The following is a 144179-nucleotide window of genomic DNA, read 5'->3' as shown; positions in this document are numbered from 1 at the left end:
CGTATAAAACAAAACAAAAAACAAAGAGCAGATTCTTTTTTTTTTTCTAAAGGGAGGGGGCTGGGGATTTAGCTCAGTGACACAAGCACCTGCCTGGCAAGCATGAGGTCGTAACTTCAATCTTAGGTACCAAAAAAAAAAAAAAAAAAAAAAAAAATCATACCCCGTAATCATACCCGGACAATATGTGCACACCCATGTTTATAGCAGCACAGTTTGCAAGAACTAAATCTTGGAAACAACCCAAATGCCATTACTTGAAAAATGGATTAAAAAGATGTATTTTTATATACAATGGAGTGCTACTCAGCCATAAAGCAAGATAAACTTGAAACTTTTATAGGTTGCAACTTGAGACCATACTCATAAGTGAAATAAATCATATGTGTAAACATCTTCCTAATGTGAGAAACTGAAAGAGTAAATAAGGTCTAAAATATACAAAAGAAATTGTTAAAAAGAAGAAACAAGGATGGGTGAAAGGGGAAAAGATAGTAGGGAGAAGGGAAAAAATGCAAGTCGGTTATACTATTCTATATTAGTTCATTATAAAGGAAGATTTGTGCGATTATCAATTAATGTTTATGCCCATGTCTTGCACCCTGAGCAACTATTTTAAAGATAGCAACATGTAATGTATTAACTATTGCTATTCTGTAAATTTATGAAACTTTGTTTTACTCTTTTCCATAAAATTTTTTAAAAAGTAAATCATACCAACAATAATGATTTTAAACATCACAAATACAAATGCCATGCTAAGAGAATCCTATGTAATGGACTTTAGAGTAAAGTAAAATAAATGTGTATCACAACCATTTTCCCCCCATCCATAGGGTGAATTTGGAACATAATTTGGAATATTGCCAGTTCTTGCCATTTGTATCTCTTCCTACTAGGGAACCCTATTTCTGTACATCATTCTGCAGACACAGACACTCTCCACAGCTTCTGTTTTTGCTACTAAGCAATGAACAGACTTCTCTCTATTGTCTTTCTTAGCTTTTTCCATTCATTAGTTCTGACTACTCTACATTTTTATTGTCTCGTAGACTCCGATCATTGCCTGTTTTCTGAGTGTCAGCTCTAGCCCATGTGAACAAAATTAGTGTGCTTCCCATCAAGATCAAGGATGTACCTCCTCTTACTCTATTCCCTGTACATGGAAACCTTGAAACCCCTCTATTTAAGATATCAGTCCCACAAAATGTAAAGTGCCTGGCTTTACTTACAAATTTGTTGATAAAAGCATAGTTAAAATATCCTAACCAGATAAATGAAGGAAACATTGAAATGCCCTAAAAATTTTGACAAAAATTTTGAGAAAGGACTATTATAAATATTTACTGATCTCATACTAATCTCACTAAATATTAGTGTATTACAACAGTAATTGACTTTTATTTCATATAGCTGGCCATATACATAAATAATGTATGCTAGAAACATACATACATAAATACATACATACATAAATAATGTATGCTAGAAACATACAGTGGCTACCTGCATGCCAAGAGAAAGGTATCAGAAGACATCAAACCTGTCAATATCTTGATTTTTGACTTATAACTTCAAAAAAGATGAGAAGATAAACTTCTAGTGTGTAAGCCCCCCAGTCTGTAGTAGTTTGCTTTGGCAACCCTTGAAAACTAGTACCTATATCCAAGGCCCTGTGTCTCCCAAGATTAATGCTCTGAACCTTTAAAATCTGAGTCATCACAAGTCTAAACTCATATAGGCATAATTATTTATATCTTAACCAATCTTGAAATTCTGTTAACAAGCTTATTTTGTTTTATTAATTTTATCAGCAAGAGCTCTGTTTCATCCCATGAGTACTATATGTTAGGAGGTTCTCTTTTAATTTCTGAGGTGATATCCCATAATCTAAATTTTCAGGTAAACCAGAGATAGCCTCATTAGATTTCCAATTACATTTCAATCTTTGAAAGGAAAGATTTTAATTAATTTATTAATTTGCAGTACTGGGGATTAAACTAAGAGCACACTATCACTGAGCTGCACCCCCATTCCTTTTTATTTTGAGATGGGGTCTCAGTAAGTTTTCCAGGCTAATCTCAAGCTTGCAGTCATTTTGTCTCAACCTCCCAAATGACTGGGATTACAAGTATTTGCCACTGTGCCAGCTTGTAGGAAAAATTTTCATTAATCTCATAAATTCAAGAAATATTTCTTGTAAATATGGAAAACATTTTCCTTCAACATTATTCAGTATTCCAGACTATCATAAACAAAACATAATTATGTTTGAGAGCCCCTATTTTTATTAACTTCAGAGGAAACAGAACAGCTTTGGAAGAGTAGTCTCACTAATATCAGACTTCTAAAGAGCTCCAAAACCATGTTAGCATCAGGTCATACTCAGTTTTTAGAAATTAGAGAATAGAGGATTTATAGATAGTACTTACTAATGCTTTAAATAAGATGAAATGATGTTTAGATTTGGAAAACTATGCTGTTAAAAACAGTAGAATACATATCATGAACAAAAGTTATTTGAGAATTCCTAGAGATACATTAATAATATTCTTGTTATAAAGATTCATTAGAAAAATAACTTCCTGAACATAGCGACTGTTTTTAGAAGAAACATGATTTAACTATAAAGGAGATAAAATTTTATTACTCAATTGTATTATTCATTTTGATGTTTAGATTGTAATAAAGCAAAGTAGATGGTTTGTGCAACTTCTGGTTGCACACTTTTTGGTTTTTTTTTTTTGTTTTTTGTTTTTTTTTTTGTCTTTTTCATGTTTATCGGTACCAGGGATCCAACTCACAACTGCCTGCTTGCAAGGCAGGCGCTTATGCCACTGAGCTAAATCCCCAGCCCCCAGTTTTTGAATTACCAAAAAACATTTGGTTAAATAGCATTGATTGGTCACATTGGTCATTCTCACAACAGCAGCCATATTCAAAGCTGGATGGAATGACATTTTCACAAGGCATTTTGATCTTGGCAGCACGTCTGACCTCTGCTTTGAGTTTTCTTCACTAGCCTCTGGAGATTTTACCTCTTGCACTGCTTACAGATATACCCAGGATAGAGCTGAAGTGGAGCAGTATCATCAATCAGTAAAGGGATACTATAAAATTACTAGTTTCTATGCTACACGGCTTGTGTTCCTTTGACAGACATAAAGCTATGATATGCAAATAGTGACCAGATAACCCTGACAGAAAAGGACCATTTTGCTAATAAAGAAAGCAACAGAAGTCAATAAGCTCACTGAGTAACTGAGTGTTCCGCCATGCTGTGTAAAAGGGCCACTATAGAGGATTCATAGAAAGCTGATGCATTTATAAATGAAATGGAGCTTATCTTTCACTTCCAAAGGGATTTGATACAGCATAATTATCTTTCCTGCTCTCTTTTCTGGAGCCATGATGATTTAGTGTAATTTGAGCCCAATATGAAAGGTAGGAAAAAACTGTACTGCCCCTGGCTTCGAGGAATGCTGTGAATGTAAGCAGAATATAAAAGACTATTTCCTCAAATACAAATGTTATGTTCCTGGATGATCAAGTATAGATCAAGGATGATCTTTTATAGCCTGTTGGCCTGTAGAGTATTTAATGCATTACTTTCCCAGCTCAAAAATATGCAGTGAAGCTTCATTGTTAATGCATATGCCAAATATTCCACAATTTATGGTTATTCATCTGATTCTAATTACTCAGGATTTCAATTTCTTTCAAACTTACAGGAAGCACTTCAGTCACTAAATTGGAATTGGGCTTATTTTACACCACATCTTTCAACATGCTGTTTTTCAAGAAAATAACTTTTAGTTCAACTTGTTTATGCAATTAGTCTTAGAAGAGTCTTGTAATATGCTATAAAATAGTAAGCAGAAATCAAGTCAAGCAACTCTGCAGTATCTCTTACTAACCTCAAAGGACAAGAGGACAATGAATGTTATTTGGTAGGTAGTTATTTAGGGAAAATATATGTGGAACATATACATCCAATTAAGCTTTGTAGTGTTTGACTGAAATTTACCTAGTCATTGCATTTTAGATGATAGAGTTATAGTAACATAAAATTTAATTCAGTTGTTTTGAGGCTGCATTATGGAGTAAAACATGTATTTTTCTATGAAAAGTAGAAGAGAATGTCCCAGGAGGTGTTAGGGTTGAGTCCAGAACTTTTTTCAGATGTTATTATTTAGAATGTATGATGTAAAATTCTCCCATCTTTACAACTGAACTGAAATCTTCAACCTGAAATCAATTAAAAAGGAATAAGGAATTTTAGATATAATATGGACTATATATTGCTATAAATAGTACAACATACAAGTTAAAGAAATAAATTTAAATAAATAGCTTCCCGTTCATATTAAAAAAGCACATGTTAATTAAGGATATTAGAAAATATAAATAAGTATAAAGAAAAAAATTTTGCTGTCTCACCAAAGATATGCATTATGCATATTTGGGCATATTTGTAGAACTACACACATCATGAACTTCTATTTGGGGTGATTTTGTTTTCATAAAATTTTTAATTCTTGTCTTTTCAATTAACAGTAAATAAGAGCATAAGCTTATGCAAAATTTGTTAAACATGGCATAATTTTTTATTCAATGAGGGCTCAAAATCATTTATCTAAAATAATTAGAAGTTCAGATTGATCTAAGTTTTCACTATCATAAATTATGCTAGTGTTTCTTTTTATGCATGAGAAATATTCTTAGTTTTGAATTTTGGATTATTCAGGCTTTTTCTTAGAGAAGGCAGATTAAAAGATCTTTTTAAAAGGGCACTGTCACAAATGTGAGTGTAGCTTAGTGGTAGAGCACTTACCCATCATGTATATTTGTCATGTCTGTTTTCCATTTGTGTCTTTTTTTGAGAAATATCTATCAAGTTCTTTGTCCATTTTTAATCTTTTTTTTTTTTTTTTTTTTTGCTATTGAGTTGGATCCCTTAATGTATTTTGGGTATTAACCCCTTACTAAATCTATGGCTTGCAATTTTCTTTTTTTTTTTTTTTTTTTTTTTGTCTTTTTCCTTTTTATGGATACCGGGGATCGAACTCACAACTACCTGCTTGCAAGGCAGGCGCTTATGCCGCTGAGCTAAATCCCCAGCCCCCTTGCATATATTTTTGCCTGGTATGTACCTTGTTGCTTCACTCAGATAATTGTTTCCTTTGTTGTGCAAAAACTGTAATTTGATTTTAACTTCATTGATGTTTTTGTTTTTTATTGTTCAGTCCAATATCATGGATTTTCTTTATGTTTTTATCCAGTGGTTTTAATTTCTGATCTAATTTATGTCTTCAATCCATTTTAGTTGATTTTGTATATAAGTGTGATATAGGCATTCAAGTTCACTCTTCTATGTAGGTTAACAATTTTCCTAACTCTTGAAAAAACTACCCTTTTTCATTGTATTTTTTTGGCAACTTTATCACAAATCAATAGACCACACATATGTGAGTTTGTTTCTGGACTATACTCTTTTCTATTGGTTGATATATATATGTTTTTTGGTAATATTATGCTGCATTTATTATCACGACTTTGTAATACAATTTGAAAATCAGTTATTGTAAAAAAATCTGTTATTGTAAGGCATCAAGCTTCGATCTTTTTATTAAAAATTGCCTTGGCTATTCATGGTTTTGTGTGAGTGTGTGGGGAGCACATACATTTTAGGACTTTTTTCCTATTTCTAATAACCCTAGGATTTTTTAGGGATTGTATTGAATCTGTAGATTATTTTAGATAGTATAGGCATTTCAACAATATTAGTTACTACAGTATTAGTCATTACAATCCAAGAACCCAAGATATAGCTTTCCATTTATTTATGTCTTCTCCCTCCAGTGTTTTAGAGTTTTCAGTATACAGGTCTTTCACCCACTTGGTTAATTTGATTCCTAAATGTCTTATTTTATTTTATTTCTGTACCTAACAGAAATGGAATTGTTCTCTTGCTGGTTTTTTAGATAGCTTAGGTGCTGGAATTTATTTTTAAAATATGTGAATGAGAGATATTGACTAATAAATTTCACAGTTTGACAAGAGACATCAATCCACAGAGTCCTTAAGCTCTAAACCTCAAATAGGCGAAATACAGAGAAAATTGTGTTGAAGCACATCATTGCAACATTGCTGAAACCCAAAAGACAGTAAGAGAAATCTTAAAAGCATTCAGAAGGGGATATCATTTTTGAATGAGAAAACTAACAGCCAACTTTTTAATGAACAGTATGAACACTAGAAACAGGGAATAATGTTAAAATATTTTTTAGGATCAGATACAGGAACTAGCTTTTTTTTTTTAATTTTATTTAAAAGGAAAAAAAAAGCAAAGCGGTGTAAGGGCACAAGTAAAACAGAACTACAAAAAAAAAAGTAAGAAATCACCTGTTAATAGATTATACATTATCATCTTAGAGATAGTTGCTCAAGTCACAGTATCAAAGCATACAAAGTGAACATTCAAACAGAGAGACTGCAAACAGTTGTGTTCAGTGATCCAACCAAAAACATTAATATGGTCAGCTATTTAACAACCCTAAACACACTTGCAGTTGTATCCTTTATAGCACTTTTTTTCCCTCCCTTGTTTACAACAAAATTTACACATTTTGGGTTTTATTACTCTTTAGTTCTTATTACTTTTTTTTTGGAAGAGAATAAAGTCAAATATGGCAAAACAAAGCTGTCAGTCAAAACCAAGGATAGACATACTACATGATGTAAAAACAGAGTACAAGGTTATCAACAATGGTTACCATAATGCCTCTTGCTTCCTTAAAAAGAATTGTCTATCTCATCAGGTATTATAAAGTTGAACAAAACAGTAGAGAACAAGACCAATAAAACTTAAACATTGTAAACATTACAGGACTTCCAAAGAAGATAATAGTCAAACCAGAATGGGCATTTTAGTGAATCTTATTGCCTTCAAAGTAGCTACCTATACCCTCAAACCTGATACTATCATATAGAAAGGAACAGAGTTTAATCAGTCAAAACAAGATAGTGGGAGTATTGCAGGACTTCAAAACAAGTTAATAGGAAATCAAAAAAAGTTACTATAGTATATCCTGCTAATTTTTTAAATTTTTCCCCTTAATTAAAAAAACCATAAAAAATAACTAAATAATTTTTTTAATAAATAAGGGAGAGATTGAGATAAAAGAGGATATAACAACATAACAATACAGGTCAAAGCATAACTGTTTCAGCAACCTAGTGCTTTACCACAATAACCCGACTTAATAGTAGTTACCATAGTGTCTGTCTTTTTCCTTGAAATATTTGAATATAACTTCATATACTATAGCTTCAAATATTTCCATATCAAGAAGCCCAGAATAAAGCCTTTCCAATTAATAAGTGAAAACTTTATAAGGCTTCAAGGCCACTTAATGGGGAATCATGATTACCACATACTTTTATATATTTGAATCATTACTTACATTAGGGAAACTATTTGGTATTCACACATGCGAGATTGATTTATTTCACTTATGAGTATGGTCTCAAGCTACGCCCATTTATTGATAAATATCTCAATGTGATCCTTCTTTATACCTGAGTAATACTCCATTGTATAGAAATACCACGATTTTTTTATCCATTCCTCAGTTGATGGACACTTGGGTTGTTTCCAAGATCTGGCGATTACAAATTGTGCTGCTATAATCATAGGTGCACATATATCACTGTAGTATGATGCTTTCAGTTCTTCTGGGAATATGCCTAGAAGTGGAATAGCTGGAATAAATGGGACTTCCAATCCCAGCTTTTGGAGAAATCTCCAGACTGACCTCCACAAAGGTTGTACCAGTCTACATTCCCGCCAACAGTGTAGGAGAGTTCCTTTTTTCCCCACAGCCTCTCCAGCATTTGTTGTTGTTGGTTTTCTTGATTCTGGCCATTCTTTCAGGAGTGAGATGGAATCTCAGTGTGGTTTTAATTTGCATTTCTCTAATGACCAATGATGATGAACATTTTTTCATGTATTTATTTGCCATTTGTATTTCTTCATCTGAGAAGTGCGTATTCATCTCAGATGCCCATTTTTGGATTGGATCTTTGAATTTTGGGGGTCAGGAATTAGCTTTTATATTTTTTTTCAGAATAAAATTCAAACATTGTGATATATAATTAATTCACTGTAAGATTCATCACGGTTAAAATGTACAATTTAGTGGGTTTTCGTGTATTTACAAGGTTATCACCAACTATCACCAATTACTCTAGAATTTTGTATTCAGTATTCAAAATCTTTTTAATAATAGTAAAGGATGAAGAGTTAGTTATAATGTGAACTGATCCTTGTGTGCTCTGGCAGGTTGCAACTTCAGATCTCTGGAGCAGACATGGGCTTGAGATGGATGTGCAGGGTTCCTGAGCCATATATCTCAGCACTTGTAAAGACCAGGAACATAATAACCGTCAGCTCATAGGCTAGTCCAAGGCCAACTGATCCAAGGTGAAAATCTTGTCCCACACATTGAGGATGTGGCTGCAGCCTGGCTGTTTGCTCATACATAAACACCATCATTTGGGAGTACCTCCTAAACCTGCACATCCTTTCTCATGATGTGTTCATTACATAGGTGTTTTCCTTTCCTAACCAGGAACTTCATCTTCTGGATCATCAAGAAAAGGGACAGAAGCTACAGCTGATGCTACTATGTGAAAAGTCTTTTCAGTAGAACTTGTTTGAAGTTGGTTTGCTGGATCAGAAACTTGGACAGCCTTAGGTAGATATCCTGGTTCTTGAACTCCTTGTACCCTAGTTTTTGGTCCTTGTTGTAGTAGATTTTAACCCCCTTGATGCCTCCACTCAACCAGGTCTGAGAAGAAAGAGAGAGCCTACTTCTAGGATATTACCACCACAAAATAAATACTCAGTAATTCCAGGAGATATTTGACTATTCTGGATATTTAATATAAGTGGAATCATGGTATGGGATATTTTGTGTTTGATTTCTTTCACTAAGTATGATGTTTTATGGGTCATCTAAATTTTAGTTTGTATTCATTTCTCTTTACAGCTGAATTATATGGATTATAATTTGATTAATTAATTTTATTGCTGGTGAAAAGACCCAGAGCCTTCCACATACTAAGATAAGAATAGCTCTACTATTGTATTACAGCCTGAAACAATACATTTTTTAAAAAACATTCACTTATCAGTAAATAAACACTTGGGTTTTATCTTAGTGTTTTGGGCCTGTAAATAACATACAACTGTAATTTATATGCAATAGAAATGTATTGCCACAGTTGAGAAGTCCACTGTGGCAATCTCTTAGTGAAGGTGCCAACAGAGTTGATGTCGGTGAGGGACTGTTCTTCACAAATGGTGACTTCTATGTGTCCTCTCGTGGCAGAAGGCATGAACAAGTTCCCTTGTTCCTCTTTTATAAGAACATCACTAATTCCCTTATGAGGGTAAAGCCCTCAGACACAGTCACCTTCCACAAGCTCCACTTTTGAAACTGCTCACACCAGATATTAACTTTCAAAAATTTTTTTATTTTTTGTTTATTTGTTTATTTTTGTCTTTTTTTCATTTTTGTTGGTACCGGGGATCAAACTCACGACTGCCTGCTTACAAGGCAGGCGCTTATGCCGTTGAGCTAAATCCCCAGCCCCTAACTTTCAAATTTTTAATTGTCAGGATATAAACATTAAGATCTTAGCAGAGACTTCTGGGAAGATGACAGAGAGGTAAATAGAAACAAACCAACCTCCCCAAGATTTGGAAATTAAGGGAGGAAAATAACAATTTGGAAAAGAAAAGGAGGGAAGTGGACCCAGGACTTGGATAGGATCTGAAGGGAAAATTTGAGTCCATAAGAAAGTGAAGAGACAGACATCAACACAGAGAAAGGAGGGGGCAATCTCTACTTTCTTCCTGTGTCCCAGTATCCATGTGAGAGAAAAGGACTGAATCTATAGACACTGTGAAGGTGGTGACTCCAGAAGCCTCCAGGGAAAAATACACCCATGGAATAGACCAATGCTCTGCACTACAACAGCTTATAAGTGACTCCAGTCTAAGTGACTTCCATGTACCCTGGAAAGGGTGCTTGGTCAGATACCAATTTAGGGAGGGGCCAACAACATGGGAGTTGGGGCAGCTGGTGGAATGGCTTCATCTCAGTTCTCTCATTGAAATCCTACAGCTAATGAGTGAGGAACAACTGCAAGGGACATCCAGAGTCAGAGAGCCAAAGTCCTGATGGCAAGAGAAACCCAGAGTATTGTAGGCTGAACAACTCAGGTCCCATTCCCACAACCACAGGCCAGGAACAAAATGAACCTCTGTGAAGTTGAAGGAAGTGAAATCATCACTCCATTTATTCCTACTACACATTTTTCTGGGATTATCCAGCTTCAGCCTAATCCTACTGCAGGCTTGCTGGGGTTGTCCAGTAACATGTCCTAATCCTACTGCAAGCTTACTGAGATCACCTAGCATGGATTTGGGATCCATCTGCCTCCTTTGTTTATCATTGACAACTGAATTGGACACTACTCACTGAACTGTAGACTCAGAAATCACAGAGAAATTTGTTTTTTGGGGGAAGTTCAGTTTTTAGTTTTGATTGTTTTTGATTTTTTAGTTTTTTGTTGTTTTTCTTATATTTGTTTTTTCTTTCTTTCTCTCCTCTCTTCTTCACCAGTATCTGGAGGCTTGAATAATTTTCCTTTGTTCTTCAAGCTTTATGCTAATCTATTTCTCTTCTTTTATTTCTATATTTTTTTTACTTATCCCTTTTAAGTTTTCTACACTTAGAGTAAAATTGCCCTACTGAGTGGACATTTACTATATGTAATTTTCTGATTTGTTTTACATCTTGTTCTATGACTATAAATCTTGTACCTATGGGTAAAGATGATGAATCAATAGTTTGTCATTTTGTAGTGAGTGCCTGATGCTAATGTTATTAGTAATTGTACTACTTTAGCCAAGGTAACATAGTTGTGATCAATTGACCTTGGAATGCCAATACCTACATTGCCTGGGGGTCATAAACAATACCATAGTCCAGTACCAAAGAATTTGGGGCTAGGTCAAACAGGCAGCAACAATCCATCCCTAGTAATTAGGGAGGCAGGACTTTGGGACTGACTAAAAAACCAAAACCATCTATGCTGAGAAAATATCTTTGAAAAATAGTCATTTTCTAAAGGGGGCTCAGTACTTATAATGAAACACTCTACCATAAGCAATTTATAAGCTTCAATGCAGAAAACAAACAGACAAAAAAAATAGAGAATGAGAAAACCTAGATGCACAATGCAAACCATAATCCCAAACATGCCTAAGGCAAATCAAGGAGGCAATGAGGTGGAAGAAATAAAATTCCCAGCTGAATTTTATGAAATGGTGTCATCAAAATTCAAAAACAGATCAATAAATCCCCTAAGGAAAACAAAATGGATAACTAAATAAATGATGACCATTATGAAGAAAATGATCACTGAATCTAGAGAAAATATAAATAAAAAGCAGATGTGGTGGCACATGCTAATCCTAGCACTTAACAGTCTGAGCAGGCAAATCATTGCAAGTTCAAAACCAGCCAGGGCTACAATGTGAGTGTAAGACTAGCCTGAACTGCATAGTGAGATCCTGTCTCAAAAAGACAAAAATAAAAATGATAGAAGAACTTAGAAAAGACATGGAAAGCATGCAAGTCCAACATAGAAAAGAACTGTATCCCATAAACCACTTTCAAACAGAAAACCAGGAGATTAAAAAGTCTACTGAAAGTATATGCGGTAGAGACAACCAGTGTGAATACAGAATATCAGATCTAGAAGACAAGGTTGTTGTTGGAGATCATAAAGTGAAAGGTCTCTTAAAAATAGCAAGTGACCATGAAAAATCAACACCTGCTAGATGATGCAAAGAAGACTAATATAAAATTACTTAGAAATCACTGAAGAATCAAAAGATAACACCAAGGACATAAAAATTTGTTTACAGAAGTAATGGCAGAAAACTTACCAAGCATGGAAATAGAACTTCAGGTACAGATAATTGAGGTACATAGAATTCCAATTAGCCATGATCAGGAAAAAACTACAAAAAAAAAAAACACATAATAATCAAGATTTCAATAATTCAGCATAAGAATAGAATATTATTAACTTTTAAAGAAAAGAAGCAAGTCACCTATAAAAAAAAAACCTCAGAATCATATCAAGTTTCTCAACAAAATCCCTTACATCAAGGAGAGCTTGCACTGAAATATTTCAAGTCCTAAAAGAAAACAACTTTTAACATAGCTTGAGGTACCTCTCAAAATTATCTTTCAAAACTGATGGTGAAATAAGTAATTCCAAAATAAAGAGCACCTACAGAAATTCATGACCACCAAATCAGCACTCCAAGAAGTTCCAAAGAATATTCCAAGAAAAGACAATGAAGACAACAATTTCATGAATCCCAATTAAGCAGGCAAGACAAGCAATTGAGAGAAAGAGAAGGAACCAATAATGGAAAAATAATATAACAATCTTAAGTCAATACATACCAGTTATAAGGATCACTGTAAATGGTCTCAGTTCATCAATTAAAAGAAACAGGGTGCATTGTGTGGTGGTGCAAGATGGTAATCCCAGCACTGGAAAAGATGGGACAAGGATTGTCATGAGTTCAAGGGGCTAACCTATACTACATATTGAGACCCTTCCCAAAAAGAGAAAGAAAGAAACGAAGGAAGCAAGCAGACTGGCAAAATGGATCAAGAAATAAGACACGTTTTGACTTAAAACTGAAAGTCAAAGGATAGAAAACAATACTCCATGTGATAAGGACTTAGGAAAAAACAGGGGTAGCCATTCTAATCACAGGCAAATTTGATTTCAAGCCCAGACTGATCAGAAGAGACCAACAAGGTCACTACATACTTGTTAAGGGAACAACCTAAAAGAAACAGATAATAATCATAGATATATATGCACCAAATATCAGCTAACTATATAAAACACTAGTGGGTATGAAAAATCAAATAAGCACTAATACAATTGTAATGGGGGACCTCAATATCCTACCTATCAGAAATAGACTGAACAACTAGACCTAAAAAAAAGATCAACATAGAAATATCAGAGCTGAAACAAATCTTTGAACAAATAGTCTTAGTAGACAGCTACAAAGTATTCCACCCAACAACAAGATTATACATTGTTTACTTTTCTCCCACACAGACTTTCTCCATAATAGACCACACACTAGGTAATAGAACACAAGTAAATCCAAAGCAACTGAAATTATTCCTTGTATATTATCAGAAGACTGTGCAATAAAATTAGAAATCAATGGCAAAAGAAACCACAAAAACTATCTAAACACATGGAAACTAAATACCCTCCTGAACAACCAATGTGTTACAGATGAAATTTAAAAAGACCTTAGTCAGTTTCTACAATTTACTCATAATACTAGTATGATTTACCAGAATTTATGGGAGACAATGAAAACAGTTCTATGAAGCAATTTATAGCAGTGATTTCCCAAATCAAAAAAATGGAGTACCCTAATGTTCAACCTGAATCTTCTAGAAAATTAAGAACAAGTTAAATCCAAGGCACATACAAGGGAAGAAATTACAAAGATCAGAACAGAAATCAATTCAAATGAGAGTAAGAAAACACTATAAAGATTCAATAAATTGAAGAGTTGGTTCTTTGAAACATTAAATAAAATAGTCAAACCTTGGCCAACCTTATCAAAAATAGGAAACAAAAGTTTCCAAATCATGCAACAAGAAATGAAAAGGGTGGGGGCTGGAAATTTAGCTCAGCGGCATAAGCGCCTGCCTTGCAAGCAGGCAGTCGTGAGTTCGATCCCCGGTACAGAAAAAAGGAAAAAGACACACACACAAAAAAGTAAGTCTTTTGCATTTCTGCAGATCTATTGTGATATTGCCCTTTTCATTTCTTTCTTTTTTTTTTTCTTTATCTTTCCTTTTTTATTGGTACCGGAGATCGAACTCATGACTGCCTGCTTGCAAGGCAGGCACTTATGCCGCTGAGCTAAATTTCCAGCCCTTGACCAATACCTACTTTCAGAACCTGTACTCTAATAATAAGGAAAACTCAGAAGAATTGGACAGATTCCTAGGTACATATGAAACACAACATGATAATCTCAGTAAACAGAGAAAGCATATGACAAAGCCCAACACCCATTCATGATAGAACCTCTACAGAAAATTGGATTAAAAGGTCTTTATATCAATCTGATAAAACCCATCTATGACAAACCAGCAGCCAGCATCATACTAAATGGTCAAAAACTGAAAGCTTTCACTCTAAATCAGGAACAAGACAAGAATACTCATTATGACTCATATAACCCCTGTTCAGTATAGCTCTGGAAACATTAGCCAGAGCAATTAGACAAGAGAAAGAAAAGGAATAAGGATTGGAAAGTAAACAATGAAATTGGATTTGCAGATGACATGATACTCTACATTGAAGATCCCAAAACTCCACCCAAAGACTCCTAGATGTAATAACCAAATTTGGCATTGTAGCAGGAAAGTCACCATTCAAAAATCAATAACATTCATGTAATAACACCTTTCATAGTATCATAAAGAAAAATGAAATAATTAGGAATCAATCTAAAGGGCTGGGGGTTTAGCTCAGCAGCAAAGCACTTGCCTGGCAAGTGCAAGGTTGTGAGTTTGATTCCTGGTACCAAAAAAAAAAAAAAATCTAACAAAGGAAATGAAAGATCTATGCATTAAATACTACAGTATATACACTGAAAAGAACATTGAAAAACATTAGATAAAGGAGAGATAGCCCTTGTTCTTAGATAGTTCTTAGTTCTAATATAGTGAAAATGGCCATACTTTCAAACTGTTATACAACTTTAATGCAACACCAGTAAAAATATCAATAATATATCTCAGAGAACTAGAGAAAACCCTAAAATTCACATAGAACTAGAAGAGATCTGTCTTGGTTACTTTTCTCTAATGGCTGAGACAAAATACATGACACCCAAATTTAAGGAGAAAAGGTTTGTTTAGCTCACAGTTTGTGGAGGTTTCAGTCCATAATCAGCTTGCTCCAAGGCATGGTGGCATGGCACAAGGGCAACAGTTCAAGGCAATAAAAAACAGCAAAGCAACAAGAGCAAAATGGGGGAAAAGCAAGCCTCTCCTTCATTCCTTATATTGTAAGCAGGCTATGCACCTGTGGTAGGTGTAGCACTCACACCATTTCCATGCCCTCCTCTTGCACAGGTTGAGGATGTTTACAAAATGAGGACCCTGGTTGGTTAGTTGGTTGGTTAAACTTCTGACCTTCTCAAAATGACACGATGAACAACATCCTAAAGCAGAAACATCTTGTCCTTTCCACCCCAAAATGTAGAGCTGCTGAGTTAGTTACGCTTCTAGACTTGTCAAAGCAACCATAACAAGACTTAGAAGCGTAAAAGCAAATTTGGGTATTAAAGGCAAGACAGACAGCATCACAACTCCCAATTTGAAGTTATGCTGTAAAGCTACTATGATAAAATACAACATATTATTAGCAAACAACAAAAGATAAAACAATAAGAACCCCCCCCCCAAAAAAAAAATAGAGAATCAGTGAGCAGGACAGATGATGCAGAAATAACTCCAAACATATTCAGCTCCTTGGAGCCAAAACACCTTGCCTGAAAGAAAGATAGCTTCTTAAGTAAATGTTTGGGAAAACTGGTGTTCCACATACTGAAGATTAAAACTGGACCCATATGTCTCACCACATACTAAATAAAATAGAAATGGATCAAAAGTCTAAATGTTAAAGCAGAAAAACTTAATGTACTGGAAAATATAATAGGTAAAACTCTAGAAGACATAGTTATAGGCAAAAATTTTGTGAACAAAACAATCACTCAGGAAATATTACAAAGAATCATAACTGAGATCAAAACAAATTAAAAAGCTTTGCACAGCAAAAGAAGGTACTGAGAGAGCAAAGAGACAGCCTTTGGAAATGGGAAAATTTTTTTCTAGCCATTCCTCAGAGAAAGGACTAACATCTAGAATATATAAAGAACTAAAAACAAAACAAAACAAAAAACCCAGAGTTCCAGTTGAAAGACCCAGTCCAAAAATGGGCATCTGTAACGATGAGAGTTTTCAGATGAAGAACAAACAACAAATAAACATATGAAAAGATGCTTGACTGCACTGGTCATTCAAGAAATGTAAATTAAATTAACACTGGGATTCCATCTCACCCCAGAAAGAATGGCTATCAAGAAATCAACCAGGGGCGGGGGATTTAGCTCAGCGGCATAAGCGCCTGCCTTGCAAGCAGGCAGTCGTGAGTTCGATCCCCGGTACCGATAAAAAGGAAAAAGAACAAAAAAAAAAAAAAAAGAAAGAAAGAAAGAAATCAACCAATAACAAATGCTACTGAGGCTGTGTGGCAAAAAGAACCCTTCTCTACTGTTGGTGGGAGTATAGACTGGTGGAACCACTGTGGAAATCAGTGTGGAGATTCCTCAAAAAACTAGAACTAGAGGTCCCATTTGACAAGCCATATTAGGTATCTTCCTATTCCACATGTCTTTCACAAAACATTAAAAAGCATCATATCATAGTGATATATGCATACTCTTGTTATAATAGTACGATTTATGATAGTTAATCTTGAAAACAGTCCATATGCACACCAGTAGACATGCATCAAGAAAACGTGGTTTTTAGATGCAATGGAATACTACTCTGCCATAAATAATGATTTATTTGAGACATATGTAGGTAAATGGGTGAGCTTTGAGACCATAATTGGTGAACATAAGTGAACTAAATTGACCCACAAGTTTAAATATCATAGTGTTTCTCTTGTGTGAGAAACTCAAAGAGTAAATAAAGGGTAAAATAGAAGATAGCTATTGGCAAGTGGGAAGTACAACTTCAAGTGGAAAGGGGAGTAAAGAAGTGGAGAGTGGGAATGGAAAATAACAAAATGAGTGAGAGAGAGAGAGAGAGAGAGAGAGAGAGAGAGAGAGAGAGAGGGAGAGGGAGAGAAGCCAGGGAGCTGTGAATGAACAGGCGCCTGGCATCTGGCTTCTCATAAACTAAAGGTGATTTCCAAGGGTTCAACTGGGGTGCAGGTAAACGAGATGCCTGCTGTCCTACATCATCCCAGTCAAGCTTCCAGGGCAGAAGAGTAAGCTCCATGCCCAGCAGAGAGGCAGCCAGGCCCAAGGTCAGGCGCGAGCTCTCCAGGAGGCTTAAGCCACTGCAGCACAGGAAGAAAATTCCCCTTCCTGCTCCTCTGTTTCTGGGGATGCTGCCTGCCTTCCCCGAAAGTCTCCAGGAGTGCCGCCCACCAGCACTGCTGCTGTTCCTGTGGTTTCAAGCAAAAGACGGGGCAAAGACCACAAGAGAAGAGAGGCTGGAAGGGAAAGAGCTGTTTCCTGGAAGGCCCCACCCTCCACCAAGAGCTCAAATAAAGATCTTCTGCTGAAGAAGGTGGAAATGGAGATGCAGTACCTGATGTTGAAATGTAAAATGAAGGAACCCATTGTGAAGGGGGGAATGCTGAAAACTGGCCATAAAAATTCAGAGAGCAATCCTTGGAAGTCCTCAAGACAGCCTTTAGGTGCATGGAGCTGTTCTTTGGCCTGGAGCTGAAGGAAGTCAAACCAGGTGGTGGTTGTTATACCTTGGACACCATTTAGATCTCTCTGGTGATAACCTGAGCAATGACGTCCCCCAAACTGGGCTAATTCTGTCTCCCCTTGGCAACATCTTCTTGCAGTGTTACTCTCCCACTGAGAAAGATGTCTGGAAATTCCTGACCACCTTACGGATCACCGATGGAAGCAGACACTTCATCTTTGGAGATATCAGGAAGCTCATTACTGTAGATCTGGTTGAAGAAAGGTACCTGGAGTACTGCCAGACTCCTGGCAGTGATCCTCCAAGCTATCAGTTCCTGTGGGTTCCTGGAGCCCATGCTGAAACCAGCAAGGTGAAAGTCCTAGAGATTTTGGCCAAGATCACTTGTTGTTCGGCCATTGACATTCCATTCTTTTATGAAGAGGTTTTGAAAGATGAGAAAGAGAGAGCCCAAGGAAAAGTTGAAACCAAACCTGGAGCCACTGCTTAAGCTAGTCTAAGCCCCAGGGCAGCTTCAGCCTCTCTACACCTAGTGATAAGTGAGACACAATCTTCATTTTGTCATTTAAAGTACCTGTTAATCTTTGTTCTTTTTTTATGAATAACATTTGAAAAATTGTTTTTGTATCACTCAAAGGCTTTATTTTCCACAGAATGTTTATTTAGGTTTACAGTGTAATTTGATAAATGTTATGGATCAAACATTCATTAATGTTTACCAAGGTTAGTAATAAAGCATTGTTTTGTTTTGAAATACAAAGTGGAATTCCTGAAATTACTTTGATTATCCACATGAAGATAACATGCCACTGAGACATAAATATCCCTGGAAATGTGAAAAATCCACAGTAAAATATATGTGATCAGCTTGTGTGATAGCTAACTGTTGCATCAGTTTGTATAGGACAGACTCAAATGACTGCATTAAGATAATTCTGGGTTTACTTAAGATGGAAGACCTAGTCTGAATGGAATAAAAAGGGAAAAGAGGGTGGATTAGCTTCCATTTCTCTGAGAAGCTCTAGTCTTCTATTTCACTTTGGACATCATCTCCTGTACTCTAACCCTTCAGTTTTCCATGGCAGACTCTCTGGCCTCCTGACACAGATTCCCACAGAACTCTACAGTGACTTCCAGGCTTTCTAACTTGCAGGCAACTGTTTTTCACTCTCACACCTGACTCGGGGCAGCCACTGTAACCCTAACTTGTAAATCCTGATAAATTTATGTATCATATATTAATGTGTTTTTCTGGTGTGCATTGACTGATAAACTGATAGAAGAAAAGAGATGCTCAGATTTTAGTTTGCTTTATTTAATTCAATTTCTTCTTTCATACTGTAATAACTTGGACCCTGGTATAAAATCTAAGGAAGCAAGAGACTGCAATTTGGGAAGCAAAGGCTTTATTTTTAGGCCTGGTGAAGAGTCTCCGGGAGCCAATTTGGAGACTGCGTGCCAGACACTGAAGGGAGAACTTTAAAAAGAGGCTGGAGGAAAAGGGGGGGGGGCAAAGAAACCTGCAGAGCCATCAAACTTGTTGACCCGAATCTGGAAACTGTATAGCTGTCCACTTAGTTTTGAGAACCTCAGGAGCCTCTGGCGCCTTTTGAGTTACTCCCATCTTGCAGATAAGAATTATCTGCAATAACATTTGAGAAGAAAGTAGAAAGCTAATTATCTCAGGACAGCTTGTTAACACTAACAGGTGGGAAGGGGTCAAAAGTTACAAGAAGCTGAAACTTAAGCCTTTACAAGGATTTGGAACTTAACCCTTTTGGTGCATTAGGGTTAAGCCATAACATTTTTCTGTAATTTCCTTGAAGCTAAGGCACATTTTATGACAGACTACCACCAGGTCAGGAAGAGGCCACCAGAAACCCAAAATATTTATGGCCTAGCCTAGATAGATAGGTAAGGGGAGAGGGAGGCAATAAGGCACCATACAGAACAGAAAATGGCAGTTATGTTTTTCTTTCTTTCTGGGAGGGGGATCAAGGTCAGGTAAAGGGTTATGCTAATAAGCAAATCTCCCTGCACACAAGTTACTTCAAACAAGTGTAAATTAGAGGGCCCTCCTAGTTTTTTTGTTTGTTTGTTTGTTTTTTTTTTTTTGTTTTTTTTTTTTTTGGCTCTTTAGTGGAGAATAGAGGCGCCTAACAGTGATTAACAACCCTTGTTAGCTTGTTTTAGCACAACTTCTGTAGTTTGTAGAGGGCAACAATGGTTAACATATCAATTAGGTAAGGTTTTACAATTCTTTACAGAGAAGAGCATTGATTAACATATCAATTAGGTCATCCAAAGACATAAAAAGGAAAACACATACAGTAAGCCCCTGTTACAGGTTTTGTTATAATACACATGTAACGAAGCTATTTTCTTAGAGTACAACACATACATACATTTAGACTACATATACTTAAATTTTTTATGTTATGGACAAGAATGGGTATGAAATTAAACTACCTGGAATTTGAGTATTTGCCCTTGGGGAGTTTTCAAGTATCCTCCCAGGGCTCATAAGATAAGTGAGTCAGCTCCAGCTGAAACAATGATAGATGCTGGGAGAACCATCACTATGGAAGTGGGTGAAATTTTCACCATTTCATAAAGAAGTAGGAAAACAGTGGAAAGTAGAGGTGAAAAGAAGACATGACAATTTTCACTGCTAAGCATTTTTTAAAAAATTTTATTTAAAGAAAAAACAGAAAAACGGTACAAATGATACATAATAGCAAAAAATAAACAGTAAGAAATCACTAGTTGATAAATTACATATTGTCCTCTTAGAAACAGTTGTTCAAGTTACAAAAGTAAAGCATAAAAAGTGGACATTTAAACAGTGAGACTGCAAACAGTTCTGTTCAACTATCCAACAAAACTAGTAGTATGTTTTTCAATGCTACACACTTAAACATACATGCAGTTATATTCTTTAGAGCACTTTCCCTCTATTTTTTACAATAGCAATTACACATTTTGGGTTTTGTTACTCCTACAATTTTTATTATTTTCAACACTAGACACACAATGTGATATTGATAAATATGATTCTTTTTTATTTCACTAATGAGGATAGTCACAAGTTGTCTCCATTTGCCTATAAAGGCCTTAAGATCATCCTTTTTTATAGCTCAGTAATGTTCCACTGTATAAAAACACCACATCTTTTTTCTCCACTCTGCAGTTGATGGACATCTTGGTTGTCTCCAAGATTTAGCTATTACAAATTCTGCTGCTATGAACATGGGTCTTCATATATCACTGTGATATGAACTTTTCAGTTTTTCTGGGAAAATACCCAAGAGGGGAATAGCTGGATGAAATGGAAATTCCAACCCTAGTCTTCAGAGAATTCTACACATGATTTCCATAGTGGTTGCACCAGTCTACACTCCCTCCAACAGTGGAGCAGCATTCCTTTTTCCCACTCAGCCACGCCAAAATTTGTTATCAGTAGAGTTCTTGCTGGCAGCTATTCTTTCCAGAGTGAGATGAAATCTCAATGCTGTTTTAACTTGCATTTTTTAATCAGTGATGGTGAACATTTCATGTATTTATTTTCCATTTCTTTATCATCATCTGAGAACTGTGTGTTCATCTCAGATGCCCATTTTTGGTTTTTTTGTTTGTTTGTTTGTTTGTTTTTTGTTTTTTGTCTTTTTCATTTTTTATCAGTACCAGGGATCGAACTCACAACTGCCTGCTTGCAAGGCAGGCACTTATGCTGCTGAGCTAAATCCCCAGCCCCCAGATGCCCATTTTTGGAGAGGGTCTTTGAATTTGGGGGAGGGTGATTTTTTTCAATTCATTGTATGTTCTGGATATAAGTCCTTTGTCTGAGGGGTTGTTAAAATTCCTTCGAATTCTGTGGGTTTTCTTTTCACTCTGTTGGTGATTTCTTTTGAAATACAGAAAATTTTCAATATGAAACCCGTTGTTGTTTCTTTCAAGTGTTTCCCATGCAGTCTGCATTTTCTTCATGAATTCTCTGCCTACCCCTATGTCTCCAAGACCTCTCCCTACCTTATCTTCCAGGACATTTAGGTTTCCTGTTTTTATACATTCTGTTTTCATATTTAGGTCTTTGATCCATTTAGACTTTAGTTTTGTGCATGGTGATAGGCATGGATCTACTTTCAGTCTTTGGCATGTGGAAAGCCAGTTTTTCCAACACCATTTATTAAAGAGGCTATCCTCCTTCCAGTGAACATGTTTGGCCCCTTTGTCAAGTATCAGGTGGCTGAGTGTCTTTGTAGTTGTGCTTGCATCTTCTAATCTGTTCCATTGATACTCAGGTCTATTTCTTTGCCAGGACCATGCTGATTTTATCACTGTGGCTTTGTAGTATAGTTTCAAGTCAGGAATTGAGATGTCTCCTGCTTTGCCTTTGTTGTCCAGAATTGTCTTTGCTATTCTAGGTTTCTTCTGTTTCCAAATGAATTTTAGGAGTGTTTTCTCCAGATTTGTGAGATATGTTAATGGTGTTTTGATTTGGATTGCATTAAATCTGTATAACAGTTTTGGGAATAGGGCCATTTTCACAATGTTGGTTCTTTCTAGCCAAGAGCAAGGAATATCCTTCCATTTCCTGATATTCTCTTTTATCTTCTTTTACAGCGTAGAAGAATTTTCAGCACATAGGTCTTTTACATTCCTAGTTAGGTTGATTTTTAAGTGTTTCATTTTTTTAGATGCTACTGTGAAGGGCAATATTTCCATAATGTCTGTCTCAGTGAGTTTTTTTTTCTTGTTTTTATACAGGAAGGCTATTGATTTTTGAGTGCTGACTTTGTATCCAGCTACACTGCTGAATTTGTTTATTACTTCTAGCAGTCTTTTTTTTTTATAGGTACCAGGAATTGAACTCACGACTACCTGCTTGCAAGGTAGGTGCTTATGTAGCTGAGCTAAATCCCCAGCCCCTACTTGTAGTAGTCTTTTAGTAGCATTTTTGGGGTCTTCTATATAGAGTATCATGTCATCTGCAAATAGTGATAATTTAACTTCTTCCTTTCCTATCTTTATTCCTTTTATTTCTCTCTCTTGTCTGATTGCCTGGCTACGGTTTCCAGAACTATATTGAATAGGATTGGTGATAGTGGACATCCTTGTCTTGCTCCTGATTTTAAAGTGAAAGCTCTCGGTTTTTATCCATTTAGTGTAATGTTGGCCATTGGTTTGTCATAGATGGCCTTTATAAGATTGACATAGATACCATGTATTCTGAATTTCTGAAGGATTTTTTATCATGAACATGTGTTGGACTTTATCAAAAGCTTGTTCTGCATCTATTGAGACGACTGTGTGGTTTTTGTTTTTGGTTCTGTTTATGTGGTATATTACATTTATTGATTTATGTATGTTAAACCATCACTGCATTCCTGTAATGAGTCCCACTTGGTCTTGATCATTTGCTGCATTCTATTTGCCAATATTTTATTGTGAATCTTTGCGTCAATGTTTATTAATGAGATTGGCTTATAGTTCTCCTTTTCCATTGGTTCTTTCTCTGGTATTGGTCTGAGAGTAATACTTGCCTGCAGGAATGATTTAGGGATGATTGCTTCCTTTTCAGTTTCATTGAAGACTTTAAGGAGTATGGACATCAAATCTTCTCTAAATTTCTTGTGGAATTCAGCCATGAATCCATCAGGATCTGGGCTTTTCTTTATTGGTAAGTTTTAGTTACGTTTTCAATTTCAACAGCTGATATTGGGTTATTCAAAATTGCTATATCTTCTTGGTTGAGCTTTGGTAGTTCATATGTTTCTAGAAATCTCCATTCCCTCCAGTTAAGATTTGGTTCTTCAGTCCCACTAGTGTCAACTGTTGGTAGTGTGTATCTTGGGGTCCTAATGTAAGGTTGATATTTATACAATTGCTGGGTCCCACAATGAAGAGGTGGGCCAGTCAACTGACTTCTCCCTGCAGAGCCTGTTGGGTGAGTCCTATATTTTTCCTGGGCTGACAAGCCTAGTCATACTGACATAGGTCAATTTTTAGTTCTTGCTATTACTTTATCTTCGAGTTATTCCGGGTCACCAAATCTCCCTGTCTATAATGTTTGTGTTGGGTGCAGCCCTACTATGTCCCTATTGTGTGCCTGTGTGTCTCATAAGTCCTTTTGTTTTTCTTCAAGTAGGGGCAGTCCTTATTGGCACACTCCTCACCCTGCCTTATGTTTTCGGTGTGCAGGAAAGAGTCACCCACACTCTTGTCAAACTCACCAAGGTCTTACATTTAGTTGGAAGGAGCTTTACTACTGGCACTGTACACCTCTATTTTAGGGGCATACGCACCACAATGACTGGAGCCTGCTGAGATCTTATGTTTGGGTGAGGCAGTTACTAAATCTCCCTTCAAGCTAGCACAGTTAGTCAGCTGTAGTCCAAGGTTCTGGGAGAAAGGATGGGAGCTGAAGATCAACAGGCAGTATTAAGTCCAGGAGGTAGGGAGTGTCCTCGAGGGGCCAGCAGATGTCCTGGGTCTGGGAGTCTGCTGGGCACGTCCACGGTCCCTGGGCAGCGTGGCATTCCCCAGTGTTGACTGCATTCACGCAGGAAGCGAGCAGCTGTGCAGGCCTAGATTGAGGACAGCAAGTGTTCCCCAGGGGCCAGCGGGAGTGGCCAGGAAGCGCACTGTGGCATGGGCCAAGGTCCCAGATCAGCATGGCATTCCTCAGTGCTGGTTGGCGTCATGCAGGAAGCTGATGCCTGCGTGGGCCAAGGTCCGGGGGCAGCATGTGTTCCCTGATGTCTGAGTGAGTCGAGCAAGAGGCGTGCGTTGGTGTGGGCCAAGGTCTCAGGGCAGTGTGGCCTTTCCTCAGTGCTGGCTGGAGTCGCGCCTGTTTCCGGATTTTGAGTGATGTTTCAAAGCTTCATTGGTGCACTGGGACTCACCTGGTCCACTTTTGGCTCCCAGGGCAGACTGCTGGCAACTGCTTCCACTTGGAGCTTGCTGGTTGTGGGCCAGTTGGTCATGCGGGACTCTGTGTGTCCTCTGGTGATTTCAGATGCAGGGTATCGTCTTACTTCCTTGGAGCAAAGTTCTAAGTCTTCCCTGTGCACTGGAATTCAACCCATGTGAAGTCAGAACCTGGGACTAGATTCCTGGCCCTGCTTTTGTAAGCAGCATTTTTGCCTATTTTCTGATTTCATTTATTTTGTTATTGTCCTTGATGCTTTATATTCTGTGACATGATTTGGTTTAAAACATATGAATTACATGCATGATAAATGTTTCGGTACTATAGTAAGATAGTAATAATGTCCAGTGCTTAATGACTTCATAAAAGGCACACACTAACACAGACCTTCACTTGCACTATATAACTTCTTCTGCTATCTGATAGAGTTTTGTCCTAGAATAAATTACAGGACATTATGGTGGTAGAAGGTGAAATGAGGGATGTTTACACTGAGGTCACATCCTCCTTCCCCTATTACAACTTCCTGTTTCCTTTCCCAGTGCAGGAGAAGAAAAGGAGCCTGTCAAATACCCGCTCTAAGCACCAACCCTGGTCAAAGTTTACATATATACCCTGTGTTCCAATCTCCTTATCCTGGGTAGAGGAAAAACCCAGACCACTCCAATTATGGGCTCCTCTCCACGTCCTTAGAATAAAGGCCACTTTTACTTTTATATTCTGCTCCTTTATTGCACCAAAAATTCTAACACTGTCGTAAGCCATAGACTATTAAATCTCTAGAGTTTACCACTCTATCATCAATTTTGTTTTCTTGCTTTCCACACTATGAAAGAGAACAAGCATTATTTTTGTGCTTGACTCATTTCACGTAACTTATTGTCTTCCAAGTACATCTGTGTTGTCACTAATGGTAGTATATCCCCTTTGTGAATGAATAGTATTCCACCGTGTGTGTACCAAATTTTCTTTATTCATTCATCAGTTGAAGGGCACTTAGGTTGATTGTGTCTTAGCTAATGTGGGTTATTTTTAAATGGTCTACCATAGCACTACTAAATTACCTAACTTGTGAACGGGACTTAATCATTCATGTGAACTAAATCTAAGGTACCACTGTGTGTTACAATATTTGTTTATTAATCTTCTGTTCTTACCCCGATGGACTTTGACTTTTGGACTAAGAACAACCTATGTCTTTCCTACCATTGAGATTTCAGTATTTGTATTTGAGAGGGCTAGTAGGACTACCTAAAGATAGCAGGATTACCTAAGGAATTTCTGTGAGTTACAGAGATTTGTTATGGAAACAATTTTGTACCCGTTTGTCATTAATGTAAGTTTTTTACAAGCTTTTGTGACTAATTTCATTTTAACACAATAAAACTTTAAAGATTCTCTTTTAAAAAAGAGAGAGAATTAAAGGGAAAATGGAAGCAAAACTTTTGTAAATCAGATGGGAAGAGTGGCTGGAGATGTAGCTCAGTGATAGAGCACTTGCCTCTCATGTGCAAGGTTCTAGGTTCAATTCCCAGGACTGCAAGGAAAGGAAATAGGATTGGAGAAAAGGTTAAAGGGAGGGGAGGAGGATGGGAAAAAGAAATTCAAAATATATCATGTATAGGTATAAATTCCCTATGATGAATGTGATCAGTATGTATGGCAGATATGTACTAATAAAAAATAAAAATATTTCATAAAAGATATTTTAGCAATCTGTCTCTAGTTTTTGGAAAGTTAATGTCCATGTTTATTTCAAGTGTCTGAGTTCTTTTTTCTTAGTAGTGTTAATCACTCGGTATTTAATTATAGTCAGACTTTCAATTATGTAAATACCCTGTCATCTGTTGTTTACTGATGTATCCTGAGAACACAGAATAGAACTTACAGCATGGTGGATGCTCAGCAACCAAAGCAAAGCTGGATTTTGGGAATATTTTTGTTTTTAATAATTTTTAAACAGAATTTTAGAAAATCTTTTAACAGTTTCTTAGTATGCAACTTTGTCAGTTATTCTTTTGCCTATTTTATGACCTTTTAACTTTTCAATTTTGTTCTAATTCTTCATTTACATTTTACCAAATTGCCACTGATTTTTCTTAAGAATGTTTACTCATTCTTCTAATTTCTGATAATTTGCAATATTATCATTTTTACTTTAAAGATCATAAGTGTATATTTTTATTTCAGTGGGAATTCTGACTAGAACCCTCTTAGAAAGTGATCCCTGTTACTGTCTTGGACTGTGTCTGTTGCAGCCCAATTACTGGAACAGAACTGTGAGCCAGTTTTTTAATAACTTTCTCAGTCTTTTATATTGTTCTATTAGCAGCAGGAATCAGACCAAGACAATAGCAGGTCAAGGAGAAACTAAGTGCAAAGATGATGAATCACAATTTGAACTCAGAGCTGTGCATGGTGGTATATACCTATAATCCCAGCACTCAGGAGGCTGAGGCCCAAGAGTTACTATGATTTCTAGGCCAACCTGAATTGTATAGTGATATCCTGTCTCAAACATACAAAAGGAAAAAAAAAATTTGAACTCAGATATTCCTATTTTTCCCACTCTTAACAATCTTCTTTCTAGATTATTTATTGCCATCGACTATGTTTGTACATGCACACACACATATACATATGTGGCAGAACTAGGCTTGTGTTTTTAAAATTTTATTATTCCTATTCCATAACGTGGTGGCTATGATTGCTTGTGTTTTCAATACTGACACTCTGAGGACTGACCCAGAGCTTCAAACATGCAAGCATGTGCTCTCCCAGTAGGCTACCCCCCAGCCCTTCTTTGCCTATTTTAGAAAGATAAAAAAAAAATTAAACATTTCAACCACAAATAATAAAACAATAATATAATTCACTCTTATAACTAATTTGGAAAAAAATATGATATTTTTGGGAGCCGATCTTCCCACATATAAAATAGGTGTCTTTCTTCCTATTATGTCTGTCAATGAAGTTTTCTTAAAGTCTTCATCTTGGGTTAACACATTTCTAAGTAAGCAAATTGTTATTGTAAAAATTGCTACTATAATAGAAATGTTTTTGTTTTATTTTCTAGCTTGTTATTGCTAGATGTCATGAAGTGATAAAAGCCTCCTTAAGTCACTAAAAAGTATCATATAGTACTTATCCATTTTTAGTACTTTAAATTCAAACATCATAATTAGTTAATAAATTAATTTGTGGTTCTAGGGATCAAAGTCAGGACTTTATGCTCCATCATTGAGCTATACTCACAATTCTTAGGGTGAGTTTTTAATCAGATGTCATATTTTTAAATAGTTTTACAAGCATATGTATCTATGTATAAGAAGGTGTAGGTCCCCCCCAATAATGACTTCACATAAGTGGTTGGTAAATCAAGACCAGTAGAAAGTTCATTCTTCATAAACTTTAATCAAAGCATCTGTTAAAATGAAGTTAGTTCTTTATAATTTAATAAGAAGAATAATATGTCATTGCTCAAAATTATAAATTGGCTGGGATAAGCTGTTTTTTAAAGAATATGTAAAATACATAGAGGGAAAACTGCAATGTGGTAAGGGAAATTTCGACTTTTAGAGAGGCTTTAGCAAAATGTGTTATTTCTATTGAATTTTATGAGTAAAAATGATTACTGGTAATGCAATATGCCATATCCACTCCCTAATGAACCTGTGGGGCTTATTATCTAGATATATGGGAGGTGATTTATGTAGTTCATCCTAAAATGTGTATTATATGATCCCATTGTTGTGGTTTTTGCTGAACTCTAAATATATGATATTAATTTTAAAAACCACTTTCAGCTGGCAATGCTGCTTAGTAGTAGAGTGTTTACCTGGCATATGTGAGATCTTGAGTCTGATTATCAGCACCATAAAAAAATAAAACAGGCTGGTCCGATGGCAGTGGGTTATCAGAACTTATTAACATTAGCGTCACTAAAGTTGGTATGCCACCTCCCCCACTGCTAAATTTGACTGGTTTAAAAAAAAAAACCATAAAACTCCTAGAAGAATTAAAACATGCTCATGTTAAAATTAAGATATTTCAATCAAGGTCAAGCTATTTCATCAAATTAGGTCAGATAGTTTTTGCAATGTCTGCCAGTCAAACACTGACTCTGCACTTTAGAAAATTGCATTCACTAAGAATGAGTTTCTTTTTCGGTTTTGTTTTTACTTTTTTAATATATTAAAAAGTAACAGAGTACCAATGTTGTGGTTAGTATTAAAAGGGATCCAAGATTTTCAAGGAATGAATTTGTGTAAACAATTCTGCCAAGAAAATGCAACAGTATCTTAATCCATACAAGTTTTGTTAAACTTATATTAACATTAAATTTTTTCAAGTGCCCAAACAATCTCCTTAATAAAATGTACAATCTCCTTAATAAAATGTGTCCCTGCCCATCTCCTGGGCACTTTGAAAATGTTAAAATTTCCAAAGTTTGAGTGAGAGAGGCAGCACATAAAAGTTTCATAAATCTTTTATCCTCTCTAAAATATCTTTAATAAAACATTTTACCATTTTATCTGTCATTGATATTTTTCTTCTTTTTTCAAAAAGGAAGTTTATATTAACATTGTAATTTGTAATGTAAAATATATTCATCCAACCAGGTGTAGTGGTACATACCTATAATGCCAGCCCTCAGAACCTGAAGGAGAAGTGCTGCAACCCATGTGACTCTTTTTTTTTTTTTTTTAATTTAAGAGGAAAAAGAGAAAAACAAAAAACAAAACAAAGCAGTGTAAGGTTACATATAATACAGAACTACAAAAAAAAGCATAATAGTAAGAAATCACCTGTTAATAGATTACATATTATCATCTTGGAAATAGTTGCTCAAATCACAGTATCAAAGAATACAAAGTAGACATTCAAACAGAGAGACTACAAACAGCTGTGTTCAATGATCCAAAAACATTAATATAGTCAGCTATTCAACATCCCTATACACACTTGCTGTTATATCCGTTAGAGCTCTTTTTTCCCCTTCCTCTCTTTTTACAACAAAATTTACACATTTTAGATTTTATTACTCCTTAGTTCTTATTACTTTTTGGGGGGGGGAGAATAAAGTCAAATATGGCAGAAGAAAGCTGTCAGTGAAAACCAAGGATAGACTTAGCACATGATGTAGAACAGAGTATACGGTTATTAACAATAGTTATCAACGTTGTCTCTTGTTTCCTTAAAAAGATTTGTCTATCTCATTAGATATTATAAAGTTGGACAAAACAGTAGAGAACAAGACCAATAAAACTTAGACATTGTAAACATTACAGGACTTCCAAAGGAGACAATAGTCAAACCAGAATGGGCATCTTAGTGAATCTTATTGCCTTCAAAGTAGTTGCCTATACCCTCGGACCTGATACTATCCCACAGAATGGAACACAGTCTAATCAGTCAAAACAAGATCGTGGGAGCATTACAGGACTTCAAAACAAGTTAATAGGAAATCGAAAAGAGTTACTATTATATATCCTAATTTTTTAAATTTTTCCCTTAATTAAAATAAACATAAGAAATAACTAAATAATTTTTTTTAAAGAATAATAGTTACCATAGTGTCTGTCTTTTTCCTTGAGATATTTGGATAAAACTTCATATACTATAGCTTCAAATATTTCCATATCAAGAAGCCCGGAATAAAGCCTTTCTAATTAATAAGTGAAAATTTTATAAGGCTTCAAGGCCACATAATGGGGAATCATGATTGCCACATATTTCCATATATTTGAATCATTACTTACATTAGGGAAACTATTCGGTATTCATACATGCGAGATTGATTTATTTCACTTATGAGTATGGTCTCAAGCTGCGCCCATTTATTGATAAATATCTCAATGTGATCCTTCTTTATAGCTGAATAATATTCCATTGTATAGAAATACCACAACTTTTTTATCCATTCCTCAGTTGATGGACACTTGGGTTGTTTCCAAGATCTGGCGATTACAAATTGTGCTGCTATAAACATAGGTGCACATAAATCACTGTGGTATGATGCTTTCAGTTCTTCTGGGAATATGCCTAGAAGTGGAATAGCTGGAGTAAATGGGATTTCCAATCCCAACTTTTTGAGAAACCTCCAGACAGACCTCCACAAAGGCTGTCCCAGTCTACACTCCCACCAACAGTGCAGGAGAGTTCCTTTTTCCCCACATCCTCTCCAGCATTTGTTGTTGTTGGTTTTCTTGATCCTGGCCATTCTTTCAGGAGTGAGATGGAATCTCAGTGTGGTTTTAATTTGCATTTCTCTGATGACCAATGATGATGAGCATGTTTTCATATATTTATTTGCCATTTGCATTTCTTCATCTGAGAATTGCGTATTCATCTCAGATGCCCATTTTTGGATTGGATCTTTGAATTTTGGAGGTCTGAGTTTTTTTAATTCTTTATATGTTTTAGACAAGAGTCCCTTGTCTGAGAGAGAGTTCACTAAAATCTTTTCCCAGTTTGTGGGTTTTCTTTTCACTATGCTGGAGATTTCTTTTGACATGCAGAAACTTTTTAATAAGATGTGGTCCCAGTTATTGATTCTGGGAAGTGTTTCCCGTGCGGTTTGAGTCCTGTTCATGAATTCTCTACCTACTCCTATGTCTCCAAGGTTTCTACCCACTTTGTCTTCCAATAGATTTAGTGTTTCTGTTTTAATATTCAGATCTTTGACCCATTTAGATTTTAATTTAGTACATGGTGATAGACATGGGTCTAGCTTTAGTTTTCGGCAAATGGAGAGCCAGTTTTTCCAGCACCATTTATGAAAGAGACTGTCGTTCTTCCAGTGAACCTGCTTGGCTCCTTTATCAAAGATAAGGTGGTTGAGTGTGTTTGTAGTTGTGGTTGTATCTTCTAATCTATTCCATTGATCTTCGCCTCTGTTTTGATTCCAATACCATGTTGATTTTACTACTGTTGCTTTGTAGTATAATTTCAAGTCAGGGATTGTGATGCCTCCTGCTTTGCCTTTGCTGCTTAGAATTGCCTTTGCGATTCTAGGTCTCTTCTGGTTCCAGATGAAATTTAGGAGTGATTTCTCTAGATCTATAAGGTATGTTGATGGTATTTCTATTGGGATTGCATTGAATCTGTATAAGAGTTTTGGGAGAATGGCCATCTTCACAATGTTTGTTCTTCCTATCCATGAGCAAGGGATGTCTTTCCATTTTCTGAGATCATCTTCAATTTCCTTTTTCAGTGTATTATAGTTTTCACTGTATAAGTCTTTCACTTCTTTCGTAAGAGTAATTCCTAAATATTTCATTTTTTTGCTTGCTAATGTGAATAGTCCAGTTTCTCTTATTTCCCTCTCTGTAATTTTGTTGTTCGTGTATAGGAATGCTATTGATTTCTGAGTATTGATTTTGTATCCAGCCACGTTACTGAATTTATTTATTGTATCTAAGAGTATTTCAATGGAGTTTAGGGGGTCTTCTATGTAGAGTATCATGTCATCTGCAAACAATGATAACTTAACTTCTTCTTTTCCTATCTTTACCCCTTTTATTTCTCTTTCTTGCCTAATTGCTCTGGCTAGTACTTCCAGTACTATATTAAATAGGAGTGGTGATAAAGGACATCCTTGTCTTGTGCCTGATTTTAAAGTAAAGGCTTTCAATTTTTGGCCATTTAGAATGATGCTGGCTGTTGGTTTGTCATAAATGGCCTTTATTATATTGAGGTAAAGAGCATCTATTCCAATTTTCTGTAGAGTTTTTATCATGAATAAATGTTGGACCTTATCGAAGGCCTTTTCTGCATCTATAGAAATGATCATGTGATTCTTATTTTTGGCTTTATTGATATGGTGGATTACATTTATTGATTTGCGTATGTTGAACCATCCTTGCATTCCTGGGATGAATCCCACTTGGTCATGGTGTATAATCTTCTTGATGATTTGCTGGATCCTATTTGCCAATATTTTATTGAGGATTTTTGCATCTGTGTTCATTAGGGAGATCGGTCTATAGTTCTCTTTTTTAGTTGGGTCTTTCTCAGGTTTTGGTACTAGAGTAATATTTGCTTCCAGGAACGACTTAGGAAGGATTGCTTCCCTTTCAATTTCATTGAACAGTTTGAGGAGTGTCGGCATTAGGTCTTCTTTGTATTTCTTGTAGAATTCTGCAGTGAATCCATCTGGGCCTGGGCTCTTCTTGGTGGGTAAGGACTTAATTACATTTTCAATTTCAGTAACAGAGATTGGGTTATTCAACAGTTTTACATCCTCTTGATCTAGCTTTGGCACTTCATATGCTTCTAAGAATCTGTCTATTTCTTCTGTGTTATCAAACTTTTGAGAGTAGAGGTTTTCGAAGTAGGTGTTGATGATCTTCTGTATTTCTATTGGGTCTGTAGTGATTTCTCCTTTTTCATTTCTTATTGCATGAATTTGAGCTTTTTCTTCCCTTTTTTTAATAAGGTTGGCTAGGGGCTTATCGATTTTATTTATTCTTTCAAAGAACCAACTCTTTGATTTGTTGATTCTTTGGATTGTTTTCTTAGTCTCTATTGCATTGATTTCTGCTCTGATTTTTATAATTTCCTCTCTTCTTTTGGCTTTGGGCTTAACTTGCTCTTCTTTTTCTAGCTGTTTGATGTGTAGCATCAAGTTATTTATTTGTATTCGTTCTGCTTTCCTGATGTGGGAACTCAGTGCAATAAATTTTCCTCTCAGGACGGCTTTCATTGCATCCCACAGGTTCCGGTAAGTTGTATCTGTATTTTCATTTTCTTTTAGGTATTGTTTCATTTCTTCTTTAATTTCCTCTGTGACCCACTGATTACTCAAGAGTGTGTTATTCAGTTTCCATGTGTTTGTGGGATTTTTGCAGTATCTTTTATCATTAATTTCTAATTTCAGAGCGCTATGATCCGATAACATGCAAGGGATGATTTCAGCTCTTTTGCACTTGTTTAAATATGTTCTGTGAGCTAATATATGGTCTATTTTAGAAAATGATCCATGTACTGCTGAGAAGAATGTGTATTCTGATGTTGTTGGGTGGAACATCCTGTATATGTCTATCAAACCCATTTGTTCACAGGTATGATTCAGTTCTGTTATTTCTTTGCTCATTTTCTGTCTGGTTGATCTGTCCCTTGGTGTCAATGGCATATTAAGGTCTCCTGTTACAATTGTGTTACTGATAATTTGAGTTTTCATTTCTGTTAATAATTGTTTTATATAACTTGGTGCTCTGGAGTTTGGTGCGTATATATTTAAGATAGTTATCTCTTCCTCTTGGAGTTTTCCCCTTACGAGTATGTAGTGACCTTCTTTGTCCTTTATGGTCATTGTTGGTTTAAAGTTCACGTTGTCTGCAAACAGAATGGCTACTCCTGCCTTTTTCTGGATTCCTGCTGCATGAAGAATTGTTTTCCATCCTTTGACTTTCAGTCTGTGAGTATCCTTCTGGGTTAGATGGGTTTCCTGTAAACAGCATATGGTTGGATTTTGTTTCTTGATCCATTCTGCTAGTCTGTTTCTTTTGATTGGTGCATTGAGACCATTTACATTAATGGTTATTACTGTTAAATGCTGGTTAATTGTAGGAATGTTATCTCTCTGCTGTTGCATCTTTATCTTTCTGTTCTGTTTAATTATTTGCTTTGCTTAGTGGTTTTTTCCTTTGTGTATCTAAACTGTCTTTCAATATTTTTTGCAGGGTCGGTTTGGTGTTCATGAAGTTCTTCAGCTGTTCTTTGTCATGGAAGTATCGTATTGCACCATCTATTTTGAATGATAGTTTTGCAGGATATATCAGTCTTGGTTGGAAATCATTTTGCTTTAGGATCTGGAATATTTCACTCCATGCTCTTCTTGACTTTATCGTTTGTGCTGAGAAGTCTGCTGTGATTCTGATAGGTTTTCCTTTATAAGTGATCTGTCTTGTCTCTCTGACAGCTTTTAGTAATCTATTCTTGTGTTGGATTTCTGGGATGGTGATTATTATATGTCTGGGTGTAGTTTTATTTTGGTTATGAGTGTTTGGAGTTCTATATGCTTCACTGATCTTGATGTCAGTTTCTGATCTCATGCTTGGGAAATTTTCAGCTATTACTTCTCTAAATATCCGCTTGACATCCTTTATGTTGTCTCCCTCTCTTTCATTAATCCCTATCATTCTTATGTTATTCTTCTTTGCATCGTCTTGCAGTTGTTGAATTGTTGTTTCCTGGTTCCTTGTTATTTTCAAAAGATCTTTCCTTTCCTGTTCACTAGCTGCAATCATGTCTTCAAGGTCTGAAATTCTATCTTCACTTTCATTAAGGCGGTTTTTACAACTTTCAGTGGAGTTTTTTATTTCCTGTATATCTCTGTGCATCTGCATTATGTATTCTGTTTGTTTCTTATATTGCTCGTCTAGGGATTCTATCTTTTTGTTTAGTTCCTCCAATTTTTTATCTGTGTTTTCTTTAGATATATTTAGAATCTCTTTCATTTCTTTTATCATTTCTTCTTTTATCTGGGAGATTATTTCGAGTTTGAATTTCTTTAAAGCTTCCTGGAGTTGTTTGTCAACTTCAGTAGCTATTATGTCCGATATATGAGGTGGATGGGATATATTTTCTTCTATATACATTGCTCCTAGGGTTTCCTGAGATGGGCTGGAGGTTTGAGGTTGTAATTTGGTCTTTCGTTTTGTCATTTTGTATATTTCTGTGTTTCAAGTGTTATTTGAAAGCTTCCTCAGGATCTGTTGAAAATCCCCTTCTACGCTTGGAGCTACTGAGCCTCTGACACCACACTACCCCAAGCCATTGGGCCTGCAGAACCAGTGTCCCTCCTCTGCCTGCTCAGAACTCCGCAGTTCCAGACAAGCTGGGCCTCAGGGACACTGTGCCCCCACCTGCCCCTTGGAAGATCCACAGCTCTTCAATTGCAGCCGGGTTAGGGTGCTCTCCACAGGCCACAGTGCCTCAGGAGCCTGTGATCCCTCCCTGCTTGCAGAGATATCCACAGTCCTCTAGGCAAAGGAAGGGACTTCTGCAGGCACTCCAGATCCGCCCAGCTCCTCCTCTGCAGGCAGATGGCTAGGCGCGGCTGGGCTCGGGGGTTAGTGTAGGCCTGCCCATCCGTCAGGAGCTCAGCAGACTTCCAAGTGTAGCCGGGGGGGGGGATGGGGAGGCAGCTGTAGTGGCCTCTAACCCACTGCTCCACTTCACTGCACCCAGAAGCCTGGGGGGTCCGGAACAGTCTGAGATTTGGGCAGACTGTGCTGGGCACTCACCACAGGCTGAGGTGCCTCAGGAAGCTGCGATGCCTCCCTGCTTGTAGAAGTATTCAGTCCTTCAGACAAAGGAACGGGCTTCTGCAGGGACTCCGGATCCGCCCAGCTCCTCCTCTGCAGGAGATGGCTAGGTGCGGCTGGGCTCGGGGGTTAGTGTAGGCCCGCCCATCCGTCAGGAGCTCAGCAGACTTCCAAGTGTAGCCGGGGGGGGGGGGGGGGGGGGGGGGAGGCAGCTGTAGTGGCCTCTAACCCACTGCTCCACTTCACTGCACCCAGAAGCCTGGGGGGTCCGGAACAGTCTGAGATTTGGGCAGACTGTGCTGGGCACTCACCACAGGCTGAGGTGCCTCAGGAAGCTGCGATGCCTCCCTGCTTCACCATGTGACTCTTGAGGTTCCTTGAGGTGAAGGACTGAGAGAGGATGACAAAATAAAGAAAAGATAAAGCTGGGGTCAGGTGGAGCCCTTACTCTCTTGATGGATGTAAAAGAACTGCTCAACCACTGTAGCAGGTTTATTTATATACTCAGAAGAATGATGTCAATTTCAACTCCACCTCCTAGAAACCCATTGCTTGGATTTTCTTGGGGCTAGGTGTTCTCTAGGCTGAAGTAACTTCTTCACATGACTTGCTCCAGGTGCACTTGTTATGGCCATGTCCTGGCCTTGCAGCAGCCCTGCACGTGTGGTCAATTTCCAGCTTTAACAGCTCTAAACAGAAAGACATTGCCCCGAGTTCAGAACCAGTGTGGGTAACCCACTGAGTTCAAAGTCACTCTCAACTACACAATGAGATTTTGTCCCAAAAAAAAGAATTAAAACCTATATGCACAGACATTTAACTTCCTGACTGTCTTAGTTACTTTATGCTGGTCACTGAGACAAAATACCTGAAGCCCAAAGTTGGGAAAGGAAAGGTTTATTTCTTACAGTTTTTGGAGGTTTCAGTCCACACTCAGTTGGCTCCAAGACAGGCAGGCATGGCTGGGCTGCAGTTCATGGCGGTCACCAACAGCAAACTCGAACCAGCAAAGAACAAAACACACCTTCTTCCTGCCATTACATCACATCCTGGCTCCACCCCTAGGTGGGTAGAGCACTGACACCATCAATCCAAGCACTAGACAATGAACCAATCACAAATACACAATGCAAACTCATGAGGCCTGGGGGACACAAACATAAACCATGACGCTGACTAACATAATGTAATGAAAAATCCTAAAATTTTAGAGTGAAATAGTATGTATAGAATTATATTTTTATGAGAGTAGTGTTCAAAAGAGTATGCCACAGATTTATATATACTTTATCCCCAAATTTGATGTTTTTATGAATAAACTGTTAATAAAACAAATTATTGAAAATTTCTATTTTCTAATTTGTTTGCAAAACAGCTGTTTCAAACTATCAACTTGGATGTTTTCCATTATATACATCAAAATCAGACTTATTTAATAAGATAGCTCTTGCATTACCAAAAGATAAAAGATAACTGAAATATTTGCGTTATAGTTTAAACAATCTATGTAATCTTCTTTCTTATCTAAAATGATTAGGGATTGTGTTACTTTCTTTTGCATTAAATCCTTTCTTTGTAAAATATTGAGTGTAAGATTATTGTTATACTAAGATGTTGAAAAATTAAAATAGTTGATTAAAAGATAATTAACAAAAATAGTTACTTAAAAAGATAGTTATTAGTAATATTGTCATTCTGTACTGAGCTCGTTACCCCAGTAACCAAGCACCAACCACATAGTTATAAATTAACTGACCGCATCCTTCTGCTGTTTTGTAATGCGTCATCCCCCCTACCTTAGTGACCTGTGTGCAATGTCAACTTTTGTTCCCCTTGTAAGAGACAAATGATGCTGTGTCAACCATTGTTCCCTTTATGAGAGACAAATGTTCCTGGAATTGGCAGACCAAGGGCTATGAATTGGCTAACCACCCACTGTGAAATGCCTCTTGCCTCAAGCAAAGGGGAACAAAAGGCCCACCTTATTTCTGTTTCTTATCCCTATGTACTTAATGATCAATGAGCTAATCATAAATGAACTATAAAAATCAGTCAAAACTCTAACTCAGTTGCACAGCTTTGCAAATTCCACCTGCATTGTGTCGCTGGGCCAGCTAAAATAAAAGCGCTTCTTTTAAAAAAAGACATCTTGCCCCATTTGTCATCTTGGGGTCTTGCCCCATTTTTCATCTCAGGGGCTCTGTGGGGATTACAACAATTATAAATATAATAAAATTCTAACCACAATCTCTGTAGCCTTAGTTTTAAACAAACATAAAGAAGTATAGCAATTTATGTAGCTGCTCTGCAGCTTTTTATTTTATCATACCAAATTAGTGAAAAGAGCCTAAAATGGCCCTGTTACATAATGTCCCTTTAATGCTTGCTAGTGTTGAGATGAACAGCATTTTCCATCTCTACTATTGTTTCTTCTACTCTAGTCATGGCTGTAGGCATTCATTCCTGTGTACTTCTCTGTTTCTTCGGTACTGGTGATCAGATCCATGATCAGTGTAATGCTGTTCCTGCTATAATGTCTATATGCTGGATAGGGATGGGAATTTGGTCTCACTTCCCAGTGTAATGATAGTGTATCCTGGAAACACTGGGAGCTTGCAGACTGGTTAAAAGTATGGTTATATGAAGGAACTAATGTTGAAGATCCTGACTCACATGGGGAGAACCAAATTTTGTACTGTATGGCATCATCCTCAAAACATGGCTATCACTGTTTGTCTCAGATAATTTTCTGGAAAAGAGAGTATTTTTTGAATTATCTGTGATGACAGAGTCATCACCCACCATCCTTTTGTATCTGCTGCTAGGAGATTTGGAAGTAGGGCTTGAATTTCCAACACCATGCTGGGGGTATGATAAACTCTGTGAGCCAACACTAGGATATTATAAATCCTTACTAAGTATTGGCTAAATGTGTTATTAATTGCAACAGTAGCACTTGGCTTAGGGGTGGAAGAGAGGCGGCACTGAATGAAGCCAAAGAAGTCAGCAAAAATTTAACAGATCAAGTAGGGTTGAAGCTGAACAGTAAAGAAATAATAATCTCATTAAGAGAGAATGAGGAATGGTCCTCCAGGTAGAGAGAACAGTAGGAATAAGAACATGAAAGAAAGACATTGCAGTACATTCAAGAAACCAGGAGCAGTTTGCTATTATTAGAGAGTCAAAAGAATAGTGAGAAAAGAGGCTAATGAGTTAAACAAGGGGTATATACAAGCAGTCTGGTTTGGACTTGACCCTGTAGATGATGTAAATTTTCTGTTGCTATTGCTGGGAATTGAATCCTAGTGTAAGAAATACTATAGCTAGAGGGTGCATTGTTTAGCTTTGGACAGAAAGGTAGTGACTGATCCACAAAGAATGACTCCGACTTAGAAAATCCCAGAATGAAGCATCAGGTCTAGATACTTGCTATGCAAGCAAAGTTTTACAGTCAAAAAGAAGCACAAAGGAGGGGGAGGGGTAGGAGGGGGAGAGAAGGTGCTTTCTGAGAAATTGGGGAAACTGAGATCACAATCAAGAAAGATTATACCTCTGTTATTTCCATCAATGAGGGACAGGGAAAGGGACCTTGCAGGCTAGAGGTATAAAGGTCACTACTTGTTTGAATTGTGTGTAACTACCTTTGGACAGACAGCTATTTCTATGGAAGCATTATTAAAATTTTGCTTCTGCTATACTTCATGTTTCTGAATCCATATTTTTTAGATCTGGTCTAGGTATTGGGGCTTCACTCACATCCAGGAAGAATTTTAAAAAATAATGGAAAAGCTGCAAGAATTGGAAAAAGGACTGTTATTCCAAGGTATCCCAATTATTAACATCCTGTCACGGTTATTTTGTCTCCCAAACATCAACACACATGCACAGACACATTCATATCAGTGTATAGGTACCTGCACTTTAACTGTCAAAGTCATAAAATTTCTAAGGATTCAATACAAGTTATTTTTTAAATAGCAGAAATGTTTTTCTTCTGGTCCAAATTCTAACCTATAATCATGTATTGGCAGCTAGTAGTGTCTTTTTGGTCTCTTCAGATCTGGAATAGTTTCTCAAAACAATGGCATTTTGAAGAGTACAGGTCAATTACACTACAGGTTGTCTTCACTTTTGGGTTGTCTGATATTTACTTGTGTTTAGAATTAGCTATGCATTTTGGACAGGAATACTACAAAAAATATACTGTGATTTTCTGGTGTTTCACATAGGTAGATTGCAGTATTAATTTGTCCCTTATTGGTGATTTTCACTTTGATAACATAGATATGAGAGTATGTCGCTTTCCTCAATCATAAAGTGACTGTATTTCCTTTTAAAATAATGTTTTGCAGTAAATTATGAAATACCTAAAAATATGGCAAACTGTAGAGGATGATAGTACAAGTCCTCTTTTAAGCATATATAATAAGTAAATGAGAATGTATGCAAAGATGTATATAAAACAGTATTCACTGAAGCTTTGTACATAGTATACAATAATTAAAAATAACCCAAATTACCATTTTTTATTTAAAGAAAGACAAAACAAAATGGAAAACAGTTAGAAATAGTACATACTTTAAAAAAACCAAACAGTAATAAATTACTTGTTGATGTTTACATATTGTCCTCTTACAAATAATTGTTCAAGATACAAAAGTGGAACATATAAATGGGAATCCAAACAGGGAGACTGCAAATAGTTCTGTTCAACTATCTAATGAAAACTTAGTAACATGGCTATCAATCCTATACACTTAAACATGTACGCATTCATCTATATCTTCATTTATGTTGAGATTAAATAAACTAAAGCAGACTAAAATCACTCTGAACAAAGATTAATAGTATTGCTGGATTTCACATCATGACACTTCGGAATCAGCACTGGGTCCTGTGGTGCCTTTTTTTGCTTCAAAGCATTTGCTCATTTCATCATGTGTTATAAGATCAGTTCTCGTAAACTGTTTATAGATTTTATGCCAGCTTGAGTCTTAACATGTATTTCTATCCTTTCTATATTAGAGGGAGAAACAGAACAAAGCAGGAGAGAACAAAACATATTCCTATAGACACATAAAACTAAAAAGACATCAAACTGCTGTAAAAGGAGTTCTATCATGGTTACTGTGCTATCTCTTGTTATCATCAACAGAATTGGCTATATCATCAGATAAAGTATAATTGAATATATCAGTACATAACAGTATTAATAGAAATCCAACTTTGTAGATAGTGTAGAACTACAAAAACAGGTAGTCGTGAAATCAGAATGAGTATTGTAGTGAGTCATTATCACATTCAGTATAGTTGTCTATACTCTCTGACTTGATACTATCAACCTAACAGTTTTGAATAAAATCTGTCAATAATAAGCAGCAATCAAACAAATCAGATTTAACTAAGATCAGTCATGATATAACAGTATAAGTTATACAGGGATCCAGATTAAGTTAATAGGAAATTAAAGATGATCACTGTGCTGTATCTTGATAATTTTGGGATAGCTATCTGTGCCCTCAGATCTAGTGCTTGTATACAAACTAAGGTGGAATAAGTTCTATCTAAGCAGAGTGGTGCGAGTAATATGGGTTTTAACACTATTAACAATATCTTCTGCTGTCTTTTTTAAGACTATTACTCCCTTTTCACTCACCCAGGATGTACTGAGTATTCTTGGGTCTCCCCAATACCCTTGGTTTTATATTGGGGGGGGGGCAACCTGCTATTTACCTAAGTGTTTCTGAACTTTTTCACTATTGGACTTGATCTCTAGTTATATTTCTTTACTTATTAAAGCCTGTCTTTCCAACCTATCCATAAATATTGGTCCAGTTGCCCCTATTACTCTCTGGTTCCCTATCACATAGAGTTCTATTTTCTCGTATTTGATTTTGGTCCATATACCCTTCTTCGAGTTAATTATATTTCCTATAAAGAGCATCTCAGTGGATCCTACCACTTGATCCACTCTGCCTGTGATTCTCTTTTTTCCTTAATTTAGTATATCTGGGCCATCCATATTAGAAATTATATCCAACCCTCTCTGCCTCATTTATGTTGTGATCTTTTTCTGTTATTGTTTATTTGTTTTCTTCATTTTGCTTTTTGTTCCATTCATTGGGGCCTCTCTGCCACTGTTCCTGAAATTCTGGTGCTTTTCTCTCTCTTTAGAATGTCCTGTAGTATTCTCTGTAGGGTTGGATTGGTGGTTGTGAATTCCCCCAGTTCCTCCTTATCTTAGAAGCATCTTGTTTTTCCATTAATTTCCAGAGACAATTTTTCAGGATACATCAATCTTGGCTGGAGGTTATTTTCTTTCAGGAGTTGGAATACTTTGCTCCACTCTCTTCTCAATTTGATGGTTTGTGCTGAGAAGTCTCCCTTGTAGGTAATCTGTTTCTTATCTCTGACAGCTTTTGATATTCTTATATTGGATTTCTGGGATCTTGATTATTATATGCCTGGGTGTAGTTCTGTTTTGGTTTTAGGTGGCTGGAGTTCTGTATGCCTCATACATCTGAATATCTTTTCCTTTTCCTATGTTTGGGAAGTTTTCCTTAATTATTTCTGTGAATAGCCTTGGCAGTTCCTTTGTTTGTACCCCAGCTTCTTCATTCACATTCTTTATTCTCATTATAGATCCTCTTGTCATCTTGTAGCCTTTGTATTGTTACTGTTTAATTTCTTGTTAGTCTTAAGAAAATTTTCCTTGCATGATCCCACATTGCAAACCTGTTCTCTAGGTTGGATAATCTATTCTTAGTTTCTTTCAAGCTGTTTTTCCAGTTTTCAATGGAGTTTTTAACTTCCTGGTAATCTCTTTGAACCTGCTTCATGTATTCTATGTTTTCTTTATTTTCTTTATCAAACAATTCTCCCCTTTTTTGTGTTCTTCCTTCCTTCAATCTGTTTTTTCTTGAGATGTCCTTAGCATTTCTTTAATTATTCTATTTATATCTTGCTTTACTTGGTTAAATATTTCACTTTTGAACTCGTCTATGAGGTCCCAAAGATACCCCTTTATGTCTACTGGTGCTGTGTCTGATCTTGCATGCTTGCTGTCCTCATTCTCCTTTGCATTTACTTTTCCTGGATCAATGTTCTCAGGATTAGGGAATGGGGACCCTTTCTTGTTGCTTCCTCTTCTCATATTTTTTGTTCCTTCCACACAGGTGTATATAGGAGGCCCAGCTTCTTTCTTTGTTGATTACAGTTTGTCTGAATCACAATGGCTAGGTGCTCCTGCCTACTCAGTGTACTAGGGAGATACAGACCAGGCAGCCTCTGCTGGGCCTGCCCCTCAGGGTCAGTGAACCTGCTGAGGCTTCACTGCATTAGGGTGCACTATCAGGGATAGGGACTTGGTTTGGGCTAGCCTACTGGATCTCAGTCCAGGGCATGACTCAGGTTAGGTGCTCCCCACCAATCCCTCTTGAGAAGGGAGTAGCTGACTGAAGTCCCTGCAGCCCCTTGTTCTGTCCAGTCTGCTTGGTCCCAAAATGTCATCTGTTGGAGTCTCTTTGTCTACGGAAGGGTTTTTATTCCTGACACTCTCCACAGGTCAATGCAGGTTCCCCGCCAGCTCGGCTCTCAGTTCAGTTTGCCGATTCCCATCCTTAGTGTGACTGCGTCTCCAGTGAGTTGAAACTGGCGGGCTCTTGGTAGCTCCATAAGTTTCCACTGTGCGGGTTCAAGAGCAGCAATGGCAGCAAGCTGAAGCAGTGAGTTCAAGTGGCAGTACAGAGACTGTAGCTGTTCCAATAGTATTACCAGGACTGTATTTTTAATTGTTTTCTCTCAGCTTAGTTTCTTCCTGGATTGGGAAGGTCTATCTCCCTCTGTTCGGGACTCCCCACACTGTATTATTTTTGGAATCTAAGTTGACTATCTCTGGGAGCCTCTGTAGCTTGCTGTTATCTATCCACCATCTTTTTTGAGTCCTCCAAATTATCATTATTAGTGGATTTAGCTCAGTAAACTATCCAATACTATACAGTCACTAAAATTGTTGTCCCACCCCCCAAGTATACTTCAGTTCATTAGTTGCCCAGTTATAGTTCCTGTTACTTTTGTTTCTTAGAAATAGCTGGCCACTATGATGCATATTGTAAGAATCAATCCCTAATTGACAAGCCATTCTTCCTCTGTACTTCCTACTTGTTTATCCCATCTAAGCCCTAGACCACTTGAGATGAGAGCCTGATATTTTGGGAATGATCCCAATCAGTGCCTGTTGACATAAATAAATGTGCCTCCAAATTTTGGTGTCATTTCAGTGTTTCTGCTTGCTGTTGCAATGTTAACAGTGTATTTTGTGACAATAAAGGACGCTCACAATATAATGATTAAACCACAGATTCTGTATTCTGTAGTCCAGTTTTCATTTAAAATATTAGACATATATGTTTCTGTATGTGGACTTTTATTATTTATACATTTTTATTATTTGATTTCATTACATTACTTAATTCCTATCCAGTAAAAGTTATTAAAATGATACAAGGTTTTGTGTAAAAAAAATTATTAACCATGGTAAAGGTTTTTTTTTTTTTTTTAATCAGTATCAGGGATCGAACTCACGACCACACTTGCAAAGCAGGCGCTTATTCCACTGAGCTAAATTCCCAGCCCTAATGATAAAGTTTTTAAAAACATTGTTATACGAAGTTCACAGCATTTGGTTGATGATATTATTTCTCATCCATAGTGATGGAAGGTATTCAAGCACAAGTTAGAAATCCGGAATATAGGTGAAAGATTTAGACAGCAGGTTTGTCTGATAATTGTTGGGAGCCAATGAAGCTGGAAAATGACCACAGGTGCAAGGCTGCCTTCCAGGAACAAAGCACACCACCTGAGGAAGCTGCTTTGTGTTCAGAAAACACCTAGCTCCAGCGCAGTGGGCTGCTGGGACCACGGGGTGTTGTGCAGCATTAAGTTGCTAAAATGTATTAAAAAACCATCCCTGCAGTGAGGGAGGAGATCCTTTCCGCCCATCAGGAGGTTAAGGGTTTCACCTGACCCCAGCTTTTTCTTTTATTTTCTCATCCTCCAGCCATCCTTCAACCCAAGAATCTCAAGAGCCACATGGGTCCAGGCAGAAAACCTTTAAAACTTTTTTCAACTATGTCATTTCAGGATTAACACAACTGTCTCCTATTCTTCAAGAATCAACTAGGGTAATACAACAAATATTGTTGCATTATCTGGTAGTTGTGCTAATATTACCAGCGCTACACATTTTGAATGGTGCAATAGGGGTGGTGGAATTTCTTAAACGAACGAACAAACAACAACAACAAAACCTGAAATCAGGCAGCAGAAAAGGGCGTATGTGAGCCCTGCTCACTGCTCTGGGACAGCGCTTTGGTTCTGGAGGTGACCGTCAGGCCTCGGAACCAGCGTTATGCCGAGCAGCAACTTGAACCTAGGCTGCTGCCAACCACTTGTGAGCTGTACGTGAGCCCTCTCAGGGCGGACTTAGCGGAAGCTGCCCCCACCCGTTCGGCGTACGGGTCACTTCTCCCGCGCCCGAGTCACGATCGCAGCCGGCTGGGTTCCCGTGCAGGAAAGTCCCGGCTGGACCCCGTCGCCGGCCTCTCGCGAAGGCCAACAGGTGGGGGGAAGGGCAGCGGGCGCGGGGAAGGCGGCGGGGCGGGGCGCAGGCTGCGCGCGCGGGCTGAGGTGGGGGCAGGCCGGGCCGGGCCGGCCGGGGCGGGGCGACGCGCGGCTGGGCCTGGCGGGCCGCGCTCCGAGGCTCGAGTCCCGGCCTGCCGGCAGCGCTCCTCCCCCGCTCGCTCCCGCCCTCCGCGCCGTCCCGCCCTCCGCCTCTGGCTGGGTGAGGCGCTCCTCTGGCAGTGGGCAGCATGGCGGCCGTGGAGACGCGGGTGTGCGAGACGGACGGCTGCAGCAGCGAGGCCAAGCTCCAGTGTCCCACCTGCATCAAGCTGGGCATCCAGGGCTCGTACTTCTGCTCGCAGGTAGCGGCCCGCTGCCCTGGGCGCGGCCTGGCCTCCGGCCCTCCGCCCCGCCGCGCGCCCGCCGGCCCTCGCGCGGCTCCGCACTTTCTCGGACGCGCTTCCGCGCTTCGCGGCTGCAGTCTCCTCCGGCCTAACCTAACTCAAGGCCCGGCCCGGGGTGCTGCTCGCCGAGGTCTAGGCCCGGGCGGAAGCGGAGCTGCCCGGGTTCCCCTGCTACCTTCGGGCGCGACGTTGCGCCCGCTCCTGGCTGGTGTCCTCCGGGGCGCGGGAAGGAGGCTGCCGCCGGCGGGGGTCGGCCGCGCAGGGCCGAGCCTCGCCTCGCCTCCTCCGGTACCGGCGGTCGGGGCCCGAGCGAGCCCTGGTTTGGGTGGGTCGTGTTGGGTCGGCGGAGTCGCGGAGAAGAGTGTGGCTTCTTTCCAACCCCACTTCTTTGTGTTTTATTGCCGCGCTTGGCACTTAAGCAGATTTTGGGCGGAGGTGGCGGTGAGCGCAGTGTGTATGGTTCGTTCTTTTTCCTTGGCGTGGAAACTATTAATTTAAAACGTAAGTGAATGGAACGAAGTAATTTTACTGTTACAGAATTTCCCATGGGGTGAAGACTGTTCCACTGAAGGTTATGGGTGAGACCGTAGTGTATAATAAGTGTCATGCTGTGGAGCAAACTCAGCGTTGAACGGAGTCTTGAGCAAAGCGTGTGTTTGTGTTTACAGATTACAAGTGTCACTGCCGCATTTGGAGACTCAGTAAAGACAGGGCTGCAATAGTTGGGCTCATAGTTCCAGTGCAGGTGTATTGAAAATGGGCACATCAGTATTCAATTGGTTATGACCTGGGGGAGGAAGAACGTAACTCCAGCCAGAAATTATGGCCATTGTGCTACCCTTGCCAGTTGTTGTGAGATCTTGAGTTAGTCAGATTTATATACTTTTTTGAGTTTTAGTGTTACCTGTACAGAAGGGTAATGATACTTTTCCTTATATATTTCACAAGGTTGTCCTGAGACCCAGATTACCCTATGAACATGAAATGCTGGTAGTGTACGGAGTTTTGGTTTTTCAAAGGATGCCAGTATAGTTTAACACTGTATTGTATAGAAATGTAAATAAAAATGAAAACAAACGTTAAAACATGCATTTTAAAATAAATAGCGATTTGTAAAATTAAAAATAAAATCCTTAAGTTCACAACACTTGTAACAGCTAAGACTACAGTGACTTACCTACAATATATAGATCTCTTTTTTGCATAGACTGTGATCCTTGGTCTTGTTAGTATCATTTGGAAAAAGTGGCACATGGAAGTGTTACCGATCTAAAAATAGCATTGGGGCTACTCAACAAGCTAAAGCTAGTGCCAGTCCTTTTGCTTAACGTTTTTTAATTTCTACAGACCTGTGTGGGCCCAGGACTGAAAACAAATAGTTCACTTTTCGGCTGGGGGTTTAGCTCAGCGGCATAAGCACCTGCCTTGCAAGCAGGCGGTCGTGAGTTCAATCCCCGGTACCGATAAAAATGAAAAAGACAAAAAAAAAAAAAAAAAAAAAAAAAAAAAAAATAGTTCACTTTTGAAAATTGTATACCGTCTGAGTAGAACAATCTGTTATACACTATGCATTTTGTAATGATAGTTATGTACCAGCGCTTATGTAATAAAATCTTAAAGTAATAGGAAACCATATTAATCAAGCATAGGTGATGTTCAGTAGAGAAAATATTGAATAATATTGTTGAATAAATGTCTTCACATTTGATTTTATTTAGTGTGGTAGGACTGAGAATACTTCACGTTGGATTCTGCAGGTATCTTTTAGGTACCATTTTGAATCTGTCAGACATACTGAGAATGGCTGAAATAGCTTTCTCCATTCCTGTTACCACCCCAGATGGGCAGTTTAAAAAATTTGTTACCAAGTCAAATGTCTCTTTTATTTCTCTACTGTAATTCTTTATCTTGCAAACAAACGTTTGCCAAAAACTAACCAAATGAGACATTGTAGAGAAACTACTTTTTCTATTGTCTGATTATGCTTATCTCCATAATAAAGTTTGAAGACTCTAGCCCCACAATTTGGGTATTTCTCCTAACCTAGTCTCATTCTAGTCAGAGGCTATGCTTATACTGTCCTTATCCAAAATGGCTACGTGTGTTATTTGAAATCACAACTCCTCTTTCAGTCTCAGCTTGGGGGCTTCACCAACTCACTGTAACTTACAAGTCTGTTTCCCCCTTTATTTTTCATGCCACTTCATTTTCACTAGCAGTGGTCTGTCTTCTACCTTTTGCTCCTCAGGGTCCTAGTTTGACTGTGTGGCCAGCCTGAGTTCGAGAACAGAACGAAATGATAGGAAGCCTTTCGATAGCATCATAATGGAAGTTGTCTTTCCCAGTTATTGTGTCACATCACCTATTTCTTTTATAACATATACAATCTATAATTAAATTACGTATTTGTTAGAAAACAAATGTTTTGAATCAGAAGGTGAGCTTCATGAATAAATTGTCTTGTTTATTGCACAGTGCACATTTCCCAGTATGATACTCAATGTACAATAAATAGTCAACGTATTTGAATCAATGAATGAAATATCAAAAAGGGACTAGAAAGTAGACTGCTGCATTTGAGTCACAGCTCTTTTAGCAGCTGGTGACTTTGGACAGTTAATCTTTTTTTCATATATCTTTTTTTTAAAGCAAAACCATTAATGTACCTACCTTAGTGTTTTGGTGAAGACTGAAGGTACGCATGCGATGTGTTTTACATGCAAGTAAGCTTAGTATTAGTTCTTTTCATTGTATATGTAATAAGGGACACCATTTTTTTTATCCGACCTGCTTAAAATTAAGAAAAGTTGATTCATCAAAGGCATAAAACCTGTTTTACTTAAAATTAAGCTTTCCAAAAACTGTTTCTTGATATGTGTCCATTCTTACTAAATGAACTATAATTTGTATGTGACTTGTCTTCAGTTTTTTATAGGAGTGTTTGGAAGGTGGAGGCCGTGGTTTACTCATGTTTTTCGAAGTACATTGTGCACAGTGGGCCCTCAGTTCATTCAGTGAAAGAAACAAAGAGATCAATGGGTTTGCTATAAAAAAAGAGAGAAATTCTGTATTACACACAGTATTTAGGGCTGGGGATATAGCTTAACCGCCTAAGTTCCTGCCTGGCAAACATGAGATTGAGTTCAATCCCTGTACCCCCTAAACAAAAGAAGGGAAAAAAAGAAATACAGCGTTCAATCTGCAGTACCAAAAAAGAAAAAAATACAGCATTTACATTATCCTTTGTAAAGGTTAGGTAAAGGATATACTGTCATATAGTCACTTGTTGAATTTCATTTTTTTTTTTTTCCAGTTTTTTACCTTCTTTTTAGCAGTTGCCCTCTCAGTGCCTTTCACTGACTTGTCTTGAGATGAAGGAGTAGCTAGGAAGGACCTGGGTGATGTGTAACTATTTGTTTATAGGCATTAGAATTTAAAAGGTAACAAGTATAGTGTAAGTAGGAAGAGATTAGGCTTGGAATCTGAGCTATAAGGATCCAGTTTCACTCTTTTGCACATAGATAACCCATTTTCCTGGCACCACTTGTTGAATAGTCCATCTTTCCTCTAGCATATGCTTTTGGCTCCTTTGTTGAAGATCAAGTAACTGTGTCACAAGTTTCTGTAACCTCAGTTCTGTCCCATCATCCATGTATCTGGTTTTGTTGGCATACCATGCTGTTTTTATGTAACTCTTACTTTTGTAGTATAGCTTGAGGTCAAGTATTGCTGTTTTCTGCTTTGCTCTTGTTGCCAAAAATTGATTTTGTTCATTCTGGATCTCTTCTGGTTCCATGTGAATTTTAGGATTTTTTTTTTAGATCTATGAAATGTTTTAGTGTTATTTTGACTGGGACTGCGTTGAATCTTTGTAACAGTTTTAGGAGTATGGCAGCTTTGACAGTATTCATTCTGCTTGTTTAGGAGCAGGGGAAGTCTTTCCATTTTGTGATGTCCTCATCAATCGCCTCAGAGTGCTGTAGTTTTCTTTGTGCAAGTCTTTTACTTCCTTGGGTAGGTTAATTCCTAGGCATTTCATTTTTCTTGAAGCTGCTGTACTTGAAGCTGTTTTAATTTCATTCTCATTCTATTCATTGTTAATGTGCACAAAAGCTAATAGTTTTTTGTGTTGATCTTGTACCCTGCATTTCTGAGGTTTATTTTTTCTAATTTTAAAAAATATATGTATAAAAAAAAGGGGGAGATTAAGATGAAAGAGGACATAACAACACAGGTCAGAACAGAACAAATTTTTTAAAAGGTATTTCTTTATTTTTTATCGGTACCAGGGATTGCACTCATGATCACCTGCTTGCAAGGCAGGTGCTTATGCTGCTGAGCTAAATCCCCAGCCCCCAGAACAGAACAATTTAAGCAACATAGTGTTTCACCACAAGATAACCCGACATAACAGTAGTTACCATAGTGTCTCTTTCCTTGAAATATTTGAGTATACCTTTGTATACTACAGCATCAAACATAACAAGATAGTGTAAAACCATTCAAGGAAATGAAAAAATTACAGGGTATTTAAAACCAACTAACAGAAAATGAACAATAGTTTCTATATTATCTCCTTGACTATGAAAAGTTTTGTTTAGGGGCTGGGGATTTAGCTCAGTAGCATAAGCGCCTGCATATAAGCAGGCAGTTGTCAGTTCGATCCATGATACCGATAAAACAAATTTTGTTTATACTATCGCATATAGTAAAATCCAATAAGATACAACATGATAAAACCGATGGAGACAGAAGAACAAAAGCTATGGGGCTTCAAAACAAGCTGATATTAAATCAGCACTAGCTATTATAACGACTTATTTTCTTCAAGATAACTGTTCATACCATCACAGACAATAAAATCAAACACCCCAGAATAAAACAATTCCAGTTAATGAATGAAAACATTGTAAGGCTTCAAAACAATATAATGGGGAATCATGATTACCACATACTTTTATGTATTCTTACCATTTCTTACAATAGGGAAAATATTCGATATTTATATAGGTGAGTTTGATTTATTTCGCTTATGAGTATGGTCTCAAGCTGCGCCCACTTATTTATAAATATCTGAATGAGTAATACTCTGTTGTATAAAAATACCACAACTTTTTTTATCCATTCCTCAGTTGATGGACACTTAGGTTGTTTCCAAGATCTGGCTATTACAAATTGTGCTGCTATAAACATGGGTGCACATATATCTCTGTGGTATGATGTTTCAGTTCTTCTGGGAATTTGCCTAGAAGTGGAATAGCTGGAACAAATTGGACTTCCAATCCCAGCTTTTTTGAGAAATCTCCAGACTGACCTCCATAGTGGGCGCACCAGTCTACACTCCTACCAACAGTGCAGGAGAGCTCCTTTTTCCCCACAGCCTGTCCAGCATTTGTTGTTGGTAGTTTTCTTGATCCTGGCCATTCTTTCAGAAGTGAGATGAAATCTCAGTGTGGTTTTAATTTGCATTTCTCAAATGACCAATGATGATGAACATTTTTTCTTGTATTTATTTGCGATTTGTATTTCTTCATCTGAGAATTGCGTATTCATTTCAGATGCCCATTTTTGAATTGCGTCTTTGAATTTTGGGGTCTGTTTTTTTTTAATTCTTTATATGTTTTAGACAGAAGTCCTTTGTCTGAGAGATAGTTCACTAAGATTTTTTTTCCCAGTTTGTGGGTTTTCTTTTCACTATGCTGGAGATTTCTTTTGACATGCAAAAACTTTTTAATAAGAGGCGATCCCAGTTACTGATTCTGGGAAGTATTTCCCATGTGGTTTGATTCCTGTTCATGAATTCTCTACCTATCCCTATGTCTTCGAAATTTTTACCCAATTTGTCTTCCAATAAATTTAGTGTTTCTGTCTTAATATTCAGATGTTTGATTGATTTAGATTTTAATTTACTACATGATGATAGGCATGGGTCTAGTTTTAGTTTTCAGCATATGGAGAGACAGTTTTTCCAACACCATTTATTAAAGAGACTGTCGTTCTTCCATTGAATATGTTTGGCCCCTTTATCAATGATAAGGTGGTTGAGTGTGTTGGTAGTTGTGGTTGTATCTTCTAATCTATTCCATTGATCTTCAGCTCTGTTTTGATTCCAGTACCATGTTGATTTTACTACAGTTGCTTTGTAGCATAACTTCAAGTAAGGGATTGTGATGCTTCCTGCCTTACCTTTGCTGCTTAGAACGGTCTTTGCTATTCTAGGTCTCTTTTGGTTCCAGATGAATTTTAGGAGTGATTTCTGTAGATCTGTGAGGTATGTTGATGGTCTTTTTATTGGGATTGCATTGAATCTGTAAAAAAGTATTGGGAGAATGGCCATTTTCACAATATTTGTTCTTCCTATCCATGAGCAAGGGATGTCTTTCCATTTTCTGAGATCCTCTTCAGTTTCTTTCTTCATTGTATTATAATTTGCTCTATATAGATCTTTCACTTCTTTCATGAGAACAGTTTCCTACATATTTCATTGTTTTAGTTGCTAGTGTGAAGGGTATGGATGCTCTTATTTTCCTCTCTGTGATTTTGTTGTTAGTGTATAGAAATGCTACTGATTTTTGTGTATTGATTTTGTATCCAGCTACATTGCTGAATTTATTTATTATATCTAGGAGTCTTTCAATGGAGTTTTGGGGGTCTTCTATGTAGAGTATCATGTCATCCGCTGATAATGATAATTTAACTTCTTCTTTTCCTGTCTTTACCCTTTTATTTCTCTCTCTTGTCTAATTGCTCTGACTACTATTTCCAGTATTATGTTGCATAGCAGCAGTGATAAGGGATATCCTTGTCTTGTGCCTGATTTTCAGGTAAAGGTCTTCAGTTTTTGGCTGTTAGTATAATTCTGGCTGTTGGTTTGTCATAGATGGCCTTTATCATATTGAGGTAAAGATCATCTATTCCAATTCTCTGTGACGTTCTTATCATGAATGAATGTTGGACCTTATCAAAAGCTTTTTCTGCATCTATAGAAATGACCGTGTGATTCTTACTTTTGGCTTTATTGATACGGTGGATTACATTTATTGATTTATGTATGTTGAGCCATCCCTGCATGCCTGGGATGAATCCCCCTTGGTCATGGTATATAAACTTGATGATTTGCTGTATTCTATATGCCAGTCTTTTGTTGAGGATTTTTGCATCTGTGTTCATTAGGGAGATTGGCCTATAGTTCTCTTTTTTAGTTGGGTCTTTCTCAAGTTTTTTTACTAGAGTAATAATTGCTTTGAGGAATGACTTGGGAAGGATTGCTTGCTTTTCAATTTCACTGAAGAGTTTGAGGAGTGTTGGGCATTAAGTCTTCTTGTAGAATTCCGCAGTGAATCCTTCTGGGCCTGGGCTCTTCTTTGTAGGTAAGGATTTAATTACATTTTCAATTTCATTAATAGAAATTGGGTTATTCAGCAGTGTTACATCTTCTTAACCTAGCTTTGGTACTTCATATGTTTCTAGGGATCTGTCTATTTCTTCAAACCTATGAGAGTAGAGGTTTTTTTGTGTGTGTTTTTCGTTTTTATCGGTACCAGGGATCGAACTCAGGACTGCCTGCTTGCAAGGCAGGCGCTTATGCCGCTGAGCTAAATCTCCAGCCCCGAGAGTAGAGGTTTTTGAAATAGGTGTTGATGATCTTCTGTATTTCTGTAGAGTCTGTAGTGATCTCACCTTTTTCATTCCTTATTGTATGAATTTGAGATTTTTCTTCCCTTTTTAAAAGTAAGGTTGGCTGGGGGCTTATCAGCTTTATTTACTCTTTGAAAGAACCAACTCTTTGATTCATTGATTCTTTGGATTGTTTTCTTAATCTCTATTGCATTAATTTCTGCTCTGATTTTTATAATTTTCTCCCTTCTTTTGGCTTTGGGCTTGACTTGCTCTTCTTTTTCTAGTTGTTTGAGGTGTAACATCAGGTTATTTATTATATTCGTTCTGTTTTCCTGATATGGAAACTCATTGCAATAAATTTTCCTCTGAGGACTGCTTTTGTTGCATCCCATAGGTTCTAGTAAGTTGTATTCATATTTTTGTTTGCTTGTAGGTATTGCTTAATTTCTTCTTTAATTTCTCCTGTGACCCACTGATTATTCAAGAGTGTGTTATTCAATTTCCATGTGTTTGTGGGATTTTTGCAGTATCTTTTATTATTAATTTCTAATTTCATGGCGCTATGATCTGATAACATGCATGGGATAATTTCAACTCTTTTGCATTTATTTAAGTATGTTCTGTGGCCTAATATATGGTCTGTTTTAGAGAATGTCCCATGTACTGCTGAGAAGAATGTGTATTCTGATGTTGTTGGATGAAACACTCTGTATATGTCTATCAAGTCTATTTGTTCACAAGTGTGGTTCAGTTCTGTTTATTTCTTTGCTGATTTTCTGTCTGGTTGATCTGTTGCTTGGTTTAAATGGTGTTTATGTCTCCTGTTACAGTTGTGTTACTGCTAATTTGGTTTTTCATTTCTGTTAATACTTGCCTTATATAACTTGGTGCTCTGGAATTAGGTGCATATATATTTAAGGTTGTTATCTCTTCCTTTTGAAGTTTTCCCATAACCAGTATGTAATGACCTTCTTTATGTCTTCCAATCATTATTCGTTTAAAGTTCACATTATCTTCAAACAGAATAGCTACCCCCGCTTTTGTTTTTTGGGTTCCTGTTACATGTAGTATTGTTTTCCATCCTTTAACTTTCAGTCTGTGGGTAGCCTTTTGATAGGTTTTTTTGTACACAGCATATGTTGTTCCTTGATCCATTCTGCCAGTCTGTTTAAGTGGTGCATTGAGACCATTTACATTAATGGTTGTAACTGTTATATGTTGGTTTATTATTGACATGTTAGCTTGCTGCTGCTGCATCTTTATCTTTCCATTCTCTTTGTCTGCTTTGCTTAGTGGTTTTTTCCTAAGTGTGGTTTTTTCCTAAGTGTATCTAATCTGTCTTTCAGTATTCTTTGCAGAGTTGGGTTGGTGATCTTCACTCTTTGTCATGAAAATATCTTATTTCTTTTTTTTTTTTTTTTTTGGCTTTTTCGTTTTTATCGGTACCAGCGATCGAACTCACGACTGCCTGCTTGCAAGGCAGGCACTTATGCCGCTGAGCTAAATCCTCAGCCCCGGAAGTATCTTATTTCTCCATCGATTTTGAAGGATAGTTTTGCAGGGTACGTCAGTCTGGGTTGGAATCATTTTCCTTTAGGATCTGAAATACTTCACTCCATTCTCTTCTTGACTTTATTGTTTGTGCTGAGAAGTCTGCTGTGATTCTGATAGGTTTTCCTTTATGGGTGATCTGTCTTTTCTCTCTGACAGCTTTTAATATTCTATTCTTACATTGAATTTCTGGGATTGTGATTATTATATGTCTGGGTGTAGTTTTATTTTGGTTATGACTATTTGGAGTTCTATATGCTTCACTGATCCTGTCAGTTTCCATTCTCATGTTTGGGAAATTTTCAGCTATTACTTCTCTAAATATCCTCTTGACATCCTTTATGTTGTCCCCTTCTTTTTCATTTATCCCTATTAATAGTATGTTGTTTGTCTTTGCATCATCTTACAGCTGTTGAATTGTTATTTCCTGATTCCTTGTTATTTTTAAAAGATCTTTCCTTTCCTGTTCACTAGCTGCAGTCTTGTCTTTGAGGTCTGAAATTCTATCTTCAATTTCATTGAGGCAGTTGTTACAACTTTCAGTGGAATTTTTGATTTCCTGTATGTCTCTTTGCATCTCCTTTATGTATTCTGTTTGATGCTTGTATTGTTCATCCAGGGATTCTACCTTTTTGTTTAGTTCCTCCAGTTTTTTAACTGTGTCTTCTTAAGATATGTTCTGCATTTCTTTCATTTGTTTTATCATTTCTTCTTTTACTTGGGAGATTATTTGTAGTTTGAATTCCTTTAAGGCTTCCTGGAGTTGCTTCTTTATTTGTTTTTTTTTTTTTTTTTTTTTTTTTGTCTTTTTCCTTTTTATCGGTACCAGGGATCGAACTCACAACTGCCTGCTTGCAAGGCAGGCGCTTATGCTGCTGAGCTAAATCCCCAGCCCCGAGTTGCTTCTTTATTTCAGTTGCTATTATGTCTGGTATTTCAGTTGTATGGCATATATTTTCTTCTGCGTACATAGCTCCTAGGGTTTCTTTGGGTGGACTGGAGGTTTGAGATTGTATTTTGGTCTTTCATTTTGTTATTTTCCTATATTTCCGTGTTTCAAGTGTTATTCCAAGCCTCCCAGGGCCTGTTGCAAATCCTCTTCTATCCCCTCAGCTCCTGGGACTCTGGCCGCCCAGTTCCCTGGATTGAGAGAGTCACTGCAGGTGGAGCAGGCAGGCTCAAACCCTATGGTGCAAGTTGAGTATGGCAGGAAGCTGTGAAGTTCTTTGTCTGGTGGAAGCAATGATCCCAAACTCTGTCGTTCAGGGGGCAGTGTGGGGACACTCACCACAGGCTGCTCAGCCTCTGGAACTGAGGGTGCTGGTAGGCAAGGGACCCCAGATTAAGCCAAGCATGGCAGGGAGCAGAGCATTTGTTTCAGGTGGGCTCAAGCCCTGCTGAGCTGGTCCAGTGCAGCAGAAAGCTGCAAAGTTCTTTGGGTGGACCCCAGCGAGGATCCCAATCTCCCTGGGTTCGGGGGCTGTTGCGGGGGACACTTACCGCAGGCTGCTCAGCTCCTAGAACTCTGAGGTTTATTATTTTCAGAGTTTTTGGGTAGAGTTCTTTGGGTCTTTTATACAGAGTATCATGTACTGTAGGTAATTATTAGTCAAATAATGATAATGAGTTCTTTTCCTACATGTATCCCTTTTATTTCTTTCTCTTGCCTAATTGCTCAAATTTTTCAAGTACTACGTTGAACATAAGAGGTGATAATGGACTTTGTTGTCTTTCTTCATTTTAAGGGGGGGTGCTTTTAGTTTTTCCATTCTGTATGATACCATTGGTTTTTTATGTAGAGCTTTTATCATATCCAGGTATTCTTAGGAGAATCTTTCTATACTTGTTTTCTTCAGGTTTTTTTTAAAATGAAGGGGTGTTGAATTTTGTCAAGCCTTTTTCTGTTGTTGGTATGATTCTATGGTTTTTGACTTTGCTTCTGTTTATATGATGCAGTACATTTATTGACTTAATACATGTTGTACCATTCTTGCATCTCTGGAATAAAACCCAGTTGATTGTGATTTTTTGAGACAGGATCTTTTTTTTTTTTGAATAGGTACTAGGGATCGAACTCACGACCACACACTTGCAAGGCAGGCGTTTATGCTGCTGAGCTAAATCCCCAGCACTAATTGATTGTGATTTATAGTAGGTTTGATAATGGGCTACATTTTATTTCTAATATCTTGTTGAAGATTTTTGTATCTTTGTTCATTATGGAGATTGACCTATAGTTTTCCTTTTTACTTGGGTTTTTAATCTGGTTTGGATCAGGGTGATACTGGTTTTTATAAAGGAGCCTGGGAGCACTCTATCCCTTTTAGTTTTTTTGAAGAGCTTGAGGAATATTGATGATAAAACTTCCTTACTGATTTTGTAGAATTTAGCAGTGAATTCATCAGGGTTTTTTTTTTAGATGATTGATTCTTTATTATTATGTCAATTTCATTGCCAGCCAATAGGGTTGTTAAGCATATATATGTGTCCTTTGGTTAGTTTTGGTAATTTGTATGTGTCAGGAATTAGCCATTACTTCAAAATTTGCTGATGTGTTGGAATGCAATTTTTTGAAGTAGTTACTGTCTTCTGAGTTCCCACAATGTTTGTTACAAATTTATCATTTTGTTTTGTTTTGTTTGAGACAGTTTTACTTTGTAATTCAGGCTGGCCCTGAACTCTATGTAGTTCAGGCAGGCCCTAAACTCATGTGATCACAGTTGTGCGTCACCACTCCTGGCTCTGCCTTTTTGATTTCTAATTGCCCTGATGTCTTTCCTCACTTTTCTTTTGGTAAGCCTGGCTCAGGGTTTATTTATGCTATTTATTATTGTTTCAAACCAGCTTTTTCATTTGTTGGTATTTTTTATTTAGTTTTTTTTTTTTAAATTACAGTTTTGGTGATTGTTGCTGTCATCTTTTTTTTTTTTTTTAATTGGTACAGGGGATCGAACTCATGACTGTACACTTGCAAGGCAGGCACTTATGCTGCTGAGCTAAATCCCCAGCCCTCTTGCTCTCATCTTTATAATTTCCCTTCACATTTTGGTTTGGGGGCTGATTTGTTATTTCTCAAGTATCTTAAGATTTCTCTTAAGTTTGCCCATTTCAATTTGTTCTCATTTCCTTTTTTTTATTTTAAAGAGATTAAGACAAAAGGACATATAGCAGATCAGATCAGAACAATGCAAGTAACACAGCGTTTTACTACAAGACAACCCATAATTAACAGTAACTACCGTAGTGTCTCTTTCTTTGAAAGAGTTGAGCATACCTTCATATACAATAGTATCAAGCATAACAAAACAGTATAAAACCATTCAAGAGAATGAAAGCATTACAGGGTTTTCAGAACCAAATAGCAGAGAACGAACAATGGCTATTATATTATCTCATAATTTGTTTATATTATCACACATAATAATCCCCAATAAGATATAACAGGATAGAACCAAAGGCAACAGAAAAACAAAAGCATAGTAGGACTTCAGAGTAAGATGATACTAAATCAGCACTGGCTATTCTAATGTCTTCTTTTCTTTAAAATAGCTGTTTAGGCAGTCGTGAGTTCGATCCCTGGTACTGATAAAAATGAAAAAGACAAAAAATAAAATAAAATAAAATAGCTGTTTAGTCTACAGCCATCTGAACACGCCCAATCTTATCTAAAATAGCTGTTTATAATATCACAGATAATAAAATCAAACAAACTAGGATAAAACCATTCCAACTAATGAAAGCAGACATTATAAGGCTTCAGAGTAATGTAATGGGGAATCATGATAACTATAAACTCTTATGTACTGTTACCACTTCTTACACTAGGGAGACTATTCGATATTTATACATGTGAGTTTGATTTATTTCGCTAATGAGTATGGTCTCATGTTGTGTCCATTTATTTATAAATATCTCAATGTGATCATTCTTTATAGGTGAGTAGTACTCCATTGTATAAAAATACCACAGCTTTTTTATCCATTCCTCAGTTGATGTGTTCTCATTTCCTAATGTGAGCGATGAATTTGGTTCTTAAAACTGCTTTCACAGTGTCCCAGAGGTTTCAATGAGTTTTACTGTCACAGTCATTTACTTCCAGAAAATTTTTACTTTCTTCTGTGACCCACTGGTTGTTTAGGAATATATTGTTAATTTTCCAAGAGCTTTTGCTTTATCCACAGTTTCTTCTGTCATTGATTTCTATTTTCATTGCACAGTGTCAAAACTATTAAGCCTGAGACAATTTCTGTTCTTCTGTATTTAGTTAAGCAGGCTTTGTGAACTAGTATGTCATTTGTTTTGGAAAAAGTGCTGTGTACTGCTGAAAAGAACACATACTGTGTTGTAGAGAGTGGAGTACTCTCTCTATATCCAGTAAGTCCATATGTTCAAGGCTGTGGTTCAGCTCTGAAATTTTCTTTTTTTGTTTGTTTAATTGATTTACTTATTTGCAAAAAATGGGGTGTTAAAATCCTTTACTGTGCTTGTGTTAATGTCTAATTGATCTTTTAAGTTTGCTAGTTCTGTTTGATGAAGATAGGTGTTTCAGTATTTAGTGCATGTATGTTTATCAATGTTATCTCTCCTTGTTGGATTGTTTCTTTAGTATGTAGTGGTGTTCTTTATCTCTTCTAATTAGTTTTAACTTAAAGTTCACCGTGTCTGATATTAGAACTGGTACCCCTGCTTGTGTTCAGGATCCTGGTGCACAAAATGTTGTTTTCTATCCTTTAACTTTTAGTCTATGCATATTTTTGGATTAAATGAGTTTTTTGAATGCAGCAGATTGTTGGATTCTGTTTTTTGATCCAGTTCTCCAGTCTGTGACTATTAATTGGGGAGCAGAGATCATTAACATAGAGATACTACTGAGATGCGTTATTTTCATTACCTTTTTTTTTTTTTTTTTGGTCTTTTTTCTTTTTATCATACCAGGGATCCAACTCACGACTGCCTGCTTGCAAGGCAGGCGCTTATGCTGCTGAGCTAAATCCCCAGCCCCTTTCATTACCCTTTTTACCTGTTGCTATACCATTTACTTTTCCTGATTTTTTTTTTTTTTTGTTACTGCTGTGTTAGCCATTAGCCTCATTATTTTCCTCTGTGTTTTAAGCTGTGTCTCATTTATTGTTTCTGTTGAGAGTACTCCATAAGTATTTTCTCTAGAGCTGGTTTAGCACTCATATCTTCTGAGTTAGTCTTTTTCATGGAAATACTTTATTTCTCCATCTATTTTGAAGGATAGTTTTGTTTGGCAAGTTAATAGGAATTGGAAATAATTTGCTGGTAAGCCTTGAAAGATTTTACTCCAAGCGCCTCTGGCCTTCAGAGTTTGTGCTGAGAAGTATGCTGTGATTTCTTTTCTCTTTTTGAACAGGGAATTGAACTCACTACCTTGTGCTTGCTGCTTGCCAGGCAGGTGCTAATGCTGCTGCGCTAAATCCCTGGCCCCTGCTGTGAATCTTTATATGTGATTTTTAAAAAGTTTTATTTTTCTGGCTGCCTTTAAAATTGTGTTTTGTTTTTTTCTGGGTGTCTGGATATTTAGTGACGTTATGTCTTGGTGAACTCCTTTCATTGTTTTGTGTTCTGTATGGATCGCTTATATATATTTTAAACTTCTATTTGCAAAATTTTCTTTCATAGTTTGTGAGCATGTGAGTGAATCCATCTTTGTTATAACTGTGGTTATCCTTAGATGGATTTTGTCATCTAGCACTCACTGGATTGTTTTCTTGTCTTTTTTTTTTTTTTTTAAGCTGCCTTGAGCTGTTGATCTATTTTGTCCTTAATATTATTCTTGTCTTCACATTAGTCATTTCTGCAGTGCATAAATTCTATACAGTTTTTTATTTCAGGTGTTTCTGACATCTTTTTAAACATTCTGTATCCTTGTTGAATCTGTCATTCAGACTTCCAGCTATTTTGTTTAGGTCATCCAGTTTTTTACTTTCTTCCCTGTAAGATTCACTGTGGGCATATTAAGTGAAATTGTTGTGAACTTTCAGTCTGTTTTCTCTTTGAACACATCTATTTTCTTCATTCTATGAACTTTTCATAGACTTCTTCCCTGGTGCGTGTTTTCTTTTGTGACCTCTTGCTCTGCTTTGGGAGAGCTGTAGAGGTGGGGTTCAGAGATCTTGTATTTCCTTGCTTCTCCATTCTTGTACTTGTGTCTGTGTTTATCAAAAGTTTTATGTACCCTCTCTTTATTCTTCTCCTTTTTGGGGGAGTTTTACTGCAGGTTGAGGATTAGAGAAGTGAGAGAAGTTTATGGTTTCTATGAAGATTTTTAGTAGGCACCTTCCTTCTGGTGAATAATTTTCAACTTTGTATGTCCTCTGCTAGTATTTGTTCCTTATGTTATGTGATTTTGACTCTTTTGCCAAAAAAACAAAAATTGCTTTTGTTCATAACAGCATCCACAGATTCAGGTTCAATCTTACAGCACCTCTACAGTTATATTTATATATATTTGTATATATTATATATTATTATATTTATATTTATATATATTTATAACAGCACCTTGCAGTTATATTTCCTCCATTTTGTCTGTTCTCTATGCATTTTTTTGTTTGTTTTTGTTTTTGTTTTTGAGACAGTTTAACTTTTGTAGCTCAGCCTGGCCTAAAACTCACTTTGTAAGCCTTGCCTGGCCTCAAACTCGCAGTGATCCTCCTGCCTCGGCCTCCTGAATGCTGGGATTATGTGCCCACCCGGCTAAACACACTCTCCGATTGTTTATCATTTGTGGTTACTTTGCAGTGAGGTAGGTGGTGTGTGGAGAATGGAGGTGGTTGAATGAGAGGAGTGTTAAGATGCTAAGAAGGAGGTTTGAAGAAGGAAATAGTGGTAGCTGAGAAGAAAAGCTTGATGTGGGGGTCTGATTTTACTGCTTTTAGTTGAGTCCAAGGGTTAATACTGAGATTTATCAGAGGATACATTGTTGGGGCAAGGGCAAGATATGGGAGAAAAAGTGTTTACTTTGTGATTTTCTTCTAACTGGTAGCCAGGCAGCCACTGTCCATTGCATTGCATAGTCGCTCTCCTCCGTAGTGTGATCTGCTTCTCTTATTTTCTTCTCTGTCAGCTCTCTTGTGGTTCCCAAGTACAATCTTCTCACTGTGATTTCTCTCCAGGGTATTGTTTTATGGACTGTAGATACAGTCTACAGTCTTGTAAGACAAGGTCTTTGTCTTGGAGAGGCTGAGTTGCTGGCACTTATTTCTGCATCATTTTGGAACTCATCTACCCCATTTTGTCTCGGCTTTTTATTTTTTAGGTGTGTTTTATAAAGCCTTCACATTACTTTAAGGTATCCCAACATACTGCTTTAAGTTAGGCAAGAGTTAATACAATGGTTGAAGCTTATAAATAAAAAGATAGCTGGAAAATATGGACTCATTATGATTTTTTTAAAACAAATAATTTTGTGTTCTGTTCTGACTTGTGTTGTTATGTTATGTCCTCTTTTATCTCAATCTCCTTTTTTAAAATTTTTAAAATTATTTTTTAATTAAGGGAAAAATAAATTTTTTTTTACAATATTCACTTGGATCCAAAGGGGAAAAATAAATTAAAAAATAGGATATATTATAGTAACTTTTTTGATTTCCTATTATTGATTTGAACCTCTGTATTGCTCTCACCATCTTGTTTGATTGATTTTACTCTATTCTGTTTTGTTTGATAGTATCAAGTTTGAGGGTATAGGCAACGACTTTGAAGGCAATAAGATTCACTCTGATGCCCATTCTAATTTGACTATTATCTTCTTTTGAAGTCCTGTAATGTCTCCAATGTTTCGATTTTATTGGTTTTGTTTTGTACTGTTTTGTTCAATTTTATTATAACTGATGATATAGGCAATTCTTTTTAAGATAGCAAGAGGCATTATGGTAACCATTGTCGATCACCTTGTATTTTGTTTTTACATTATGTATTATGTCCATCCTTTTGATTTGACTGACTCTGTTTTGTTATGTCACATTTGGTTTTATTCTCTTCAAAAAAAGTAATAAGAACTGTGAGAGTAATAAAACCCAAAATGTGTAATTGTCATTGTACAAAAGAGAGGAAAAGAAAGTGCTCTAAACAGGTAAAAACAGAAGTTTCTGTGCCCCTCACTTAAAAGGTGTTCTCTATCCTGAATTTTATGTATGTCTTTCATTTGCTTTTCTGTATATTTGATTCTTATGTGTTATTATAGATTTGATGTTTTTGAAATATTTGTAATGAAGTAACTTTTGCAGCATGCTTTGTCTGGTACTGTCTTTGTCAAATTGTTCTGTGTTATACATAGCTCTCATTCTTTATTTTCATCAGTGTATGTCATTCTATTATAATTTTTTCATTCTTAATGAAAATTTGAGTTGTCCAGGTTTGCTGTTATAAACAGTGCCACCCTAAACATTTTTGTAGCTAACTCCTGATACCTGATGCAAGAATTTTATTGAGTATATATGTAAGAGAAAAATTCTTAGATCATAGGATAGGTCTTTATCTTTATTTTGACACTGCTAAATTGTTTTTCAAAGTGGTTGTAATTATAATTGCATTGCCAGAAAGTTTATATTGTTTCATAAGATGGCTAGGAGTTGATGTTAACAGAATTATTATTATTTGCTAATCTTGTGTTGTGTTACTTATGAACAGCAACATTCAGTGGCCTCTTTTTTTTGATACTGGGGATCCAACTCATGACCTCACGCTTGCCAGGCAGGTATTTACGCTGTTGAGTTAAATCCCTGGCCCCAAGTGGCCTATTTTCATGTTCGTTAACTTGGAATATTTTTAAGGGCTTAATTGTCCTTAGTGGGCTTATTTTGTAATTGTTAAGAGAGAGTACTTAAAAAAAGATAAGTGACAAGGTGCTAGTGGAAGTTATAGACAAGCAGTTATTTTTTACTTGAGTTAATAAAATAATGTGGAGTTTCCTTTTTGTGTGCATGAAAAGTAGAAGGTTTAAAGAATAGTACAAGTGGTGCTGCATGCCTGTAACCCCATCACTTAGGAGGCTAAGGTAGAAGGATCACAGCCTAGGTTACAAGGTGAGTTCAAGTTCAGCCTGAACTACATAGTGAGACTTTGTCTCAAAAACCAAGACATATTGGAGCTAAGAGAAATTTTGATCCCTGTTTTGTACAAAGGTGAGGCAGGAAAATAGCAAGTTTGAGCTCAGCCTTGGCAATTTAGGGAGACATCCTCAGGCAATAAAAAGGTGGGGATGTGGCTCAGTGAGTGTGAAGGCTGGCAGTTCAGTATTCTGAAGCATGAGCTCTCTCTCTCTCTCTCTCTCTTTTGTGTAGGGGATCAAACTCACGACTGGACACTACTATTGTCTTTTGAATTTTACAGTTTGAATTTTCAGATTAAGGGTGCTCAATTGATGGAGCAAAAGCAAATATTTCAAAATTTGGAAAACAGCAAAATTGGAAACTTTTGATCCCAAGCATTTTGAATAAAGGATATTCAACTTGTGTAAGTAATTGTAGTCAGTATTCTCATCACCTAAATTAACATTTTCCTTTTTCATGTGTGTGCTTGTTTGTACTTTTTAATATATTTGATATTTTTTATGTATTTGATACATAGTGTGACATTTTATCTGTAATATTTTGCATGTATTTCTCGTAACAAGCACATTTTTAAAAAAATCTATATTATTATTATTGCATGTAAGAAAATTAACAATTCTGTAATACCAACAAATAGCCAGCCCTATTCAGATTGCTAAATTATCTCCTGGGCCTCTTTTAGAAAGGTGTTTTTTTTCCAATTTGGTTTTTGGTTTTTCCTTTTCTGTTTTGGTACTGGAGATCGATCTCAATACCTTGTACTTGGCAAGCGGGCACTTATGCTGCTGAGCTAAATCCCCAGGCCCTCCATTTGGTTTTTGGAATGGAGATCCTGTCATTCACATACAGCATTTGGTTGTCATTTCTGTTCCTTTTTTTTTTTTTTTTTTTTGTACCAGGGATCGAATTCATGACCTAGAGCTTGCCAGGCAGGCACTTAGGCTGCTGAACTAAATCCCTGGTCAATCATTTCTGTTCTTTTAGAAACACCCATATATCTTTATTTTCTTACTGTCAACTGTTTTTTTTTGTTGTTGTTGTTTATTTCATTTTTATTGGTACCAGGGATGGAACTCACAATCTCCTGCTTGCAAGGCAGGTGCTTATGCCGCTGAGCTAAATCCCCAGCCCCCACTGTCAACTGTTTTTGAAGAGACCAGTTATTTTTCTTATAGAATATTAGGCATTTTTGGATATCCAGTTCTGTTTCCTCATAGTATCTTTACTTGTTTTTCTATCCTTTGTATTTTTTGTAAACCAGAGATTAAATCTGAATGCCCAATTAGATTCTAATTAAACATTTTCTGACAAGCGCACATCACAATAGGAGGCCCAGAATGTTCTATTTCTGATGGTTCTCAGTTTGATCACTAGGTTAAGGAGGTTGCTAGCAAATCATTGTAAAGGTACATTCATCGTTTAGCATTTAGTATGTACTCATAGTGTTGCTCTTGTACTGTAATCTGTAATATTTCCTTAATAATCTTTCTTTTAGGGATTTTAGCATTCATGATGCTTCTTGCCTGATAATTTCAGTGGGACTGCAGATAGTGTCAGACTCCCTTTCCCATTTCTGTGATTTAGTAGCTGTCTTCTCCCCTATACTTCCAGTAAGAGTTTTTTTTCTGTCATCAACTGGTGAATGAGCTATGCCACAGCTAAAATGATAGTATAGTATTCCTACTAAAAAGACAGGTAATAGTAATTTCTTGCTCACTTCTGAAGGTTGAGAATGTTTGTTGTTGCTTTCTCATCTTTCAGTTAGCAACCTTTGGACTTTTTTCCTTTTGGTGTTAAAAATTTTTATCAGTGACTCCATCTTGAAATTGGCTTCTGTGTCCTTCTGAGCCTCCTCATTAGTCTTTTATTGCTGCCTCACTTTTAAGACAAACTAGATTTACTGTGTACTTTCCCTGCCACCGATTGGGATTCAGCAGTCCTAGTTTCTGGTAGGAATATCTTTAGGAATCTCACTCTTTTTCCTAGAATATATGCATCTAGGAGAGGAGTAATGCCATGTTATACTTCTAGAGTGGTGTACACAAATAAAATAGCCAAAGGACAGTTTTTCAAAGCAGTACACTAAATTGTCGATAAGTGGTATAATGGCAGGCTCTAAAAGACCTCCCGAAGGCATTGGATTTTGTTAAAACAGATATGTAAGTAAAATGAGTAGGCAAATAAAAAAGATGTGTATTAAGGCAAAGGAGAGGACATTCTTGTTAAGAAATAGATGTATTTATGGAAGTAAAGCAAGATGGGCCGGTGCCTGTATAGCAAGGAGAATATCTTTACTTTAGGAAAAGAACCCTAGTAAAATGGCCATGGAATGATTGTAAGGAGGCTGGAGGCCTTATTTTTCCATTGAATACATTTTTCCAAAGTGTAAACATGGCAGTTGTTTTTCACTATTGGCAGTATACTTGCACAGCAGTGTATAATCATCATAACCCTAATATCCTAAAAGCGTCATAACGTTTAGGTTTATTTTGCAGATACAGCTGTATCACACAGCCCTGTGTGTATTTTGGATGTGTTAATTGTATTTCTGTTTTCTTGTTTTTAAAACAGGATATCTGTAATAAAAATACCTACCTCTTCAGAGTTACTGTGAGGATTAACAGTTAATATGTGGTAACTGCATAGTGCTTGGTATATGGTAAATACAGCTGTTTTTATTTTTTCAAACAAAAGTAGAACCTTTGCTATACATTGTATACAGGTATACAGTTTTACAATTTTATAACTTACCTTTTTGGTGTGTGTTTTTCCAAAATTATAAACTACCATCTTAAGCACTTTTAAGTACAAAGTACTATTAAATAGTGTTAAATATATTTACATTTTGAAAGCTATCTCCTGAACTTATTCTTACATGGCCAAAATACTGCATTCATTAAACAACTTTGTGTTTGTATCCTTTCCCACTCCCTAGTAATCACCATTTTGTTGTCTTTATTTGGGACTTTGACTGCTTCAACTTTCTTATAAAAGTGTAATCACACAGTATTTGTCTTGTGACTGGCATATTTAGCTAAATTTAATGCTGTTAAGGTTAATTCATTTGTGGTATATGACAGGATTGCCTTTTTTTATGACTACAAAATATTTCAATATGTACATATATGTATCTCTCTATTTTGTCCATTCATCTCCTGATGGGTATTATATCTTGATTATTGTGAATAATGTTTATGAAAATGGGTGTACAAATATTTCATTGGGAACCTACTTTAAATTGTTTAAGATATATACTTTAATCAGAAGTGGGATTGCTGTCATGATGGCACTATTATAATCTTTTGAGGATCTGTCATACTTTTTCCATAGTGACTGTATAATTTTACAGTTCATCAGCAACACACAAGGATTCTAGTTACTCCATATCCCTATCAACAGTTGCTTTCTTTTTAAATTTTTCTGATACTGGTGGTAATTGTTCTAATGGGGTAAGGTGGTAGATACTTAATTGTGGTTTTGCTTTGCATTTCTGTTGATTTAGCATTATTAACACCTTGCCATACACTTGTTAGCTATTTGCATGCTATATTTGGAGAAATGTCTGCTTAATCGCCTTGTCCATTTTTAATTGAATTATTGGTGTTTCATTGTAGAAGTGTTTAAGTATATAGTCTGATACATAAATTTTAAAAGCCCTTATGAAATACATGTTTTGTGCATCTTTTACTAGGTTCTCTTTTCCTTCTGTGTGAGTTTTTAATTTTGATGTAGTTGTACTTGTCTATGTTTGCTTTTTGTTGCTTGTGTTTTTCATGTCACATCCAAGAATCCTTGCCAAATTCAGTTTCATGAAACTTTTATTAATGTTTTCATTTAAGTGTTTTATAGTTTTGGGTCATATGTTTAAGTTTTTAATCCACTATAAATTAATTTTTGCAAATGGTATAGGATAAGGTCTAGCTTTATTCTTTTGATTGTGAATATCCAGTTTCCCAGCCTCATTTGTTGAAGAGAGTGATTATCCTTTATTTCACTGAGTCATCTTGCTGTCTTGTTAAAGATCATCAAAGGGCTTGTTTCTGAATTTCTGCTTCATTGATCTACATAGCTTTATGCCAGCACCACAATATTGGGTGCTGTACTAACATAGTGCGTTTTGAAATTTGGGAGTATAAATCTTCCAGTTTTGTTCTTTTAAAAATTTGACTATTTTGTGTATTTTCAGTTTCTGCAACATGTGCCACTGTGAATTTGGCAGGAATTGTGTTCAGTTTGTAAATTGCCTTAGAGAGTATTGTCATTGTAATACTGGTGGCTTTCACTGTTATTGATGGATTTTTTTGGTATTGTTTTTGAGTTTCTTCTGCAGTGTTTTTAGTGTAAAAATCTTTATCTCCTTCGTTAGGTTTATTCCTAGGTATTTAATTCTTAATGCTATTGTGAACCATTTTCTAAATTTCCTTTTCCAGTTGTTCATTGTCAGCATGTGGAAATTCAATTGATTTTTGTGTATTTATTTTGTATTCTGCAACTTTGTTGAGTTTATTAAAGTTTTTAAAATTATAAGGTCATGTTGTCTGTCAGTAGTAATAATTTTAATTCTTTCTTTTCACTTCGGATATCTTTTATCTTTCTTTATGTCTGTTATGGTTATATCTGGATGTCTCCCCAAAGCCTTATGCAGTCAGAGATGGGGCTTTTTCACAGATGGTGTGTGATTACTGTATCAGTCCGTTGGTTGGTTTGGCACTGCTCTAATCCCTGGTAGCTGAGATGCAATAAAAAGAAGGGGCAGAAAGACACAGTTATGGTCCCTTGCTTTGCTACCTTCTACCCTGTCATGGGCTGTTTCTCCTCTGTCATGCATGTCTGCCATGCCACTCTTCTTAGAGCTAGCCATAATTGATTGAAACCTCTATAGACTGAGCTAAATAAATCTTTCCTCCTTTAACTTGTGGATGTTGGATATTTTGTCCCAACAGTGAGAAAAGGAGCTAAGACAATGTCTACTGCTCTGGCTAGGACTTCCAATATAGTAGTAAATGAAAGTGGTGAGAACCAGCATACAAAGCTTTCAGTATTTACCACTGAGTATGGTTTTAGATCTAGGCTGTTCTTGCATGACTTTTATGTTGAGATAGTTTCCTTCTATTCCTAGTTTGTTGAGTATGTTACCTTAAAGGAATGTTAGTGATGCTTTTTCTCCAGTTCACATAATCATGTGATTTTTTTTGAAGACAGAGTCTTACTATGTAATTAGTCTGGCTTTGAACTCACTTTGTGCCCCTGGCTGGCCTTGCTTGAATTTGTTGCCATCTGCCCGTTTTAGTCTCCTGAGTGCTGTGGCTACAGATGTGCACAGGTGTTAATGTAATATATTTTACTGGCTGGTTCTTGTGTATTGAATCATCCCTCATTTCAGGAGTCTCACTTGGTATTGCTGTGCAATTCTTTTAATGTTTTGTTTAGAGGTTTTTAGTTGAGGATTTTGTATCAATGTTTGTCTTAGTTGATTTTCTGGTTGCTAAGACAAAATATGCAACAACCCAAGTTAAAGGGTAAAGGTTTATTTAACTCACAGGTTATAAAGGTTTCAAGCCATAATTGGCTGGCTCCAAGGCAGGGTGGCATGGCAAACAGGCATCAAAGAGGAGAAACAGCTCATAGCAGGGAAAAGACAGCAAAAGCAAACAACCAATAGATGATCACAGCTCTTTCTATTCCCTCTGTGTTATCTAACCCTTAGTTCTCCTAGTGTCCTTGGGTCTAGCATTGTACCATGAATAAATCCTAGCATCACTCATTTTAGATCCAAGCGCTTGTGAAAAAGGCCCGCCTACGACTACATGAGGATTTGGGGGATATCTAGACACAATCCATAACAGTATTCATAAAGGGATTAATGGTCTAGTTTGTTCCCCATTCTGCCCCAGTGAGTGTCTTTATTCTGAGATAATGTTGATATGAAGTGTTTTTCTGTTACTTGAGTCCTCCTGTTTTAATTTGTAAAATATAATGTACAGAAGATGTGTTTTTTTTCAAATTTTTAATTGATAAATAATACACATTTTTATAGGGTAAATTATTTCAATATCTGTATACAGTGTGTAGTGACCAACTAGCTTAGCTATCACCTCAGATATTTGTTACTTCTTTTGTAACATTCAAAATCTTCTCTTTAGGATGGGGATATAGCTCAACAGCACAGCACCTGCCTGGCAAGTGTGAGGTCCAGAGTTTGATTCCCAGTACCAAAAAGAAAAAAATTCTCTCTTTTACTTAATTTAAAACATATGATAAGTTATTGTTAACTGTAATCACTCTACTGTGCTATAGAGCCCTAGAATTATTTGTACTACTTCTGAATTTGTACCTATTAACCATCCTCTCTCTTCCCCTCCTCCCCACATTTCCTTAGTGTTAATGTCCTCTAGATCACAGTCTCCAAGCTTCTTGGCACCAGGGACAGTTTTTCCAGTTTGGGGAGGGAGGGTCAGATGGTTTTGGGAGGATTCAAGTGCATTACATTTATTGTGCACATATTTCTATTATTACACTGCATATAATGAAATAATTTTTATTTTATGAAAAATGAAATAAAATTTCTTATCAAATTAGAGATAACGATAGTTATTTAATTGTGTGTTGTGATCTTAAAACTAGTTATTCAGAGTACAAGATATGGACCAAAAAGATTCTTACAAAAAAGAAACAGATAGCAACACAAAACTTTTAATGAACTAGGATAAATTTGTAGTATAAATGAAGCCAGTTAACATATATATTGAAATATTTTTACAGCAGTGGATTTTGTGTTTTGGGGAAGTATTGGGACTTCTCCATTCTTCCTGTTTATCTCTTGCTCTTTTGTGTGTGTGTAAAATGGTTCTGATGTAAGAAAAACCATGTGATAATTTGGGATTTTATGTCTGATTTATTTCACTTAAAATTATTTTCTCAAGTGGTGTCCACTTACCTAAGAATGCCTTAAGTTTATCTTTCTTTATGGTCCACTGTGTTTATTTATACATAGTCCATTGTGAATAATATTACATCCTTATCTATTCATCTGTTGATGCATATATACATGGAGTCTAAGATCTAGCCGTTACAAGTTGCACTGTTATAATTGTACATTGTATATTGTGATGATTTTTAACTTTTTTGGAAAGATGCATAGAAGAGGGATAACTGGATCAAATGGAATTTCTACTTTTAGTTTTTTGAGGAATCTCCACACTGGTTTCCATAGTGGATAATCAAATAATTGTACAATTCACCATAATGTAAAATCACTGGGAACCTTGAGCTTGTCTTCTTGCAACTGGATAGTGCCATGTGAGGGCGATGAGAGACAGTGACATCCAAAGTGTGTTGATTATGTCTAGCCTGCTCTGCAGTCCTGTGTAGTTGCTGTTACTGCAGAAAACCCTGCTTCACAAAGGTAGGAAATTGGAAATGAAAGCAGGCTTTCCATTGCTTTTGTGGCATTTTCAGAATGTTTTGTCTTTGTTTAACCCAGAATGTATGGAGATTTGAAATTGTCTCAAAATAGTTTGTCACCAGCCTTTATAATCCCCAGCATTTGGTCCTCTTCTGGTATAGATGAAATCATTTCACTTGGCTTACTCACAGATGGGTTGTGGCTCCATTCATTGCCACTTTGTGAGTCTTATGTGGTTGGGAAGTGAAACTCAAAACTCTTTAAAGTGGAGACAGGTGATTGTGTACCTGCTAGGAAAAAGAAGGTCTTGGCTCAGTCTTTATTTTTCAAAGTCTGATAATGTTTGAAACATGTCAAAAAAATCTCAGCATTCATCTTTGAATGCATCCATTCATCTGTCAACTTGAACACAGTTGTCATTTTGCCCTGAAGTGAAAGATTGAGTTCACTGAGCAGGTCGAATGGGTAATATCAATAAGTTTTGCCACCCATTCTTTGTCACTGAAGTGTGCTACCAGTGGTAACTTTTTCTTTTTCTTTCTTTCTTTCTTTCTTTTCTTTTTTTTTTTTTTTTTTTTTGGTCTTTTCATTTTTATCGGTACTGGGGATCGAACTTACAACTGCCTGCTTGCAAGGCAGCTACTTATGTCGCTGAGCTAAATCCCCAGCCCTGGTAACTTTTTCTAAAAGAAATGTCTGTAGTGGCTCTCATAACTCAAAAACTCTGGTCAGTGATCTACCTTTAGAATGCCTTTTCATTTGTGTAAGCGAAGACATGTGCTTTGCATCCATCTTCTCATGGAAGTACACAAACAAATGTGGAGTTTAGAGCATGTACTTTAATGTGATTGATACTTGTAATCACATTCTGCAAAACATCATCAAGTTCAGGTGACAGTTTCAGATGTCTAACGTTTCTGCATGAATGATATGGTATATAGATTCATATTCAGAGTCACTTGTTTGATGTGATTAGTGAAACCAGAAAGCTGACCAGTCACGATTATCCACTGTGTCTATGCACACACCTATGTAAAATGACCAATTTGGTTTCCTAATATGTAATCATTCAAAGAGTAATCATTCAAAGAGTTGAGTAGTTCTGGTGTTGGCTGGCAACAAAAATGCATACAACATATCCTGATGTGCATCTTCCTGAAAAATGTGACAGAAACAAGCATTCTTGGCCTGTCAATATCAGTAGATCCTCAGCCTAGGTGACTGTGTGACTATCACGGTGATTCATTAATCCTTCCTAAGAGTTGTGTCTCAATGTCTTCTGCTGTTTCATGTATAGTACTACCTAGAACCACCTCGTACAATAGTGCCACCTTTTGAACCTTTAAAAAGTTTAAGATAGATGTCCTTAGTATCGAATATGATCAGCTTTTCACCAATAGTAAAAGGCATTTTAGCTTTGACAGTGTACTCAAACACTAAGAATATACTCTCAGTAGTGGCACATTTGTGTAAGTGGTAATCTTCAGTAATTCCATCTATTCTTCATGTTAACATTTTCTTCTTTTGAAAAACTCCAGAGGCTTGTCTTTTAATGAAGGGTGTGTGGTTTGGTTTCCATATGGTGAGTCAGCTTTAAAGGTTTCATAGCTTTGTTGAATACCTGATCACTACACTCGGTAATATACAAACTGGGCTTGGAAAAGGGAGTCACCTGTTGCAATGAACTGGTAATTTAAGTAGAGATCTTAGATATTTTCTTTTAAATTTAACTTCCTTTTTGTTAGTAATCTTAGAATTGTCTGCTATCACTTTCCTTATTGGATCTTTTTGCTTTTTCAGAGTTTCTCCAGTGATAATTGGCGTTATGGTTTATGTCTGGATGTTTCCACAAAGCCTCATGTGGTCATGGTGGGATGGGCCTTTCCAAGCTGACTGAATCTAGTGATTGTGATTGGTTCATTTTCTAGTGCTAGGATTGGTGGTCTGAGTGCTGTTCCCATTCTGGAGTGGGTAGTCTGCATAACGTGTAAGGGATAGAAAGAGGCTTGCTTCTCTCTTTTGCTTTTGGTTTCTGCTGCCATCACCATGAAATGTTACTCCTCAGCCACACCTTGTCTTGGAGCCAGCTCAGTATGGACTGAAACCTCCACAACTGCAAGCTAAATAAACCTTTTCTTCCATTTTGGGCATCAGGTATTTTGTCTTAACAATGAGAGAAAAGTAACCAGGACACTTGGGTTTTACTCATTTTGGCTAGGTGGGCTTGCTAAAACTGTTAACTGAGATAAGTACACAACACAGGGCAGAGGCATGGGCAGAAGTGTTAAATAAAATAGAGTAGGTTACTAAACTAAAATAATTCTTGGATTCTGACTTAAAGCCAGAAGTATGTGTCACTTGGTACAAAAAAGACTACTGCCATAGGCAGTTTGTTACTGGCTTTCACTGGTAAGCTATTTCATACAAGTCTGATTTATTATGATCTTTGTTCAGTCAAACCTCTTTGCTAATGTCCATCTATATTTGCAGCCACTTCTCAGTGCTGGCGCCACTGTTTCAGCTTCACTTTAGATAATCAGGCATTTGATTCTCATAAAAAGCACACAACCTAGATTCCCTGCAGGTACACGGTAGCATTTTTGATTTTAACAGAATTCTTATATGCCGCTGATCTGTCTGGAGGCAGAGCTTAGGTGATAATGTGAGTGATAGGGAATGACTACACAGATGAAGCTTTGCTGGCTTGCTTGCCACCCACCTCTTGCTGCACTGCCTACTCCCTGGGGGTTGGGGACCTGTACTCTGGACCTGTCTGTATTGTTGGAAATGATGGACTTTCTTTTAGAAAAGTCCATTTTCTTTAGACTTGATAATGCTATTCCATGAACACTTAGTTTGATCCTGCATCTTGGCTATTATGAATTATGCCGTAATAAATATGAAAGTGTCATATATACTAATTTCTTTTGGTTCCATTTCTAGTAATAAGACTCCCAGATCATATGCTAATTTAATTTTTTAGTTTTTGAGGAATGTTCATAATGATTGTACTGACTTACATTTCTACCAGCAAGTTATAGGCATTCCTTTTTCTGTACATCTTCTCCAGCATTTTCATTTTTTTGTCTTTTTGATAGCTATTCCAAATGTGAGAAAATGACCCAGAGATCTCCTTTAAGGGTGCTACCCTAGACTTTTTTTTTTTTTTTTTTTTGGTACTGGGGATTGAACCCTGAACCTTTTCACTGAGCTATATTCCTAGCCTCCCACCAGTTTTATCTTACTTTTTTGAGACAGTTTCTTGGTGAGTTGCCAGGCTGGGCTCAAACTTTGTGATCCTCCTACCTCAGCCTCCTAGAGTGCTGGGAATACAGGTGTGCACCACCATGGCTGGCTCAGACCTCACTTAGAGGTTCCACCACCTCCTGCTAGCACCTCCCTGGGAACCAAGCCTCTACTGTGTACAGTCCTGGCTCAAGGAGAAAGCTGACTAGGCAGCATAAGGCTCCAGGGAGTTGTGTCACCTGTAAGAGAACACAGGGGATTGTGCCTCAGGAAATGACATTATTCCTGGGCGTTGCATGGGGTCTTTAAAGAACTGTCTACTTGTTTTACGAGGCGTTCAGGTAGCCCATCTAGCTTCTCTATCTTGTTGAAAGTAAACACACACCGAAATGCGCCCCCAGATAAGGACTGGGTCAGGGCCATTCCACATATTGGTTAGTGGGTCTCTCCATAAAATAGACACAAACCGTGTTTGACTTTGAGTATGCCAAAATCGAGATGCTGCGGAGCAGCCTGAAGCATCCAGGGTCAGAAAATTTAAAATAAAAAGAGCATGTGAAAGGACATTTCTAGGGGACCCCCAGGTGGGGTACCATGTCTCCCTTTTTATTTTATCTATGGTGAATTTAAGGGAACGATGCGCACATTCAACAATGCCTTGTCCCTGAGGATTATAAGGTATACCTGTGGTGTGGAGGATATTAAGGCTCTTGCAAAATTGGGCGAAGGAGGTACTGGTATAGCCAGGGCCATTATCAGTCTTGAGCTGTTCAGGACATCCCAGAACTGAGAAGGCTGACAGCATATGGGCTATAATGTGTCTAGTAGCTTCTCCAGTCTGGAGAGTGGCAAAAATGAAGCCACTATATGTGTCAATAATGACATGTACATATTTTAGATTGCCAAACTCATTGAAATGCGTAACGTCCATTTGCCATAAGGTGTTAGGAATTAAACCTCTTGGGTTGACTTCTAGGTGTTGAACAGGTAAGTGGATAGCGCAAGAGGGGCAATTTTTTACAATTTGTCTGGCTTGCTCACAGGTAATTTTGTAGAGGAGGCGGAGTGTGTGAGCATTGAGGTAGTGTAGCTGATGGGCCTGTTGGGCCTCAGACACCTTGGAGTCATGAGTCATAAAAACCTGTGCTCGTACAGTAACATTAGCCAAATGATTTCCTCATGCAAGAGGCCCAGGGAGGTTGGAATGGGCCCGCAGATGACCAATAAAGAACTTATGACGGCGAAGCCGTCTGAAGCATTGTAATCGTTTGAACAGATTTGTAGCAGGGGAAGCATGACAGATGGTAGCAACAGTCTCCAGTAATGGAACAGACTGAGCAAGGTAAGCACTGTCAGTATACAAATTAAAGGGTCAGTTGGAGTAAGCAGCAAAGGCTGCAAGAATAGCTTGTAACTCTGCTAATTGGGCAGAGGAAGTGTCTGCCTGGAGGGTAGAAACATTGTCTTGGGATACATAAGCGGCCCTTCTGGAGGATGAGCCATCAGTGAATAACACCAGGGCGCCTGGAAGGGGTTGTGAAGCTGTGATCTTAGGGAATACAAATGGGTGACGATTAGCAAAGTCAACTAGCTTATTTGGAGGGTAATGATTGTCAGTAGTCCCTGAAAAGGAAGCTAAGGCAATAGGCCACACTTCCATAGTCTGAAGTAGCCAATCTATTTGGTCTTTTGTAAAAGGTTGAATGATAATGTCTTGTTCTTTGCCAAAGTAACATTTTCCTTGCTTTCTACCCTGAATTATTAGGTCTGAAACAGGGAGTGTTCTTTTTGGGGAGACTGATAAATGGACCCACATGAGGGGAGCTTGTTGCCAGAACACTGCTGTGGGACAAAGCTTTGTATTAAAAATGAGAAACTGTAAAGGCTCATTGTAGTCCATAAAGGAAACAGTTTGTTGAGCAATAGCCTCTTCTACTTTACGGAGCGCTCTCCTGGCATCAGGTGTAAGCTCTCGGGGGGAGGTTGGATCTATGTCTCCCCGAAGCAGCGCATAAAGGGGCTGTAAATCATGTTTAGTTAGTTTTAAAAATGGTATGAGCCAATTAATGTCTCCCAATAGTTTTTGGAAGTCATGAAGTGTTCTGAGGCCATCAAGCCTCAGTTGGGGCCTTGGAGATAGTATTTGAGTGCCACGTAATTGAAAACCCAAGTATGTATATGGATCAGTAAGCTGTACTTTATCAGGGGCTATTTGAAGTCCAGCCTCTTGTAAGGCGACCTGTAAGTCCTGGTAGCACCTTAGGGTTTAGTTTTGGTCTCTTGCCAAGAGGATATCGTCCATATAATGAATAATATAGATATGTGGCCAATGATCTCTGACTGGCTGTATCGCAGTGGCTACAAAAGACTGGCATAGTGTGAGGGAGTTAGCCATCCCTTGCAGCAAAACGCGCGATTGAAATCTCTGCATAGGGCTTTAAAATTAATTGATGGGAGACTGAAGGCAAAACGTTTTTGGTCATTTGGATGTAAAGGAATAGAGAAAAAGCAATCTTTAAGATCTATGACAATTTTAAAAAATCCCAAGGGAATGGCACTGGGTGAGGGGAGGCCTGGCTGTAGGGGCCCCATTAAGACCATTGTCTTATTTATCACCCTAAGGCCTTGTAGCAGCCTCCATTTCCCAGACTTTTTTTGAATAACAAAGATAGGTGTGTTCCAAGGGGAATTACTAGGGACAATGTGGCCTGCATCTAACTGGTCTTGCACCTGCTGTTGTGCGGCTGCAAGCTTTTCAGAGGAAAGGGGCCCCTGATTGACCCATACCGGCTCTTCTGATAGCCACGTAATTTGTTTAGCATGGATCGCAGGAGTGTCAATGGCCCCTATGAAAAATGGCCTAACCCAGCTTTGGCATTGTTAGGGGTGGAATGATGGGATCAGTAATGCCCATGTTATTTTTTCCTAAGCCCTGTTTTGGCAGGTAGCCCTTATTAAGCATTTACATTGTGACAACATTATTAGGGCTTCCCATAATTAATCCCATTTGGGAGAGTAGGTCTCTTCCCCATAAATTAAGAGGCAGACTCTCTATGACACAAGGTTGTAAGTGTCTCTGATTAGCTTCTTGATCTCTCCAAACCAGTTGTTTGGAACTGCGTTGTGGATTTTTTGAGTGTCCAATCCTTTGGAGGTGTGTTAAGGTTGTTTCTAAAGGCCAGGCAGTAGGCCACTCCTCCTTTTTGATAATGGTAACATCTGCGCCCGTATCAGTGAGGCCTGAGAAACTTTTTCCATCTAAATATAGAGTCATGAGGGGCTTTTCTTTGGAGATACGTTGGGCCCAATATACATCTGAAGCTCCAGGAAAGGAGTTCCCCCTATAGGGAGTTATGGATTTGTTTGAGCCAACGGCAATAGCAGCAATTGAGCAAGGCGTTGCCCTGTCCTAACTGGTATGACGCCAACAAGGGGAGAAACCATGACTTTTATTTCTCCTGTGTAATCACTATCTACTATCCCGGGCAGAACTTGTAATCCTTTAAGCGTAGTGCTACTACGTCCAATAATAAGTCCAAAAGTCCCGGGGGGAGGGGGCCCATAGATTCCTGAGGGCATGATCTGGACATCCATGTAAGGGATTAATACTGTGTTGGAGGTGGAACAGAGGTCCAACCCTGCACTCCCTGGGGTTGCCCTGAAGAGGTCTGAAATGGATTGTTTTGTGCTGGGACAAACCTTGGAGCCCCACGGGTTTGTCCAAAATTGGGGGCCTGGGGCTGGCCCCATAACCCATTTCCCTGCGGGGGAAGAGGGTTACTGTGAACATCTCTTTTGGATCTGTACTTACTAGCCCAGTGGTCTCCTCGCTTATGTCTAGGACATAGCCCTGGTTTTTTTTGTAGAGGACTGATTTTGATTTTTTCTTTTGCAATCACAAGCCATGTGGCCACTTTGGCCACATTTGAAACAAGCGGCATCTTTTTTAGAACGAGAGAGGGGTTGTGTAACTATGCAACCTTGTGTTGTAGCCATGGCTAGGCCTTGATAAACCAGCGCAATATCTGTACATAAGCGGATATAACCCGATAGGTCCTCTTTTTTGCGATGTGGTCGAATTGCAGCCTGACAATCTGAGGTTGCATTTTCATAAGCCAATTGTTTAACCAGGGCAGAGTTTGTTTCTGTGGAGCCGAAAAGATGCTGTGCCGCCTGTAAGAGGCTATCGACAAAGTCCGAAAAGGGCTCCTCAGGCTTTTGTTTTATTTGGGTGAGAGATAAGGTAGGCTCGCCTCCTGAGGGGAGCTGTTTCCATGCTCTAATGGCTGCCATATTAATGTGGGCAAAGAGGCCCGAATCAAACCGCATTTGGGTCTCTTTTGTGGCAAAATCTCCTGTTCCTGTAAGCATAGGGGTTTGGCCATGCGGCGTTATCTCTGGCTATGCCCTCGCATTGATCAAAAAATTCAGATCTCCATAATAGATGATTGCCTCCGGAGAGGGTGGCTTTTGCTAAGTCTTTCCACTCATTAGGAATAATCCAACCCCAAGTCAAAGAATCTAGAACCGCAGTGGTGTAGGTGGCAGTAGGGCCGCATTGAGAGACTGCGGCCTTTAACTCTTTTAAGGCTGCCACGGTGAGAGGTGTGTGTATCCTAACAGCTTGTGGTTCAGTGCCCTCTTCAACATCCCGTTGGGGAGTAAGGGCCTCTGTGACTGGGAAAGCTATTTTAGGCTGGCTGCCGGAGGCAGGCACCATTTTAAGCACACCACAAGGCGTGCCGGAGGCAGGCGCCATCTCAAGGACACTATAAAACTGTGTAGCTCGGAGGGCCTGCAATTGAATTGAAAGATTTTGGCATTCTTTTTCTAGCTGTATCTGTTTTAAAAGATCCGTTTTTCTTTGCTCTAATTCCTCTAATGTGCTAGAAGGTTGAGAGCAGACGGTGAGTGCATCATCATAGTCAGGGGACGGCCTAATAGCGGCCGGTGCTGCAACAGGGTCAAGGTGATATGTAGAGGCTTGTTGTGTTGGTTGTTCCCAGTTGACCTCCTGAGAATCAGAAAGGCTGGGGTATAAAGGCTTATATGAATCCCCAATTGGCCATGGAGGCACGGGGAGTGGCGGGCCACCATCCTGGGACCTGTTGATCATGTCAACAGGAGGAAGTGGTGGCAGATCACCATGTAGCAGGACCTCTAACAGGCCATCATCCTCTGCATCTGAGAAATCAGAGGCTTCAGATTTTTCTGAGGACAGTTTTGAGGTAGAATTAACAGAGTCGTACACGGCAGCCTCACCTAGTGCAACCGTCTCCTCAACCTGAGGGTCTGCATGCCACTGGGCAAGCAGCTCAGAGATTAAATTCCAATATGTAAAGGTGGTCACAGGAACCTTTTCCAGACCGAAAACTCTATATAGTCTTTTAAAGCATCTCTTACTCTATTCCACCTCTTGGTATCGATAGAACCCTCTAGGGGGAACCAAGGGCAAACCTTACGAATAAATTGAAAATACTGCAATAATTCTTTTGCTCTAACCCTTACCCCTCTTGTCTTTAATGCCTTTAAGGCCTCCCATGAACAATTCGTGTTTGCCCAATACTTGACCCATGTCCGGGAAAAGAAATGGGGTCACCGTTCACTCACCGTGACTCGGGCAGCACATTGGGTAGTCGTCGGTGCAGGCCTTGCTACTTAATTTAATGTCCTGTTGCTTTAAGCTTTAATCCTTGATTCAGTTTGCTCACTCCTTGCCGCGGTCTTTGGTTCAATTTGCTTTCACTTTCCGTTTAAGCCGGCTGTCTCTCGAACGGCTCCCTCGTTAACCCCTCTGTGCCAGGAGCCCCCACGCTGAGTGCCACTTGATCTGGCCTGCAGATCAATCCGTGGGAAATTCCTGAAGAGGGAACAGGGATTAAATAAAAGACATGGGGGAGACAAAGAGAAATGAAAGCAAGTCAAAATAATCCGATCAAGCTTCTGTTTATTCAGGAAATGATCACATCTTTTAAAGGCCAAGGGCGGGAGGTGGGACAGGAAGAGGTTAAGGGATGAATACAACAGGGTCACCGTCACATCCGGATACGTGACATAAGCAGGAGAGGATTATGGTTAATGTAGGCAGACGCATTACCCATAGGAGAGAGAGGCAGGGAGGCAGCAATGGGCTGTCACTCGGCTCCCTACAGTGCAGCTGGCTTTGAACTCACTATGCAGCCTAGGCTGACCTTGCACTTGCAGTGGCCATCCTGCCTCAACCTCCCAAGAGCTAGGATTGAAGGCACCATGACCTGCCTGTAAGATTTTTTTTTTTACTTTTGACTTTTTAAGGTAAACTAAACTTTTTAGTTGATTTCTCTCTTTTTTTTTTTGTCTTGTTCCTTTTTATCAGTACCGGGGATTGAACTCATGACTGCCTGCTTGCAAGGCAGGCGCTTATGCCACTGAGCTAAGTCCCCAGCCCCTTACTTAATAATGTTTTAAAAATTTGGATTCCCAGCAATGCCAAAAAAATTAAAATCTTTTTACCAGAAAAGCTATACAATATAGGGAAAGATTATATTCCTGTTTTATTGCCACATCATCTCTGTCTTCATCATCGTGTCAGAAGATGTTTACACAGATAGTTATATAAGTATGCATGTAATGTTCTGCAATTTTGTGTTATAGTTTTATATTTGGTTATTAAAATTAAAGTCTGTATCAAAGTGTCTAGGCTTTGCTCAAAGACCTCCCAGTCCCAGCTTTAGGCATCACTTCCTTAGTGGCTTGCATAAAGATGAACATCTGACAATGATTAGTTGACTAACTGTATTTAATGAACCTTACTTTTGTATTCTGGAACTTCTTGGGTAATGGGTTTACCTGTAGCTATTTAATAAAACTTTATCACTCCTTGGTTTACCAAATAAAAATTCAAGTGACTGCTGTATTATGTGCCTGGCACTGTACTAAGTGTTGGAGATAAAACATAAGGGAAAGAGGGGTATGTTCCCTGTCCCACATAGCCTACAGTCTGTTTGGGAGGCATGTATTACACAGTTGCAGGTAAGCAGGTAACTAGTCTATTTTGTTAAGTACAATGAAGGAAGGTAGTGACAGGGACATGTGAGGAACTGCAGTAAAGAAGGGGCAACTGGCCAGGGATTTAGCTCAGTGGCGTAAGCGCCTGCCTTGCAAGCAGGCAGTTGTGAGTTCGATCCTTGGTATCGATAAAAAATGAAAAAGACAAAAAAAAAAAAAAACAGTAGACAATTTTGGGGCTGGGGATTTAGCTCAGTGGCATAAGCACCTGCCTTGCAAGCATATGGTTGTGAGTTCTACCCCTGGCACCAATAAAATAAAAGTAGATAACTTGAAAGTAACACCCTGAAATCTCTGAAAAAGATAATAAATAAAATATAAAAAAATTTAAAAATGAAATAAAAAACAACTCGAGGCTATAGAGGAAATCTAATTAAAGGTACTCTCCCATGTAAAGATAGAAATAACAACCTTTGTAAAGGAGTTGCTAATCACAGCTAAAGAAGAAATAGAAAATAAAAGTACAGGAGCATGGGAAACTTACTGAAACCTTGAACAATATATAGAAAACAAGCAGAATTCATCAAAAAAACTCAAGGAGACATCCAAGAAACAAAACATTCTATTCAAAGCTGGAGAAACCATTTAAATGAAGCTGAGGATAGGATTCCACACCTTAAGGACAGGATCACAATTAATGATCATGAAAGAATAGAGCTTTTAAAAATAACAAAGCAGCGTGAAATGACAATCCAGCAGCTTCAAGATGGTGCCAAGAGCAACAGTAAAAGATTAATAGGCATCAGTGAAGATGCAGGAGTCCATGCAAATGACATAACTGAAATAGTCACAGGAGTAAAAGCAGAAAATTTCCCAAACATGGGGAAAAATCTGATATGCAGATAAGTGAAGCATATAGAATTTTCCAGACAGTCACAACCAACATAAATCTACACCCAGACATATAATAATTAAGATCTCAGACATACAGCACAAATACAGAATACTAAAAAGCTGTTAGAGAAAAGACACAACTCACCTATCAAGGAAAGCCCACTGGAATCACAGCAGACTCTTCAGCACAAACCCTCAAGTCAAGATGAGATCGGAGTGAGGTATTTCAAGCCCAGAAAGAAAACAGCTTTCAACACAGACTGATGTACCCCCCAAAACTTTCATTCACATTTAATGGAGAAACAAGATACTTTCATGACAAAGAACAATTGAAGCCATTCATGTCCACCAAAGCAACCCTAGAAAGACTATTGAAAGATATACTAGGTAGAGATAAAAATGACTACAATACCCAGAACAACAACAGAAAGTAAACAACTTGGACATAACATGGAAAAGTCAAGCCAGTACATATCAGTGATATCCATAAATGTACGTGGCCTCAACTCACCTACCAAAAGAAATAGATTGACAAAATGGAATCAGGAAACATGATCCCACAATATGCTGTATACAAGAAACACACCTGACCCAAAAGGAAACTCACAGATTCAAAGCCAAAGGATGGAAAATAGTGTTCCTTGCAACAGGAACCCAGAAAAAAGCAGGGGTAACTATTCTATTGGCAGGGAGCATGAACTTCAAACCTAAAATGATTAAAAGAGATAAAGAAGGTCACTACATGCTTGTTAATGGAAAAATTTAAGAGGAAAAACTAGCAATTATAAATATACATGAAATACGAGAGAACTCATCTACATAAGACAGATCCTAATGGGGATGAAAAACCAAATACACAAGAACACAGTAATAACAGGGGACCTTAACAGCCCATTGTCGCAAAGACTTTTGTGACACTTTTTGTCACACTTTTTATCAACTAGATAAAAAGTCAGCCAAGAAATAATATAACTGAATTATGCTTGCGAGCAATTGGACTTCTACTAAGTCCAATTGTTTTCAGCTGCGCATGGCACATTCTCCAGAATAAATTATATATTATCCCATAAAACATTCTTAAGTAACTGCAAAGGTATTGAAATTATCCCATCCGTAATATCTGACCATAGCACAATGAAATTTGAAATTAATGGCAAAGGAAGTTGCAAAACGTGCATAAATATGTAGAAATAAAGTAACAAACTTTTGAACACCCAGTGGGCTACAGATAAAATAAAAGAAGACATAAAGCAATACCTACAATTCAGTGAAAATTGGGAAACAACATAGTATGATCTGTGTGATGCAATGAAAGCAGTCTTACAAGGGATATATATAGCAATGAAATATGTGAAAAAAAAAAAAAAACAGAATGAGCACAAATAACCTAATGCTGCATCTCAAGCTTCTAGAAAAAGAAGAGTAAGTTGTTAAACCCAAAGCTCATACTAGAGAGGACATTGTAAAGATTAGAGGAGAAATCAATACAATTGAAACTAAAAAATTACAAAGAATTAATCAAAAAGCTGGCTTTTTTTTTTGAGAGAATAAACAAAAGTGACAAACCTCTACTAACCTTACAACGAGAAAGAAAGAAAAACCCAAATTCATGTAATGAGGACTGAAAAGGGGAAATTACTACGGATTCCTTGGAAATACGAAAGATCATGAATACCTACTTTGAAAATCTCTACTCACATAGGGTGGAAAACACAGAGGAAATGGACGGATTTCTAGAAACATGAACTACCAAAGCTCAACCAAGAAGATTTAGCAATTTTGAATAACACAATATCAGTTATTGAAATTGAAAACATAATTAAAAACTTACCAACAAAGAAAAGCCCATATCCTGATGAATTCGCAGCTGAATTCTACCAGAAATTTAGAGATGATTTGATGCCAATATTCCTTGAACTCTTCAAGTAAATTGAAAGGGAAGCAATCATCCCTAAATCATTAGTGCAATCTCAGACTAAAAGCAGGGGAAAAGCCAACTGAAAAGGAGAATTATAAGTCATTCTCATTAAGGAACATTGATGCAAAGATTCTCAATAAAATACTGGCAAATAAAATGCAGCAAATCATCAAGAAATTTATACATCATGACCAAGTGAGGCATTACATGAATGCAGAAATGGTTTGACATACGTAAATCAATAAATGTAGTATACCACATCAACAGAGGCGAAAACAAAAACCACATGGTCATCTCAATAGATGCAGAACAAGCTTTCCATAAAGTCCAACACATGTTCATGATAAAAACCCTTCAGAAACTCAGAATACACGGTGTCTATGTCAATCTTATATAAAGGCCATCTGTGACAAACCAACGGCAGCATTACACTAAATGGATAAAAGCTGAAAGCTTTCACTTTAAAATCATGAGCAAGACACTATCTCCAATCCTATTCAATATAGTTCTGGAAACCTTAGCCAGGGCAGTCAGACAAGAGAGAGAAATAAAAGGAATAAAGATAGGAAAGGAAGAAGTTAAATTAGCACTATTTGCAGATGACATGATACTCTATATAGAAGACCCAAAATGCCATTAAAAGACTACTACAAGTAGGGGCTGGGGATTTAGCTCAGTGGCATAAGCACCTGCCTTGCAAGCAGGCAGTTGTGAGTTCAATCCCTGGTACTGATTTTAAAAAAAAGACTACTAGAAGTATTAAACAAATTCAGCAGTGTAGCTGGATACAAAGTCAGCACTCAAAAATCAATAGCTTTCCTGTACAAAAACAAAAAACTCACTGAGACAGACATTATGGAAATACTGCTCTTCACAGTAGCATCTAAGAAAATGAAATACTTAGGAATCAACCTAACTAGGAATGTAAAAGACCTATGTGCTGAAAATTCTACTACGCTACAAAAGCAGATTGAAGAGGATATCAGGAAATGAAAGGATATTCCTTCCTCTTTGCTAGAAAAAAGCAACATTGTGAAAATGGCCCTACTCCCAAAACTGCTATATAGGTTTAATGCAATCCCAATCAAAACACCATTAATATATCTCACAGATCTGGAGAAAATACTCCTAAAATTCATTTGGAAACAGAAGAAACCTAGAATAGCAAAGGCAATTCTGGGCAACAAAGGCAAAGCAGGAGACATCTCAATTCCTGACTTGAAACTATACTACAAAGCCACAGTGATAAAATCAGCATGTTCCTGGCAAAGAAATAGACCTGAGGATCAATGGAACAGATTAGAAGATACAAGCACAACTACAAAGACACTCAGCCACCTGATACTTGACAAAGGGGCCAAACATGTTCACTGGAAGAAGGATAGCCTCTTTAATAAATGGTGTTGGAAAAAGCTGGCTCTCTACATGCCAAAGACTGAAAGTAGATCCATGCCTATCACCATGCACAAAACTGAAGTCTAAATGGATCAAAGACCTAAATATGAAAACAGAATGTATAAAAACAAGAAACCTAAATGTACTGTAAGTCAAGGTAGGTAGAAGTCTTGGAGACATAGGGGTAGGCAGAGAATTCATGAACAAAATGCAAACTGCATGGGAAACACTTCAAAGAAACAACAACGGGTTTCATATTGAAAATTTTCTGTATTTCAAAAGAAATCACCAATAGAGTGAAAAGAAAACCCACAGAATTGGAAGGAATTTTAGCTAACAACCCCTCAGACAAAGGACTTATATCCAGAACAACAAAGAATTAAAAAAAAAAATCACCCTCCCCCAAATTCAAAGACCCTCTCCAAAAATGGGCATCTGAGATGAACACACAATTCTCAGATGAAGATATATAAATGGCAAATAAATATATGAAGAACTGTTCACCATCACTGATCATTTGAGTAATGCAAATGAAAATAACATTGAGATTTCATCTCACTCTGGAAAGAATAGCTGCCAGCAAGAACTCTACTGATAACAAATTTTGGTGAGGCTTAGTGGGAAAAAGGAACTCTGCTCCACTGTTGGAGGGAGTGTAGACTGGTGCAACCAATATGGAAATCAGTGTGTAGAATTTTCAGAAGACTAGAGTTGGAAGTTCCATTTGATCCAGCTATTCCCCTCTAGGGTATTTTCCCAGAAAAACTGAAAAGTTCATATCACACCCATATATGCACACCCATGTTCATAGCAGCAGAATTTATAATAGCTAAATCTTGGAGACAACCAAGATGTTCATCGACTGCAGAGTGGATGAAAAAAGATGTGGTTTTTTTTCAGTGGAACATTACTCAGCTATGAAAATGGATGATCTTAAGGCCTTCATAGGCCAATGGAGACAACTTGTGGCTATCCTCATTAGTGAAATAAAAAACCATATTTATAAGTATCACATTGTGTGTCTAGTGTTGAAAATAATAAGAAATGTAGGAGTAACAAAACCCAAAATGTATAATTGCTATTGTAAAAAAGGAAGGGAAAGAAAGAGCTCTAAAGAATATAACTGCATGTATGTTTAAGTGTGTAGGATTGATAACCATATTACTAGGTTTTTGTTGGATAGTTGAACAGCTGTTTCCAGTCATGCTGTTTGAATGTCCACTTTTTATACTTTACTTTTGTAACTTGAACTATTTCTAAGAAGACAAAATGTAATTTATCAACTCGTGATTTCTTACTGTTTATTTTTTTGAGATTATCATTATTTCTACCCTTTTTCGTTTTTTTCTTTAAAACAAATAAAATGTATGAATTGAAATTTAAAATAGTTTTAGGATGGATCATACCGTTATTTCATTGGAACAAGTTACTGACATTCAAATAGAGTAGAGCTACATTTGAGATGTACTGAACCTAAATATGCTGCCTGAACTTACTTATGAGTACAGTTGTCTCTATGTATCTATCTATGAGTTGTAAACCCACAGATTCAACCGATTTAATAGTAGGTGAGGAATATTCCAGAAAGTTCTAAACCAAAATGTGAACTTGTGCTATTTTTGAACCAACAGGAATGAAGTGAAATGTAAGCGTACTGTGATATAGCCTCTTCCCATTTTATGGATTGTATACATACAGCACTTAGGTTTCCACATTAATTGCCTTTAATTGTCTTAATTAATTGCCACATTAATTGTCTTTTTATATATCATGCATTTAGGACCATGATTTTTATGTCTGTATTGAACATCTGCAGCCTTTTTCTGTCTTTTTTTTTTTTGTTTTTTTTTTTTGTCCTTTTCCTTTTTATCCGTACTGGGGATCGAACTCACGACTGCCTGAGTTATGCCGCTGAGCTAAATCCCCAGCCCCCCCTTTTCTGTCTTATTACCTTCCAGGCAATAACATCTATTTATACAAGGTAACATGTATTTATGTAGCATTATTTTAAAAGGAATTACAAGTAATCCTGAGACAAAATACCTGACACCCAAAATTACTCAGTTTGTGGAGGTTTCGGACCGTAACCTGCTGACTCCAGGGCATTGTGTAATGGCACTGTTCAGGGCGGCAAAAGACAGCAAAAGCATCAAGAGCAAAGTAGCGTGGGCACTTCATCTTTTCTCCCTAACATTGTAAGCAGGCTGCCAACCCCTCAAGACTGATGCAGTACCCATACCACCTCTATGCTCTCCTCTTGAACAGGCTGAGAATGTTTTTAAGTAAAGACCCAGCTCCCTGCTGAATTGCTTAAACTTTTAAACTTCTCAGGTTGATACAGTCTATCAACTATTATAGTAATCTTAGAGATGATTTGAAGTAAATGTGAAGATGTGCTTAGATTATGCAAATGCTGTGTCATTTTATAAGGGACTTAAGTATCAACAGATTTTGGTATCTGTAGAAGTCTTTTTGGAACTATCCCCAAATACCAAGGCATGACTGTATTATAAGATACAGATTTTTATAAAAATTCTTTGGGCAGTGTTGTTAGTTTCATTTTAGCAGGCTGCTTACCTCCAAGTTCTGTGGACTGTGGTTCAAATATCAGTTCAGCTTTCAAAGCTTTCTCAATAACTACTGAGATCTCTCCTAGTGCAGAAGCAGAAATTGGGTCTATTAGTTCTGTTCTCATAAGCATCAGAACAATCTCATGGGGACATTTGGATTTCTTGAAACATTCTGGCTTCTTGGAAATCCTTGTTTTGGTCCTTTGGCCAGAAACCTCTGTTTTTATTTGCTATACCTTTACTTGTGAGTAAACCCATCTCTGATTGAACCTAAGTTTTCATAGTTCAAAAGCTTGGGAAGGATTGACACATTGAAAATATGTATATAGGTGTATCATCTTTTCAAACTGAAAATTTAAATTGTTTCTAAATATAATGGAAAGCTGGGAGTATAGCTCGGTGGTTAAATGGTTGCTTCCATCTGTAAGATGCTGGATTCTGTTGCCAATTATTAGGTAGTTAATTTTGCAATGGTGAATATCAAATCCAGGGCTTCACATATGGTAAGCAAGTACTCTACCACTGAGCTACATTGAATACACATAACAGGTTTTTTTCCCCTATTTTATGGTGAAGAAGGGTAAGCTAATCAAGCTTTTTGCCTCTAGCTAATAAGTGACCAAGCAAAGATAAAAATCAGACATCAAAGTCTAAGATTTTAACTATTATTCAGAAATTGAGTATATGTTAGAAAAGCATGCAGATTTGGAGTTGCCCTGTTATGGACTGTAAATTGTGCATAGTAAAATGTAAGCAGTGATTTCTTTTCCTGTAATATTAAAAAATTAGAGATACGTATTTTTTGTAACATTTTAAGTGCTTTTATCTTGCTTCTCTGATGGTTTCTGCAGTTGCTCTTTTAAATTTAAATTGATTTATAAACTTCTGTTTTCTCTAAATAAATCAGTTGTAATAGGAGCAGAAAGGAAAAGAACATGGTTTTGAAGTGAGCCTACCTTGTTTATTTTTTTATTTTATGGGAAAAAGGTAAAATTTTATAACAGAACAATAGGAGACTAACAATAGTTAATACATTACATGTTGTTATCTTTAAAGTAGTTGCTCAGGGTATAAAAATTTCCCCAAATCGATAATGGCACAAACCTTCCTTTTTAATGAACTAAGAAACACTGATAATGTAACTGAGTTGATTTTTTTTCCCATTTCCTACTGTCCTTTTTCCTTTTACCCATCATAGTTCCTTTTTCCTTTTGAACAATTTCTTCCCATTTTACAGTATCTATTGTACATTTTAGACCTTATTTACTCTTTCAATAGCTTACACCAGGGAGACAATATGATGTTTATACATGTGAGTCTGATTTATTTCACTTATGAGTATGGTCTCAAGTTGCATCCATTTACCTATAGAAGTTCCATTCTTCTTTATGGCTGAGTAGTATTTCATTGTACAAAAATACCTTATCTTTTTAATCCATTTCTCAGTTGATGAGTATTTGGGTTATTTCTAAGACTTAGCTATTATAAATTGTGCTGCTATAAATATGGTTGCACGTATATTGCTGTAGTGTGATGTTTTTAATTCTCCTGGGAAGTTATCCAGAAGGGGAATAGCTGGGTGAAATGAGATCTCTAATCCTACTCTTTTGAGGAATCTCCACACTGATTTCTACAGTGATTGCACCAGACTACTTTCCCACCAACAGCGGAGAAGGGTTCCTTTTTCCCCATAGCCCTACCAGCATTGGTTGATTTCTTGATGGAGCCTATCTTTTTTAAAAGAAAGTTTCTAGATTCCTCAATCAACAATGGGATTTATACTTTGCCAGACTAGGTTTCATAACTGTCACTATCAAGGAGGCGGGGAATGTTTTTAGTTGGACATATAGCAAGATCCTGCTGGTGCTGGTGAAAGGACTGGACAGTTTGCAGCCTGTTCCTGAAGATAGTAATGAAAAGAGTTGGGTACACTCATCCCAGTGTGTGTACACATAGTGATGTAATACTGGGTCAGAATCCTTGTCCTGTTGTTATGTGACAGATTGCTCATCTGTGCTTCAGTATTGTCATTCATAAAATGAAAATCATGGTGTTTGTCTAATAGGGTATTTGTGAGTATTAACTAAGAATGCAGAGATTCAGTAATTGGTAATTGTTAAATGTTAGTGTTGTCTTTATTACTGTGGTTTAACACTTGTCTTTTTGTATAGATGTGATAATATTGAAAACACTTTTTCCTGTTTTAGTTGTTGGATCTAGTTCTCTTTCTTTTGCAGCAGAATCATTAATACTTTTTCTACCAGACTTTTATAACAGAAGTAGGGAAGAACTGATTTTTTTTTTCCTAGTTGTGAGCATTTTTTGCAGTTTGACAACAGGGATAAATTCTTACTTTTATCTCTTGTTTCCGTTTTCTGTGGCTATTGTGACAAATTATGACAAAACTTGGTGGTTTAAAACAACATAAATATATTTTCTTACATTTTAATGGGTTAGAAGTTTGACAGGGGTCAGGGCTAAAAACAACTGTTCATAGATCTGTGTTCCTATCTGGACCTAGAGGAGATCCATTTCTTTGTCCGTCTCAGTTTCTAGAGGCTGTGCATATTCCTTGATTTATAACTACTTTCCTCTATCATCAAGTCCAGTCATGTGACATCTCTTTGATCTTGTTGCTGTTACTACGTGTGTCTTTACTTCTGCCTGTATCTTCTACGTTTTATGAACCCTTATGAGCCATTGATCCATCTGAATAAAACAGGCTAATAATCTATCTTTCTCAGTGGTACCACCTTAAATCTCCCTTGTCATATAGCATATTTATAGTTTCCAAAAGATAAATACATGGATGTCTTTGAAGTGCCAATATTCTGCCGACCATCCTTTTGACCTTCCCCAAAAGTCTGAGCTCAGAAGTCAGACTTTTGAGTTGTAACTTCAAAACTGAAAGATCTATAATGTTTTAGATACCTTTTTATACTTTTGAAATCAGTTGAGGTTGTAGGTTATACTATGGTAAGGTGTAGGTATGACTTGCATTTTCTTACTTAACTGTAATGTGGGGAGGTTGGAGTAAGTACAGGAGAGTAAAGGGGAATCAGTAAAGATCCTGGCCTAGGAGGAAGAAGCTGACTGTCCAAAGGTCCTTGGATGAACAGTAAGGTAGTGCAGCCTTAAGGTCACTTTTATAATACAGTTTGATTACTAATATCTTAAGAGATGTTTTTTCCTGTGGGGTGTTTTTTCCTTAGATTTTCTCTTATCTGTTTCTTCTTGTATGTTTCCAAAGATTAAACATTTGTAAACTGGGGATGATGGTGCACACCTAATAATCCCAGCATTTGGGAAAATCAGATATGAGGTTCCTGGTGAGTTCAAGGCCAGCCTGGGTTACTTATTGAGACTCTTGTCTCAAAAAACCACAAAAACAAACAAATCTGTAGGAATTTGTAAGTTTTCTTAGTATTTTGAGTTATTTATTTGAGGAGTGGAACTCTTTGAAACAAAGGTGATAAAACTCAAAGTATAAATAAGATCTATGACTACTTGAATATTTTTCTGATTACTTCAATTCCTAATTGAATTCAATTTATTATTGAAATTTCACAGTTTGTTACTTATTACTGGTAATTTAAATATGTTACATGAACACAGTTTTCTAAGTGAGAAGTCCTGTCTTTCTAGCTATCCACTTTGATCAGTCAGTCAGCAATACCGAAACCTTGCCATGACTTCGGAACTCGGCTTGGGTGTGGGCGGTAGTGGCCAATTTCCACACAGTCTCCCTTTGCCAGGCTTACTGTCTGACAACTGCTGGCACATAGAAATTATGCTAACTGGTTAGATGAATGACTTAATATATTGTCACTAATTGGGAATGTACTATGCATAAAGGAAGAATTTTTAAATATTTCCTTGTAATTTTTTCCAGTGTATGATTAATAAATTGGCTAATGGGTCTTTTCACATGCTTTATAATTTGGTGAGATAAAATTGAAATACTGTAACTGTTTAATGTATAGACAAATTTTACTTGCTTATTTGAAGTGAAGATTATTTTTGAATTGAAATGAATAGGTGTCATTTCTTAAGCTTTTTCCAGATATTTAAGTTGCAGACCCTTAAATTTCAGGTGTTACAAATATAATTTGCAGTCACTATGTTAAATATAACATTCCTTAAGAATGTTTCCAATTAAGGAAAGTCTGGCACTAATTTGCTTGTTTGGTCTTTTAGGAATGTTTTAAAGGAAGTTGGGCTACTCACAAATTACTACATAAGAAAGCAAGTAAGTAAAATCACTTGTCCTTCTACCATTTGTCCACAGAAGTGGCTTTTGTACTGGAAGACAAAAATTCTTGTAGTTCTGAAAGTGTATATTTCAATGATCTCAAAGTATGATCCTGAAGCTATTTTTTAAAATTTAAGTTTATTGATACAGTTTAGGTATACATAATGACTCCAGTCATTAGAGGGAATTTGTATTTGTCCATGAAATATCTTGTTTCCTCCCCACCCCATTCCTATCCCCTCTTTGCCAATCTCCTACCCCCCTTAACAAAGCTTGGTTTTCATTTTATCTTCCTTTTCTCGTTTTTTTCTCCCCCCCCACCATTTCCCTTTTCCTTTTGAACAGTTTCTCCCTGTTTCACGATATATATTGTACATTTAAGTTTTTATTCACATTTTCAGTTTCTCAAGCCAGAGAGATAATGCCAAATTTATATATGTGTGTGATTTATTTCACTTATATTTATGGTTTCAAGATCCATAGCTATAAATGTCACAATTTTATCTTTCTTTATGGCTGAATAATATTCCATTATAAAAAACACATTTTAAAATATCCATTCCTTGGTTGATGAGCATTTGGGTTGCTTCTAAGATTTAGCTATTACAAGCTGTGCTGCTATAAATGTGGTGTGCATGTATCACTGTGGTATGTTGCTTTTTAGTTCTTCTGGGAAGATATGAGAAGGGGAATAAGCTGGGTCAACTGAGACCACTAAGCCTAGTTTTCTGAGGAATCTCCACACTGATTTTCTTGAGTGGTTGTACTAGTCTACACTCCCACCAACCGTGGAGAATGGTTCCTGTTTTCTCATAGCTCTGCCGGCATTTGTTAGTGGTTGTCTTGATAATAGCCATTCTTTCTGGAGTGGGAATCTCAGTGTAGTTTTAATTCACATTTCTTGAATGATCAGTGATGTGTTGAACATTCTTTCATATATTTATTTGCCATTGGTATTTTTGTTCTTATGAGAAATGTCTATACTGTCTACACTCTTACAGTAGCTTACATCATATTGTCAGATACCCATTTTTGGATTGGTTCTTTGAATTTGGAGTGTATAATTTTTTTTATTCCAGTTCTTCATGATCCTTTCATAGAAGATTGCAGAAGGTCCACCAAAAGACTTCGAGATTTGTTAACCAGATTCAGTAGAGTATCTGGATACAAAATCAACACTCAGAAATCAATAGCATTCTTGTACACAAACAGCAAACTCACTGAAAAAGAAATTAGGGAAACAACACCCTTCACAATAGCATAAAAAAATAGGAATCAATCTAACAAAGGAAGTAAAAGATGTTTATATTGAAAACTACAGTACTCTGAAAAAAAGAGGTCAAAGAAGATAGCAGACAGTGGAAAGATATCCCTTACTCTTGGATAGGAAGAACCAATATAGTGAAAATAGCCATATGCCCAAAATTGCTGTTTGCAGATTTAGTACAATCCCAATCAAAATACCATTAGCATACCTCACAGAACTAGAGAAGACAATACTAAAATTCATTTAGAAATAAAAGATTTAGAATAGCAAAAGCATGTCTGGGCAAAAAAGACAAGACAGGGGACACCGCAATCCTTGATTTGAAATTATACTGCAGTGCTACTGTGATAAAAATCAGCATAGTACTGATGAAAAAGCAGAGCTGAGGATCAGTGGAACAGACTACCAGATGCAGAAACAGCTCCAAAATCGTCTGGCCATTTGATCTTTGGCAAAGAGCCCACATTCACTGGAAGAAAGATAGCCTTTTTAATAAGTGTTGCTGGAAAAACTGGCTTTCTACATGCCGAACTCTAAAACTAGACCAAGATCTATCACCATGCACTAAACTATAATAAAAATGGATAGACAATCTAAATATTAAATACTAAATCTGCTGGAACATAGGATAGGTAGAACTCTGAAAGACATTTGCATAGGCAAAGACTTTATGAACAAAACCTTGATTGCACAGGAACTATCACAAAGAACAACTGGGATCTCATTTTATTAAAAAGCTTTTGCACAGCAAGAGAAATCACCAACAAAGTGAAAAGACAACTCATGGAATGGGGAAAAAAAAGTTTATGCCAGCTACTTCTCAAAGGACTAATACCTGAAAGCTATTTTTATTCTTAATAATATGTTTGTTGTGTTTTTTCAGGTATTTAACATTAAAATCTGAGATCTTTGCTAGCAAGATGGGTCTGGCATGACGTACAACTGATAGTGTCTTTGCCAGAAATATTTTCATGTAGGCAGAGAATGGATGAGTTCTTTGACTTCAGGTAGCTAAATCCCTTTTATTGTTTATTTTATTTTTTTGGTACTGGGGATTGGACTCACAACCACACACTTCCAAGGCAAGCACTTGCGCTGCTGAGCTAAATCCCCAGCCCCAATTGTTTAGTTTTTAATTTATATGTTTTTCCTCAAATTATAGTCAACCTTCTGTGTCCTCAGGCTCCATATACATGCATCTATGGATTTAAATAACTATGTCAAACATATTGAAAAAATTTTGCATCTTTAGTGAATATGTATAGTATGCAACCATTTACATAGCTTTTATATTGTATTAAATATTAGAAATAATCTGGAGATGATTTAAAGTACGTGGAGAAGATATGCATAGGTAATGTACAGATACATGCTATTTTATAAAAGGAAATGGAGCATCCTAGGAAGATCTTGAAACCGGGCTACTGAGGGATGGCTGTACTTTACCTTTTGGTATCGTAATGTTTTTGTCCGTAGTCTAATATTTAATTTTCTTTTTTGAAATTACTTTGTATGACACCATGCTTCTTAGCTATTGCTACTGCTCCTCCTGTAAGTTCGTGTTGTTAGCGTAGCTATCTTACGATGGCTCATCACAGTGACCTAGACATTGATAGGTGCTGTTATGTCATTGCCACCTTGATGGATGAAGACTTGGCAGGCAGCACAGCATTATTTCTATAAGGTCTTTGTTTTAACTTACGAATCTTGGTCTCTTGTACTGATCTGTTGGTATTTTTTTAGGCGTTATTTGATTTAAGAAGTTTTGTTAGATTGTCTCTCAAAAAAGTCATAATGTCAAGAAATAAAAATTTTAAAAAGATATTTTCTGTGATCATACTTTATAAAATGATGTCTACCCTTAATGAACCTGGTGTGCTATTATGGGGAAGATAAGGTTAGAGTGAAGATGGCGAGTAAGTAAGCAGAAGTTTGTAAAAGCATAAAGATGGGTTGATGGTTGTGATTTTCACCTCACATCAAAGTACGGAGGTAAATTTAAATTAAGTCGTGTAATGTTATTCATCTGTACATTGCTTCCTTCTAAAGTGATAGGTGTTTTGCAGAATTCCGAGCCAGTTAGTTTTTTAACTGAAATTACAGCATAGGGAAGTGTAAGGAGCAGAAGTTGAACAAAATATTAGTGAAAGAACTTAGGACTGTTAAGTTTGCCAATTCCCCAAAGTGTACTTGTTTTGCAAGTACTGAATTTCTAAGGGTAGAAATAACTATTTTTACTTACATGACAAGGAAATTAAATAGGAAGTTTTCTTTATGTAAAAATGTGTAATTATTGCAGCATTGGACCTACTGATTTGGAGTTTACTTATACTTGTGGTGCGTAGTGTGGTGCCATCTTTTAGGTGGTGTTCTTGTGGATCTTTTGGGGGTTGATTTTCTTCATTGCTTAAGCCAAAGTCCTTAATTTCTTTGAGTCCTGTTGGTTAGGGAGAGCTCTCAGCTGGCCAGGCCTGTATCTTTCACATTCTAACAAACTGTCTCAAAGTACAGTGTTCTGAGGACAGTCATAGAGAAAGGTGCTGTGAGGAGGAAGGGCAATCTCTGTTAGAAGAGTTTTTTGCTTTTGGCTGGGGATTGAACTCACGAGTGTGCGGTTGCAAGGCAGGTGCCTATATCGCTGAGTTAAATCCCTGGCCTAGAAGAGTTTTGAGAAAAGCATTAGGGAAAGAGTGTTGGGCTAGGAAGGAAGTTGACCATATTAAAGAGATGGTACTTTGTTCTAAGAGACAATAGTGTCATGACATAGCAAGCAGTTCTCACCATGAAGGTGATATCTTCAGTCTTTTTTTTTAATGTAGCGTATATTGATCACTGACTGAAATACCTGATGTATATTTATGTTCATTTGGGCTATTGGTCCATAATTTGCTTTTAATGTTTTTGGTTTTAATACTGGAGCAATTCTAGTTTCATAAAATAAAATTGGAAAATACTTCCTCTTTTGTCTGGAAGAGACAGTATTTTTATTAGTTCTTCCTTAAATGTTTGGTGGAGTTTAATAGTAAAAAATCTGGGCCTGGAGTTTTCTTAATTTTGGAAGCTTAACATTTTGCATAGACTTTGGGAAATTTTCAAGTATCAGTTAACTAAATGACTTAGGAATTGAATTTATATATTATAGTGAAGAAGACTAATCAGAGCATAAAGTCCTTAATTAAAAACACGTATATGTTTGGGTGCGTCTATTTTATAGTGGATCTTTCAGCAGAGTATGCATAAGTAGTTTGCTTTTAATCTGATCTGAGTGTTGTAGTACTTCCAGTCTCAAGACCATTGTATTCTGTACCAGTTAATATGTTACTTATAAAGTGGTTTTTCTTTTTTCCTGAAGTAAAAGATGGAAGAATTTGACGTATCTTTTGACTAGCCAAAAATATGACCTTAAAACGTTAAAGAAGAATCTCATTATTCAGATAATCCTGTCCCAGGCCAGGTTTAGACATGTGTGGTTACCTTACATGACTAGAGGAAGGTGTTAAAGAATAAAGCTACATGCAAGATACTTTGAGCCAAACCTTGCGTGAATCAATGTCAGAGGAATTCCGGCTTTTGGGCATGACCTGTATCTAACCTGGGCCTATTGTGTTGTGGTATACGAAAGGTAGCTTACAGATGCTTTCTTGTAATGTCCCATGCTTTCACAGTTATTTAAAAAGATCAGTTATTAATGCAGTTTTGCTACCAGCCTCAGCTTAGTTCAGATATATTGGATGCCTTTCATATATGTCTAGCATTTAGGGCTCACTTTTCAAGTGTAGATTGTCCGTAAGTAAATTATATTTAAAGATTAGAGAAGACCTTGTTCAGTATTGCAGCTTTGTGTAGATAGCTTTGGGGCTATTGTTGTTTGTTCCATGTCTGCTTTCAATTCTCTTTTGAAAATAGATTATGGGAGGGAAGGAATGTAGATCAACAGCCTTGAAAGATTTTACATGTTTTCTGTCTCCCTGCCTCCTTCCCAGGCATATGTTAAAACAAAAAAATCTGAATCTTGATAGCTTTTCTGCCCTAGATTTCAGGAGAAAATTATTCTTAAAATTTGTGTTTAAGGCAGAATTATATCATATGATTCACAGCCAGAGTAGGCATTTTGAACAATTTTCTTTGTTTGATCCTAGTGGCAGGGAATGTAGTCCATTTTTGTCCTAGGATGATAAAAGAGTTTTTGTATTGACATTAACATTCACAGTGATTTTCTTGAACTACAGAGGGGAAAAGGATATTTAAAATTCAGTAACATAGTAGAATTTCCTTATTTTTTCGGTTAGTAGTTTTATTGGCACATGTTATGTTATGCTATGCTATGCTATGCTATGCTATGCCTATGCTATGTTATGCTATGCTATGTTATGTTGTTGTTTGGTACCAGGGCTCAAACTCACAACCTTGTGCTTGCCAAGCAGGCATTTATGCCACTGGCCCTTACTGGTACGTTTTAGGTATATGTAATGATCACATTCATCATAGAGAATTTGTACCTGTACATGTACATATTATAACTTGTTTTTTTCCTCCCTCCTTTCCCTTTCTTCAACACCACCTCCTTTTTTCTTTTATTTATACGATGGTATAAATGTATTATCTTCCAAAGTAATAGATTGGCTCTGTTTTTGCATTCTTTGTCAGCTGTGTGCTTCAGTGACCTTTTGATCTGGAGATGTGCACAAGTTCATTGGATTGGGAACTGGCATTCTTGAATCACTGACTGTGATTCATATTACCTCAGTTTCCTCATCTGTAAAATAAGGGAATTAAATTTTCTGTAATAGCCTTTCTAGTTTAAAATTATATGATTTCATCTAGACAGCCACTCCCTCTTTTTCCTCATTTCTCCCTCCCCTTCCCACGGGCCCCCTCCTTTTTTCTCTCTACTTTGGTCATGCTAAGGATTGAACCCAAGACTTCACATATCATTCCATATTTTGAATACGTTAAAAGAGTGTTACTTTTCTCATGTATGTCTAAAATTACTTCGAAGTCATCAAGAGCAGAACTATGTGCACTGGGAAGTTTGTGGATCTGTACTTGGCTTAGGATGTACTTGTAAGGAATAGGTGTGACTTGTATGCTGAAATTGTACCACAGAGGGCCTACTCTCTCTAAAAAAAATTTTTAGTTTTTTGCATTTAATGCATTTCATTAAACACAGTTATTATGTATTAATAACTTACATAATGGTATGCATGTGATTACATTTTCTTGTGGTACCAGGAATTGAACTCAATATCTTTCACTTGCCAAGCAGGTGCTTATGTGGCTGAACTGTATCCTCAGTCCTGTGATAACATTTTTCTCTGAATTTTCAGTAACTTTCAACAGATTGCTTTCTCTCTTTTCCCTTTCTCTCCTCGTATTCCCTTCTTAAAACAGGCAAAAGGTATTCAAAAAACTTAAAGCAGTTTGAGATAAGGATTTAAAAGACACTCATTGGCTAACTAGGAAATTATTTTTGATTTTAAGTTTGCTTTGACGTAATTTGGGATCTCCTCTTGGCATTCATTTATTACATATAATTCCACCTGGGAAAGTGGAATTCATATTTTAAAATGAACTTCATATAAATTGAAGAGAGAACACATTTAACATTGAGCTATGAGCTATTCCAATTATGTTTTTTCTTCTAAGACATTTAGAAGGATTTAGACATCTGATTTAGACATTTAGACATCTGAGAGATTGTAAGGATTGTGAACATGCTAGACATAAAATAGTAGCTTTGTTAGATTAGGGTGGGAATGTGCTGGATTCTTGCACCTGGGGTGGATTTAATTTTAAACTGGAGAGAATAGTGTACTGCTTAGTCACTGAAGCATTCCATTCTCTTCTTTTGGTTCCCTTCATATCTTTTCATTTATCTGTTCCCCAGAAGATGAAAAGGCAAAGCGAGAAGTGTCTTCCTGGACTGTCGAAGGTGATATTAACACTGACCCATGGGCAGGTTATCGATACACTGGTAAACTTAGACCACATTATCCACTGGTAAGTAAATAATGTAATAAGAACTTAGCATTTTTTAAAAAACAATTTTGAGTTTACAGCAAGTAATTCTTGTAATTTATATACCAATAGTGAATCATGGAACAGGATTACTTTTATAAAGGAACTTGCACTCTAGCTCTTAATGGTGCATTGTTTGGAAGCTAGTTGGAATAATTAACAATCATGGAAGAAGTGGAGAACTTTTTCAATGAAAAGAATAAAACTATTACTTTTTAAAACAGTAGTGTAAAGTGTAGTAGTTATTTTCTTTCTGGCATGAGTTAGTATATATTCTAAATTTTTAAAATATAGTAGCATTTGTACCTTGATAACTGTCTTTGGAGCCACTTCTGTCCTTTCCAGTGTGAAAAAGTTTTAGTAGGAATTCAATTAAGTTGAAATTTGATTCTTATCCTTAAATATTTAAATCCTCTTTACTGATGACTTCCTTTTCCCTTTTAAAATTTTAGAAATATATTAAATTCCTAAGACAGTCTCTTTAATTCTCCTTCCTAGAGATAATGACTAGAAATATGGTGATATATTTTATTGTTGTTGTCAGCTTGCCAGTGCTTTTGGTACAACACTAGTACTTTGTAGTCTACAGCTAATCTAAGCTAATCTAGTCATCAAAGGCCTTGATTATTCTTCTTTCTTTTAAGCCTCCTAAATAATGGGTGATTTTGCTCTAGGAATATAAGGCTTAATTTTAATGAAATAGAGATCTGCTTTAATACTTAATATGGCATTTAAAACTTTTTTCATTTAAAAACATTTTATTGAGTTTTTAATTTTCCCAGTTTTATTTTCTTTACTAGTGACTAGGTTTTAATAATCTTTTCAATATTTTTAGATGCCAACAAGGCCAGTTCCAAGTTATATTCAAAGACCGGATTATGCTGATCATCCCTTAGGTAAGTTCTGATATGCTGGTTCTTCATTTCTCATTGTGGTATTGCTGATTACTGCAAAGGGAAAAAGTGATTTTCTTATAAAAGTTTTCTATGCTGGATTTCTAATAAATGTAAACATTGATTTTTCAAGTCATCTGAGAGCATTTAAGGGAATCGAAGATTATTCCCCTTATTAGGGAACTGTCAACTTCTTAAAAACCTTTATGTAGCTGATAAATACTACATTGTGAATGATACGGTATTTTGTGGTATTATCAAATTTTAGATATCAGATGTTTTAATTTTAACATGTTCTACAAAGTAAATTGTGGAGGCCTGGATGAAATGCCTCTGCAGTGTTGGCAGAGGTGGTGGTAACAGCGGCAAGAGTGGCAATGATGAGGCTGTTGTGCTGTTGCTTTTGTAATAGTATCTGATGTTTATGTTTGCTTAACTGTGTGTCAGGTGTTTTGCTAAGTTCTGTGAACATGTTATTCTATTTAAAACTGTCAGCATTTTTGAGGGAGGTTATGCTGTCTTCCCTATTTTATAGAAAATGTAGTGAGTCCTGGCAGAGAAGATAGGTGATTTGCCACAATGCTAAGTGGAGTAGCCACTGATCTTTCGGCTCACACAGTACAATTTAAATGAGACTGCAAATTTACTGATTTTATGCGTCAAAATTTCATATGATTTACTATAAGCTAAGCTACCTTTGTTTAGTTTTTTAAGATATAGAGAATCATACTAAGGTCTTCTGTATAAAACTTTAAAATTTAATTAAACCCATTGTTGCAGATAAATTGAAGTAAGAGACAGTTGGAGAATAGACTACTGTTGAGGACATGTTATTCTCTAATTTGAATATACTATTTACTTGTACATTAAAGAGCATACATTCTATGCAGTGAAAAGTAAGTCCTATTCCTTAAAGAAAACTACTATGAGTAATTTCTTACAGAACTATTCAGAGATAATCTGTATATGCACCTTAGACTCCCTGCCTGTTTATACACCAACAGAACATACCACATGTACCTTTTCAATTTGATATATTCTCTTGTTATATTAACTTGTCTTGGAAATATTCCATATGAGCCCACATAAAGTCACTTTTTTCATTTTAGTAACTGGATTATTTCATCATAAGGATATATTGTACTTTTTAAAACCAGCCCTCTTATAATGAATGTTGATACTATTTCCGGGTTTTTGCTTCTACGAGTTTGGAGGTTTCTGGTATTTACATCTTTGTCTGTATTGCTACCTGAAGTAAAGTAGATTAAAGGATGCATACCTTTTTTGATTCTGTGAGATTTTAAAGATTTCAGAGATTTTTGGGAGTTGTCTCTTACATCTTCTCCAACATTTTATGTTACCAAACTTTATGAGCTTTGCTAATTTGTAAGATGAAAAATGATATTTTTGTTGCTATTTTAATTTGCATTTTTTAAGTTACTAATAAGGTTGACTGTCTTTTCATATGTTAAAAGTAATTTCTGTTTTCTTTTAAACTATTCATATTGTTACCCACTCTTAGACTATTAGTTTTCTTCCATGTTGATTTATAAATATTCTTTCTGTGTTAAGGGAAATAATTCTTGTGTATATGTGTTGAAAATATTTTTTCCCAGTTGACTATTTCTATTTTGTCATTAAATTTGTGACATTCAACATTCTTAAATAATAAAATACAACCTGTATTACTATATTTGAAATGCAGCCTATGTTATTATACTAAAACCTTGTGTGTTTGGGTTTTTTTTTTTTTATCTTTTTTTGTTTCATTAGCCCATCTGTGTAACTGTGTGCCACTACCAAACTCTCAGTTGCTATAGCCATATAATGTTTTAATAATTGGTGAGCTTTATTGTCCCCACCTTTCCTCTTCTTCATAATTTTTTGGCTACGCTAGTGTGTTTTTTCCAAGTAAGATTATAATCAGCTTGTATTGGTTCCCAGAAATAGCCTCTTGTCATTTTGGAGGGATGTTAAGTTTTATACATCAGTCTTGAAAGAATTGATACTTTGAAAATACTGAGTCTTCTTATCCAAGGACAGGTACATACTTTCTGCATTATTTAGATCCTTTTTTATATCTTTCAGCAGTGTTTTCAGATTTTCTTTTATTGTTTTATTTTACTTTATTGTTACATTTATTCTGAGTAATCTTTTAGCTATTTTATGAATATTATCTTCTGTATTGTGTTTAGCTCATTGTAAATGGGAAAGTTACTGATTTTGATAAATTCACTTTATAAACTGCTAATTTATAAATTTTTATTTCTAATCATTTATCAGATGACTGTCTTGTTCTAGGGATATATAATTTTTTAACACAAAGTACATTTATTAGAAAAGAAGAAAGTTATGAAATTCCTCATATTGTTCTTTGAGAAATTAAAAATGAAACAGTAAAACCAAAAATGAATACAAGAAAATAAAGATCAAAAAACACAATCCCTTATCAAACTGCCAACATCTTTTTCATAAAGATTAATATTTTGATTCTTATATTTCTGTAGAAATAGAAAAGACTCGGAATAGTCTAAACAATTTTGATAAAGGAACAAAATTAGAGCTCCAACCTTCCCTAATCCCACGACTTATCACAAAGTGACACCAATCATGACAAAATGGCATTGATATGTCAAGGTAGACAAAACCAGCAAAGTACCAATATAAAGTCCCAAAATAGACACCCACATAGCACACAATTGATTTCTGGCAATGATGCAAAAGCAGTTAAGTGGAGAAAGGATTGTACCCTCAATAAGTATACTGGAACAAGTGGATATCCATATGCAAAAAACCCAAACCTTATAGCAAAAATTTCTTAAAACATCCAAAAGTCAACTGAAAATAGCTCACAGTGGATTAAAGTACAGGCAGATGTGGTTCGAGTCATTGCTTGATTGAAGTCTTTCTCTCTGGGGCAAAATACATGTTATTTCCTTATACTAATGAAACCAAGCGATGTTTATACTTGTGTGACATATTTATTTCACTAATACGTTATTCTCAAGTTGCATCCATTTATCTATAAAAATGTCCAGTTTATCAATTCTTTACTGCTGAATAGTACTCTACCATATAAAAATACCACATCTTTTTTATTCATTCTTCAGTAAATGGGCATTTAGGCTGCTGTAAACATGGGTGCACATATATTGCTGTGATATGATGTTTTTAACTCTTTTTGAGAAGATACCCAGAAGCAGAATAGCTAGGTTGGATGGGATCTCCAATCCTAGCTTTTTGAGGAATCTCCAGAATGATTTCCATGGTGGTTGCACCAGTCTGAATTCCCACCAACAATGAAGGATTCCTTTTCCCTCACAGCCTCGCCAGCATTTGTTACTGGTTGATTCCTTAATACTCCCCATTCTTTCTGAGGTGTATTAATTTGCATCTCTTGAATGACCAGTCTGTTGAACATTTTTCCATGTATTTATTTTCTGTTTGTACTTCTTTTGCTGAGAAGTGTGCGTTCATCTCAGATGCCCATTTTTGGATTGGATCTTTTAAGTCTGGGAGGACTGGTTTTTGTTTTTTTTTTTTTTTTTTTTTTTTTTAGTTCTTTATATATTCTCATTGATAATCCTTTATCTGTGGAATAGCTTGCAAAAATTTTCTCCCATATAGTGGGTTGTCTCTTCTCTCTGTTGGTAGTTTCTCTTGCTACACAAAAGCTTTGCAGTAGGATGCAGTTCCATTTGTTGATTCTTCGCGATAAGTCCTGTGGACTCTGGGTTTTATTCATAAAGTCTTTGCCTACACTACTGTATTCAAGAGTTTTACCTACTCTTATCTTCCAGAATATTTAATATTTCTGCTTTACTATTAAGATCTTTAATCCGTCCTGATTTTAGCTTGTATATGGTGAAAGATGTGAGTCCAGTTTTAACCTTTGGAATGTGGAAAGCCAGCTTTTCCAACACCATTTATTAAAGAGACTATCTCTCTTCCAGTGAATCTGTTGGGAATGCTTGTTAAAGATAAGATAGCTTAGTTTGCAGTTATTTCTGCAACTTTAAGTATACTCCATTGATTGTCAGGTCTGTCTTTGCTAATACAACACTGTTTTTATCACAGTAACTTTAATATATAATTTCTTTTTTATTTTAAAGAGAATAAAACAAAAGAGAAAGGAACAAAGCAAATCAGAACAAAACAATGCAAGCAACACAGCACTTCATGACAAAACAACCAGTAATCAATAGTAGCTACTGTAATCTCTCTTTTCTTTGAAATAGTTGAGCATACCTTCATACACAATAGTATCAAAAATACAAAATAGTATAAAACCATTCGAGAGAATGATAGTATTACAGAACATTCAAAACCAAATGACTTGATAATGAACAATGGCTACTATAATATCTCATTTTCCTTAAAAAATTTGTTTATACTATCACACATAATAAAATCCAGTAAGACACAATATCGTAGAACCAATGGAAAACAGAAGAACAAAAGCATGGTAGACTTCTAGATGATATTAAATCAGCAATGGCTGTCATAATTGTTTTTTTCAAAGTAGCTGTTTATACCATCACACATAATAAAGTCAAATAAAACAGAATAAAACCATTCTAGCCAATTAATGAAAACATTATAAGACTTCAAAGCAATATAATGATGAACCATGATTACCATAAAATCTTATGTACTCTTACCATTTCTTACACTAGGGAGACTAAATGGTATTTATGCATGTGAGTTTGATTTGTTTCACTTATGAGTATGGTCTCAAGTTGCGTCCATTTATTTATAAATACCTCAATGTGGTATTTATATCTCATTGGTATACCTCAATGGCTGAGTAGTATTCCATTGTGTAAAAGTACCACATCCCTTTTATCTATTCCTCAGTTGATGGGCACTTAGGCTGTTTCCAAGATCTGGCTATTACAAATTGTGCTTCTATAAACATAGGTGTACATGTATCACTGTGGTATGATGCTTTCAGTTCTGGAAATATACCTAGAAGCAGAATAGTTGGGTCAAATGTGATTTCCAATCCCAGCTTCTTGAGGAATCTCCAGACTGACCTCCACAGTGGTTGTACCAGTCTACACTCCCACCAACAGTGCAGAAGAGTTTCTTTTTGCCCCATAGCCTCTCCAGCATTTCTTGATCCTGGCCATTCTCTCTGGAGTGAGATGGAATCTCAAGTGTGGTTTTAATTTGCATTTCTCTAATGAGTAATGATGATGGATTTTTAAAATATATTTATTTGCTATTTGTATTTCTTCATTTGAGAACTGTGTTTTCATCTTATGCCTTTTTTTGGATTGGGTGATTTTTAAAAATTCTTTATATGTTTTAGACAGAAGTCCTTTGTCTGAGGGAGAGTTCACTAAGATTTTTTTCCAGTTTGTGGGTTTCTTTTCACTATGCTGGAGATTTCTTTTGACATGCAGAAAGTCTTTAATGAGACATGATCCCAGTTATTGATTCTGGGAAATATTTCCCGTGCGGTTTGATTCTTGTTCATAAATTCTCTACCTACCCCTATGTCTTAAAGATTTCTATCTACTTTTTCTTCCAGCAGATTGTGTTTCTATTTTAATATTTAGATCTTTGATATATTTAGATTTTAGTTTAGTACATGGTAATAGGCATGGGTCTAGATTTAGTTTTTGGGATATGAGAGCCAATTTTTCCAGCACCGTTTATTAAAAAGACTGTCTTTCTTCCAGTGGACATGTTTCGTCCCTTTATCAAAGGTAAGGTGCCTGAGTGTGTTTGTAGCTGTAGTTGTATCTTCTAGTCTATTCCATTGATCTTTAAGTCTGTTTTTATTCTAGTACCATGTTGATTTTATTGCAGTAGCTTTGTAGTATAACTTCAAGTCAGGAATTGTGATGCCTCCTGCCTTGCCTTTGTTGCTTAGAATTGCCTTTGCTATTCTAGGTCTCTTCAGGTTCCAGATGAATTTTAGGAGTGATTTCTCTAGATCATGAGGTATGCTAATAGTATTTTGGTTGGGATTGCATTAAATCTGTATTAAAATTTTAGGAGAATGGCCATTTTCTCAATATTTATTCTTCCTATCCATGAGCAAGTGATGTCCTTCCATTTTCTGAGTTCCTCTTCAATATCTTTTTTCAGGGTATTATCATTTTCCATGATTAGATCTTTTACTTCTTTTGTTAGATTGATTCCTAAGTATTTAATTTTTTTGGATGGTATTTGAAGGATGTGGCTTCTCTTATTTCTCATCAGTGATTTTGTTGTTAGTGTATAGAAATGCTATTGATTTTTGAGTGTTGATTTTGTATCCAGCTAAATTACTAAATTTATTTATTATATCTAGGAGTCTTTCAATGGAGTTTTGGATGTATTCTATGTAGAGTATCATGTCACCTGCAAATAATGATAATTAAACTTCTTTTTTCCTATCCTTATTCTTTTTATTTCTCTGTCGTATTTAATTGTTCTGGCTAGTATTTGTAGTACTATGTTGAACAGGAGTGGTGATAATGGATATCCTTGTCTTGTGCCTGATCGTAGAGTAAAGGCTTTCAGTTTTGGACCATTTAATATGATGCTGGCTATTGGTTTGTTTTGGATGGCCTTCATCATATTGAGGTAAAGACCATTTATTCCAATTCTCTGTAAGGTTCTTATCATGAATAAGTGTTGGACGTTAGCAAAAGCTTTTTCTGCATTTATGAAATGATCTTGTAATTCTTATTTTTGGCCCTGTTGATATTATAGATTACATTTCTTGATTTACATGTATTGAACCATCCCTGCATGCCTTGGATGAATCCCACTTCATTATGGTGTATAATCTTCTTGATGATTTGCTGCATTCTGTTTTTTCAATGTTTTATTGAGAATTTTTGCATCTGTGTTCATTAGGAAGATTGGCCTGTAGTTCTGTTTTTTAGTTGGGTCTTTCTCAGGTTTTGGTACTAGAGTAATATTTGCTTCCAGGAATGAGTTAGAAAGAATTGCTTCTCTTTCAATTTCATTGAAGAGTTTGAGGAATGTCAGCATTAAGTCATTGAATGTCTTGTAGAATTCCGCAGTGAATCCATCTGGGCCTGGGCTCTTGTTTGTTAGTAAAGATTAATTACCTTTTCAATTTCATTAATTGAAATTGGGTGGTTCAGCAGTTTTACATCTTCTTAACCCAGCTTTGGTAGTTCATATATTTTTAGGAATGTGTCCTTTTATTCTGTGTTGTCGAACTTATGAGAATAGAGGTTTTCGAAATAGATGTTGATGATCTTGTGTATTTTCAGAGTCTGTAGTGATTTCACCCTTTTCATTCCTTCTTGCATGAATTTGAGTTTTTTCTTTCCTTTTTTAAATAAGGTTGGCTAGGGGCATATCAATTTTATTTATTCTGTCAAAGAACCAACTCATTCATTGATTTTTTTTTTATTGTTTTCTTAGTCTCTGTTACATTGATTTCTGCTCTCATCTTTATAATTTCCTCCCTTCTTTTGGCTATGGGCTTGACTTGCTCTTCTTTTTCTAGATATTTGAGGTGTAGCATCAGGTGGTTTATTTGTATTGGTTCTGTTTTCCTGATGTGGGAATTCACTGCAATAAATTTTCCTCTGAGGACTGCTTTCCTTGCATCCCACAGATTCCGGTAAGTTGTACTTGTTTTTTCGTTTGCTTGTAGGTATTGTTTAATTTCTTCTTTAATTTCGTCTGTGACCCACTGGTTGCTCAGGAGTGTATTGTTCAATTTCTATGTGTTTGTGGGGTTTTTGCAATTTCTTTTACCATTAATTTCTAGTTTTACAGTGCTATGAGCCGATAACATGCATAGGATAATTTCAGTTCCTTTGACTTTACTTAAATATGTTCTGTGGGCTGGTATGTGGTCTATTTTAGAAAATGTCCCCTGTACTGCCGAGAATGTATATTCTGATGTTGTTGGGTGGAACAGTGTATATATGTCTATCAAGTCCATTTGTTCATAGGTGTGATTTGGTTCTGTTATTTCTTTGTTGATTTTCTGTCTGGTTGATCTGTCCCTTTGTGTTAGTGATGTGTTGAAGTCTCCCATTATAATTGTGTTACTGCTTATTTGATTTTTCATTCTGTCAATACTTGTTTTGTATAGCTGGGTCCTCCCAAATTTTGTGTGTATATATTTAAAATTGTTGTCTCTCCCTCTTTAAGTGTTCCACTAAGTAGTATATAGTGACCTCCTTTATCTTTCAGAACATTTTTGGTTTGATGTTCACATTGTCTGTAAACAGAATAGCTACACCTGCTTTTTTTTTTTTTTTTTTTCCTTTAAGGAGAAAAAGAAAAAAAAAACAAAAAAAAAGGGTTCAAGTTATCCTGAATTTCAAAAGAAATAAACAGTAGGATATCACTAGTTAATAGATTACGTATTGTCATCTTAGAAATAGTTGTTCAAGTTACAAAATTAAAGCATATAAAGTGGACATTCAAACAGTGAGACTGCAAACAGTTCTGTTCAATGATCCAACAAAAACGCAGCAATATGGTTATCTATCTTATACACTTAAATATACATGCAGTTATATCCTTTAGAGCACTTTCTTTTCCTCTTTTTTACAATGACAATTACACATTTTGGGTTTTATTATTCCCACAGTCTTAATATTTTTTTTTTGAAGAGAATAAAGCCAAATGTGACATAACAAAACTGAAGTCAGTAAAATCAAAAGGATGGACAATGGTACGTAATGTAAAGACAGAATACAAGGTGATCAACAATGGTTACCATAATGCCTCTTGCTATCTTAAAAATAATTGCCTATATCATCAGTTATAATAAAATTGAACAAAACAGTAACGAACAAAACCAATAAAACCAAAACATTGGAGACATTATAGGACTTCAAAAAAAGATAATAGTCAAACCAAAATGGGCATCATAGTGAATCTTATTGTTTTCACAGTTGTTGCCTTTACTCTCAAACTTGGTACTACCAAGCAAAACAAAATAGAGTAAAATCAGTCAAAACAAGATGGTGAGAGCAATACAGGGTTTCAAATCAAGTTATTAGGAAATCAAAGTGGGTTGCTATAATATATCCTGCTATTTTTTATTTATTTTTTCCCTTAATTAAAAAGATAAAAATAAATAAATAATTTTAAAAAGGAGGTTGAAATAAAAGAGGACATAACAACAAAACACCACAGGTCAGAACATAACCATTTAAGCAAAATAGTGTTTCATCACAAGACATCCCGACATAAAAATAGTTACCATAATGTCTCATTCCTTGAAATCTTTGACTTCATATATTGTAGCATCAAACATATCAAGACAACATAAAGCCATTAAAGAGAATGACAGTATTACAGGATATTTAGAACCAACTAACAGAAAATGAACAATGGTTTCTGTGTTATCTCCTTGTTTTTGTTTATCACATATAATAAAATCCAATAAGATATAACATGTTAAGATTGAAGGAGACAGAAGAACAAAAGCTTGATGGGACTTCAAAACAAGATGATATTAAATCAGCACTAGCTATTATGATGTCTTGTTTTCTCCAAAACAGCTGTTTATACCATCCAACCTTCTCTGCCTCATCTCTGTTGAGTTCTTTTTCTGTCATTAGTTGTCCGTTTGTCTTCTTCATTTAGCTTTCTGCTCCATTCATTGTGGCCTCTCTGCCTCTGTTTCTGGAATCTTGGTATTTTTCTCTTTTAGAATTTCCTGCATTATTCTCTGTAGAGTTGAATTGGTGGTTTCAAATTCCCCTAGTTCCTCTTTATCCTGGAAGCACCTTGTTTCTCCATTAATTTCTAGGTATAGTCGTGCAGGATATGTCAATCTTGGCTGGAGGTTATTGTCTTTCAAAGCTTAAATTATTTCTCCCCACGCTCTTCATGATTTGATGGTTTGTGCCAAGAAGTCTGCTGTAATTCTGATGGGTGTTCCCTTGTAAGTGATCTGTTTTTTGTCTCTGATGGCTTTTAATATTCTGTTCTTATATTGGATTTCAGGAATTTTGATTATTGTATGCCTGGGTGTAATTCTGTTTGGATTGTAGGTGGCTGGGGCCCCTATCTAATATTTCTGAGTATCTTTACCTTTTCCCATATTAGGGAAGTTTTCCTTGATTATTTCTGTGAATAGCCTTTGCAGTTCATTTGTTTGTATCCCTGCTTCTTCATTCACATTCTTTATTTATAGATCCTCTTGTCATCTTCTAGCCTTCGTATTGTTACTGCTTGTTTCCTTGTTATTTTTAAGAAGTTTTTCCTTTCATGCTCCCACATTATAAATCTGTCCTCCAGTTCAGATAATCTATCTTTAGTTTCTTTCAAGCTGTTATGCCAGCTTTCAATAGAGTTTTTAGTTTCCTGGCAGTCTCTTTGAACCTGCTTCATGTATTCTATGTTTTCTCTATTTTTTCCATCAAACAATTCTCCCCTTTTTTTCTGTTCTTCCATTCCACCATCTGTTTTTTCTTGGGAGGTGCTTAGCATTTGTTTATTCTACTTATGTCTTGCTTTACTTCGTTAAATACTTCACTTTTGAACTCATCCTAGGGTCCTGGAGATATCACTTTATGTCTGTTGGTGCCATGTCTGATATTGCATGTTTTCTGTCCTTATTCTCCTTTACATTTACCTTTACTGGATCAGTGTTCTCAGGATTGTTGCTCCCTCTTCCCATACTTTTTGTTCCTTCCATACAAGTGTGTATAGGAGACCTAGTTTCTTTCTTTGTCAGGTACAGATTGTTTGAATCGTGCCAGTTAGGTGTTCCTGTCCACTGCAGTGTACTAGGAAAACACAGACCTGTGCAGCCTATGCTGGTCCTGCCCCTCCAGGTCAGTCAACCTGCTGAAGGCTTCACTGCGTCTAGGGTGCACTGCCAGGCACAGGGACTTTGTTTGGGCTAGCCTTCTGGGTCTTAGTCTGTGGTGTCACCCGGGTCAAGCGCTCCCCACCAATCCCGCTTGAGAGGTGAATATGTGACCAAAGTCACTGCAGCGTCCTGGTCTGGCTAGTCTGCCTGGTCCCAAAATGTCCTCTGTTGGGGCCTCCTAGTCTATGGAAGGGTCCCCATTCCTTTCACTCACCACAGGTCGATGCAGGGCTCCCCACCGGCTCTGCTCTCAATTCAGTTCGCCGATTCCCACTCTCCGAGCTTTCGCGTCTCTATCCCTGCTGTGCCGATTCAGATGCAGCCGTGGCGGATGGAAATTCAAGACGCAGTTTCCAGAGGCGTGGCTTCTAGCTTCAGCACTGAAACTTTAGCTGTTCCAGTCGTAGCACCGGGATTTCATTTCCAGTTGGTTTCTCTCAGCTTAGTTCATTCCTGGGTTGGCAGGGTATATCTCCCCCTGCTTAGGGCTCCCCGCACTGCACCATTTCTGGAATCTAAGCTGGCTATCTCAGAGAGCCTCTGTAGCTCCTGTTATCTATCCACCATGTTCTCCCAGAAGTCCTACCCTTGCTTTTTTTGGGATTCCTATTGCTTGAAGTATTGTTTTTTATTGGTTAGAGACTTTCAGTTCATGAGTTTCCCTTTGGGTTAAATGGGTTTCTTTTATACAACATATGGTTGGATGTTGTTTCTTGATCCATTCTGCCAGTCTGTTTCTTTTAATTGGTGAATTGTGGCAATTCACATTAATGGTTATAACTGATAAATAATTGTTTATTTTTGATATGTTATCTTTCTGCTGTTGCTTTTTTATCTTTCCATTCTTTTTAATTGTCTGCCCTGCTTAGTGGTTGTTTTCCTGTATCTATCCAGGATATCTTTCAGTATTCTTTGCAGGGTTGGCTTGGTGATCATGAAGTTCTTCAGCTGTTCTTTGTGATATAAGTATCTTATTTCTGCCTCCATTTTGAAGGACAGCTTTTCAGGGTACATCAGTCTCGCCTGGAAATCATTTTCCTTTAGGGTCTGAAATACTTCACTCCATGCTCTTGTTGACTTCATTATTTGTGTTGAGAAGTCTGCTGTGATTCTGATACATTTTCCTTTATAGGTAATCTGTCTCCTCTCTTAACAGCTTTTGATATTCTGTTCGTATGTTGATTTCTGGAATGTTGATTATTATATGTCTGGGTTTATTTTATTTTGGTTATGGTTGTTTGGAGTTCTGTATGCTTCAACTGATCCGTATGTCAGTTTCCATTCCTATGCTATTACTTCTGTAAGTAGCCTCTTGATATCATTTGTGTTGTCTGCTTTTTCATTTATCACTATCAATCTTATGTTGTTTTTCTTTGCATCATCTTACAGCTGTTGAATTGCTATTTACAGATTCCCTTTTAACATATAATTTCAAGTCAGGGATTTTTGATGCTCTTGTTTTTGTTGTCTTGTTTTTGTTGTTTAGAATCACCTTTGCTATTCCAGATGTCTTCTGATTCCAGATGAATTTTAAGATTGTTTTCTCTCATTCTGAAAGATATTGTCTTGGAGCTTTAATTGAAAGTGTATTGAATCTGTATAACAGTTTTGGAAGTATGGCCATTTTCATTACATTGGTTTTTCCTATGCAAGAGCATGAGATATCTCTCCATTTTCTAGTATCCTCATCAGTCTCCTTTTTCAGAGTACTAGAGTTTTTAATGTAGGGATCTTTCACATCTTTCATTAGATTGATTCCTAATTGATTCTTTTCATTAGATTTTTTTCATTTTGGGGGGGTGCTATTTTAAAAGATACTCTTTCCCTGATTTCTTTCTCACTGAGTTTGCTGTTCGTATACCAGACGGCTATTGATTTTTGATTGGTGACTTTATAACCAGTTACATTACTAAATTTGCTTATTAAATCTAAAAGTCTTTTGGTGGAGTCTTTGGCGTCTTCCAAGTAGAGTATCATGTTATCTGCAAATATCTTTATTCCTTTTATTTCTTTCTCTTGTGTAATTGCTCTGGTGAAAGTTTCCAGGACTACTTTGAATAGGAGTGGAGGCAGTGGATATCCTTGTCTTTTTCTTAATTTTAGAGTAAAAGTTTTCAGGTTTTGTCCATTTTAGTGTGATATTTGCTGTTGGTGTGTCATAGATGGCTTTTATTAGATTGAGATAAAGGCTGTCTCTTCCAATTTTCAGTAAGGTTTTTATCATGAATGGGTGCCTATACTTTGTCAAAAGCTTTTTCTGTATCTATTGACATGATCATATGCTTTTTGTCCTTGACTTTGTTAATGTGATGTATTACTTTTATGGATTTACGTATGTTGAACCATCCCTGAGTGACTGGGATGAATCTCACTTAATAATGGTGTACAATCTTCTTCATGATTTGCTGCAATCTGTTTGCTAGTATATTATGGAGGATTTTTGCATCAATATTCATTAGGGAGATTGGCCTGTAATTCTCTTTCTTTTTTGCGGCCTTCTCTGGTTTTGCAATCAGAATAATGCTTACTTTCAGGAATGAATCTGGGAGTGTTGCTTCCCTTTTAATTTCATTAAAGAGTTTGAGAACTAGGGTTAGGTCTTCACTAAATTTCTTGTAGGATTCAGCAGTGAATCCATCAGGGCCTGGCTTTTCTTTGTTGATAGGTTTTGAATTGTGTCTTTAATTTCATTTATTGATATTGGATTATTTAGGGTTTTTATATCTTCTTCATTCATCTTTGGTAATTCATATGTATCTAGGAATCTGTCCAATTTTTCTGTATTTTCCATTTTATTAGAATACAAATTTTCAAAGAATAGATAATTTTTGAATTTCTACAGGGTCTGTTGTAATTTTACCCTTTTCATTCGTAATTGCATAGATTTGATTCTTTTCTTTCCTTTTTTTGATAAGGTTGGCCAAGGGTTTCATAATTTAATTTAATCTTTCAAAGATCTAACTCATTGATTTGTTGATTCTTTGTATTTTTTTTTTTTTTTTAGTCTCCAGTGTGTTAATTTTTGCTCTGATTCTTATAATTTTTTCCCTTGTGGAAGTGTTTAGCCTGCTTTTCTTTTTCTAGAAGTTTGAATTTCAACATTAAGTTATTTATATGTGCTTCTTCTGTTTTCCTGATATTTGTATTTATTGCTATATATTTCCATCTTAAGACTGCTTCTTTTTGTGCCCCATAAGTTCCAATATGTTGTATTGTAATTATCAGTCAGCTATAAAAACTGTCTTAATTTCTTCTTTAATTTTATCTGTGACCCATTGATTGTTCAGTAGGGTGCTATTTAATTTCTATGTGTTGATGAAGTTCTTATTTCCTTTGGCGTAGATTTCCAGTTTCATTGCACTGTCGTCTGATAGTATGTATGGGATAATTTCAGTTCCTTTACATTTATTTAAGCATGTTGTATGAGCCACTATATGGTCTGTTTTAGAGAATGTCCCATGAACAGCTGAGAAGAATGTGTATTCTGATGTTGTGTGGTGGAACAAAAGTTTGATTTAGCTTTAATAGTTCATTATTGATTTTTTGTTTAGTTGATTTTTTTGTGATAGTAGGGTATTGAGGCCTCCCAATGCAATTGTATTAGAGCTTATTTGATTTTTTGGTGCGCATTAATAATTGTTTTATATAGCTGGGTGTACCAATATTTGTTGCATATATGATTATTATCTTTTTCTCCTGAATTATTCCCTTCATGAGGAGGATGTGGTGACTTTCTTTATCTTTTTTAATCAAGCTTGGCTTGAACTTCACTTTATCTTCAAATAGAATAGTAACCCATGCTTTTTTCTGTTGCATGGATTCCTGTTGCATGGAATATTGTTTTCCATACTTTAACTTTCAGTCTATGAATTGCTTTTTGAATTAATTTGTTTCTTGTATACAGCATATTATTGGTTATTGCCTCTTGATCCATTCTGCCAGTCTGTGTCTTTTGACTGGTGAATAGAGACCATTATCATTAATGATTAAAAGTGATATGGATTGATTTATCTTTGTCTTGTTATTTCCCTATTATTGGCTCCGTGTTTCATTTTTCTTTTTCCTTTCCCTCTTACTATTTGCCTTTGTTGGTGGATTCCTTCTGTTGGGTTCATGGAGTTGTAGTCTTTACTATGTCTTTCTTTCTTTCTTTCTTTTTTTTTTTTTTTTTAAGTTCTTTTTTTTTATCAGTACCAGGGATCATACTCACGCCTGCGCGCTTGCAAAGCAGGCGCTTATGCCACTGAGCTAAGTCCCCAGCCCCTTTACTATGTCTTTCTAGAATGTCCTTCAGAACATTTTGAAGTGCTGATTTGCTAGTCATAAATTTCCTCAGGTGTTCTTTGTCATGGAACTATCTTATTTGTCCCTCAATTTTGAAAGATACTTCTGTAGGTTACATCAGTCTGGGTTGAAAGTTGTTTTTCTTTAGAAGTTGGAGTATTGGGGCTGGGGATTTAGTTCAGCCGCATAAGCAAGCAGGCAATCATGAATTCAATCCCTGGTACCGGTATAAGGAAAAAGACAAAAAAAAAGAAATTGGAGTATTTCATTCCAAGCTTTCCTTGACTTTAGAGTTTGTGCTGGAAAGTCAGCTGTAATTCTCATGGGCTTTCCTTCATAAATGATTTGTTTCTTTTCCTTCTGAAATCTATGATATGCCTAGATGTAAATTTTTTCTGATCATTGCTAATTGGAGTTTTATAGGCCTCACTTATTTGTATGGCAAATTCTTCCCTACTAGGAAAATTTTCTGTCAAGATCTGTGAACAGTTTTTAATGTCATTTGTGGTATCTCCTGCTTGTTTATTAACTCCAATTAGTTGTAAGTTATTGTTCTTTGTCTCATCTAGCAGCTACTGGATTGGTTTCTCATGCTCCCTTGCTAGTTTTGAGAACTCATTCTTTTCCTGGTCACTAACTGTACTCTTGTTTTCACTGTTTGACCTCTTGTCCTTGCATTGGCCTAATCTACTTGGGATACTTTCTGTGGAGTTCTTATTCCCCTGGATATATGCTTGAATCTGCTTTATGAATTCCATTGTTTCCTATGTTGTACTTCCATAATTTGCTTCAGCTCTTCTTTTTTTTTTTTTTTTTGTCTGTGTCTGCTCTAACATCACCAACTATGGTATGCATTTTGGTAACATCTATAGTTATTTGAGAGATTATTTTTTATTTCCTTTTTTCCAGAGCTTCATTCAATTGCTCTCCAGCAGTTTGGAGTGCCCTGGTATGGGACTTTTGGATTTTTCCAGCTTCATTGGCCCCTGGGTTTGCCTTTGGTGAACTTGGTATCTTAGGTTATGTCTTGTTTAAGTGTCTTCTCATATCTTTTAAGTGGAATGCAAAACAGTTATATACAATATACAAGACCTTAATTCTGCCCTCAAAGGTTAAGATTCAAAATGGATTAAAGAGAAAACAGAAAAGTGGGAAAACAGAGATTAAAAGTAGGTTGAAGGACAAAGATGGATCCTACCAACTTGTGGAAACTGATGTAGAAGACTGAAGGAAAAGAAAGCTGGAAGAGAGTAAAGGTAGAATAAAACAAATCCCGCCCACAAGGAGGTTAGGAACCACTCTCCTACTCAAAAACAAATTTAAAAAGACAAGAAAGAAATAAAAAACAAACTGAATAAAACAAACAAGGAAAGACGAAAAGAAAAACAACAACAAAACAAAAGTCCACTTCCAGGATTGTCTCTGGGTTCACTAGTACACAACTTGTGGAGACAGCATCCCACATCATGCCACTGTATCCTCACAAGCCAGGAGTTGCTTTATGTCAGAGTAGCAGACAACTTGAGCAGGCCTGCCCCGAGGCCAGACTCATTGGGTTCACTGCAGTCCACGCAGTTTCTTTGGGTCTGCACCCAGGTAGAATCTGCTGGAGGGAGCTGGCAGCAGTTCTGATTCTGGGCTTATCCGGCCAATTCCAAAATGGCTCCAGTCTAATCACTCCCTCCCATGGGAGGACCAAGTCCTCTGCCCTCACTGCTAGCCAGCATGGTCCTCTATGTCTACTCCTCCCCTCCCCTACCCAGCCTTTCCGCGGAGGTCTCTGAGGTTACCAGCCACCACTGTCACCTTGAGCAAGCTGCCCCAGGTTCCAGCAGCTCCCCTCATGCAGCGAGTTTGGCTCCAGGTAAAGGCACTGCCAGCTGCTGCTGCCTTCTTCATTGAAGTTTTTGTTTTTACTCTCTCTGTAGGCTTCGATTCAGACTTCAGAGTTTTCCTGGGTCCAAAGGACCCACTTCCTTCCTTCCTTGTCTTCTTCATGATGGTATATTCCTGTGTCTAGATGGTGTCTCTCAGTGAGGCTGTTTACTCTGCTGCTAACTACTCCACTATCTTCCCAGGAAGGATATATAAATTGAATCAGACTTTTTTCCTTTCTGATTTTTTATTTCTTTTTCTTATTTATTGCATCTGTTCCTATTGACAGAACAGTGTTAAGTAATAGTGCTGATACTGATCATTCTGTTGCTTCTTGGTTTGAAGTTTGTATTTGTTATTTAAGGTTGTTAACTAGCCATGTTGTCATACATGTCTTTTTGGACAAGTCATTTGTTTCTTTAATTATGAAAAATTTGACTAACAACTATTAGTATTGAACTATCCTTGCCTTCTGGTGTGAGTCTCACTTAAGTCATGGTTTTTTATTGTTTTTTTCTTTCTGTTCAGTAGTATTTCATTTGGAATTTTTCTGCTAGTGCTTAGTAATTTTTTTTTATTTTGAAACAATGGGTATACTCTTATTTCTTTTCGATGTATGTGAAACTTGAATTAGACCAGTTTCATTAGTGCAGATTACTAGGGTAATATTTTTCAAACTCCTTTGACCCAGAGTGATTAATGGATTTTATGACATGATCTGTAAATGTGTGTGTGTATATATAAATTGACATTTTATAGTAGCACTGTCCTACTTGTATAATACAATCTAAGAATTTCTGTTTACTTTTTTAAAATGTTCAAATGGGAAGGGGTGCAAAAGGATAGGGGAAAGGCAGAAAGAGAAAAGGAAAAAAGAAAGCATTTGTAAATGTAGAGGGAAGGAGGCCTGAGGTGGGAGGGGAGGGAGGTAGAGAAAAATATTCAAGATATATTATGTATGGTGAATGTGATCATTTCTGTATATCAAAGTATACCAATAAGATTAATTTTAAAAATATGTTGTAGCACTAAAAGATCTTAATTGAAAATAACTTTAAAAAAAAAGAAAGTAATTGACCTTAAGTTCCTGTTTCAGAAAATAATATACTAAGTGATTCATTGCTACTATGAAGATGTTTCCTGAAATGATTGTGAAAGCAATTTGTAAATTTTATGGTAGTAGTCAAATATAAATCATTTATTAAGCTGATTATTACACCTAGCATATAAGTATATACTCTATAAATATTGACCGATTTCTAATACTAGTAGATCTGAAATTTGTTCTTTAGAATTATTCCTTCAATGTGTTTAGCAAATTTCATTTTTATGTTGAAAGTATTTTGGAAGTAAACTAACCTGGTCACTCCCGAAATATGAAACAGCATTAACAGGGAGCCTTGACTATATCATCATGACTGTAATTATGCTAATAAATTCTGTATGTTTCCATTTGTTTCAGTTTTACTTACTGATTTTCCCTTCCAGGAATGTCTGAATCTGAACAGGCTCTTAAAGGTACTTCTCAAATTAAGTTACTCTCATCTGAAGATATAGAAGGGATGAGACTTGTATGTAGGGTAAGAGTTATTTTTTTCCTGTGGGTATGGTATGTTAAACAGTACTTAACATATGAAGTCAATGATTTGATGATTTATAAATGCATCAAATATTACATTGTAAGACACTGACTAGCTATACTTGTCATTAAATTTGTTAAGATATAATTTAGTGTAGTGGTTGCTTTTTTACTTAATTAGCCCATTTGGAAATTGGTTAGTTAATTAATAACTCATTGCCAGTTTGTTTCTTATACGTTTTGTTACAGAACCAAGTTTTTATGATATTTTGTCTTTTTATTTTCACAAGTATAATAACACAGGATAAAGTTTAAGGCTCACATAAGTTTCAACCAAAGGTCTTATTGCAAAATATCTATTAAGTATGGCAGTAGTGGTTGATATTAGGTGAAATTACATTTTTAAAGGAAAAATAAATGATACATGGGTATTGTTCATTTACATGTGATCCTTAAGGTTTTTATATAGTACTTTAAAAATAACTCGATGCTGATTGGTTTGGTAATCTGGAGAACTTTATATTCCTTTTATTTATTTGATGTGAGGGGCTGGTGATATAGCTTAGCGACACAAGTGCTTGCTTGGCAAGTGCAAAGTTAGGAGTCAATCACTGATACAACAGCAATCAATCAATCAATGCTTACTTGCTATGATTCTTTGAGAAAATTAGTTTATCTTTTATTTCCCTTTGCCCTTCTCTATTATGGGAATGTGAGAAGACTTAGCTTTTATCAATTGATTATTGTTTAAAATTAGGATGTACATTTTCAGAGAAGATATTGAACTTAGTAAACAGGTATTAAACTTAGTAAAAGAAGCTCACCTCGTATATAAATTTATGTTAACATTTTGTATAATAATGTAGACTGGAAGTTCATGTTAACAGCTTTCTACAAAAGCTAAGACAATACAAAGGATATAGATTCCTAAGTTTTTTTTAAATTTCTTTTCACATATACTGTGCTCTTCTTTTATAGCTTGCAAGAGAAGTTTTAGATATTGCTGCTGGAATGATTAAACCAGGAGTAACTACTGAAGAAATAGATCATGCTGTACATTTAGTAAGAACTTCACTATTTTACTTTGGAAAAATTTTTACATTGCATTAAGTTCTGAATGTCTGAATAATGTGATTAGCTAACTTGACTTATTTCAAATACAGAAAATATTCAGCAATTGATATTCTCATCTTTATGTGCAGCCTGTATTCTGGATTGTGGGCATCCATGGATTGAAAGCTTTTGGGGAAAAAGTATACCTATATAGCTTTTTTTTCTTTTTTTCCCTAAATAGTACAGAATAATAACTCCTTACATAACATTTATATTGTATTAGATTTTAAGTTGGTGTAGAGATGATTCAAAGTATCTGTACATGTATACATAGCTTGCAAGGAAATACTACACTGTTTTATGCAAGGGTCTTGAGCGTCTAGATAGTGACGTTCAAGCATAGTTCCTATAACTCCCTATACTTACGGAGGAACTCCTATGTCTGTGACTCTGAGTTCTAAGGGGAGCTTATGTTTTTATTTTTTTGTGTGCTTAGGACTGATCCCTGGACCTTCTCACTAAGCTACATCCTCAGCCCTTTCTTTCTTTTCTTTTTTTTTTTTTTTGAGCCAGAATGTCACTAAGTGCCCCAGACTGAACTTGTACTTGCAGTCCATCTGCCTCAGTTTCCCAGAGTGCTAGGATTACCGAAATACCTTATTTTTGAAATTTCAGTTAAGCTTTTATAAGATAGTCAGTGCTTTAAATACATTGTGCTGCTACAGACCTCAAGTATTCTTTTTTTTTTTTTTGTCTTTTTGAGACAGGGTCTCTCTATGCAGTTCAGGCTGGCTTGAGCTCACTTTGTAGCCTAGGCTGGTCTCGAACACGCAGTGATCCTCCTGCCTCAGCCTCCCAAGTGCTGGGATTACAGGCGTGAGCCACCACGCCTGGCTCAGACCTCAAGTATTCTTAAATAGCATATGATATCTGAAGCTGGCTTAGTAGAAATCCATTTTTTCTTTTATATCCACAGGTATGAATATATATATAAATGTATATTTATATATAAATACTCACTTATATCCACATATAAATATTTATAGTAAATATAGTATCTTTTTTTAAAAAAATAAAAGTTACCTATCAGAGATCTTAAGACTTTAAGAAATGGATATTTACATTGTGTGACTAGGTTGTTCACAAAAGTGTTCAGTGGGTAATTATAATACAGAAAACCAAGTAAACCTGTTCCAGTAGTCAGACAAATGTAAATTATAGTAAAATTACAGTAAATATTTTAAAGATTTTTTTTTGTGTGTGAAGACGATGAAGCTGGCAGTCTTGGATGCTAATGGTATTGTAACTAGGGATAGATATAGTATGTCTGAAAGAATTTGACAGTATATCAAACTTTTAAAAGGTTTATAAATTTTTCAGTTGAGAATTTCTAAATCTTGGTTTTGGGGGATTGTTATGTGTGTTACTATAAAATGTCCAGGGTGCAGTAAGCATTTTGAGTGCTTTCCCCATTTATATATAAGGAAACTGATGAAGAAAGAAACCAATGAAATTGTCCAACATCCACAGCTTTTTTAAGGGATGGAGTTGGTATTTTTCAGTCAAGACAACTTGATTCTTTATGCTCTAACTTGCTATTTATAGTGCTCTAAAAATATTTGTAAACAAGGGAAAATATAGTTATTGGTAGTAAGGTTTTTTGTAATTGATAAAATTTCAGGTTAATTTAGATGTCCAGTAATAGTGGAATTGCTATTATGATACCTTCCACAAGTGATATTTTGCACAGCCATTAGAAACAGGAAGATTGTATGGCAGTATGGAAGCAGAATGTCTGCTGTGATTTACCAGCTGCATAAAATATCCAAGTAAAGTATTTCTTATTATGCAGGCTAGAAGATAATTTGATGTTTCACTAAATATACTGCTTGATGTCTCAGAGAATTCTTTACTATTTCTTAATTATACTTGTGTTCATTTTTTGGTTGTAGAGATAGAGGTTTATTTCTAAATAAGAAAATATAATTATATCTAAAGTGCTTATTAAGCTAGGCAGCACTCTTGGGAGGCTGAGGCAGGAGCATGGCAAGTTATGCCTCACACTGAGCAATTTAGTAACTTACTGAGACTTTGACTCAAAGTAAACAGCAAAGAAACTGGTGTATTCTGTGTGCTCTGTAAGATTATGCCTCCCAGCTGGCTGCAGTGGTAGAAACCTGTGTCCAGCCTCTCGGGAGAATGAGGCTAGAGGCTCTTTTGAGTCAAATTGTAGAGCAGTCTGGGCAACTTAATGATACCCTATCTGGAAAACCCCACACGCAGTGTGTGTACACACACACACACACACCAGAAACCAAAAAAAAAAGTGCTGTCTTTAAAATAAAATATTATATATGTTCTTTATGATAGTATCTTCATTTTGTGTATTTTAAAATCTGATTCAATGCATCCGATTTTTCTTTTTGTACATTCAAAATTACTTTCTTTTTATTATAGGCATGCATTGCAAGAAATTGCTATCCTTCTCCTCTGAATTATTATAATTTCCCAAAGTCTTGCTGTACCTCAGTGAATGAAGTCATTTGCCATGGAATTCCAGACAGACGACCTTTGCAAGAAGGTGACATTGTTAATGGTAAGAAATATGTGACTGCAATTTTTTTTTTTTACCATGAACAAAGGAGCATTATGGGAATCTGTTAGTGACTTTAGTTCTCTTGACTTAATCCCTATATTTTTGCTCTTTCCTACTTAAAATTTAGTGTCACTGTAAAATCTGTAGAAGGTTTTTTGTAAGTTTTGATGCACAGTGTTTGTAAGGTATGTCTAGGCTGATATGTACAGAATAGTTTGTATTTCTTTAATGCTTGTCTCATATGCTAAACAGGTGAAAGATCTCAGTGGAATGAAGTAATGTTGAATGTGCAGCTTTGTTTTTTTTACGTCCACTAATATTTTTGAAGTGATTTGGGAAGGCTTTCTTAATAGTCTTGAGAAACCTTTAATAATAAATGAAGACCTTAAGACAGCACGTGCAAATCTCATAGCAGTGCCTTTCCTGAAGTGGAGTAGCTTTCAGGACATCTGTGCTCTGTTATTTTGAAGGGGAGCTACAAGTGTAAAGGAGAAGGTACAAAGGCATTTTCCTGTGGATTTACAAAACAGTACGTGGCCAGGGATTTAGCTCAGTGGTGTCAGGCACAAGGTCATGAGTTCGATCCCCAGTGCCAGAAAAATAAATAAATATAAATAAATAAATACAAACAAACAAGCAGCATTGATGCAGGCTTCTCTAGTTGGCATTTTTATTATTGAAATTAGTCTCATTCTCTTTAGGGACTTCAGGAAGTGTAAGCCCAAATGTTAAAGGTCACTCAGACTTGACAGTTATGATGTTGGCTATGAATGATAGAAGAGATTTAGTTGTGATGTGATACCATTTTTATTGCCATTGTTACTGCTTCAGTTACAGCATTTGTTTAGAGTCCCCTAGGTTATGAGGCCCCCCGTCCCTTCCCTCTCCGTCCCCCTCCCCATTCTCCTCTCCTGTCCTCTTTTCTTCCCCTTCCACTTATCTTCTCCTTTCCCTTTCCCTCTCTCTGTCCCTCCTTTTCCTCTTCCTCTTTTTCTTCTGTCCATTTGTCCACGTTTCCTGGGGTTCTCTGGCCCTTCTCATTTTTTATTTTTATTTTTAGACTTATAGGTCTCACTTTTGCCTAGGCTAGCCTTGAATTTGGGCTTTTCCTGCCACAGCTTCCCAGGGTGCTGAAATTACAGACATTCACCGCGACATTTGATTCTGTTTTTCATAAAATCCTTGTTATTTTTATTTCATATACAGTGTATACAATAAGAGAATCTAATTTTTTTAATTTAATGAGAAAATGTAGCAAGTCTTCAGTTTAGTATTACTAACCCTGTTATTTATCTTGGTCATTGTATCCTGCTTAACTTTTTCTTTTGCTACACGTGGCCTAATTACTGTAATAACCCACTACATAGTGTGTGCTGCGTGGCCATATTCCTGTGTTGCAGTGGTCTTAGTGAATTATCCTGAAGGAGTTTCTGTTCGGTGGTAAGCATTATATACTTATGTATACTCTGAGACTGCAGAAGATGTATTTTTTTTTTCTTTTATTAAGTTGGTTGATGCTCTCATGTTGGAAAAACTTTCTGTTTTGAAATAGAACTGCTCTTTTACTTTGCAGTGAAAACAGACATCTTTACATTTGCATATTCTTTTGCAGTGGACATTACTCTTTACCGCAGTGGTTATCATGGGGACCTGAATGAGACGTTTTTTGTTGGAGACGTGGATGAGGGAGCACGGAAACTAGTGCAGACAACATATGAGTGCCTGATGCAAGCCATTGATGCAGGTCAGCCTCCATGATGGGTACCCATTGTCACTGCTGTTTTCTGTGCATACTAGCTTTGCCTCCACCCTCTGCCATGTGAGTTAGCTTTGGGTGCTTCTAGCTAATGGGTTTAAAGATATCTGGGTGTTCCTTGACAAGGGTAGATGAGGTGATTTCTTAGCATCCCGTCTCTTCTGAGATTCGCTTCCATTTCTTTGCCTGATAAATGAGGAGGAATGTGTGGATGATTCTTCAGTGAGGTTTCTATTTCTGCTTTTTTATTCTTTGAGTTATGTGACAATTATATTCTTTTCATAGAAAATTAAGACAAGATTTTTACATTCTTTTTTTTTTTTGTCTTTTTCATTTTTATCGGTACCAGGGATCGAACCCACGACTGCCTGCTTGCAAGGCAGGCGCTTATGCCGCTGAGCTAAATCCCCAGCCCCCAAGACAAGATTTTTTTAAGAAGGAAATGAAGGAGCCTGCTTTACTTTTGTTTCCTCTTTGCTTTTCATATCTTGGCTCTAGAAGTATCCATTGTTAACCCCCACCCCTTTTTTTCCTTTCTCTTATGCTTTAAGACACACACAATTGGGCCTGGGGATTTAGCTCAGTGGCATAAGCGCCTGCCTTGCAAGCAGGCAGTCGTGAGTTTGATCCCTGGTACCGATAAAAACGAAAAAGACAAAAAAAAAAAGGCACACACAACTATAGTATGCATTTAATTAGGCTAAATGGAATCATAATGTTCATAATATTCTATAGTTTGTAATTTCTTTCAACTAATACCTTAGAAGTATTGTCCATAGCCTTGTAAATGTCATTTTGCCTCCTTTTCCCCAGAGTTTCAAAATACTTATTTAATGTATTTCCTACCCTAGTATGGAGTACTAAAGTTTTAAAAGTTGAAATGAACTTTTCTAGAGTAGAAAAGGTTTTTCTAGAGTTTTTATATTTTAAAGAGAAAAAAAATTTAGAACAAGGCAGTAGGAGTGTAACAATGACGAATACATTGTGTATTATTATCTTCAAATTAGTTACTCAGAATAGATATCGGTATTTAATTATCCAAACAATACTAGCACAAGTGTTTCTTTTATTTCTTTCTGTAAACCTTTCTTTTCAATGAACTAAGAGAAATTAGTAGTTCAACTACCATATATGTGTGTATATATCTATATCTATATATGTATTTGTTTGTTTTGTTTTTCCTTTTCTTCTTTTCTGCATTCCCCCATCCCAGTTTCTCCTTCCTTTTGATGTTTCTTCCCATTTTACAATATCTATGATATATTTCGGATCTTTTTTCTAGAGTAGGATTTCTTAAGTGAATGCATTAATGGCATTTTAGGAGCCTGATGTTTCTTTATTATAAGGACTTCTGCATTATAAGATGCTTAACATGTGGCCTGGCGTCTTTCCAGTGGATATCAGTCACACCACCATTCTGTGTGGGAGGAACAAAAGTCTCTGCACATCTTACCCTCATGACCAGAGTTGGTCCTAGTTCGACAGGGCAGTATCTTCTGCCATCACTTTCTGTCATTATTGTTGAGTGGAGATTTTCTTTATTATGTACTATGCAGAATGGTTAAAATTTGTGTCCTCACTGCCCCAAACCAGGGCTGACAGAAAGTTGTGGATAGGAATGAAGGAAAATTATTTGATACACAGAGGTTAAAAATTGGAAGCTCCTTTTCTCCTGCCAAAAACATCAACATATGAACCATATGGTTAAGAAGAAATTTAAAAATTGATTAAAATACAACTCCTTGAGCTTTGAAGCAGTTGAAGAAAGTTGATTGGATAGAGGAACTAGAATGTAGCTAAACCTGTGATTGACAATCAGACTAAGAGATTGTAGGAGTTAGAGGATATCTAGAACCATGGCTTGATTCTCCAGGAACCTAGCAGTGCTCCACTTCTTAGATCTTAGTGCTTGAACAACCTTAACAGCAGTGAGAACCATTTCTTTGATTTGTTTTTTTATCATATCAGTACTAAAGTCATAAAAATTAGAAGTAATTATACAGTGAAAAATACTATTCTGTGCCCAGGCCCTGTTGCAAAGGCAACTATGAATAGGAAATCATTTTTATGTGGATAGAGAAGTCCAGGGAAAGTAATTCTTCAGAAGTTAACCACACTGCAGTTTGGAAGAAATGAAGTTAATTTTTGACATTCCTTTTTTCTTCTGGTACTTTCTTAACTCTTCTGTTCCATGGAGTAGAGTAGAGTGGAGTGGAGTGTTGACTTTAGAGAAGAATGTGAGGAGAAATGTACTTTTCATTTTATTGTTCAATGTCTGTTACTAGGGAAGGCAAAAGGTACTTGTCTACACTCCTATAACATTGTAAGGTATTCTCCTTTTCTGACATTAAAGGAGGAACTGAAGTGGTCCTAGTTTGAATTAGAACTCTGCTATTTAGTGGCTGTATAGCCTCTCTGCGTTGGGTTCCTCATCTGAATATTTAGGCACAAAGACATTTAAAGTACTTACAAAGGTCCTTAACACCAAGGTATTAGTTTTTTAGGATTATTTCTCTTTGTTATGAATTGTCCTTTTCTTTTAGTGAAACCTGGTGTTCGATACAGAGAATTGGGAAACATTATTCAGAAGCATGCTCAAGCAAGTGGATTTTCAGTTGTTAGAAGTTATTGTGGGCATGGAATCCATAAGCTTTTTCATACAGCTCCTAATGTACCCCACTATGCCAGTAAGTATTATCCAAAGATTTGCTATTCGACAAATTTATTCAACAAATATTCATACATTTAACAGGACCGAGTGTTTTGTATTCATTAATCTACTAGCTACAACAAATAGAGTCCTAAAATATACCTTTGTTCAAACACAAGTTCAAGTCTTGCTCAGACAACAGTCCAACGCAGGTATGTTTGGTCACTGCGGGGATATGGCCTAGGCTGTGTCATTTTCAATTTATAGTTTTCCTGGTCACCTAGTGAATTGTCCTTATAGTTAGAGCATAGTGCAAGAGCACGGAAAGAACCTTGGAGTGGATATGCTTGGGCACCTGTAATAAACCTACCCGAAATTGGCATAAGTCATTTGCATTTATTTTCCATGGGCATGAGTTCAGTGACACGGTTGAATCTTAACTGCCATAGGTCTAACCTTCACTTTTCTGATTCTTTTGGTGTAAATCATGGTTTGCTGTAGTTTCTTAATATATGTCAGATAATAGCCTGGGATTTAGCTTAGTGTCTGCCTGAGGTTGTGAGTTTTATTTCTGGTACAAAAAGAAAGAAATCAGAAACCATACTATTTATTGATACAATTAGAGGGGAATAGACAAAGTATTTTTCAATTTCAGAGCACTAGTAGATTAGCAAGGAAAGTATAAGACAGGTCTTCTAGAAACTTTTTTTTGTGTGGAGATTAGATAGATATGGGATGAATCTGTTATGTAGTGCTGTAGGTGAAATCTACCTACTATAAGTGACCATCTGTCCACCCACGTAATTGTATGGAGAGAGAAAGCTGTTTCCATAGAAAATTCTCATGAATCTCCTGTGTAACTAGGAAGTTAAAATGAATCTTTTAAAACTAGGATTTTTCCAAGCTTTTCAACACCAATTATAAATCCCTGTCCCCCATTCCATGCCAGCCCTCTGGCTGTTTTCTATGCATATGGACATTTCTTAGGTTTTGTTCTACTTCTTCTATAAATTGGAGTCTGTGTTGGTTACTTTTCTCTTACTGCTGAGGCGAAATACCCAACACCCAAAATTAAGGAAACAAAGATACAGCTCACAGTTTGTGGACGTTTCAGTCGGTAATCAACTGACTCCAAGGCAGGGTGGTGTGGCACAGAGCAACAGTTCAGTACAGCAGAAAACACCAAAAACAGCAAGAGCAAAGGGGTCAGGGAACATGCCTCTTTTCCTCCCTTATATGGTAAGCAGGCTACCCTCCACCCATTACCCAGAGCGGGTATAGCACTCACGCCACCTCTGTGACCTCCTCTTGCACAGGCTGAAGATGTTTACAAATTAAGGACCTTGGCTCCCTGCTGAGCTGAGTGTCTTAAGATTCTAAACTTCTCAAGTTGACATAGTGTAGTCTGGTATGGTTTAGTATGGTTTCTGATTTCTTTCTTTTTGTACCAGAAATAAAACTCACAACCTCAGGCAGACACTAACCATAAAAGAGTCGTTTTGTGCTTCTCAAGCAAGGTGTGCTAGTGGCCTTTTGCCAAATTGTAAATAAATGTGTTTTTCTATTTTTCTGGACTTTTCTTATACTCCTGGTTGTGGATGGCTAAATGAACCTGGAAACTAAGAGAGTTGCTGACAAGCTGTGACCAGTAATGCCTGTGCTTAATTACCTCATTTATACAAGAGGAGGGAGTAGTACCTAATGAATTGTTAGTAAGATTAAGTGAGATAATACATGGGGGAAATCATTTAGAGTGCTGCGTGACTTATATGAAAAGAGCCTAATGTTCATGGTTAAACAGTGATATCACAGCTCTGTGTATAGTTCTTTGTCCTTTGATGACTCATCAGTGTATGGACTTATGACCTGCCACTTGAACTTATGACACACATTCAAGTTTACCACAAAGGAATATGAGTGGTGGTATAGTTTTATGATGGCTTACTCCACAAAACAGTACTGCAATTTTTGCTGGTTGTACTGTAGTTTCATACTCCGTCATACATTACAGTACTGCATGTTACATATTATGCAAATAAAAGCAAAGTCATCAAATTGGAGTTTCCTTTGAGCTCTTCTTTGTTCTGAATATTGTACTTACTATATACAGTTCTTCACTTAGTGACCAACTCATTTATCAAACAGGAACAGAGCTCAGTTGTGAAAGAATGGCTATAATTTGATTTTAATTAATTATCACAATTACATAATTTCTCAGCTCTTTTTTTGAAAACAGAGTCTGCATATGGAGGTGACTTATTCGAATTTACACGTTCTAGTAAACAAATGATAGCTTGGTGGTAAGACTTGTATCTAGATGTCTCCCCAAAGCTTCATATGCTCATAGGTGGGATTTTTTTCAAGTAGTTTGATCTAAAGTGTATAAATATGGACCAAGGATGTGCAATAACTGGTGTAGCGTAGTTCTGGGATGGATAATGGAAGCTCCAACCTGAGTGTGGGTGATACTAGTCAACAGGCTTATGGCCTGGAAGGAACATAAAAGGACAGAAAGAAGGTGGGCTTGCTGCTTGCTGCTTACTGCCTGTCGTGCCATGCCACCTGTGATGCCCCTTTGCCATGTCACCCTGCTTTGGAGCCAGCCGATTATGGACTGACACCTCTATAAATAGTTGAAATATACCTTTCCTCCTTAACCTGGGAGTGTCAGGTATTTTGTCTCAGTAATGAGAATGGTACCTAAGAAATCTGGGGTTGGTTAGTTGGTCATTCAGTGTGTCTATCTGGTTGTTTGACTCACTCACTTGTCTCTACTTTGTGCCTCTTTACAGGCCTGAGTGCTGAGCCCTGGGGTAAACTAAAACATGGTTAAGATGCATTCTGTGTGGAGGAAGTCTAACCAAGTGCTTCACGTTAAGACCCAAGAGAGAGAGAGAGACAAGATAAGCTTGGCTAAGTGTTACATTTTGAGGACTAGCGTTAGGCAGTGGGCAGGGCTGGGCATGTGAAATGCCAGACTAAGGAAGTCTTACTTCATCTGTAAGAATATTCTGAAACATTTTGGAATAGAAGAATGGACTGATGAAGCTTGTGTTTTGGCAAGACTAATTCAGCAGGATGTTGAGGATATGTTGCACATGAAAGCTATTCAGGATAGTCAACAAAGTTCTCAATTATTGCTGTAGTCCTGTTGTGAAGTGGTAAAATCCTGGACTTTGAGTGTTATTAGGAGAAATTCAAGTGAGAAGAAACTTCTTGAGAGGAGAAGCTATGCATAACCATTCACTAGAGACCATACTACTTTGTGACTCATGCTTGAAATAAAAGCTAACAAAAACTCTGAGATAACTCTTAATCTCTGTAATCATCTGAGGGTACATTCCTTCCACAGACAGTCATTATTCTTTATTTTTCATTTTTGGCTTTTGAGTATAGGATCTTGCTGTATGTAGTTCAGGCTGCCTTGAACTTGTGGTGATCCTCCTGTCTCAGCCTCCCAAGTGCTAGGATTACAAGTATGCATGATGCCCAGCAGAAGTAGCTATTCTGATTGTGTGTGTGTATGGGTAAGAAAATGGACAGAGAAAAAATAAAAAACATTCCCTAATGTGCAGAGGCAACAAAGTTGGGTTTGGATATGGGTGAGAGAGACAGACAGAGACTGACTCTGTAAAACAATAAAGTCCAGGTACACTTCATTTTTTACATTTGATATATTCATGAAAAGTCAAATATAAATTGGATTTATTTAATCAGGACATGCTGTGATCACTTAGGGAAATCACTTAGGAAATTGCTAAGAGATTTATAATTATCATCATTATGGCCTGGACTTTTAAAATGTCCTTTTAAAATGTTAATCTCTGCTTTGGTTTCTAACTTTATATTCTTAAATAGGGGCTGGGGATTTAGCTCAGCGGCATAAGCGCCTGCCTTGCAAGCAGGCAGTCGTGAGTTCGATCCCTGGTACCGATAAAAAAACAAAAAAGACAAAAAAAAAAAAAAATATCACACATATATTCTTAAATCAGGAAAATGTTGCATGATTTCCCTCTACCACTTCTAATGTGAGAAAAGTCTTTGAAAGGTGAATTTACTTCTTTCAGTTATTAATTGTTGGAAAATAATAATAGACCCTACATTTACAAGATGCATTGCAGTATTTCTGAGAGAGATGGCACAGTAGTACAGTTCTTTAAAGGAGTACCTAGCATTCTACTTGCAACATAGTACAGTCCTCAGACAATATGTATTGTATTTGTTGAGAAACTTTAACACTGTAACAAATGAGTAGAAATTGTAATTTTTATAGCCTAATAAATCAGTAACAGAAACTGGAGTGAAACATGGATTCTCTGTATCACCACCATTCAGTAGAAATACATTATGAGGGGCTGGGGATTCAGCTCAGCGGCATAAGCGCCTGCCTTGGAAGCAGGCAGTCGTGAGTTCCATCCCTGGTACCAATAAAAAGACCAAAAAAAAAAAAAAATACATTATAAGGCACATAGATAATTTACAAGTTCCACAGTATAAATTAAAAAGTATGAGTGGAATTTATTTTAATACTATATTTAATGTATTTTACCCAAAATATTGTGGCAGCATTTAGTGAGATACAAGGTTACATGCTGCTTCAGATTTTGAAATTTGCAGTGTTTTGCATGGATAACCAACCCTTTGTGAAGAGCCACTTTGCAAGTGTGTGGCTGTGCTGCTGGAGGGAACTGTACAACTCTGGATGCTTTTATCATGTGTTTTCTTCCTGTCGCACTACACAGGCACTCTTGACTATTTTTTGTTGTTGTTGTTGTCCTCATGAGAATATAGACCATGTCTGTGTATGCAGTAAGCTGTATGTTACTTTGAAAGTTTGTGAGATTAGAAATGAAAAATCTGATACTGTCACTTCATTGCATTAAACATTTTATGCACATTTAGACTTGGACTCTGTGGTGAGTGTGTTTTGGAAAGCAGGATGGTAGCTGTTCACCTGATGTAAACATGTACGTGAGGTTGGACCATACCTAGGAAGAGTGGGCTTAGAGGTTGAGTTCACTGGAAACATTTGCTGTTCCACTTTGGGCTCAACGCCTTGCAAAGGGAAAGGAGCCGAAAGGCTGCAGCTTTTGCCATCTGGTGGTCATCTTGAATAAGTGCCAGTCATTCATTTAGCAGATAGCTTTATCAATTCTTACTGTTTTAATTTTTTTAGTCCAAGATTTTCTAATAAGCCCTTATCCCTGTTTTAAAGTTCTTTGGAGGAGTGGCAGGTCTAGACAGCTTAATTAAGGCAACTTAATTCATAATTGTGTTTCTCATGTTGGTCTTGCAAAATACTCTCATATTAGTGAACTTGGGGAAAAGGTAAAAATCAGAATAAAACAAACCAAAAATTCCCCAAACCAGACCCGGCAAAAAAACCACAGCAGCACTTCAAAGAAGAGATGGAAAATATCTCTTTTAGTATTTAAAAAAACAAAAAAAAAAACCCAGACTAGTATGCAAAGACTTTGTTCTCATTTTAAGATGAGGAAAAGACAGATTTTTCTAAAACAATGAAAATCATATACAGTAAGTGCTTTTACAGGCTGTGACCCTGAATATAGGCACACGTGCCTTACCTCCAAAGAAGTAGGAAACTTATGTCATAATTCAAAATACCTGTCATTCAAATCTCTTTTAAAGATGAATGAATGATGGCACTTGGCTTGTTTCTGTGATTACATTTCTAATCTGCAGCACTTGATTCAGAATTTCTCTCTTATGGAAGTAATAATCATAACCTGGAATTCAACTAGTGGGAATCCATATATTTTGATGTAGAAAACATAAGCAGAATGAAGTATGCCTAGAATAATAATCTGCTTTAAGGTAGGTCATTACTGGCATGTTGCTTACGTGTTGAATGATGTACTTTAACAAAGAGAATAAGGAGAGGCGAAAGTAATAAAGAATCACTGATGGGAATATATGTTGGACATTTTTTTTTTGTACTGGGGATCAAACTCACAACCTTGCGCTTGCCAGGCAGACGCTTACACCATTGAGCTAACTCTCTGGCCTGTTGTACACTGTTATGAAATGTTCAATAGAACACTTGGTTTTTGAGATCTTTTGAGGGTTTTTTTTCTTTTTTAATTCCAGAAAATAAAGCCGTTGGAGTGATGAAGTCGGGCCATGTATTTACAATCGAGCCAATGATTTGCGAAGGTGAGAAAACATGGTGCTATAATATTCTTTACTTGAATTTTTATCTATTTTTTAATTACCCACCAGATCAGCAGTCTGTTTTGCTTGCTTTCTTCATTCCTGCATCCTATCCCATTTTGAACTTTTTTGGGGTGGGGGTTTTCTTTTTGAGACAGGGTCTCACTGTGCAGGCTCACTTTGTAGCCCAGGCCGGTTTTGACCTTGCAACAATTCTACTTTGGCCTCCCGAGTGCTGTGATTTTGGGCATGCATGCCATCTCAAACTTAAATGTAGAGAATTAAACATTGTCAAGTGTTGGCAGAAAGGTGATATTTTCTACATGATAATTCCTTTGCTGTCAGTAGGTTCTGAAATAACTGAATCCTGGTCACTTCGTAAAGACCAAATAGGAGTCTATATGAAGTCTGTATGGAAGTTCTTGCTTGATATAGGAGGGGAAAGACATAAAGAAAAGTAATTGTTGAGTTATCCACTTTGAGGCAGGCATTGTTATATGGTTTAAATTTGCACAGAATATGAGCAAAATGATATCCCCATTATACAGAGCAATCTGATTGTTCCAGAGGCCTGGGCTAGCTTGCCCAAGTTCTACTTAAATGTGGCAGAACTTATTAACTGTCAATTTTTGAGCTTGCTTCTCCTTTCAGAGTTTGCCCTCATGTTGCTGTGTGGCTTCACAAAGAATTGTGCAAAAAGCACAATGCCAAACAACTTAGCTGTAGTGTCCACACTGTTGGGATTCTGTGACAGGAATGAGGCAACAGTGATAGGCTTAGTGTTAGGACCAGCACTCATTACTGAGCTCTCAGAGTGCCTGTCAGAGATGAGCTGGGGTGTTCTCTGCCAGTTGTTTGTTAGGTTTTGTTTTTGTTTTGTCTTTTTGAGACAGAGTCTCTCTGTGCAGTTCAGGCTGGCCTTGGGCTCAGTTTATAGCCCAGGTAGTTTTCAAACTTGCAACAATCCTCCTCCTTCAGCCTCCTGAGTGCTGGGCTTACAGGAGTGTGCAACCATGCCCAACTTTGTTGGGTTTACATGATGCAAAATGAGTTATTGATAGTTGGACCAGTGTGTCTTGAGCCCTGTGTAAAAGGATACTTCTTCTCTGGGTCCTTCTAGTCTTTTTGTTGCCTAATCCTGAGAGTATATCCATATTCTTTTTCTTAGAATTGAGTCACTAAATTTAGCCCACACTTGGGAAGAATGGATGAAACAAAGTCATGATATCAGCAGGTAGGATCACAGGAGACATGGTTAACCACTTTCTTACTACTTGAGGGTTGCTGTAAGAACTGAGTTGATTTATATTAATATAAAGTACCTTACCTATTTTAAGGACAAATACAGTGTTTCTGTTATCACTTCAGAGTGAGGATAAAATTCTGATCAAAGGGGCTGGGGATTTAGCTCAGTGGCATAAGCGCCTGCCTTGCAAGCAGGCAGTCATGAGTTCAATCCCCAGTACCGATAAAAAAGAAAAAGACAAAAATAAAAATTAAAAAAAAAAATTCTGATCAAAAGAATCCAGTTGTGAGGCATGGCAACAGTGGAAGAAAAGGCACTAGGAAGAAAGGATTGTTTAGTTGTACACTTTTCATTAAGGGGCATGTGATTGGTGAGACATAGTATATGCAGAAGTAAGCAAATATCTTTCTAAAGAACTAGTTCAGATAATCAGGTTATAACAAAGCAGTAATATATTTGAAGTTCATTTGCATAAATAAAGATCATTACATTAAAAAATAGCCTGTTTATTCATCTTTTCAATGTTCAATGAACCGTGAATTAACTTTGAGCTGTCTCAAATTCTTTTTTAGACTGAGGTACAATATTGCAAAACTAAATTATACATGATTACTGAGTCTGTTCTGAGATTTGTCTGAGTCAGTGGGGGGGTCAGAGTGATATATTTCTTTGAAGATTACTTAAAGAGTATATTAATTTTTTTGACACTATAATTTTGAAATAAAATCTCTGCTACATATTTGTAGTAGTATTCAAAATTGGCTTTCTTATTGTACCCCGCCTCAGATTCTTAAGGGTTTTATCTTCTTATTTTCTCTTCTTTGTGTCTGTGTTTTCTCATCTTTTCACTGTATCTTGACACCCCTTCTCTAGTTTCAGCTTGTCTTTAATTCATTTTGCATCATTGTATTTTTATGATCCTGTTACTGACCCTTTTTCCTTTTTACCTATCTAGTTGTTTGGTTATAATTTATAAAAATTGGACAGTATACTCTGTTGTCACCATCTGATTGTGTGCCTGTAATTTAAAAATCATACCAGGAATTGAGTGTTTAACAATCAATGTATCAAAGTTTACATGATTTCTTCACTAACACCAGCTATAGTCAGGTGCTAAAGTTATATCAGGAAAAAGCTAAATTTATTGAAGTTTTTACTCACGGTTCTGTGATATATTTTCTAAAATCAAGTGTAATACCTTATTTTTTTTCAGTACCTTTATTTTGAAAATACCATCTTTATTTTATATGGGGAAATATGAGATTGTATGATACACAAAGAATTTGATAAGGCTAATCAATTAAAAGATTAATAGGCTTCTTAATATGGAATTTTATAATTGGTTTTCTTTTTAATACGTGTTTTTCTAGAGAGTTTATTTTGCAAACTGAGTGATGAAATTGAGAGATAGTTTTTGTTTATTTAAGGTGGATGGCAGGATGAAACCTGGCCAGATGGCTGGACTGCTGTGACAAGAGATGGAAAGCGTTCTGCTCAGTTTGAGCATACTCTGCTGGTAACAGACACTGGCTGTGAAATCCTGACCCGGCGACTGGATAGTACTCGACCTCACTTCATGTCCCAATTTTGAATTCTCGCAAGATGACACATCTCAAAAATACCTTCTTAACTGTACTATGCATTGTATTGAGAGTACAGAAAGGAAGAGTCAAATTTTTTTATCACTTAAATTGTTTTGATAAGAATGTTTTACGGCATAGGTATGAATCCTCAACAACTTGTCTTGAGTCAAAAAAGATGAGAAGAATAAAGGAAACATTGCTTAACTCCTTTCTTATTCTCCTCAACCCCTTTTCTCTGAATACCTGTTTTCTCATTTACCCCTTGAGCACTTTCACTTTAACCTGCTTCTAGTTGCTTTTACCACTGCGACAGATGGGCCATCAAGAGCCAGCTGCTTTCCAGTGAATGTTGAAGGTGAAAATCCTTGAAATTCTAGCAACATCTGTTGCTCCAGATTTTTTATTTTATATATATGTGGAAATATATATGTATACATTTTAAATTCCATATACATTATTAAGAATACTGTGTGACCTTCGGTTTAGATTAGTTCTGCTCTGGCAGAGTTATTTGTTGTCATAAATGGATCCATAGTTTCTGGTGACTTAATTTCTACTTGAGAATTGGCCTTTCCCTCTTTCTTGCTATTTATTCCTATAATTGTGTGTAGGAAAGCACTCAGTGAGAGCTTCTCCCCAGTGTTGACTTTGGCTTAGTAGATGAATGTGGTAAAATTTGGTTCAGAAGCATATCAAACTTTTAAAAGTTTAGTTTATGGCAAAAATAACTATGGTTCAAGTGGTGGCTGATGCTGCAAGGCATAGAATTTTATAATGCACTGCCATTTCAGACTTCTGTTTGGTCAGAAATGGAAGAGGAAAAACCCTCTTACTTATTTCTAGGGCATAGCTTGGTGAACCAGAAAAGATAGGGGCTACACTGTGGGATGGATGATGGAGAAAGTGTTCTAAAATGTTTCTTACTGTGAGCACAGTAAATTGAGAATCTGAAATTTAGTAAACCTAATGATGAGAAAGGAACTCTGAGTACTATAACCCTGCACAGGGATACTGCTGTCTGTGGTGTGCTGAAAATACATACCATCAGTTCATAATAGAGAACCTCCTTAAAAACAGCCATGGATGCCCAATATCTGTTTCTTTCAACAGTTGTTTAGATAGATGTGTACACCTATGATAGGTCCTAGAGTCTTTGACAGTAGATAATAGAGTGTACTTGATTACTGAGTGATGACTTTTTAATAATTTGGTACCAGTGACACATGATACTTGTAAAAGAACATCTTTCCCAGAGTGCCTCAGACCTTATTGCTTTGAGAATTATGATAATGTTTCCATTACTTTTATTGTTTTAATGATTTAGTAAAGTGACTAAATCTGGTATAGACTTTTGGGGGTGTGTGTGTAAAGTTTTTATCAAACTGTAATATTTGTGAATGGAATGCCTTGTAATATGGATGTTAATATAATGTGTAAAGGCAAATTAAAAAGTTTAAATAATTCTACTGCCCTGTGGTGATTACCTTTGTCTCTTTTTGTTTGGGATTTCAGAGGGAATTGGTGGAAATGGAGAGACTGATTTCATAATCAAAAACAAACCCATGATCATTTGAGCACAAATAGTTTTTCAGGGGTGCTGACACCTTAATTGTAGTATTGTGCTTAATCTGTCAACCACATCTGCAATACAACCATATTTTTGAGAGGTGTTAAGACTTGAGAACAGTGAATATTTGGGGGAACATTTTATATTCTGAAAATGAAATTAACAGTTGTGGGTTTATTCAGTGTCTATTTATTAGAAAATAAAGTCAAGGAAAAAATCTTGATAGTTTTGTGTAAAAAGAGAAAAAAATTACTTTGTAATAGGGCTTTTTGGGAAGTAGTGGTTTGGGAAAGTTGTATTTATTTTAAAGAGAATAAAATTAAACCTAAAATAAAACACAGCAGATCAGAAGAAAACAATGTAAGTGACAGATTTCAAAGCAAGACAAAAGATCAACAGTGAGTACCATAATGTCTGTTCTTCCAAATAGTTGTCTATATCTTCATACACAATGAATTCATATAAAGCAAAATAGTGTAAAACTGATCAGAACACAGTAATGAAGGCATTACAGGCCTTCAAAACCAGACTACAGAAAAATCGACAATGGCCACAGTTCCCTTTAAAATAGCTGTCCATACCTTCATGTATGTTGAAATTAAACAGTACAAAACAGACTAAAAACACTCAGAACAAAGAATAAAAGCATTACTGGATTTCACAGCATGACTATACGGAATCAGCAATAGATACCATAATGTCTCTTTCTTCAAAGTTGCTGTTCATTTCAACATGCATAATACAATCTATTCTCAAACTGTTTAGAAGTTCTAGGCATGTATAACCTCTACGTGTATATGTATCCTTTCTGTATTAGAGATAAAACCAAAACAAAACATTACTAGAAAAACAAGAAATGGCAAATAACAACAGCAAAGAGCCCAAAAGAATGATACAGGCCTTCAAAACAAGGTGGTGAGAACATGCAAGGTGGTTATTTTCCAGAGTGATCTTCAAAAGAGTTCTTCAGAAAACTACACACTAACATGCAAAATAGTTCCAATTCTACGAGTGTAACCTGTTTTGTTCCAGGAACTTAAGAATTTGTAGCACAATTGTCTTAGGTGTCTTTAAGTGTGTTTATACAAATTTAGATGTTTTTTCTTTTTCTTTCCTTTTCTTTTTTCCTCCTATTTTCTGAGATACTATTTTTTCCCCTTTGAGCAGATTCTTACCCTTTCACTGTATTTATTGAAGATTTTGTATTTTATGCACTCTTACTATTTCTTACAATAGGGAGACAATATGGTATTTACATATATGAGTTTTATTTCACTTGAGTATGGTCTCAAGGTACATCCGTTTACCTATAAATATCTCAATGTGATCCTTCTTTATAGCTGAGTAGTACTCCATTGTATAAAAATACCACAGCTTTTTAATCCGTTCCTCAGCTGATGGGCACGTAGGTTGTTTCCAAGACCTGGCTATTACAAATTCTGCTGCTATAAACATAGGTGCACATATATCACTGTGATATGTTTTCAGTTCTTTGGGGAATATGCTTAGAAGTGGAATAGCTGGGTCAAATGGGTCTTCCAATCCCAGCTTTTTGAGGAACTTCCAGATATCTCCAGTGGTTGCATCAGTCTACATACCACCCAACAGTGCAAAAGAGTTCCTTTTGCCCCACAGACTCTCCAGATTTATTGTTGGTAGTTTTCTTTATCCTATCCATTCTTCCTGGAGTGAGATGGAACCTCAGTGTGATTTTAATTTGCATTTCTCTAATGACCAGTGATGCTGAGCATTTCTTCATGTATTTGTTTGCCATCTGTATTTCTATCTGAGAACTGTGTGTTCATCACCAATGTTCGTTTTTGGATGGGGTCTTTGAATTTCGGGGTCTATTTTTTATTTTTTTTATTCTTTGTATGTTCTAGGCAGAAGGCCTTTGTCTAAGAAACAGTTGACTTAAGATTTTTTCAGAATTCAAGTGTTTCCTTTTTACTGTGTTGGAGATTCCTTTCAACATACAAAAATATTTTAATAATATGAGATCCCAGTTATTGATTCTGGGAAGTATTTCCCATATGGTTTGATTTTTGTTCATGAATTCTCTGCCTACCCCTATTTTCAAGATTTCTACCTACTTTGTCTTCCAGCAGAGTTAGTGTTTCTGTTTTAATATTTAGATCTTTGATCCATTTTGACATTAGCTTAATACGTGATGATAGGCATGCATGGGTCTAGTTTTAGTTTTTGGCATATGGAGAATCAGTTTTTCCGGCAGCACTTACCAGAGAGACTATCTTTGTTCTAGTGAATGTGTTTGGCCCCTTTATCAAAGATAGGTGGCTCAGCATGTTTGTAGTTGTATCTTCTAATCTATTGTATTGATCTTCAGTATCATGCTGATTTTATTACAGTAACTTTGTAGTATAACTTCAAGTCAGATTATGATGTCTCTTGCCTTGCCTTTGTTATTCAGAATTGCCTTTGGTATTCTAGGTCTCTTTTGGTACCAGCTGAATGTTAGGAATGATTTCTCTAAATCTGTGAGGTATGCTAGTGACATTTTGATTGGAATTACATTAAATATGTGTAACAATTTTGGGAGAATGGCCATTTTTGCAAAATTTGTTGTTTCTATCTATGAACAAGGAATGTGTTTCCATTTTCCGATATCCTCTTCAATTTCTTTTTTCAGGGTATTATTTTCTGTGAGTAGATCTCTTCTTTTGTTTGATTTCTAAGTATTTCATTTTTTTTTAAATCTTATTGTGAAGGGTGTGTCTTCTCTTATTTTTCCCCCAGGGAGTTTGTTGTTTGTGCTTAGGAGTGTTACAGATTTTTGCGTATTGACTTTGTATCCAGCTGTATTACTGAATTTAGTTAGCCCTTGGAGTCTTTCAATGGAGTTTTGGGGGTCTTCTATGTAGAGTATCATGTCATCTGCAAATAATAATCATTTAAGTTCTTCTTTTCCTATCCTTACTCCTTTTATTTCCCTCTCGTCTAATTGTGCTGGCTAGTATTTCCAGCACTATATTGAATAGGAGTGGTGATAATGGATATCCTTGTATTGCTCCTGATTTTATAGTAAATGCTTTCAGGTTTTGACCATTTAATATGATGCTGGATGTTGGTTTGTAATAGATGGCTTTTATCATATTGAGGTAAAGACCATCTATTCCTATTTTCTGTAAGGGTCTTACCATGAATGAGTGTTAAGCCTTATCAAAAGCTTTTTCTGGGGCTGGGGATTTAGCTCAGCGGCATAAGCGCCTGCCTTCCAAGCAGGCAGTCGTGAGTTCGATCCCTGGTACTGATAAACGAAAAAGACAAAAAAAAAAAAAAAAAAGCTTTTTCTGCATCTATACAAATGATCATGTGATTCTTATTTTTGGCTCTTTTGGCATGGTAGATTTCATTTATTGATTTATGTATGTTGAATCATCCTTGGATTCCTGCGATGAATCCCAGTTGCTCATGGTGTATAATCTTCTTGATGATTTGCTGCATTCTGTTTGCCAATATTTTATTGAAAATTTTTGCATTTATTTGAGAATTTTGTTCGTTAGGGAGATTGGCCTGTAGTTGTCTTTTCTGGTTGGGTCTTTCTCAGGTTTTGGTATTAGAGTAAGAGTAAGACTTGCTTCCAGGAGCTGGGCATGTAGCTCAGTGGCATAAGTGCCTGCCTTGCAAGCAGGGAGTCACGAGTTTGATCCCCAGTACCTATAAAAAGGAGAAAGACCAAAAAAAAAAAAAAAAAAAAAAAAAAAAAAAGACTTGCTTCCAGGAATGAGTTAGGGAGAATTGCTTCTCTTTCATGTTCATTGAAGAGTTTGAGGAGTGTCAGCATTAAGTCTTCTTTGAATTTCTTGTAGAATTCTGCAGTGGCTCTATTTGACCCTGGGCTTTTCTTTGTTGGTAATATTTTAATTAAATTTTCAAATATATTAATTGAAATTGGGTTATTCAGCAGTTTTACATCTTCTTGATCCAGCTTTGGTAATTCATGTTTCTTGGAATGTGTCCATTTCTTCTGTGTTATCAAGCCTATGAGAGTAGAGGTTTTCAATGTAGGTACTAATGATCTTCTGTATTTCCACAGAGTCTGTAGTGATTTTGCCCTTTTCATTCCTTATATAAATTTGAGGTTTTTCTTTACTTTTTAAAATTAGGTTGGCTTGGAACTTACCAGTTTTATTTATTCTTTCAAAGAACCAAGTGATTCATTGATTCTTTGTATTGTTTTCTCAGTCTCTATTACCTTGATTTCTGCTCTGATCATTATAATTTCCTCTCTTTTGGCTTTGAGCTTGATTTGCTCTTTTTGTAGATGTTTGAGGTGTAGCATCATTTTGATTATTTGTATTCATTCTCTTTTCCTGATATGGGAATTCACTGCAATATATTTTCCTCTGAGAGGATTGCTTTCATTGCCTCCCACAGGTTCTGTTAAGTTGTATTTGTATTTTCATTTGTTTGTAGATATTGTTTAATTTCCTCTGTGAGCCACTGATGGCCTAGGAATGTATTATTCAATTTCCATATGTTTGTAGGGTGTTTGCTATTTCTTTTGACTTTTTTTTTTTTTTTTTTTTTTTTTAGTAGTTGGAATGTAACTCATGACCTAGCACTTGCCAGACAGGCACCTATGCTGCTGAGCTAAATCCCCAATCTCATCTTTTGTTATTAATTTCTAGTTTCATGGCACTATGATGTGATAACATGCATGTAATAATTTCAGTTTTGCATTTACTTAGGCATATTCTGGGAGCTAGTGTATCGTCTTTTAGAGAATGTCGTCCCATGTGCTGCTGAAAAGAATGTATATTCTGATGCTTTTGGGTGAAACACTGTATACATATACCCAAGTTCATTTGTTCACAGGTGGGATTCAGTTCTGTTACTTCTTTGCTGATTTTCTGTCTAACTGATCTGTCTCTTTGTGTCAGTGGGTTTTAAGGTCTCCCATTATAATTGTATTATTGCTAATTTGGTTTTTCGTTTTTATTAATACTTGCTTTGTATAACTGGGTGCTCTGGAATTTGGTGCATATATATTTAAGATTGTTACCTCTTCCTCTTGGAAGTTTTCCCCTAACCAGTATGTAATGACCTTCCCTGTGGCTTCTGATCATTCTTGGTTTGAGGTTCACATTGTCTTCAAACTGAATACCTACCTGTGGGTTCCTGTTGCATGAAGTATTGTGTTACTTTCAGTTTGTAAGTATCCTTTTGGGTTAGATGGGTTTGTTGTAGACAGCATATGGTTGGATTATGTTTCTAATTCCATTCTGCCAGTCTGTTTCTTTTAATTGTTGAATTGAGACCATTTAAATTAATGGTTATAACTGTTATATATTGGTTTATTGTGTTTTTTTTAATTTTTTAAAAAAATTTTATTTAAGGGGCCAGGGGTTTAGCTCAGCGGCATAAGCGCCTGCCTTGAAAGCAGGCAGTCGTGAGTTCGATCCCCGGTACTGATAAAAAGGAAAAAGACAAAAAAAAATTTATTTAAGGAGAAAAAAAAAGGTGTAAGTTATACAGAATTTCAGAAAAAATAAACAGTAGAAAATCACTAGTTAATAGATTACATATTGTCATCTTAGAAATAGTTGTTCAAGTTACAAAACTGAAGCATATAAAGTGGACGTTCAGACAGCGAGACTGCAAACAGTTCTGTTCAGTGATCCAACAAAACGCAGTAATATGGTTAGCTATCTTATATACTTAAATATACATGCAGTTATATCCTTTAGAGCACTTTCTTTTCCTCTTTTATACAATGACAATTACACATTTTGGATTTTATTATTCCCACAGTTCTTATTACTTTTTTTTGAAGAGAATAAAACCAAATGTGACATAACAAAACACAGTCAAATCAAAAGGATGGACATGGTACATAATGTAAAAACAGAATACAGGGGCTGGGGATTTAGCTCAGCGGCATAAGCGCCTGCCTTGCAAGCAGGCAGTTGTGAGTTTGATCCCTGGTACCGATAAAAAACGAAAAAGACAAAAAAAAAAAAAAAAAAAAACAATACAAGGTAATCAACA

At 36.5% G+C, this 144179-nt stretch overlaps 1 protein-coding gene and 1 pseudogene across 4 annotated transcripts; one reads left to right on the top strand and one right to left on the bottom strand.

Moving 5' to 3' along the window:
• Positions 1-38253: 38253 nt before the first annotated feature.
• Positions 38254-39570, bottom strand: LOC134475550 (RNA-binding protein 7-like; annotated as a pseudogene).
• A 6018-nt stretch (positions 39571-45588) lies between these two features.
• Metap1 (methionyl aminopeptidase 1) lies at positions 45589-138066 on the top strand. Of its 4 annotated transcripts, none has more exons than XM_063247329.1 (11): positions 45592-45850; positions 92756-92807; positions 99965-100077; positions 100931-100991; positions 119455-119546; positions 120524-120607; positions 123056-123194; positions 124807-124938; positions 127494-127637; positions 133709-133774; positions 134940-134968. In XM_063247329.1, exons 1-11 carry the CDS (start codon positions 45737-45739, stop codon positions 134951-134953), a joined length of 1011 nt encoding a protein of 336 aa, XP_063103399.1. In that variant the 5' UTR covers positions 45592-45736; the 3' UTR covers positions 134954-134968. The 4 variants fall into 4 exon arrangements, with proteins under 4 accessions (XP_063103397.1, XP_063103399.1, XP_063103396.1 ...); XM_063247326.1 differs by lacking the exon at positions 134940-134968 and adding an exon at positions 136445-138066 and having other exon boundaries at positions 45595-45850; XM_063247327.1 differs by lacking the exons at positions 127494-127637; positions 134940-134968 and adding an exon at positions 136445-138066 and having other exon boundaries at positions 45589-45850.
• Positions 138067-144179: the final 6113 nt, after the last annotated feature.

The sequence above is a fragment of the Cavia porcellus genome, unplaced genomic scaffold, assembly GCF_034190915.1.
Source record: "Cavia porcellus strain 051 isolate PalLab524CR breed Dunkin Hartley unplaced genomic scaffold, mCavPor4.1 scaffold_4, whole genome shotgun sequence".
Classification (NCBI taxonomy): domain Eukaryota; kingdom Metazoa; phylum Chordata; class Mammalia; order Rodentia; family Caviidae; genus Cavia; species Cavia porcellus.
Note: the sequence above shows the minus strand (reverse complement) of the source record. Positions and strands in the feature narration are given on the sequence as shown.

What these genes read in the sequence shown, in the direction of transcription:
- Metap1 (XM_063247326.1), top strand. Translation starts at nt 45,737, where the DNA reads ATGGCGGCCGTGGAGACGCGGGTGTGCGAGACGGACGGCTGCAGCAGC. An exon ending in TTAGACCACATTATCCACTG is followed by an intron (nt 100,078 to 100,930) that starts GTAAGTAAATAA and finishes CAATATTTTTAG; the next exon opens with ATGCCAACAAGGCCAGTTCC. An exon ending in CGAGCCAATGATTTGCGAAG is followed by an intron (nt 133,775 to 136,444) that starts GTGAGAAAACAT and finishes TGTTTATTTAAG; the next exon opens with GTGGATGGCAGGATGAAACC.